The sequence below is a fragment of the Clytia hemisphaerica genome, unplaced genomic scaffold (genome assembly GCF_902728285.1).
Source record: "Clytia hemisphaerica strain Z4C2 unplaced genomic scaffold, Clytia hemisphaerica genome assembly, whole genome shotgun sequence".
Classification (NCBI taxonomy): domain Eukaryota; kingdom Metazoa; phylum Cnidaria; class Hydrozoa; order Leptothecata; family Clytiidae; genus Clytia; species Clytia hemisphaerica.
In genome coordinates, this window is record NW_027104018.1 from 7869 (window position 1) to 134866 (window position 126998).

Here is a 126998-nt window from a genome sequence, read left to right on the forward strand (position 1 = left end):
TGAACAACGACCAATCAAAAAAGAAATCGAGTACCCCCTATTGGATATGCCATCTGCGTTTTAAAAGACCAGAATGCAATTTTTCAGCTGATGTGTCAATCATGAAGGAGGATTGCCAGTATGCGGCACTTTTATTTGATGGCAAAGTTTCACAGGATATCAGGAAAACCAGCGCTGACATCAGATCTGGTAGAAAAAAAAATCGAAGCATCGAAGGTTTAAGAAGAGTTTTCCTACTAGAAAGTTTATGGGGAGAAATTGGCAAAGATCAAGCCAACGGTTTTTGGAGCAGGAAACATAGAGGAAGCCGGGAGATCCCCGAAAGTTTATCAGTAAATAAAATCTGAGGTTAGGAGTCCCCACACGAAAAAAGCCTTTCTACACGAAAAAGTGGCGTCAAAGATCGAAAAGGAAGACCGTGCGAGGGCACAAGAACAAAAGCAGGCAAGAATTTTATGGCTATGTTCATGATGTCATGGTAGACAAGGAGGTGCAGATCACATTAACTACTGATGGATTGATTAGGTTGTATTATGAAAAGAACTATCAAGACATTAACTAGATGCGACTGGTAGTGTTACCTTACCGTTATTCACTTTGCGCACGTCATCCATACGGCTTAGCACCCCCTCTTCCAATAGCGCAATATCTGTCTAGTTCACATTCAGTACCGTCTATCAGCCGTTTTCTCATATCGTTACAAGAGAAGGAGAAACTTGTTTTCAACAAAATTTAAAGACCGTCCCTTATCTTCGTTGATTATTCTGTTGCGTTGATCGTTGCCTGTGTGAATGAATTTCGCGGTGAATATATCAACAGAACATTCAGAATCGTCAATGGATTGGAAGGAAATTTGATGAAAACTTGGTTACATATTTGCTTTTCTCATATCACAAAAAAAAATTTAAAAAATATGTCTTGAAAAAATTAAAATCACCTAAGAAAGCTGTAAGCCTCGCCATGCACTGGTTTTCCCGGCTAAAAGAATGCAGATTTCTCGCAGAACTTGAGGAATTGGTGAAGCTTGGCCAAATTGTTTGTATGACGCCGACCATTGATGTTGTTAACTACGGTAAAACAGTTCATGAGGCAGTCGAGGAGATCGAGAGGTCAATTGAATAGTTTCCACATATTCAAGAGATTTTGAAAGATACCCCAAACGCTGAGAACCCCAAAGATGAAGAAAACGAAAACACCCTTGCCAGTATCGAAGCAGATGAAGACGATTTCTTAGCATCCATCGGAGAAACGAAGAAAGCAAAGACAGGCAGTAACCAACCATTAACTGAATTGTCTAGATTTTGGGACAACGCTTAATCTGGTTTTTCTGTCCAAACTGCAACAAATGAAGAGATCGAGAACGAATTTTACGCGCCATCTTATTTCAATTTCATAATGCACTATAGACCTCTTTGGACTGGTCTCTGCCTCGGTAATTTAGAGCTAATAACCAGGAGCAGCAACCTTCGACTTTAAAATCTATTATGGAATGCAACACGAAAACTGCCCAAGTTGAGGGGTATTTTTCCAATTTGAAACGTCTCCAAGGCTTGAATCAGCCTATCCCAGAATTTATTGAAAACTCTTACCAGGATCTGCACTGGCAACAGTGTCAATTTTATGATATGCTTGTTCCCGATCAAGATAAATTCATTCCGAGAAGAGGTGGAAGAAGGTTGGAAGAAAAAAGAAAAACAAACAGACGTCAACGAAATTGGTATTTATCGATCCACAAGAAAGAAGACTTCGACTTTTTCTGAGAAGAAGAAAAGTGAAAACACAGGAGAAAATTATTGTGCTGCCTGCCGCAAAGATCTCGTAGTTTCTCGAATCAAATGTAGTATCTGCCGGAAAAGTTATCACTCAGAGTGCAGAGGTACGGATGTGCATTAAAGCAAAGTCTGCCTAAATTTCATTTGTGTACATTGTGTAAGATACCGTTTCCTGCCGTTTGCAGATAACATGGTTTTCAAAAATTCGGAAGATACCTCCATTGAGGTTTTGGATTTTCTTTGGAATCGAAAAACTAAAGAGGAAAGAGATGTAATCAAGCAGATTTCACTGCCCAAAAAGCTTGCTTGTACGCTGGATGTCAAACGAGTATCATGTTCCAGTATAATAAATCCTTTCAGCAACTGTTGGATAAGCACAGTCTTGCAAATTGTATGTGGCTCTACCTTGTTTGATTTTCTATCCAGCATATGTCAACCTGAATAATTTTCAAGCATCTTGTTGTTGTCAATGAAATACTTCAAAGAATCAAGCAACCGTTAGAGGTGAGGTCAAATGGCGCACTGGTAGATTGGACAGCACTAACTCAACTAGTATCAAATGTACGACTATCCGACCATCAGCAGTGTTGTGAATACCAGTTTTATTTTGATCTAATCTGCAAATTGAACAGTGATTGTCCTGCTCTTACGGAGTATTTCTTTATCAGAGTTGCTGAAATTAGCACTTGCAACCGATGTAATAAAATACGTGGAAATGTTTCAGATCAGCCATCTTTACATGTATCAGTCTTCAAAACTTCATAACGAATGACTTTGGATTCCTTGATTCGTCATGCTTATTTTTGCCACCCACCAAGAACCTGGGGAGATAACTCGTTTTGTGATCCATCAGTCATGTTTCAACAAACCTCCACAATTCTTAACGCGCCATCGATACTCGTTGTTTCAATTAACAGAGGACATGTCGGGACAAACGACAAAGTTATACGGTCGAGAGTCATCATTGAAATACACCTCCAGTTCAAACTCTGTCGTATGTGTAGCTTGGAAGGCATCTCTTACAACTTATCTACCATGATTAATCACACTGGAAACACTGTGAATGCTGACCACAAAAAGATTTATATCGAAGATGAAGAAAACTTCCTCAGTATATATGATGTTGAATCGACAGTATCTACATTATTTTATGTTCGTGAAGAAATAGGTTTGGATCGTCAACCACTTAACTTTCGTACAACAGAAGAGGAAAAGAGACAAGTAGAAAGAGTATGATTATGCGAAGAAGGTCATGCTGAGTTAAATGGTATAAGAACGGAAGAGTTCCGAAGCCTGATTCCAAGTGCTTGAAAGGAGATGTCACCAACGGGTTTCTAGAGGCAATATCCTATGGAAGGGCCGACATCCATGTTCTCAACAGCCATGCTTATACGAGTATTGAAAGTGGAAGGTCGTCTGTACACTTAAACCCGGAGAACTACGAGGACATACTTTCAAAACGACAACTAAAAAGTAACAAATCATTAGCTTATATAAAAGAAATTCAAAAGCTTTCATTTTGAAATAACTTACGAAACACGCTCGATTGATCGTTTTTTGAATCGATGTTTTCATCAGTTATAGTTTTCGTGGTGAGAGGGGCTAAAATGTAAAGCAAAATCATCATAAGCATTGAAAGTCAATAACGTCAACTACAATTTCAGTTCAAATTGATTTTAATTTCTGCTGACGCCATCAAAATTTCGAAAAAAATCTTTAATTTCGAGTGGGGATGAAATAAGTCAATTTCCCAGTGGGGCTAAAATTCCAGGGTATTTTCAGAGAATGACTCTGATGATGAACTTTTTCGTAACATTGATCTTACTTCCAGCAGTGATATATCTCTAGTCGTCTGCTTCCGACATTATTTCAAAACTGTTAAATAAACAGCTTGACCATAAACATTACTAACAAAAATTTATATTTTACTAACAAAAATTAATATTGTATATACAATATTTAATGAAAATTGTTTTGTTATAAACTTTCTTCATTTATTTGGATGCTAATTTGAAATTGTTTGAATTTATTTATTGAATTTAATTAATTTGAATTTTGATGTTTGAGTGAGGCATTATTGTTTTTTATGGTCTTTCTGCTCGACTTAAGCTGTACATTAAATCCTTTGCATTTTGTCATGCAATACAAGACAAGTGCTTAAAAATTAACTTACTATGGATCGGTTGGTTATCAATTGTTTACGAGTATTATGTTGAATGAAATTTTGTTTATATTTATTCTGTTTTTCAAAAATTATCAGTGTAAAAGATATATATGGTGAAGATCAGAGATCTGACCTCAAGGAGATAAAGTGTTGAAAGTACTAAATAAAATAAAGATGAAACATAAAAAGGGACTAATATTTTTATAATTATACGTTTTTTCCCATTGTTTTTGAATTTTTCTAAATATATAAATCAAACCAATCAAACATTCTGTCAAGAAATGAGAATTTTATGCGAAAAAGAACCAACAAACCGATATACATAAAGTTTAAAAAGCCAAGCAGAAAAACAAAACAGCAATCACATAAACACAAACACCAAAAACCACTCAAACACCCAATCAATGCAATCTGCAGTCCCCGACTTGCGACAGGTGCAGCGGCTTTAAAATGTTTTAAGGACGTTCAACACTCAGCCTCCCCCAGATATATATTCCATGATTTTACACTGTTTAACTCAGTAAATTTCTAATAACTATCGCAATTCTTTTAAGCTAATTTTTCCCTTTTCCTTTTTCAATTTTAGAACTTGTCACATCGAAAGTTTGTTGCTGCATTTCTACCTATCACTTTTAAAACCTTTGAAATAATGCGAATCCCGAGACCGTGTAACTAATAGTATATATTTCGTATAAATTTAATAAAATTCAAAATGAGCTGTTAGATGAGCTTGACCCCCTCAATGAAGAGGCCAAAGATCTACTCGACTCGGGCTCCAGGAAAAGGCTTGGTTCTGTGATTGATGACATGTCAGAGACAATCAAAAAGCGAAGAAAGGTCTTGATTCTTGCTGATCGTTCTCCTGGTGGTTTGGATACAGTATGTGAATACCTGACGGATGAATGGGCCAGTGATTCGGATGATGACAAAAAGAGCGTCAAGCTGAGTTGAAATGGTAATTTTCATGGAAGGATATGAGGAGAGGAAGGCAAAGCGAGATGAGGCATTAATGAAGAGAAAAGAAACATTACATGACGCAAGTACGGCAATGATGGATAAATTAATTGACAAGTTATAACTTTTTTTGAGTAGCATTATTTAACCGTCAATAGGGGTTTTCATAACAGGAATTTCATTTTCAAATTGTCCGTGGCTTTTCAGTTAATTAACCTTCTCGGATGAGTGAGAAGCTGCAATTTTTCAATGATTCTGATCTACAATTTGTGAAGTTAAGATGTAAACAATTCATAACTAGAAAATTCTCCCCTATTGACGGTAACTTTTCTTTTCTCTTCATTTTTGCCTTTTCTAACTTTTCTTCCATGAAAAAATCAATTTTCGAAATGCAAAGTCTTTTAACCTCAAAAGCGTACAACTTTTTATGGTTAATGTTCTCCTTTCGGTTTTTGGTTTAGTATTTTGTTTGTTTGGTTCGGTAGGATGACTGTTGTTGTTCTATTGCAGTGCTAGGTGTTGAATGTGATCTCATTGGTCACCTTCGATTTAAATTTCTCCTCTACACGTTCTTTCACCATGAAGGCTATGCTTAAAAATATAGCTCTATGTCAAGTTTCTTAATATTTGCAAGTAGTCTTGCTTAAAAACTTAACCTAAAGTTTTCATGTATTTTAAAAATGCCTTATTAATTGTTCTGTGTTCTACACTTTTGTGTTTTTAATGAGGCAGTACATAACTTGATGGTTGCAGGGGCGGTTGAGTATTCAAGGAAAAAAATTTCTAGTTCATTAAAAAGGAGAGATGTGGTATCAATAGAGAATAAGCTTAAATAGTTTTTTCAAAAAATTTTCAAAATTTACTGCATTATGATATTGTTACAACATGATTATAAACTTATTTATTCAAGTTTTATTTATATATTTATTTTAATTTGTTGAAGCAATGCTTTCATCCATCAAAAGAGTGCTTAACCAACCGAAGTTAGAAGCGTTATATCGAAGTTAAAGTAATGAAAATTATTTTTTCAATACTGGCAGTTTCATGTTTTTACAAACAATCCTCAGTTGAAAATATTTCTTTTAAAAAACTAGAGTTCCGTTGCTCTTACAAAAAATAACATTGCAGGGTCTTCGTCAAAAATTGACGTCATTTTAGTCCTTGGTGTCGTGAACTTTTAAAGTGAACTTGTTGACGTGACGGCATTTTGAAATCAGTTCATTCCTGGAATTCAAAAGCTTGTCCGGGTTCGGAAATGTAGCGATTTCAAGTTTCTCCGCGAGACAAAGTGAGCATTTCAGCGACGAACGGTTGAACGGTGGGCACTGTCGGATGGTTTTCCATGCGATTTTTGGCGATAGGTTTTTTCGTTTTAACCTCCAAACTTCTTTTGACAATTCCGTCTCTTTTTCGTAGCGGTGACAACCACCACTGAGGATTGTTTGTAAAAAACATGAAACTGCCAGTATTGAAAAAATAAATTGCATTACTTTAACTACGATATATTTATTTTATGTATATAATGAATGATGTCCACTGTAAATTTCAACTATAATTCAGAATATTTGTAATAATTATATTATTAATGCACATAATATATTGTCAAATATTTAACAAAATTTGGTATCATGAAACTTATTTTTTATTTTAATTTGAAAATATTATCAAAATGTTAAAAGTATTTAATTATTATTAAAATGTTAAAAGTATTTAATTATTATTAAAATGTTAAAAGTATTTAATTATTAAAATGATAGAATTTCAATAAATTTTTTATCATCAATGATGAAGTTCAAAGTTAATCAAAACAACGCTCACTACTTTATTTTGAATTCCTCCTTTGGCAAAAGAGATTTTTAAAGTTTAGTTGGACAGAAATATGCGAAAATCAAAAATATTTGGTAGACCTCTCGAACTGTGCTTGCCTGGTTATTACAACACCCCCACGTAACATAATACGTAACAAAGAAAAATCTTTGAAAAGGAATAGAAAAAGAGTTTCTCTTCTATTAAAAATTATGTAGCATTTTTCTATCTCTTAACATTCCATTGCTCAACCATTCAAAAAACTGACAAAACAACTTTACCTAGAGGACCTCTTTTTTCTGTTTTCCAATTTTTTAACAATTTCGTTCCTTTTTCTTTTAGCAGACTTCTTATCTGAACCGTATGTAACCAAGCATGGTTTAATGTCCTCGATCTTTCTCTTACGATTTCTCCTCACCTCCAAAGCCTTATCAGGGGGCCGAGTTCCTCGAATGTTTCAATGTCATCGTCGCTATCGTCGGCATCAGTGAATAGCCTTTCCTCCTCTAGCAAAAAAAAAATATGCAAAATGCATGCTACCATCGTGAGCTTGCAAATTTCTTCAGGATCAGTGATCTGAATTTTTCTGTCATTCGTCGAAATCTTCCTTTCATAACACCAAAGGCCCTCTCAATGACATTACAAGTAGATGCATGAACGAAATTGAAATTAGATTCAGATGAACGAGTACCAAGCTCGAGTCCTTTAAAGGGGGTTATCAAAAATGTTTCCAGGCCATAAGCAGCGTCGCCGATCAAAAAACTATCTTTCGGTAACATCTTAATGGGTTTATTCATGATATCTTTGTAAATAGGACTATTTACAAAAATCCTAGCATCATGGACTGCCCCCTGGAAACCCAATAAAGCAGTTTGTGAACTTCAATTTGTGGTCACAAACAGCCTGGAGGACAATAAACGGAAAGTCCTTTCTATTGATGTAACTTTTGGTTTCCTCCCCTTGGCCCATTATGGGGATATGGCTCCCATCAATTGCATCAAGTGGTGCCGCTGGAAAAAGATTTGTCGAAGAAATCACTCGTTTGATCAATCTCTGGAATGACTTGACTCCACTATCAAACGTTGGGCTGAAAGCCCTGTCCGTGCTACCAAATCGTGTGCTTCAAAACCTTCAAAATCTTAGAAGTCGAGACATCATGTCAGACATCTGGAGAGACGATTGATTCTTTGGAAGGCAGGTGATTTCGACTCATTTATCCGAGAATGTCTAGTTCTCAAATCTTTTCAGCAGTAGTTTAAAAACAAATAACAATATGAAAATTTGACTTTTTAAATCAAGTTACCGTCCCCTCTTTTGAGTTTTCAATGTTAACTCCCTTCAGTGTTCAATGTAAATAGAAATAAAGTGAAAACGAAGGTTTTTTCAGAAACAAATTTTGAGTAGTTACACTTTCTTTGCTTGGGTGGTTCTTTGTGGCACTTGTTTTTTTTTTTGCCCCCGCAGGAGAGCGACGAGGAGGCACTTATAGCTTCACGAGTAGATATTGGACTGGAATCTCGAATTTATGCGACTTTCTTGACACTTCTGTTCCGTACTGGACCTCTTCCGTAATTACTCGGTTTTTGTCCAGGACGGTAGTCGATAGCCTGGTAATTATTTTTTATGCCACGCGCCGCAGGCATTTTACTTGTTTTTGCGACCGGATTCTTTTTATCTGCCTATGTAGAATTTGTCCAATTGCTCAGGATGTAGGAAAAGTGTAGGTGTGTGGAAGATAGTTGTTTTCCAATTGTTCCTATTGTAGAAATTTCATCAGAAGATAACATTCAGAATCGAAGTAACGAAAGTCATGCAGGCATGTTCCGTTCAATCAATTTTTGACGACATTTCTGGTCAAAAAATTGAATTTCGATGGTAATTTTCAATTTTCAATTTTCGAGTCAAAAAATTGAAAATTGAATTTTGATTGAAAGTTTCAATTTTATTTTTATTTCTGCCAGAAATGAACTGAAATTTCCAGTATCATCTTTGATTTTCTAATAGAAACTTTTTGTATTGAAAATTGAAAATAATATTTTCAAATACTGAAATTTTGTCGTGAAGAATTGAATTTGACAAAACCAAACCAATTTGTAAAAAAAACGTCTCGGATGAAAAAATTGAAAGTTGAAAATGATTTACAAAACCAGTTACAAAAGAAGACAAAGGAAACAATAGTTTTATTCAGTCTCTTCTTTGTTAGTCTAATTTTTCTCTTAATGTATCGATTACACACGCGTTTACTTCATTAAGAGCTGAAATGGAAGTGGCGAGAGTAAATAAGCACATCCAGACTCAGCCGAATTATAGGTGTTCTAATAAAAAAAAAATCGGCTAAAGTCAGTACCTTTTTAAAATCTGAAATCTGAGGCTCACAATTTTCTTAATCCGGGGGGGGGGTACTACCCTTGTCGACCGACGGGGGTGCTCCGCTGGACCCTACGTGGGACTCGAAATTTGCGAAAAAAGTGACCCTGAACGGGACTAAAATTCCAAAATTTTCTACTTTTTCCCCAAATTTTCCAAAAATAGGCACCCTACGAGGGACTGATTTTTCTATTTTGGTGTTTTTGCGGCCCTACCTGAGACTCGTGGAGGTTAAAAAAGGTATCCTAACCAGCGGAGCATCCCAGTAACCCACCTTGCCCTAGTACCCCCCCCCGGGTTTCTTATATGTTCTTAGATTTAGGCCAATTTCCAGCCTTCTTTTGAAATTGTTCTTATAAAGAAAGAGTGTAGTCAAATATAAAAGGCCAGACAAAGACCAAAGAGTATCCGAAGAGTTAAATATTACGTAAAGGAAATTGCTCCAGCGTGAAATTTATGCCATAATGTATTCATAGAACCCAAAACTAAATTAAGCTGCAAAAGACCTGGAAACTAGACAGCAACAAATAACAATAAAACCGATGAAACACTACTTTTGAGCATCTGTTTTCGTGGAAAAGCAAGCGTGATAAAAAATTGGTTTGGTTTTGTCAATTTCAATTTCTTACGAAACAATTTTCAGTATTTGAAAATATTATTTTCAATTATCAATGCAAGAAGTTTATATTAGAAAATCAAAGATGATACTGGAAATTTCAGTTCATTTCTGGCAATAAACAAAACGAAAATTGAAACTAGCAGTCAAAATTCAATTTTCAATTTTTTAACTCGAAAATTGAAAATTGAATATTGCCATCGAAATTCAATTTCTTGACCAAAAATGTCGTCAAAAATTGAATGAACGAAACATGCACACACGGAAAGTGCCAAATGAATTTCAAATTTTGAAATTTGAAAAGAAGTAAAAATTTTCAAATTTCAAAATTTGAAAAATGAAAAATACAAAAAAATTTTGATTTTCAAATTTTGAAATTAAAAAAATAGGTTATACCCCAATCGACGTAATAAAAGTGCCAAAAGAGGTTTTTAAATTTTAAGTATGAATAAATTGGGCTATTCCATTTTTAAACTGTACAGGGGTATTGACGAAATTTTCAAGGGGGGTCTAAGCCTTGATTTTCCAAGGGGTTTTTGTTCCTTTTTCAGCTTTTCCAAGGGGGTTATTCAAGGTTTATAGGGGGTTTTCCCCTCATAAACTGACATCAGTTGTTTTCCAGCCCTTTTTCACAAAATTTAGTTTTCCAGAGGGTTTGTATCCCAATTTCCAGGGGATAATTTGCTATTCAATATTTCCAGGGGGCTAGTGAAAAAAGTTCGTCAATACCCCTGTATAATTTTTTTAGAATAGCCCATTAGAAGGTTAGCAATCTGTGTTGACGTCAACAGGAGGTACACTAAAAGTGCAATAGTCACCTAAAGCCCTGCAATTCGAGTGATTCTATCTTTGAGAGAATTGATTGGTTGATTAACGTCACGTGACCCGTCAATAGACTTTTTGTTCCTAGTATACAGAAGTGTGATTTGCACACACTGTAACATCATAATTTGACCTTAAGAACGTTTAGGTAATCAACTTTACCATATAAGGCAAAGAAACCACGTTATGGGGGTTTAGAACGATGTTTACTTTCGACTAATATAGCCTAATATCTGAGACAATAGGCAAAAAACAGGTGGATATTTTGTCCCTTCAATTTCACGAATATGTTTTTTCAAAGATAATTCTATTAGTTTGCTTCTTAAATTTTAGATAAATGAAAAAAGTGTGACAAATATAATTTTTTAAATTTAAACCTTTAGTTGGCACTTTTATTACAACGAGCTTTGTCCAATTTTAAGCAATACTAAAAATTTTCCATTTTTCATTTTTCAAATTTTGAAATTTGAAAATTTTTACTTCATTTTAAATTTCAAAATTTGAAAATCATTTGGCACTTTCGTTACTTCGATTATTCAGAAAGAAAGGATGCACATACCTTTGAAACTTGCATGGTCGATAACTATTCATAAATCTCAAGGTCTTGCATTAGATAAAGTTGTAGTAGATTTAGGAAAGAAAGAAAGTATGAATGGGTGGACATGAAATATCTTGCATTATAACGTGTTAAAAAGCTAAATGATATGATTATATTGAATCGTTTCCATTTGAAAGAATAATAAAATTGGATGAGGGTAAAAGATTTAAGTATATAATACTTGAGGAAGGAAGATTAGAAAAATTGGCAGAAGAAAGTATTAGAATGTAAATAAAAATGTGAATTTATAATAAGTTGTTTGGAGTTAGAATTAGCTCAAAAAGGCCCTAAATCTTGAAAATATATTATGTGGCTGGAATTCGACCTAGCGGTTTCTTACTCTCAACTTCATTTCAGCTAAAATAAGAATGCGAATCTGGACTTTTCTCAACTTCAGTTGAGCAAGAATCTGACCATGTCTGTATCCTTTTAATGGTGTGCAACTTTGGTCCAAATTTCATGTTTTTACCATAAGCCAAACTGAAGTTATTCAAAAAACAAGTTTTGCTGACGTCAGCATTTTTTGGTTTTTGCCTAATATCTTTTTTTGGGTGAAAAAATTAATTATGGCACAGCAATTCCAGTGATTTACACTCAAATACGCTTCTTTCGATGTATGAAGTGATATGCTATGACAAGTGGAAACGGTGATAAAAATTTAAGCTAAGTTTGAAAAATCTGGACAGGCCTTAATTTGCCTGAGTGTTATCAAATGCATTAACAAATTGAACAAGCGAGGTTCTTTTAGATCTATGGCCACATTTGACTTTTCAACCCTTTATACCACATGAAAGTTTACTTAATGTGTTGAACACTATTTCTGATTTTTGTTTTCAAGGAGGTGCTAATGATGTGATTTCTGTTTCTGGTACTAGTGCGAGATGGGTGACAAAGAAAAGTAATGCCGGTGTAAAGTTTTCAAAAGATCTTTTCAAGGAGGCCCTCTCATATCTTATGGGGAATTGTTTTTAATAAGTGTGCTTTCGCGGCCAAATGAACTTCTCTGTTTCTTTTCTCTGCTTTGTATTTCCACTCTCCTTCGCTTTCGCAACAAGACCAGTTTTCTAAATTTCTCCTTTCTCGATTTCAGTTTTCTCTTCCTAGACACCCTCCACCTTTGTTGATTTAACCTTCTCGATACTCCATTGTTGCCGTTTTTTATTTCCAAGAAAGAAAAATAATCTCACACGTCCTTCGACTATCGACAATCAACCATTTACATTTTGCTGGCAGGCTGGCAACTTGGCAGGAATTGACTTTAATTTTATCTATGCTGTTTAACGTTGGTTGGTTGAGACAAAAGTACTAATGATCTTGCTTTATATATGTTTGGACACGGCCTGCATGGGTTTATGGTTTGTGTGTTTTTTATGCTTCTTTATCCATCAACATTGTTGGGGCTATCCATTTTAAAACCATACAGGACAAACCTTTCAAAGAAGATTACAGCTTTCCCCCGAGGGGGGGTACTAGGGTTGGCAGATGAGGGGTATGTCCGGACGAGACCTCCAAAAACCGACCCTTAGAGAGACTGATTTTTGCTGAAAAAGTGACCCTTAGAGAAACTTTTTTGAAAAATTTTCTTTGAAATTTGAAAAATTTCCTACCCTTAGAAAGACTATTGTGAAATTTTCTTCGAAATTCGAAAAATTCCTTACCCTTAGAGAGACTTTTTTTTCGCTCTAAATTTCACTCACAATTTTTTCACTCTAAGGCGAGGCCAATTTAATTTGTTGTTTTACGGGCCAAGTTAACCTGAAAAGAGGGTCGGTCGGTCGGCGAAAAAAATAAAAAAAAGTAGAATTTAAACTATAACATCTCCTAAAAAGGCAGCAAAAACTACTACAACTCGACGAAAATGCGAAATTGAAAATAAAAAAACACAAAGAGGTCGAATTCATGGATAAAATGAAAGATTGAACATAAAATCATCAAAATCTTGGAAAAAATACCGAAATTTTGAAAATTAGGCATTCTTTAAAGCTTTGGAAATCTTGAATTTTCCGAACCTTACAGAGACTGATTTGAAATATTGTGATTTTTGCAACCCTTAGAGAGACTTTCAATGGTGAAAAAACCAATCCTTGCCGTCCGCCCATACCCAGCACCCATTTTTGCTTGAGTACCCCCCCCCCCCCGGAGCTTTCCTTATAAACTGACATCAATAGTCGTTTGGGGAACGCAACATTTTTGCTTGAATAAGTATATAATTACTCCACAACAGTTAGCTACCTAGAGACAAGATTATTTATTGGCTGACTGAGGGCATATTATTTAAATGTGGAGTAATTTACTATTCAATAGATCATTACCTTCACCTAAACAACTACACCGGATGTAATTAATAGAACAGTTCGATTACCGAACTAAACAGTCGAACTTAATCTAACAACAAAACTTCGATTAAATTTGTTAATCGAACTTTTCAAAAGTCGCTAAAATTGTGAGTATTCGATCAAGTACGACAAAACTACGCTCGACAGAGTTCGACAACAAGAAATGTTTGACGAATTCGGCAAAAACTCTGTACGATAAAGTTCATAAAAAATGCTCGACAATATTCGATAGTAGCTACATCAAATCGACAAAAGTTTCTTTCGACAACAGACAGCTTTGATTAAAATTCTGTTTAAGTTCGATTAGTTCTTATCAAGATTTTTTTTTTTTAAGTTCAATTACTTTCGATTTCAGTAGTTATCAAACTTTACATTTTAAGAAATTTGTGAGTATTCGATTATAGTTCGACAACCAAACTTAGTCCAACATTAATCGTCCAACAAAGTTCGATCAAGTTTGATAAAGTTGGATTAAAAATACCATTCGATTGGTTCAATTAATCACGTCTGGACTCCAGTTGCCAGCTTGTCCCTTAGGTGAAAATCACAAATATCTTCACTTCCGGTCCATCTGACCGACTCATCATGAAAATTGCCGAATTCTGAGTCGGAGAGTCTGTAAATTTGTCAGATTTTTTCATAGATGTGATGTTTTTCTTTCATTGGATTTCAGCTTTTTCCTCAATGCTCGAGTTTTCCGTGCTCGATGTTTTCGGTTTGGGAGTTTGTTTACATTTTATTCTGCCATTTTTAAAATATGCGCCGATTTTGCTGTCGAAAGTTCAAAAGTCATGTTTTGCAACCACACGAGAAAAGACAAGAACATGGAAAATCTGGACAACTCAATTTTTAGGACTGAAATGACGAGAAGCAGGGGCGGTGCGACACCCCTGCAAAACATGCACTCGCAGGGTATGCTCCGGAGTCTTTTTTGTCGCAGCTTGTTTTTAGCCTACCCGGAGTTGTTTTTCCGGATCATTCGTTAGTGTCATTAGATTTATTTTACTGACTTAAAGTCCGGGGTAAATATAAGAAAACTGTTTATCAAGTCGCGTTACAAGAAGCGTGAATTCGAGTCTGTATTTTAGATTTTGTGTACAAAATAGTTTTGCAGGCCTGCACCCTGCAAAGTTTTGCAGAAAGACCTGGATGAGGTCAAAATGCAGGGTTTGCCCGGGATTTGATGGCTGTTAGTGTCAAAACGTTAAAAGTCAAGACTCGTCAAATGGCTTTAGATGCTTGGAGAAGAAAAAACAGAATAGACAGTCCTGATTTTATCTATTTTGTCGCAAATTCTGTAGAATTTGAAGCCTGCACATTTTCGATCTTCTCCAAATTCGTCATCTGAGGGCTGCCATCAATGTCAATCTCAATGTTTGTTTTTCTGCTTATGGTTATCTTCTGAAATCCATTGCAACAAGGAAAGTCAAATCTGTAAGGTATGTGGTATACTTTTCTATTGTTTTTCATGCCTGCATGTTATCAATTATAATCTGATAAGTGCAGGGAAAACTGCTTCCCTTCCCCTTCTTTCTCTACTACTCTACTGCCTTCCCTTATGGCCTACTATGACCTGTCATAATTTTTGGTAATCAACAAAACCACTTGTTGTGTGTGGTGAGTGAGTGGTGAGTGAGTGGCCAATCATGAAATATTTATAAGATATTTGATCAATCGGGGTACGTAGCTACTGGGTACTGTTTGTTCGGCCAATCACTCTGGCTATAAGAAAAGGCTGACGACAGGAGATGAATTTGTGGCAATTTAAGAGGTAAAGGGACAACCAACCTATTGTGGTTTTATTTTGAAATAAGAGAAAAAAAATAACATTGAAAATTTTGATTCTGAGGACCTTGACACCCTAATGTTTTTAATATGTTTTGGCCGGTTAGAAAATTTTTCATGGGAGAGAAAGAGCTGGGTGGGTTTTTCGCACACTATTTTGAGGTACACAAACAGATTGTATTTGACTATGTTTAGTTTGCGGGCCAGCACCTGCCAGTCAAGTACTGGTCATAAAAACTGCACGACAATCTTAAAAATGATTTCTCTATTTTGTTTCAGTTCTCTTCCAAATGGAAATTGCCTGTACAGTTCCATTTCTCTCCATCTCGTGGGCAAAAATTCTTTGATGGATGCACTTTGATGTCTTGTCTTGCACGTGTGCAGAGCTTTTCCTGAATTGTAAGTATTATTCTCAGAACCAAAAAAACCCATCCAAGAAGTTTAGTAGATATACTCATGAAGCATTGCGGTTGGCGGTTACCCACAATCAGCCGGTTATTATATAAGATTAATTTCATGAGTTGTCCAGTTGTCGTTTGACTTAAATTTTGTTGTTTTGTGTTTGTTAATGTAGGTGTAACTTGCAAAGATCCTAATTCTCTCTTCATTATATACTTTCAGGTTAGTTGCCATCATACTGTCCAGTAGCCCCTAGATCAATGGATTATTTTGCACCTTCACGTGGTTGGTACGAAATCTTTGTAAACACTGACAAAGTCTGCTAATAAGATGAGTGGAACCATATTTAACTTTAAGGAAACAACAGAATCGAATCATTCAATCAAAATGATGATGTGTACCAAACATTTAGTTTAACTTGGAAGTTTTTGGATTCAAAATTTTTCCTGTAAACTATCAATATTTGTCATGTAAATCATCTCTGGAAAGTACATCTTGATTTGATTTGTAACATGCAATTGCCAATGCGAATGAATTTGGATGCATAATGTATATATAAAGTATAAAATTTATAACACAACAACTGAATTTTGAAACCAAACATAACCATGCTGCATTATGTACATAATGAATAAATGAGTTTCTGATGACATGTATATATAAAGTATATATAATGTATATATAATGTTTTCAATTCGGTTTGGGGGATTTTTACCCCTGGTACAGGAATCCCTGCTTGATTTGGCAAACAGTTCCAAACGAGACACCAGAATGGGGCTAGAATACAATTTCAAGATGAAACAACTAGAGATTTCAGCTTCAGTACAAATTCTAGTTTTGGATACTTTAATGCATCACATTAATCAATTTTCTAAAGAAATACTCTTTTCTTGAGCAGTCTGAATAAAATAGTTTTGCTCTTTTTCTCTAAATTTTCATTTGAAATGGTTACTATTATTAATCTGCTTGAAATTATCAAGTCACCTTTTGGCAGCAATAAGATAAATTTGACATAATAAGAATCAAAATTATATTGAAAAATTTTAGACAGTTTGGTAAATATTATTATTATTGTTAATGCTATTATCACGATCAGATAAAGATTTTTGTATAATTTATAATCTTTTGTGTGCTATTGTATTATTTTGCTATCATTTTTCACTTTTTTGTGTAAAGTTCAAAAAGTTTTTAAAAACTTTAAAAAGATTCATGATAGTTATGATTTTTGTCCTTGATATAATGAATGTTTTACACCTCCTTTCTTTTTCCTTCATTTTTTCCATATTTTAGAGGCCACTCTTTTTTGGTTTTGAAAACTCTTTAACCCAAAAAACTATCTTAGTTTTACCAGCTTCATTTTGTGTTTAAATGAAATGAATTTTAATTCTTTATCTCTGGTTCATGGTACATTGGGCATAAAAAGGTGGCTGTTTTAGCCAATCTAGAGGGTCGAAATTCAAAATTTTCTGCTCAATCATGGTGGGCCCTCCTTAGATACTATATATGGCTGAATCTTTTTTGCAGGGTATCCTAAAAATCCTAGATACGACCCTGAGAAGTGAAGATATTTGTGATTGTCACCTTATCAAAACCAAATTGATCAGTTGATTGTATGAAGAAATTTATCAAATATAATTGAACGGGAAATAATTCTAATTCAATTGTTGAACGCAATGAAATCTCAAAAATACTACCCAAATACTGGGTAGTATATATTCGATTGTGGTTGATTTCATTCAAATTACGTTCGATCGAGGTTACCAATTATTATACAGGGGTATCAACAAATTTTTTTTCACTATATATCCCTCTGGAAATTTAGAATAAAAAATTATCCCCTGGAAATTATGGGGTAGACCTCACTGTAAAGTTAAATTTTGGGAAAAAGGGGCTGGAAAACAACTCTCATGAAGCAGATTTTCGGTCTTTTGTTGTCTTTGATTCGTCTAGATTTTTTCTCAAATTTTCCTTTCTTAATTGGTCAGATCTTCGAACTTTTGCTTTGTCTGATTCGTCTAGATTTTTTCTCAAATTTTCCTTTCTTAATTGGTCAGATCTTCGTTCTTTTGCTTTGTCTGATTCGTCTAGATTTTTTCTTAAATTTTCCTTTCTTAATTGGTCAGATATTCGAACTTTTGCTTTGTCTAATTTGCTTCGATTTCTCCTCAAACTTTTTGTTGTTAGTTTATCAGATTTACGAACATTTTCTTTCTCAAATTCTTCTTGGTTATCCCTCATATCTTTCTTTCGTTTTCTATCAGTGTCTTGAAAAAGCTCTTTTTTGACATCATCGAGATTATACCTGGCTTTTTTCATTGCAGTCTTTTTTGACGCAGCTTTGAAATTTCGCTTCCTTTTGACAGGAGTAGACCTAATATTATCAGACTCTAGTTTGTTTTTCGATGTCGTGAGTTTACGTTCTTGATTTTCTAATTCTTTGAGGAGGGCATTTTTCATCATTTTTTCTGTTTGAATATTTGATGATTGATTAATAGAAAAATCAATTTAATTCAACTTGTCATTTGTATTTCTTTAGGTTTATCTTTGTCGGTTGCAACTAACTTTGATTCAATTTTGAAAGTATTGGGAATTTCTGAGCTTTCAATGAAAATTCGATCTTCACTAGAGGTTTGGTCACTAATGTTATTATCGGAGTTCAGAGGCAAAGAATCAATTTCTTGATTGCATTTCTTGTAAATCAATACGTATGGAACTATTTTATCACTAATTTTGCAGTTAAACTCATCACCTTTAATAACGGTAACATGGTCATCATTTACTGAATACCATTGTTCATTATATTTTACAACAGATGTATAATGACCACTATCAGGTGTATCACCGTGATGATAAACAATTGCTTGTAATTCAAGTGTCCCGAGAAGAACGTTTTCTATTTCTGTTTCAATATTTAAATTTGGAACTAATTTCTTCAAGCGTCCAGTGGTTTGATCATAGCAAAAAATTACAAGTTGAATGATCAAGGCATCGGAAACATTAAATAGGGTTCTACTTTTTGTGACATTTGTTCTTATTGAGCAATTTAAGCATACGTAGTCTTCAATAAGTTCACCGTAAGGATCATTAGTTAATTTCTCAATCAAATTTTCCATCGAATTATAAGACTAAAAGGACTAGGAAATTGAATCCGACACATATTATAGTATTCTGTTCGTTCAGAAGGATTATTGCATCTTTGACATAAAACTGATTCCAAAAATGACACTCGAAATGAATTGTCTGCAGGAATTTCATTAAAATGAACTTGATACACATGGTTCAAAATATAATTTACACACTCTTGAGCATCAAATTGTTCTCGTTGTGTATAATCGTAGCCTGGTAGTACTATAGACTTTATGAATTCGTATGTTTCTATGGGAGATTCAGAGTTTTCTATCGTTAAGAATAAGTCTTTGATTGCTAAAGTACTGGAGTCATTAGTATCAAGAGTTATAACAATTTCGCGGAAGGTATCAATAGTATATAGTGATTGAATGACTGAATTGAAGAAACAGACATTTTGACCTAGATTTTTCAATCCTAATGGTTTGTTTTCTCTGAGGGGACTCGCAGTATCATTATGTATGTTATTTGGGGTTCCTTGAAAACACTTTTTCTTTTTTGGCCTTCCTGTTGGAGATTTAATTGTATTGTTAATTGGCCCTGGATTTAATTCTACATCTCCATCTACAATAAGCTGAGTAATTAGCAAAAAACTTGTATCGTAAGCAAAGGGTTCTTTATTTATATATTGGCATTGCAAGTATTGTAAGTTTGAGTGGCGTTTATAGTCGTGCCTCAGGGGACTTTGGCTGATATCAGCTCTTTTGGTGGGCATTTTTTATTATTTTTTGTTTGTTTTTTTGTTTGTCTTTTTTTTTCTTTTTTTTCTATAATTTTATGCCTCTTTTTTATGATTTTTTTTTTCAGCAAGTGTATGTCACAAAATTTTTCTAGTAAAATAAGTTCATTCTTGTCTTCTTTTCCGCTCTCTTCTGGTTTTTAGTGCGTCTGCAACTTGAGTTCAGCAATCCTGAATGTGATTTCCAAGTGATTGCTTGATTGATGGATTTTATAAAAATTGTCTTCTCCTATTATTTGATATTTGATATTATATTTTTGTTGTTCATTACTCTAAGGATAAAGAAAATAATAAGATAATCAAATGAAAAATGTAATTTGCCCAATTAGACACCTTCCATAGTTCTAATTAGGAACCCCATATCTTTTAGCTCAATTATTTTCCAAAGTTAAGAACAGTACTGGTTAAGACGTCAACATATTGTAATTTGAAGCTTTTATATTTTGCTCTAAAAAGCAATAGAATTTTTACGTAATGTACATGAGATGTAGGATTTTCAAGTTTTGAAAAAGCTATACAGTATCTCGTAACTCTAGATTACAGTACTTCACAGAAATTCTCTTAAGGTTTTCCTCGCTTCTTTTCACTCAACCACTCCTTCGATGAAGAAAAAATATAATACGTATCACCATATAACACTCTCTAATTACAAGAATTCTTTTTTTCTAATCTTCACTCTTCTACACAGGTCAAACAAATATATTTCATAACTTTTTTTGTTTTTGTATATCACAAAAGAAAGAAAGAAAAGAACACTAAGAAGGAGAACACGCAAAGGAGTTCATCGATGTGAAAGTGATGAATCAATGAATGAGTTTCAATGAATATTCTAAAAAAGAGGAAAAGCAATTCATATGAACATAATAAATAATTGATTACTAATCGTGGTTAAAAAGCGCGCGAAAGTTACATTTTCTCATTAAGCTCGATATTGCTTTTTTCGATCATTTAAAAACAAGTTAATTTTGTCTACTTGTTAACTAAAGCCTATAATGGGGGGGTTGTAGGGGTTCGAAATACCGTTTTCCTGTCCAAAAGTACAAACCAACAAAGCAAGTAACTGAATCAATGTTATAAAATTTCAATTTATATCCATCATTGGTCGAAATTTCAAGTTCATAGCACTTTCTAGTTGCGAGATATCGATCAGGACAAGCTTTTTAGGCATTTTTTTTCCAAATTTGGCCCAAAAATCTTCTTTCTAAATGTCACATTTTGGGCATTGCCATGATTCTGCATTTTTGTTCCAAAAATCAGAAAAAACTAATCAGCTGACCCCGAGAAAGCCTAATTTCCTTGTAAATGGTAAAAGGGAATTTCCCAAAATACGAAAATCCGGTAAACAAACGGCGAACAAACATTTTCCGGGAAAAATCCCTTCAGCCATCTTTTATAGAACCTTGTCCTCTATCTTTCTGCCAAAAATCAGAGAAAACCAATGAAGCAATTTTGCACAAAGTCCAAAAAACCCTATTTTTAGGCAGTTTTTGGCCCAAATTTGCCCAAATATATTTTTTTTCGAAAATCGGGCTCCGACACATTTTAAGCATTGCCATTTTGCGTCATTGTGCAAAAAATCAGAAAAAAATAATGAGTCAACATTGAGAAAAGCTATATTTTCTTATTTGGTTAAAGGGAATTTCCCGAAAAATACGAAAATCCGTTTTTTAAGGCGAATAAGAATTTTCCGGGAAAAACCACTTCAGCCATTCTTTAGAGAATCTTACCCTCCATCTTTGTACAAAAAATCAGAAAAAAGTAATGACAGGATTTTGCACAAAGTCCAAAAAACCCTATTTTTAGGTAGTTTTTGGCCCTAATTTGCCCAAATAATTTTTTTCTCAAAAATCGGGCTCCGTCACGTTCTGGGCATTGCCATTTTGCATCATTGTGCAAAAAATCAGAAAAAACTAATGAGCCAATCCTGAGAAAAGCTGGTAACAGACGGACGGACGGACGGACGGACATGGGTTAATTTATAGAACCTCCACCGGGGTACCAAAACAAAGGAAATTTAATATTTTTTTTCTGTCTTTTCTTTTTCTTTTTTTGTACAAAATTCTCAAATCAAATTTTTTCAGGTGCGGGTTGATCTTTCTGTATAGGTTAGAAATAACTCACACGTCAAATAACAACTGGCGACAACAGGTGCTATTTCGAAAGAATACTTTCCTCAACAGTCCTCAAAAATAATTCCACATAATTGTGAAAACAAAGACTTTTAAACATCAGAGACATTTCACAAAATACCACTTCCAGTGGAAGCCCCGCCCCATGGTTAAAAAATAACAACATCTGAGGTGTGCCGTCGAATCGAAAGAAACTTCCCTCACAGAATTACGAAAACAAACATTACACTTTGGTTTTCTCGAGTTTTTAAAAGGTTTTTATATCTTAAAAGTTACTTTTTCCACAATACTTAAAAACTGTATCTGCGGGCGAATTAACAGCGGCAGGGTGGCGACCCGTGGTTATCCGGTAGTATTTGAATATTACTCAGTTAAATAATTTTCTCGCCATTCGAGTTCTTTTAAGATGGACTTACATCACTCTTGATTAGATTTAGGTTTTTTCTTCTTCCAAGTCGAATCCCCGATGGTGTCCGCTTATCAGATCTTCGAATGGTACACGTTTTTCTATTAGAACATAGAACAACAGACTAAGATTTGTTATAATGAAGGACTCACAATTTGAGCATGGGAATTTTCCTAATGAAAACTTGGAAGTATTTTAGCCATACATTTTAGAGTGGGGTAGGTTGGAAAAGCCTCAAACCAAGGACACTTGCTCAAACCAATGATGTTCTTATAAAAAAATGTGTAAGTCGACGCATATTTATTTTATTTTGAAGTTTGCTCTCAAGAGAGCAATATTTTTGGTTTTTTGTAAGTATATAATTAACACTTTCACTAAAATTCCTTTCTATGACGTAAAATGATTATTTTAGCTTTTTTGCACGCGACCCAACGAATGTGAGAGAAATTATACCTGTGAAAAAGTGAAAAAGCGTATAATAATAGAAAGTTGTTCATCACAATAGGACTTTGCTTTATTTTGAATTCCATCGTCCAATCATACTTTGCCATTTTTCAGGTAACTGTGACAAACAATGATGATTGGTCTATTTCAAGTGACATTGTTTTAGCAAACGCACTAAAATACTTCGTTTTGGCTCATCAGTATCACACGAACGAAAGATGGCAGATAATCAGGAAGGCGTCGAAATTCTTCAAGCTGTGGTTGAACCAGTTCAGGCAGATGCAGAAGCTGGACCAAACAGTGGTAACTATTTAGCTTTCGTAATATATTTTTAGTGATTGCATACCTAGGTATTAACCAGGGCATAACTTATACGAACATTAAAATTTGAAGGAACACTTTAATGTTTTTAGCTTTTTTGGTTTCTATAAAATGTTTCGTCATGTTTCTTTGGTTTTGAATATAAATAAGTAGGAAGTAGTTGATGCAATTTTTATGCAGTGATAAAAATGTGTCTCCTGTTCGAACAGGTCGAATATCGCAAATGGCTCTCTGATATTCATAAAAAGCGACAACATCTAAATACTTTTTTTTCCTTTACAGCTGTTGGTTTTATTGACACGGTTTCACCATTGAAACGGAAATACAACACGAATAAAGAATACTTCGAAGGAATCATTCAAGAAGGTGATACATTCAACCACTTTGTTTGCTTTTCTCCAAAGAAGAAGAAATTGTTTGACGAAGCCAGTTCATCAAAAACTCCTATTCGTTGCTCGCCCGTGAAACGTGAATCCAGTTTAAGACGTAATTTTGAAGATGAAGTCAAAATCTTTGACGAGGCGAATGTTGAAAACGTCGATGTTGAATATGAAAAACAATCGTCCGCTGATAAACTTGAGAAACAGCAAATCACCACAATCAAGGATTTGGAAAAAGTGGACATGAAACAACCCGTTTCGATGGAAGTTTACATTGAAAGTGAGAATTATCCAGTTATTCCATCCCTGCTTCCTTACAAGAAAGATAAAAATTGATAAAAAGGAGTGCAAAGGCAACGATGAAAGCGGTATCATTAAAATTGTGCTGTGGGGAGCTCTTATCAACAAAGTCAACAAAAACGGCGTTTACACGCTCAAAAACGCCGTATTAAAGAGAAACTATAAAACAAACGAGCTCTATATTTCGACAAACACTTCCACGATCATTTCAAGCAGCAATAAAGAAATCGACCCTACTGCTGTGGAATTGAGCGAGCTGAAGAGAAGAAAAATACGATTTCCACCATCCAATGTTAGAAAGGTGAGTGTTTTGTTTGATTGCGGAACGCGCAAAAAGAACAGGCTCAATATATCCGAGAAAGCGAGTTTGTTTAAATGCGAAAGTTGTCAGTCGAAGAAGATGCTGGACCAAGTCAAAAAGAACGTGGCAATAAAAATTGATTTTGCCGAAGAAGATGGGAAAAATGTAACCGTTAATGTTTATGGTCCACAGGTTAACCAATATTTTATACTGAAAGGACAATCTATTCCCGCTGACGAAGACGATATTGCGTTGGCATTTCTACATGATAGCACAACCGTTATTATTTGTGACTCAAAGAACAATGCAGTTGGCTTCGAATAAAACAGAACAAACTTTACCTAATCTTTTGTTTTTATAAAACGTTTTGTAGTACTGTATTACTTTTTATATTTTTACACATTCAGGCATTTGAAGGTAAAGGATCCGCAATAAAGCTAATAAGATTTTAAAAACTAAAATCTTAAAATCATTGAAGTAGGACTTTAGCCACTAGACTTCAATAAAGCTAAATAGATCAATTTCGAAAAGCCTTGATTCTCTTTTATTTTTTCTTTTGTTTTCACTTAATGATTTTTCATGGACAAAATTTATTGTGATGTCAATAACAATCAGTGTGATATTATTTTTAGATATTATTTTAGGACAATTTTTTTGATAAAAATATCCTATTGTATGTAATCAACAAAATACCTTTGTTAGTTATTGGCTCATTTTTGGGGGTTTTAAATTGAATCTTTAAAGTTCTTTTCTATTTATTCTTTTGAAATACCTTTCCCGTGATTCAGATTTTTCCAGAAAACACGTGCGCTCCACCGTTGTGTCAAAAAATAAAGTGGAGGTGAGGTCATCCTTAGTTTGTTTCCGGTCCGGGTGGGCAAAATTTTCCGGTTTTGTATTGTTTCATCAATAAAAATAACACTTACTGCTTGAAATTGTAATCGCAAATTTGTTCTTTGCTTATCACTCAGCGGTAAGAAAATACTTGGAGAGATACCTAGTCCAGTGTGAATGGTGGTACCATCTATATTAATTGCTGCAACACCTGTTGGTGCAAACCTCATTATTTTAGCTTTAGTTGTATCACCTTTACGTGAAAGGAATTTGTTCAAAACATTGTAAAAACACTTGAGCAGATAGCTTTTTCCACAGCCGCCAGCTGCAGTTAAGAATATATGTAGTGGCTCTAAAGGTTCATTGATGCTCCTCTGAAAGGATTGTTTCTTGAACTGCAGCAGGAGCTAAATCATTTAAAGTCTCGACTTCAGCGTTTGATTCTTCATCAACATCAACATTGTTATCTAACTCTTCATTTAACATACTAAGCACTTCGTCATCTTCTTGCTGAGCAAAAGAGTTTTGATTTGTGAGTAAATCACTTCTGTAATTTTGTAAAGCAACTTCGACCAACTCAGAGTTTGACATTCAGACATTTCTCTGTTTCTATTAACAATCTCTAAAACATCAGGGTCACCTAATTTAAGCATGTAAGAGTCATCTAACTTGAGGTCTTCTTCTTCTTTACGGAAAGGATAAAATAGCATCAAAAGGTGATGAGCATACTTTTCTGGGTACAAATGACGGTTAGGAGTGTATGTTCTGAGAACCTTTTTAACTTTTCGACACCTCATACATTATTTTGAATTCATCAATGGGATCTTTTTTGGGAGTATGTTTTCGTCATGGTTCTCTTCAATAACTGTGTCATTTAATACATTAGGCTGATTGTCATTTACAAGTTCATTATAGTCAATTTTTTTGTCAAGCTCATAGTTACTACAGAACTGGGCATAGCATAAATAATCAATTTCAATAAATTTCCCATTTAAAAAGTTTCTGTTTGGCCGATCAATATATCTATCTAGGATATTTTTCTTGAAAACATCTTCACTATCCTCAGGAAGTTCTGCTATTTGTTCCTCAGTCTTGAACATATGAAAACGATTTTCAGGCAATTTAGAATTCACAAACATTACTTGGGGATAGCCCTTGCAAAGCCATAACTCGGGCATCAACTGATAGACAGCTTCCTGAACAGAACATTCTCTATTGTCACTGTAAGCTTGTGCAATTTTGCGCATAGTCTCAAATTTATCTTTGTCAAGTTCTTTACACTTGTTACCAGTTATACACTTTCTGTGCTAAGGCCTCTTTCATTGCATTTGAGCTTGATGTTTCAGTTTTTGAAAAATATGAACACATATACTGAACAGCTTTGTAGTGATTAAATACTGGTTGCAAATCAATGTTTGCTTCCCATGCCAAAAGACCTTCTTCAAAATAATTATTGACAAAGCAAGAATTTGTGTCCCTCTTCAAATGAACTTGAAAGTCATTTTCGTCTGTCAATATCGAAAGAGCATATTCATAATCTGCCAGAGAAATGTTTAAAGATTCAAGCACTTCATCAATATTTGGGATTTGTTCAAAGTTTGGCTTTTCAGGATACAGGAAATTTCTCTTTTGTGGATTCAAAAATTCATCAACATACTTTTTAACTTTAGAAAATATTTCTTTCTGCTTTGATAGAATCAGATTTTTTTCAGGGGTATCTGCAGGAATTGGTTTTGCAATTATTGTTTTGTGGGTAAAAAACTATCCAAATCCAAAGCGGCATTCCTTATTGCCATATTTTTTACATGTTTTTGAATGACAGCGAACCTGATATTGTTCAACAAGGCGTTTGAGCTTAGATGGCTCACTTGGAATATTTGCAGAGGTTACAGAATCTAAAAATTGTGTATACTCTTCAATAGTCTCCAAACTTAATATTGACATATTTTCAACCCATATCAGACAATGAGCATGTGGAGAACCTCTGAATTGAAATTCAATCCTAATCACATGATATTTTACTTTTCCTAGCGGTCCATTGAGCACTATCTCTTTATAAAAAACTTCTACACGATATTGAAAGTGTCTCGCTAAGAGAACTGGATTGCTATTAAGTAGCTCACATCTTTCAAAATAAGACATCTCTGCAATATCCTCATCAGATAGTTCTTGTCCGTTGAGTTTAGAAATTATGGACGGCAATTCATTCCATCTTGGATCAGCACAAGAAAGTGTCATAAAGAATGATGGTATTCCAAGCTGTTTAACCATGGCTAACACATCTGATAACATATTTTTCCAGTAGGCTGCAGAACCTTTTACATTGTTCATAAAACTATAAGCTTCCTCATTTACAACAAAGTTTCTGACTGTCTCTTGGAAATTATTACTCAGCATACCAGCACTGATGCTTCTACCTGAAACTTTTCGCATTGCAACGTTAATCTGGTTTTGTAAATTGGTTTGTTGCGAAACAAAATTTGCAAAGAAAATGTAATCAGTATCGGAAGCAAATCTTTGTGTATAATTTAATAAGCGTTTGTTGAAATACTTTGTGGGTGTAAGCTTAACATCGCGGTATTCACTGAAACCAAATTTTCCTTTAGGAAATTGCCTTCAATTACAAGGATAGCCCCAGTAACTTTCTCGCTGAAAAAGAAGTCTTCATCGATAATGGTATCTTTGTCAGAAAGTATTTCAACAGAACGATCAACTTGTTCAATGACTGTAATATCAAAGTAATTATTTTCAAAAATAATTCGAGGAAGCGCATCATTTAAAAAAAATCTTTTAATTCATTGCCTGATTAAAGTTACCTTGGTTTGTTTTTTCAAAAATCATTTTCAAAAATCTTAGCGTTTGATTAGCAATAATAGTTTTTATTGTGAGAAAATAATATTTCAATACACTCAGGTGGGAAAAGTGTGATCTATCGGTCTCATGTTTGCCGAGAGTGTAAGTGTGAATGTAATTCAATTCACTCAAGTTCACTACTTCTTTGCTGATAATGTAATCCAATCCACTTAAGTGGAGAAAGTTTGTTCTATCAGCCTCTTTGCCGAGAATATAAGTCAATCCACTCAAGTGGAGAAAGTTTTTTCTATCGGCCTCTTCGCCGAGAATGTAATTCACACCACTCTTTGTGGGTAATAGTATTTTTTTGCCGTGAACCTTCTTTAGTAATCAAGCAATCTTCCACACTGTTTTTAGTGGGCAATGCTTTTTTAATTACCAGGACACTTTGGCACAACCCTTTGAAAAAGAAGACAAGAAAGCTGAAAGTAAAGAAACTATAGGAAGTAAAAAACCTTCTTGTTGTCAAGACTGAGATTCAAACAGGAATTAAACGAGCCACCACGCACCACCAACCAACTCAGAATGATTTCTTTATGTACACAATCTTGTTTGAACATTTCCCCTCTTACTACTGCAACCCGGCTCGAACTGTACATAGCTATAACCTCCTCCGCACAGATCGCGGCCTCCTTCGCATATAATTGGGCGCTAAAATGGGCGTTAGAGTCAAGGCGTACGGAAGGCGTTTTGACACTGAAAATTATTATAAAGCCCGTTTTAACAAATATTTCCCTTTTGGAAAACAGGAAATATTTAAAAATCATCCATTTAACGTCAAAATTTACTTATCAATAGTTTTCCTGTTGTTATGATTTCCTTGTGTTTTGGATTTACATTGTGGTCAGCTGTTTTGGTCAAAGATTTCCATTACTTTTTCAAAAATACCGCCACAAGTATATTTTTTGATATTTTCCTGAAAACTTAAAAATTTTCAATTCTGTAAAAAGCATTCATCAGATATTGTGTTAGACTTTTGTCATGTAAGATTTCAAGTCTATATCGTCAAAATTTAAGTCTGTTATCTTTTTCCGAAAAAAAAAATTTTCTGTTGAAAAAAAAGTTGCACAATTTTTTTTGCTGACGTCAGCAGACTAGAATTTTTGAAAATCTTTTAAACCATTATGTTCCTTGTTAAATATGCTTTTCAAAAATGCAACACAAAAAGTAGTGATCTCACGAGAATGTTCATAACTTTAAATGCACTTAAGGCAGCTCTGGCAAACTTTGAGAAAAATGTACAGTACTCACAAAGATGTTCAAGCAGCTCAAGTGAAAAGAAAACATGTATATGTCGAAGATTGTAGAATAGGGCTGTATTCAGGCCTGACCCTGTATGGCTTGTTATTGCACTGGTACACGCTGGCACACACCTAAAATGATTTACCAGTGCTAAAAAAGCACTCGACTAAAATATGCAAGTTTGTACTAAATCCCCTTTGCAAGTGCTAATAGCACGCCATAATCTGCAACATATTTTTAACGGAGTGCTACTTTTGCACACACAAGGTTTTATTCAAATTTTCTATTGCATAGAATTTACTTTCTGAGGCTGTTTTAACCAATGTAGAGGCAACTTGATTAGACACTAAATAGGTGGACTGTCTAAAATTATATATCTCTGCAACCGTGAAATCTCACTTGTTTGTTTTTTATTTTGATAACCATTTAAAAGTACCACTTGATATGAATAGATTTCTGTTCTGGTCTTGAAACGTTTTTCTTATCAACTGTCTTGAGTTGGAGGATTTTCTTCAGGAAAATTGATGATGACTGGGAAAATAATTCAAATTAATGAGAACTAACATCTAATTTCAGTTTGTTGTCCAAAACTAAGAAACCTTTCAAAATTCAGTATGATTTTTTTTTCTGGAATTAAATTTTAAAACAATTGTATTTTTATTTCGTTTCATCTTCTCTCATCTTAATGAGGGATTTGGATTTAAAATAAAGATTCAAAATAGGATGGAAATATGGAAATAGGATATAGGTTGTATTGGGATCATTAAAAATTTTGTTTGGCCTAAATCCCCAATAATGTTGCAAATCACCCTTTTAATTAATTTGGCTTTGGTTATGTAATCTCAACATTGATATTTTTGTTTTGTTAACTCATTTATTTCATATCTTTTAGTTAAAAAAAATTCATCTATTTTTGAAAAACGTATTGCCAAAGCTGTGGCTAAATTTTGTTCCGGGTGTGGCAGAACTACTGCCAGAAAATTTGAATTTCCATCAAGTTAGTATATTCAAATATTTTATTTCCCTACTCCCTGGTCTTAATCGGTCATAATAATTTTTTTGATTTAAAGGCGAGACCAATTTGATTACACATTTTTTAATACGCAACTCCATTTTTCATGTTAGGCCTGGAGTTGCTAAGGATTTTTTGAAATCCAGGCCCAGAGTTGCTTGTAAGGTTGCTTAAAAATTTTCAAGCTATAATGGTTGAAAAGCACATTTTTGCATTTTTCAACAATTTTTCAATTTTGGATGGGCAGTAAAAGTATTTTTCAAACTAAGATTTTCAAAGCTTTGTTTTCAAGTTGTGTCAAAGTTATTTTATAATGCTGAGGAAAAAAGTTGCTAATTTGGATTTGAGGCCTCAGGCTAAACAAGTTGCTTATATAAAAAATGCGTAGTTGTTTTACGGGCCTGACCGACTCTGAAATTTCAAAAATTGAAATGAAAATGAAATTGATTTTGATATTATACTGCCAAATTTTCAAAATAAGGTTTTGAGAATTTTATGTTAAATTTTACATTTTATCCATGGATTTGAGCTTTTTTTCGAATTTTTGTCAAGATGCAGTAATTTATGCTGCTTTTTTAGGAAATTCTTTTGGTGAGATTCTACTTTTATTTTTATTTTTTCACCGAACGACCGACCCTCTTTTTGGGATAGCTTTGCCTGTAAAACAACAAATTAAATTGACCTCGTCTAATAACAGTTTTCTCGAATTACCTTTTCTACGAATACTGTATTTTCACGAACATATTTCGCGATTAAAAATGTTTTTGCATAAGAAAGCTTTCTACTGGAATTAAAGTTTACCTCTCTTTCAACCAATCATTTTTACAGGCACGCAGATTTCTGATGGTAGTACCCCTGGTCAACCATGGGTTAAGTATTTATAGCTGGTATAAATAGCTTTGGGACTTTTTAAGTGTTTTCAGGAAAAGATTTTCCAACCCACTGCTTACTCCAGAACCCTGCTATTTCATTGAATTTTTGTAAAAAACTGATGAAGATATGAACCTGAAACCATGAAAACCTACTCTAAAGCAATTTATTAATTTTCATGAGTGAGTCCGGTTCCTATCCTAGATTATGAAAATATCTATTCTAATGTTGCAACTTTAACATACATTCAGGTATGGGTAGCCTGGGTATCCGGACTCAATTTCAGAAAAAAACTCTTACCTCAACATACAAAGTTTCTAAAATTTTAGAGTCTGGTGCAACTAAAAAAGTCTGATACAGTTTTAAATGACACAGTCTGTGAGTGAACCCTTGTTGACAGAATCTCAAAACTTTGGAAACCCAGGCAGACACACATAATTACTTACCATAAAACCTCTTTTACAAACTCAATTAACTTTCAAAACTACTTTAAACTATATCCAAACGTCAGCCACATTCATAAAGGCTCCTTTCCATCAGCCATTTCGTTTAGAAGATCCGGTGTTTTCATTTTCATTTGTTTATCTTTTTTTGCCATGTCAGCTTTTTCCATAAATTATGCGCGCGCATCGAGAAATGTCGAAAACCCCGCGAAAATTCCGCTCAGTGACTGGCCGCGTACTGACCAATTAGATACACTCGCATATGCAGGGATAAATATCCCTGCAGAGGAGTTAGTTGGACAAGACCGTAAACCAGAGACAAGATTATAAAAAAACTAGACGGTGAAATAGTTTACGGTCCGGATATCCAGGCTAAGGGTAGTCCAATTGGCATTTGTACCCCTGATTCTACTGCGAGTAAGTAATTACTTGAATTAATTATTTTTACCAAAAAATATGCACATTCTTTGATATTTGATATTTAAATGACTTCAGGATTTCCTTTTTGTATGAAAATAGAAGAGAAATTTGTCCCTTCGATTTCCAGTTAGTTAGTATTTCTACAACGTCAAAGTACACACCTAGAACCTATAACTTTTGGCAATGAAATGGATCAAGAGCCCCGCCGCCTTCGAAAAAATCGAAAACATCAAAGTAAGTCGCCAGAGATTATTTTTTTATGATTTATTTTGCACTTTAATGAATTAGATCATAGTATAAGAAAGCCGCGGCTGGAATGATAACATCTGAATTTCTGCTGTTCTCTCTCTGTCGTATTTGATGAGTTATCTGTTGATCAAGAAATCAGTAATTTAACATCCTTGGCCGTGTTCAGACCAGAAAGTTTAAGTAAGTAGTACTAAGTTGATGTGAAAATTCAGTTTTGATTTCTTTCTTTTGTTATCATCGATTAAATGTCTCAGGGAATCCTCCTTTCAAACTAGAAGCCCTGTCAAGGTCTCTCTAAGGAGATGTTTTAGCAAAGAAATATTATCTGGGAATCTCTCTGTAAAATACTGATTTAAGCTTGTTATAGTTTTAACTAATAAACCTTAAAACCTTGACAAGGTTTCGAGCAAGTCTAGCTATTAGCTCTCATATTTTTCTTTTATAATTAACAAACAAGCATACTACGCTTTTCACTTGCAAATTTTGATTTCACCTTTTCAGAAAACTGTAACAAGATTATAAAAACTTTTTTTTTAACCAGAAGGCGATTCCTTTTTAAACTTTGGTTTAACTAACGACGAGCATGCATTTGAATACAGTAGTAGAACGAAAGACCTAATCACCTTTGACCTAACCTAGGTCTGAACAGGACTTTTAATTGTAAATTTAATCGGTTAGTCGTTGATAATTACTTCTCAGTGCGTTTTACACATTAATGATATGCCCTTGTGCCTTGATAATACATTTACATTATAAAATCGTAAAGGAAAGGTCAACAATAAGAAATTTAAACAAGCGCTAAATGGCTGGGTTAAAAGAACTAAAAAATTAATAAAGTTCCTCGAATGCCTCCGCAATATTTCATTAAAGTTTTTTTTCAGAAATGAATTAAAAAGAACATCAAGATAATACTGTGAAAATTTCAAGCCAACGGCTTCAAAATTCTTCATTCAAACTGACATGAAAGTTTTCATCTTGTATAAAGTTCTTATGATTTTAATTTTAGCAAAAAACTGTGGTTTTCTCAAAATACCCCTAAAATGTATCCAAAATTATCTCAGGTAATCTATTGGGCACAGATTCAAAGCTATCTAGCGATAAAAAGACTTTTTGTGAGTGAAAAATTTTAAAAACTATCTACCAATAATAAACTAAAAATCAAAATGTTCTTCTAAAGCTCGAAGACAGAGATAGAACAGCAATCAGATGGAAAAGACAATGCAGTACATATTCATAGTTTCTAGAGGGGTCAAGACCCCCTTTAAGTGGTACCCCTTACGAAACTTCACTTTAATTTTTAGACCCCCCCCCTACTTGAAAAGCGCGGCAGGCAAAATTTTTTTAATTGAGATAAAAATTTCTATTTTAACCCATATTTTGGAGGGAACCCCCTTTCGTAACAATGGGGGTATTATAGTTCCTTAGGAAATAGGAAATAAAAATACCCCCCTTACGAATTTTTTTTCGAAAGTCTAAGACCCCCCCCCTAAGGATAGGGGGTAGAAACTATGATATTCCAGCTGCGGCTTTCTTTTACTGTGATTAGATTTGATTAATCATCATTTCTATTATCAAGTTTTTATGAAAAATAAGGCTTTTATGATATGGACTCATGATCGGTGTTCAATAGCTTTTAAAGAGTGCGCAATAACTAAAGATGAAGTGACACCTATCATAACCTCTTCAAATTTATTTTAGGAAAAGCCAGAAGCTATTAAAGACGTTTTTTGTATCGCAATACGTGGGAACACCCGAAACTAATCAGACACTAGACCCAAAAGAACAAATTGAAGTCATCATTCCAATAAAAGTCGACCTTCGCAAATTGGAGGAGCACAATGACGACTTTTCAATAAATGATATACAAAGAGAGAGGTTTCGAGCTTAGTACAATTCTGCAATACAATTCTTAGTAAGATTCTGCAAATACAAGAGGTAAGATTATTTAAAAATGATCTCTTGCTTTAGAAAAATCCAAAGCTTGTCTGTAAAATACCGACGAAGCAGGTGGCCGACCTAAAATTCTGAAAATCACGATAAATTTTCGGGTGATTTTTTTATCTTCTGTGATTATTCCATAGCACAAACATAAAAATAATGATTGTTTGCTATAGCTTTACTTTTATTTTATAGGTCTTGCTGCATGGGATAATAAGGTAAAGTATCGGGCGGTCAATATGGAATCTCACAAGTTATACCGAAAAGCCTCGTACGACTTGATAAAGTTCGATTATAATGAATTTTCTGACTCCTCAGATGAAGACACTGTAACCGGGAAAGCAGAGAACAAAAAGAAAGTGGATGCTGCCGTTGGAGGCTGCTGTTGGGTCGAAAGGGGATACAAGCGCTCTTTTAAACTCTGTCAACTCCAAATTTGAGGAGTTCATTAAGTCGAATACAGCCGAACGCTCATTGAAAGACAAGATTAGACGTGTATTTGAATGTACAATATGCTATGTTCCCCGTCCAAACTGTGTCTATTGTTGCCTTAATTGTGGACGTTATCTCGGTTGTTTCCATTGCATGAAAATATTATCTTAATGTCCATTTTGTCGAGGGCAGTTTGTTAATCAGGTAAAAGCATTTTTTATCCCTGGAATCGAGGAGGTGGTAGATATACCACCTTACATCCCAGACGCTCCGGAACTTCCAATAAATATTATGGATGATGCTGAAGAAAACGATGACCAGAGCACTGATAGTGAAACTTGAAGAACTCGCCATTGGGTGTTATTGATTTTTACTTACGATATATGTTTGTTGTCCAACTTCTTCTGTCTTAGTTTAACTTATTTTGTTAACCCCTCCCCGTACCCTGCATGGGAATATTTGGCAGGTCCTTTCCATTTTTGGTCCAGCGCGCAGCAGAATGGACATTTAAAACTGATAGAAAGGATTTTGTCTTTGTCGGGGCCTGTGCGCGCAATAAATTAACAAGTCCAGGCTAAACCAACCGCAGATCTAGAATTTTTGCCCCGCCTACCCGCGCGATGTTTGACCTATGTTTTGGATTGAATTGGTAGTAGAGTCAAATTTCCCGGTTAGATTAAAGGGTTGTTTCAGGTAGGGTCAGGTGGGGTCAGAGCTATGGTTGGGGATGGGAGTTAACCCCTGGCTAGGGTTTTAGCCCCCGGGTAGAGTTTGGAGTAAATACCATGTTTATAAGAAACTTTGAACTCCTTAATGCAGTTGTGACTCGATGGCCGAGTAGTTAAGGCGCTGGCGTTCTAATTATAGGTGCTTTGTATATAGTGGGCTCGAATCCCATCAGCGGCAAAAGTTTCGAAATTTCGGGAAATGCATCAAAAACTTTCAAAACGTAGCAATACAAAGAAAGTGTCAAAGAATAGATGCTCAGAGCGGAGGATGGGAAGGAAATCTTTCTGCGTCACTTAAGGAACCCGGTACGAACGACATTCGGTTATTGCAACGTCAGCTGGACCTTCACGCCGCTCCGGCTTCTTGTTTATCAACGGTAAGATCCCTATTATGAAATTTTTTGGTAGTAAGGTCCTAAATGAACCTAGCTATTATCATGTTTTAAAATGCCTTAAAATTGTTTCACAGTAATTAACGTTCGTTCGCATTCTAAAGGAAACATTGAAAGTATTTATGGAATTTCTTATGTTGTGATTATGATGTAAATATATTGCTGCGAGTGGCGAGCTTTTAAAAACGAAAAATAAAATATCGTATTCGATTAGCTTTTACATCTTATCTTGAGAAATTAAATGAATGGAATCCTCTTTTTTGTATATGAAATTTTGGAATTAAAAAACAAGATCGAGATCTTTTAGAAGAACTTACAGCCTCTCCGATTGTATCTGCTAATTGGAGGGAGAAAAAGTTTTTTTAACCATTTCAAAAGTCTGTCCGCCTTTTGGAGTCTGTATAGCGGGTATCTATGGGAGCTTGAAAACCTTGAGGGCCTTGAAAATGGACCAAACAAATTAAGAATTCTTGGCATTTTGTCTTTGTCTGACTTTTACCTTAATTAAATTGGCCGCGCATGGACGCTCTGGCTGCTGAATATGGACTGTATGCAATAACAAGCTCTTCTCTTTGAGACTTTAACCCGGGGGGGACACTGGATCTGAGAACGACCATAAGTTCGGCCCAAAATTTGGCTTTCAAAATCGGACCCTTACAGTGCAGTGAATTTCCATGAAAAATCATACCCTTGCACTGCACTTTAATTTTTCCTCCGAAATTGGCCAATTTTGTGCCAAATTTACCAAAAAGTTGGCTTTTTGTCACAATTTCCTACCCTAACAGTGCACGAGCTAACCAATGAAAAACCTACCCTTAACCCTATTCGGCCTAGGGGGGGCTGTTTCTGTCCGGAGGTCAAATTATTGGTAATAGCTCCTGAAATAATAGAGCTTTTGCCATGAAATTTTCTGTAAATTCCTAACTTTTATTTAGCTTCAAAATAAAAAAGAATTTGACTTCTAAAAAATTTCACACCTTGAGCATGATGACATTTCTGACAGTAGGGTGTCATAAAAATTGACACTTTTCGAATACAAATTTATAATTTATGTCAAATATATCGTTTAAACCGTAATTTATTGAATATTTAGGATAAAATAAGCCTTTTAAACTCAGGCAACTTTTTTCTAAAGCCTTTGTTAGAATACAATAGCTATTTATAAGAACAAAGGAAATTTTCGGTTTTTGCTCACTTTGGGCATGATGAGTGACGTCATCAAAAAAACTTTTTGTCTAAAGTTACCTTATGTGACAAGGATCTTATGTGCCAAATTTCATCCAAAAAGACCCACTAGATCAAAAGTTAAGGAGTGGTACAGGAAAAGCCCCCCCCCCTAGGTTTGGACCGCCCATAAAAGCCTAGGCTGAATAGGGTTAAGGGCCGAACGTCTGGTAGGTCATTTACCTTGAGTGCCCCCCCCCCCCGGGGACTTTAAAGAAATTAGAGAGTGTCCAGATAACAATTTCTAATTTTACAGGCACTATCAGGGTTTGGGTTTACAGCCTGTTTGCTGCAGCCCCTTTACAAAATTCGAAGAATTGGAATAAGAGTCTCTCTTCAACTATAAAGAGTCGTGAAAATCTGGGTGAGTGATCGGCTATATGTCTTGCATATTGAAAACCATCTAAAAATAAAATTATTTCTTAAAGAAGCCTTAACCTTGACAGGTCATGGCGAGTAAAGGTTATATGATCGATCACTATCGGAACACTTTCACATACGTGACAGAGTTGATAAAGCGTGAGCTACCATGTGGAATTCCTTACGTTCACGAAGTACGTGCGCCCTAAAATGTCGAAAGTTGAGTCCCCCTCCCCTACTGTTACGCAAGTGTACACAAATGGCTATATCCCCACCTGGTTAGTACGTACTTTCAATCCCCCCCCCGGTCAACTGAAAAAAACTCGATGTTTATTAAGAAGCTTAGTTGGTCAGGATCTACTAGACAAACTAGAACCTTACCGTCTCCGTTGATGAAAAACACTCAAACATAAACTCCGCACACGTCTCTTTTTACATCCAAATTACCCCTACATCCAAATTGTTTGAAGCCCTGTGATGTTCTTAACTTTTTGAGAAATGTTCTTAACATGTTCTTATTTTCGCCATTTTTGGGTGTTTTAAGGCCCTACGAAGCTTAAAATGTTCCCGGGGGGGGGGTACGAGGGTTGCGAGCTGACGGGGGGATGCCGCCCAATCTTCGACCCTCGGACCCTTACCGGGACTAAAAAGGAGAAAAAAATGAAAATTTTACGATCCTTAATGCCTGCCATCTATACTCTTTTGTGCTTAATTGTAGGGGGATGGAATAAGCAGGGGGTGGGTACTCTGGGAAAAATCAATAAAATAGGGGGGGTCATTATAAAGTGATATTGGGGTGATTTTCCCAAAAAACCTTAGCAAAATGAAGGTTTTGGTCCGTTTTCAGACTTTTTTGGAAAAAATTCATAAAATGGGGGGCTCATTATAAAGGGATACTGTATGGGGGTGATTTCTAAAAATTCTAAAAATTGCAAAATGACCCCCCTCCCTACAATTAAGCACAAAAGTGTATGCCTACAAGAATTCTTGTCCCATTTTAATACCAAGTTAATTTTTTTAACTTATATGTGCTAAAAAACATGGCGAATACGCATGCGCACAGTGATACTGGTACAAAAATTCCGGTAGAGTTTTCACAAGCATCCAGCGACGACCTTTTTTTGAATATCTGCTGTTCACGTATATTCGTCCTAGAAATTTTGATCTGCTTGTCTCAATGCTGGAAAATCCTACTCCTAGAAATTCACATAAGTTGTTCTTCGATTCCTGAGACCCTTATAGTTTTTTTCCCTGTTCCATAGAAAATTTGATCTGCTGTTCTTTGGTTTGTACCCTGTCTATGTGTCTCCAAAACTTTGATCTGCTGTTCTTGGATTTATGCGCCTGTCTCACTGTCTCAAAAAGTTTGATCTGCTGTTCTTAGGTTTATGCCCCTGTATCACTGTCTCAATAAATTGATCTGCTGTTCATGGGCTTGTTCATACAGCAGACTGTTCTTCAAAAATATCCCGTCAGTTCGTACCTTATCGGGGAAAACTTCGTCCGGGAAAATTTTCGTCGGGGAAAAATATTTGTCACTTGCTGGTTTTGGTAAACGCATTAAGACCGTGGAAAAATTTCGTCTGGGAAAAATATTCGTCACTTTGCCGAAATTTCGTCACTTTTCCCCGACGAAGTTTTCCCCGATAAGGTACCCTCTCTCATGAAATTAACAAAACGAAACAGCAGATGGGCAAAATATTCATTATAAAGTTATTGCCTAGAAAAACATATGTGCTGTTCACCGATGACGTCATTACCTAGAAAATGCTATCTGCTGTTCACCGGTGACGTCATTACCTAGAAAATGCTTTCTGCTTGTCACTGATGACGTCATCACCTCTAATAGAACAATAGGTGTTTTGAAGTAAATTGACCCTCCTAGAAAATGAGACCTGCTGTTCACTTTTTCATAAAAGACCGTCTCCTAGCAAAGAACAGCAGATATTTCGTAAAAATGTCTTGTCGAATGCTTCTGAGTTTTAATGGACCTAGCCTGGATATCCAGGCTGTAAACTATTTCACAGTCTAGTTTTTGATATTTTTATGTTCTGGTTTACAGCCTGGTCTCCCTAGAGCGATTTGCATTCTCTTTAAGAGAATGCAGTCCGCTTGCTTGCGCTCACTTCGCTAAAGCCGTAAGGGCCAATCTACACAGCGCGGAGCAATTCTAAAGCAAAAATAGGATAGTCCTCCAGTTGCTAGTGAAGATAGGGCTTTCTGTTACATGAAAATATGAAAAAGAAGAAAACAGAGGCAAGTTCATTTTCCAAGAAAACATGGTTGGTCATGATAATGCGGGAGGTCGTCAGTAGTCCGACACTTTCTAGTCCGACAGTAAAAATGTCCGACGTTGGGTTTGACGAATACGTCAGTATTCCGACAACAATTTTGTCCGACAACGAGTCAAAAAAAAAACATATAAAAAACGTAATATGAATCGCGGAAGAGGAGACACATCTTTTATAAAAATCCAAAGTTCCGACTTTGAGGTTAGGCCCCTAAACCCGACTTTTCTTAAATTTTTGGAAGCTTGTTAGGACTAGGCTTTCAAGAGTCAAGAAATTGGATTTAGCTGTTTTCACGACCCTTCTTTAGTGATTAACAACCCTGATTGTTCATTTATTTCTAATTATGTTAAAATTCCGCCAAAATGAACTTTTACTAATATTATCTCAGTGAAAAACCCTTATTCAACATTCGACACTCTAAAATCTTTCGTTTTCGGACAAAAGTGACGTCGGAAAAAAAGACTTCCAAATTTTTAATTTATTTTATAGATTCGGACTATTTCACTGTCGGACTAGAAAGTGTCGGACTAGTGACATGCACCCGATAATGCATGCAAACTTGTTCATGGACTTTGGTGTAATCTTTGGATGTTTTAAATAGTTTTAGATCTTGTAAGACTGCTTTTTATTAATTTTTGTTTTGCTGCCCTGGGTTGAATAGGAAACATGGGTTTGCACTTTCATTCTCTAGGGAGACCAAGCTCTATAATTTTAGAACTTTGTATGTTGAGGTAATTTTTGTTTTTTCTAAAATTTTGAGCTTGGATATCCAGGCTAATGTTTTAGATGACGATGATGATTAAAATTTTGCTTTAGAATTGCTCAACGCCGTGTAGATTGGCCCTTACGGTTTTAGCGAAGTGAATGCAAATCGAGAAGAGAATGCAAATCGCTCTAGGGAGACCAGGCTGTAAACCAGAACATAAAATATCAAAAACTAGACTGTGAAATAGTTTACAGCCTGGATATCCAGGCTACTAAAACATTTATCGGATTTGTCGTTTTATTTTAACATTTTTAGTTTAAAAATTGTGAATGTCTCGTTTGAACTTATTAGAAAGTCTAGTGGTTGGTAGCGCTCCACTTGTTTGCAGGATATGTGAATTGGCGACACACATTAGTAAAAATCAATCGTAAAATGGGTTACGCACGGAGAACGAGTCTCGTGTTCGCAAAGCGAAAGGATTCTATAGACGCCTCAAGCCCACACTAGTTATGTATTAAGAGGTGAAGGCTATCAATCAGCTGCTCAATAGTATATCGTACTCTTTTTCCGAAAATCCTAAACCCCAAAGAAATTCCGAAAATCCAAAATTCCATAAATCTAAAAATTACAACTTAAAACGGACCAAAACTCAAAATACTGTGAATCTTGTGGACGTCATTTTGGCCCTAAATATGTCGTCACCGAAAGGGTGATAAATTTTTAACTTTACTGAAATGAAATCGATTTCTAATTGATCCGATAGATTCTATCGATGATTACCAATCCAATAAAGACTCAATAAGTAATAGTTATCGCATGACTTTGAGTGCAATACGAGAAATATTTTACGAGCGAGGCGAGCCTTTTTATTAAACGTAAAATTTAATAGATTTAGTCTATTTACAGAAAGTTAAAGGAAGCAAAAATTTCCCGAGTTAGAAAATCAAAAATAGCTCGGAAAGCTAAAGAAAGCAAAAATTCCAAAGTTAAAAAATGAAAAATAACTTCCGGGTCTCTAGAGAATTTCGAATGTTTTTGTTCGAAAATCTTGTTAGATTCGAATTTAAGATTCGAACGAAAACATTCGACTGAAGTTCCCGCCGAAATTATGCACATCAAAATAAAGAAAATTTTTGTCATCCAGAAGCTTCAAAATAAATGCAGCAGCTTTTTCAGAGATGTGAAATGATTATACATTACTATACACAGAAAAAGAAGATGTATTGTATTTTTTCGATTGAGAAGAAATTCTTGATTATTGCGTTCCTCTATCAGATTGATAACACTTTTCGATGTTTTTGTTTCGATGCATAGATGATAAAATGCATACTGGTTTGAGCTATGAATGGTCTGAAACAGCATTTTTGCAACAAAAACAAATTGGGGCGAACTTCTCGACTTTCAACTACCGTCAAGCTGTAAACGTGTCGAATTTTCGAAGTAAGAAGTGTTGATTGTTGAAGAATTGATGCTGAAAAGTCAAAGACACAGTTTTGTTGAGGATTGGGAGAGACTTTTTACAAAAATCAGATTGATAACACTTTTCGATGTTTTTGTTTCGATGCATAGATGATAAAATGCATACTGGTTTGAGCTATGAATGGTCTGAAACAGCATTTTTGCAACAAAAACAAATTGGGGCGAACTTCTCGACTTTCAACTACCGTCAAGCTGTAAACGTGTCGAATTTTCGAAGTAAGAAGTGTTGATTGTTGAAGAATTGATGCTGAAAAGTCAAAGACACAGTTTTGTTGAGGATTGGGAGAGACTTTTTACAAAAATCCCTCGTTACCTGGTTTAATCAGAAATATTGAATTTCCCTCGTTTTGTTAAGAAAAATATTCTTGACAAGTATTCTTTTATTCAAGTATCTTGATAAGAATTTCAAGTTTTTATGGCATAATACATTGATAAAAAGAACTGTTTGGTTTTCACGAAACGAACGAAAGTGCCGAAAGCTGAATTTATTTGCTTTGGATCGTGTCACGTGTGTGTCGAGTAGTTTTGTAATAATTTCTTTATATTTCATCAGCTTTAATTTCACTGACTTTTCGGAAAGAATGGAGTAAGAGCTCATCAAAAAATTTTTTTTTTGCGTTTTTCCATTATTTATTCTGAGAGTTCAGTTCCCTTCGGCTGTTTTGTTTTGATTTTCTCACGCTGCTTTCCCAAATGTTAACCAATTTTTATTTAAAGTCGTCCTAAGGCCTCATAACACCCCTCTCTCATTGCATTCTTGATAAATTTTCCGATCCAAAGAGGGGTTAGCCATTTCCAAACTCCTTTCCAATCTCGAGTTATCGCATTTTTTTGTTTTGATGACGTCATCAACTGAAAATGGCTAAAGATTCAGCCAAATTTGAAAATCGTACTCAAGCCTTATAAACCCTCCCATCTTATTCCCCATAAAATCCCCGATAGAATGAGGGGTCAACGACCTCCCAATTCCTTTCCAATCTCGAGTTATCGCATTTTTTTGTTTTGATGACGTCATCAACTGAAAATGGCTAAAGATTCAGCCAAATTTGAAAATCGTACTCAAGCCTTATAAACCCTCCCATCTCATTCTTCATAAAATTACCGATGGAATGAGGGGTCAACGACCTCCCAACTCCGTTTCAAACTCGAGATATCGCATTTTTTTGTTTTGATGACGTCATCAGCTGAAAATTGCTAAAAATTCAGCCAAATTTGAAAGTCCTATTCCAGCCTTATAAACCCTCCCATCTCATTCTTCATAAAATTCCCGATGGAATGAGGGGTCAACGACCTCCCAACTCCTCTTCAAGCTCGAGATATCGCATTTTGAAGTTTTTCCCAAACCCGTGACGTCATTGGGTCCCTTTACCCCTAATGTTATCAACGGTCAATTCGCGAATTTTGAAATTTTTGCGGTCAACAGGTACCTTGTGCCCCAAGGGTCCCAAAAAAACAAAAAACGTCAATTTTTTCCAAGGGAAAGTGGGTTTTTAAATTTGCGAAAGATTGACACTGCAACGACTTCATCTCAGAAAACGCTAATTTTGACGAAATTTTCAAAGTTGAAACATCCCAGAGGCTAAACATGTTGGAATAGCGGCTAGACGAAAAAAATCGTGAAAAAAAACTGAATTTCCATTTTTAGTACCCGCATATCATTGAAATTTTGTAAATTTTGCTTACGCGCATGCGTTTGCCAAAAGAGTCGCACTCCGCTCGCTAACGCTCGCTCCGTGCGTAATTAGGTTAAAGAAGTTCACACGTATAGATATAAATTTGTGTGTTTTTTGTTTGAAGTCCTCATTTCCTTCTTCTTTTTCTACCGTACACCACTCGGATACGGCACGCCGAACCAGGCTCTGGGCCAATTTTTCAAACTTTTCGATGATGCGTCTTTCTTTCTAAATCTTTTCTTTTCTAGATTGTGCTTGTAACACTTTCTAACCTTTGGTTAGATGACGGGTGACTCTAGAGTAGCAGGGCAAGCTTACTCATGGCCACACCTCATGCCAGACTTTGGTCTTCATCTATCTGCTTTCCATTTATTTCTCAACTTTCTTTAAATTCACATACCGGTTTTCTCTCCACTAAATTTGTAGATTTATATTTATTGTTTGTCATCGTAAGATTGTTTATTTGTGGGTTGTTACTTTTTGGTTCTTTGTTTTTATTTTGTTATTGTTGTTGGTTTTAAGGTTTGTCGCTGTTTTGTTTTGTTGGTCAACTTTTGTCCTTGTTGCGTTAAGTTGGTGAAAATGATTTCTTGCTCAGTTTGAATGTTTTTGATTTTTAATTAGCTTTTTCAGATAAAAGAACAGTTTCAGAAAAAAATAATAACTATTGAAATACTAAAACCAAAAAAAAAAAAAAATGAATTTAAAAAACCTAGCCTTGGCATATTCTGTGAGTGTTATTCAAAGGATTGGTCTCCTTTAAATATTCTGACAAGATATATAGTAGGCAATATTTAATGGGAATATAATCCTTTCTATTGAGCTGCTTGATGTGATACGTGTTAAAAACTTCCCAAGGCAACTAATGTAACTCTTCTTTCTCCTTGTTCTACCAAGTACGCGTTTTTAATTCGCTCCAAACATAAAGTTTTCAACTTTGAGACTTCAAAATATACATATCCTGCGATATACCATATCAAATCGATGACTCCAAAAACAGGTAAAATTTCATTGGTAACACCAATGATAATCTTATCATTATTTCTATACCTGGTTCCATTATTTACCAGCCAAGACATTTTGTAAGTATTGTTCAATGGTAAACCAGGTAAGATACCATACATGTCAAACGAGAAGACTAGTGCCACAATTTCAATTAGTCCAACGATAAACAAAAAATATTCATCATCTTCGTCAAAAAAGGAGCTACAATTATTGGAAAAAGTTTCAAGAAAGTTTTGGCTTGTGCTGCATTACATTTTATTTTTGAGCTTTCTTCACCATTAAAAATTGATTTTCGTAGGGGAGGTGGCTTACTGGAGATCTCGCTGAATTTATAGTTCATATTTTCTATTGCTGCATTTATTTGGGAAAGTGAAAAGTATCGCGCTTTAAAGAATACATTTAATACCAAGTTTAATTCACATTGGACAGTACCTGCTAGGAGTATATGCATAATATCTTGTGGAAGACATTTTGTGACGTCAAAATTAGGAAGTCTAATCAAAGAACTCCTTTTGTTGATGCCGTAAGTTGTCTGTAGTTCTCCTGTTACTTCCATAGTCTGAGCACTTTCGATCTCGGCTCACTGTCTCTCATATTCTTCCTGATTTTTCAGGTCAAAGTCACTTTCTAAAACGTTTTCCTGCATTTTTTCAAATGTGCAATAACATAAGCGGCACTTTTGAAATTAAACGCCAACACCCTCTTTAAAACCTCCCCACAGGTGCTGACCTAGTGGGGGGCGTACGAGATTTCGGTATTTCGGAAATGGGCTTGTTTTTGTGCGGAATTTCGGTAATCACGTCAAAACACTTCGGTATTTCGGAATCCAAAATGACTTCGGTTTCGAAAAAATGACTTTTTTTACTGCGGAAATTCGGTCTGAAGAGCTTTAGTTTCGGTTTTTTGGTATCCGATTGTGTGCTTCGGAAATAATACTGAGGTTAAGCATACCAGGATAATCACGATGACGGATGAAAAAATACGAAATTTGATTGGTTGAAACTCACTAGCCTGTTTAACTTTCATGGTCGTGATTTTACCAATTTGAGACTTAACCTCACTAATTTCTATCCACAAAAGACGCTTTCTAAATCAATGACGTCAAGCACAAACACGCGCTAGATCCTAACGGCGTTCGCGCGCACATATGATGGGTATAGGTATAGATTGCTCCACAACACAATCTTATTTCATTCGCGGACCTTTTGTAAGCAGTGAAAAATTGAAGCTTTTTCAAAACGGACCAAAGCTGGTACGATGAATGGCACGATGCCTCGAGGGCTTTGTGAGAAGGTCAACATTTTCATAATAAGGCGTTAATATTTTACTGAGAGTCAAATCATCACCTATCATTCGGAACGATGAAAATCCAGTTCTTAAACAGGGTTCCCAGCGGTCAGGAAAAACCTGGAAAATGGGTTGTTTTTTGAAAAAGTCAGGGAATTTTTGTAAAATTTCTCAAAAGTCCGGGAAAAGTGAGGGAGCTTTTTTTTCCAGAATGCCTTGAATTTGATGGTTTTCAGTCATTCTTTGAATCTCTATTTTTAATTTCGCCTTAGCGAAAGTATTACGATAGGCATTCAGCGGCGAAAATTTAGAAAACGAAAGTACTCGATACGGTGGACGAACTTACTAAAATCAAAAAATTTGAAATCAAAAACCTAAAAAAACTTAATGAAAAGGGAGTTTTCATGTGTTATGGCTTGTGGGGAAAGATGGCTGGACTGACAGTACCACTACCCTATGAGTATTTTTACAATGCTTTTCTTCATTTTCAGAGTTAATAACAAAGAATGAACTGATGGTGGAGTCCAGTTTGGAAAATGGACAATGCAATGCTATGCTATGGAAAGGAACTATATACAGCATGAAACTGTTTCAACACTAAAAAGAAAAATATAAAAAGCAGTATAATCATCTCAATCCAAGTTCAAGGAGCAGCCAAATCTTCAGTGCCATGTTTACAAAATTGACGTATTTCTTTCCGAAGATATTCTGCGCGTGCTTGGGTAAACCCCTTTGGTTCCACAATATCTGGTAGCTCTGCTGTTACAACTGGTGGTTTACGCGTTTTAAAAACCGAGATTTTTACTGGTTCTGAATCCAGAGTCTCATAGCATGATACAATCCCCGGTTCATCTTTTGACATGCGAAAATGATGGTACTTTAGCATGTCCTTGAGCTTCTTGAAATTCAGGGTTGTTTCAAAGTGATGCGACCAATCGTACGTCTTTACGGTCATGTCCTTGTTGTGATTTCCGACAAGAACGGCAAAGTTACACATGGTGCCATCACAGACATCGGCAATTTCGTACAGGGATGAAACATACGTTTTCCTCAACTTCTTCTTGAAGCTACCGAAACACCTTCAAAGAAATTGAATGGTTAAATAAAATTGGAAAATTCGATAATGTACAGTAGAGACTTTTAATTTTTTGACACAACAAAAATTGCAAATGATGGCTTCATGATATCGTATAAACACTTATATTATATATAATGGGTATATACTATTTTATGATTATGATAGGTATACGCACAATATATCTTAGATAACAATTAGAATCTTATGGCTTGTAGTATAGAGTTTAATTGCGTTTGTGTAATAATTTGGCGGGTGGATTCTTCATGAGACGAGAAATAAAAAAGGATAATAAGCTATGGAAATTTTATACTCTTTCATGTTTTAAATGTAGGAGGGGGTTACTTTGCATTTTTATAGAGAGCTCAAGATTTTTGAATACTGACATCATCAAAATTAGAAGAGTCACCCGAAAAATGAGGTTAAATTAAAGTTAGGAAAACTTGTAACAGTTTTGTGATATTTTTATCCTCAACTCGTACAGAGATGCTCATAAATTGGAGGTGCTGGTGATGAATATGCTCTAGCATTATTTTCCCATTATTTTCTTCCAAAAGTTGCAAGGTAACCCAGCTTAAACCTCTGTCTCAAAAAATATCTTCGAGGAATTTAGAAGAGAAAAGTATGTAGAACCTGTCGCAGCTGAACTTTGTATGCCCAACAATCATGAAGCTATATTCTATTTTCTCGTGAAGGCCATTCAAAATTCGCCATATGAGATACCACAGGAAGGCATTATTCTTATTCTGCCCTAAAAATCAAGAAAAATCAGACTTAATACAACTGTCTGGAAATTAGTGTGACTTACATAAAATTTTGAGCTGAATTTGATAAAAGGGTGTAATTCTTTCAGAAAATATGGAGGGTACTTAGCGTTAAAATATGACTAAAAATTTTTTTGCCACGTTTAGCCTCAAATTGTTCTTATCTTAGAGTAATCTGGTTATCTTTTTATTTCTGTTTCTAAATACTGAAAAAATCATGTACTTCCTTCAAAAAAGAGGGACACGCATATGCGTCCAAAACAATAGACAAAATACTGAGTCTCAGACTTGAGGCCATAGCTCCTGACCACTTAATTTAATTTTATGGCACTTTAAAGTTTTGAGTTTCGAAAAAACAGCGCGCACAAAGGGTTAAAAATAAAAATTGAAAAAATCATTCAAAAAAGTCGAGTAAAGCAAAAAATTCAGAATCCTGCAAAATCGAAGCAAAATCATTAAAAAAAAAGTCTGAAAAAAATCAAAATATCAAAATTTCCGAAAACTTACCGGAGCAGTTATCGGCGTGTCGATAAGATTCGGTTTCTCCCATTCCATACCGTTCAAAAAAATAATCTAGATAGCTTATCGTGGTGCTTGCACCTTTTCCGGTCGTACATATCTCATCTATCAAAAAGTTATATTACAAATTGAGGCCGTCGTTACAGATGCCGAAAATTCCACACTTTCTAGGAGCTTAAAAAAAATCGGACCAGGCTGCATTGGATTCGATGGATAATGAGTTTGTTGGGCATAGTCCCATGAATAATGTGCCATTTTATTGAAGGAGCAAGGCACCTGTTGACTAAATGCATCATTAAAACCCTCAGCTTGCGCTCTTGCTTTTTCAACTTGGGCTCTGTAGTAATGGGCTTCTTGGGTAGCAAGGATGATATGTGCCTCATGTGCATTCTGTGTCTCGTCGTCATTGGTCATCTCCATTAACAAGTGAACGGAGAAGCCGCTCGTTGTTTTGTTGACATTGCCAGCACAAATCGCCCATGGGTTTTGTTATTGAAACATTTGGCAATTGGGTTTTCCACAGGTGCGAAAAAGAACTTGACTCCGTGAATTGTAGATCACTGTCGATGCAAAGCTGACGATAAATATTGTAAACACTTTCTTTTGTCTCATAAGACGGTATCAAGAGTTTTTTGGCATCCTCGTCGCGATAGTTGGCGACGCGACCAGGAAGGGGGACAGCATTTGCCATTGCACAGTTCTCAACAAAATTTTTAGCTATCTCCCTAGTCTCCAAAGAAAACACGTTGTGGGGTAGCCTATTAGTATTGCCATGTGTGCGAGCGAGGCACAGCTCCTTTTCCCTCAAAATGCTTTGACACGGTTGAAAAAAGTTTTTCGAAAAGGCATGCGAAAAGTAATAGAAATCCCGACACACACGAATGCCACGAAGAGAGTATTCCAAATGCTCACTAGTTTCCCCTTTTTGGGATAATAAAAACCCAATGATAACCATGTCGCGTTCAGTCTCATGAAGCTCTAGCATGGTATCACGTAGCTCTTCAATTTCGGCTCTGGAAAACGGTAGGTGACATGCTGAAGACCCTTCACCGAGCTTACAACAATGCTCTCTATAAAACTTTTTCCTTCGTTCCACCTCAGCAGTATCTGTTACACGTTCCTCAGACAGGATAGAAAGGACGTGAAAGGAAATACACAATGAATTTTGTAATAGCAGTTAAATCTATTTCGGACCTACTAGGAATTTCAAAACAAATTGAACTTCTTGTCACTTTCAAAACGTTCGAATAGAAGAAATACTACTTTTCGGACGTCAAAGAAAGCAAGGGATTTGAAGACATTCGAAAGTTTGACGTTCGAATATGACGTTCGAATACTTTTAAAGGCCAAAACGTTCGAAAATGTGACGCTCGAATACTTAAAAGGGCCAAAACGTTCGAAAGTGTAACGTTCGATTATTTTAAAAGGCCAAAACGTTCGAATCAGCTGAGCTATAAAAGAAACTGTTTCCGAGTTGTATAATTTGAACTTATTCGGTTTAAAGTGACAAATCAGCTGATTTACTTCCGTGTTGAATAAAATGGGTGCATGTCACTAGTCCGACACTTTCTAGTCCGACAGTAAAATAGTCCGAATGTATAAAATAAATTTACAATTTGGAAGTCTTTTTATCCGACGTCACTTTTGTCCGAAAAAACGAAAGATTTTAGAGTGCCGAATGTTGAATAAGGGTTTTTCACTGAGATAATAATAATATAATAAAAGTTCATTTTGGCGGCATTTTGACATAATGAGAAATAAAGGACCAACCAAGTTTGCGTAAAGATAATTTATAGCAAAAAGAATGCACCCTTAAAGGCGCCCTTTTTGCATGTTCAGAATTATGCTATTATATAGATTGTAAATCACAAAAGAAGGGTCGTAAAAACAGCTAAATCCAATTTCTTGACTCTTGAAAGCCTAATACTAAAAAGCTTCCCGAAACTTAAGAAAAGTCGGGTTTAAGGGCCTAACCTCAAAGTCGGAACTTTGAATTTTTATAAAAGATGTGCCTCCTCTTCTGCGATTCACATTTCGTTTTTTATATGTTCTTTTTTTACTCGTTGTCGGACAAAATTTTTGTCGAAATACTGACGCATTCGTCAAATCCAACGTCGGACATTTTTACTGTCGGACTAGAAAATGTCGGACTACTGACGACCTCCCAATAAAATCACATAATATTAACGAAAATGGAAAAGTGGACTTTGATGTATTAGTGAGAGCCACTATGTTCTGAAAGCATCCTTCGTGTGCACAGAGTTGTTAAAAGCAAATAATAAGTAATATTTTTTGTTCCCAAGCAGGTCCTCTTTCAAATGAAAATTTTTTTTTTCGATTTCGACAATTTTTTAATTACTGATGACGTCATCGATGACGTCATTTTTATAACTATTTTTCTTTATAGCTTCTCAAATATTGATTTTCAGGTATATGTTGGGATATTTTTTGGAATCCTTGGATAAATATCTTTCATTTGAACCATATATGAGCTTCTAATTTTCACTTTCATTTTCAAGCCCCAGCAAAAGTGATGACGTCACATGGGGACCAGCAAAATGGTCAAAATTTTTCTCACCACTCGTTTTTGTGATCTTAGAGACCTAATTGATCATTGACGAATCGACGTATCCTATTCTCACAAGCCGTGCACAGTGGATAGAAAAAGGGAAGGTTGGCATTGTGTTGGATGGAAATAAAATGATCCGTGGAGAAGTGTTGGGAACGAGAAGTAAGCAGGAGCTGCCTGTTGATATTCGTTCGTTCGTTCGTTCGTTCGTCCGTCCGTCCGTTCGTCCGTCCGTCCGTCCGTCCGTCCGTCCGTCCGTCCGTCCGTCCGTCCGTCCGTCCGAGATTTCATCATTAGTTTTTTCTGATTTTTTGCACAAAGATGCGTATTAGCAATGCCTAAAACATGGATTAGTCCGATTTGTGAGAAAAAATCTTTTCTGATTGAAAATGCCGGAAATATACCGGAAATCGCCGTTTTTGCAGACTTTTTCCTTATATTTCGTTGTTTTTTCACACAAAAACATTATTAATAGCAATGTCCACGATCAAGCATGATTCAATTGTCAATAAAGGCCGGTTTCCACTTGCGCGCGCTACGATCGCACTTTTGGGCTTCAATCCTTTTTGCTTGGAAAAAAGATTACGTCATAAAAATGTAGCGCGCGCTTGAAAAAAAAGTTGAACACATTTCAACTTTTTTCAACCGTTACGTCAGTTCGCGCCAATGGAGTTGCTTCATTTTTCTTTGACCAATAGCGTGGAAGCTTTGCTCGAAAAGCGCGATCGAAGCGCGCGCAAGTGGAGACCGGCCTAAACTGATTTTGAAGCCGGAACTTTCTAATATCGCCGGAACAGCCGATTTCGCCGGAAAAACGGATTTCTTGAATTTCTTGAGCTGTACTTTATATTTTTTCATGAAATTTTGCACCGATGCAAATGTCATACCTAAATTGTGACGAAGCCCGATTTCGAAAAAAATTCATTTTCGGCCGCCCCGGAAATATGCCGGAAAAACTGGTTTTGGCATTTTCTCGAGATTTTATCATTAGTTTTTCTGATTTTTGCTCAAAGATGCGTATAACAATGTCCAAAACTGGCCGATCCGATTTTTGAGAAAAAAAATTTCCTCGGAAAATGCCTGAAAATGCCGGAAATCGCGTTTTCTAGATTCATTGGATTTTCCTTAATTGGTCGTTTTTTCATTCAAAACTTTATAATAGCAATGCCCACCATTAAGCATGTTTCAATTTCAATAAAATTGATTTTTGAAGCCGGAACTATTAAAAGTCGCCGGAACAACTCTTTGCCGGAAAGACGTATTTTTGAATTCCTCGAGCTGTACTTTATATTTTTTTATGAAATTTTGCACACTGAGCATATGACAATACCTAAATGTGACGGAGCCCGATTTTCGAAAATTTTTTTCCGGCCGAAAATGCTGGAATATCCGGAAAAACTGGTTTTTGTTTTCTCGATTTTATTGTTAGTTTTTTTTTTGCAGAAGAGGTATTCGCAATGCTCAAAACATGGCCGAGTTCGATTTTTGAGAAAAATTTTTTTCCAGTTGAAAATTCCGGAAATCGCCGTTTTTGCAGATTTTCATTGGATTTTTTCCTTATATTTCTATGTTTTTCACACAAAAACATTATTGATAACAATGCTCACCATCAAGCATGATTCAATTGTCAATAAAACTGATTTTTGCAACCAGAACTTTCTATTTATTTTTTCCCTACAACCCTTCCCTCTCCCCCTACCATCAATCAATGATGAATTTCTTGCGTTATGCATTTTCGCTAAACGCTAATGTTTTCTGACTGATTTTTTTCTCATTTTTCTCCTTGCATTGCTATCTAACTTTCATCATCAGGTAGGTCCATTCAGCATCTAGCTTGTTTTCTCTATAAGCATAACTTAAATTGGCCATGGTTGAATTTAAGAGCTACGAGATAGTAAAAGAATTGGCTAATTTAACACCCCGAGCCTTGGCAACCTGATATACNGAAAAACTTTTTTACTTTGAATATTCACATGAAGACTCATAAATGAAAAAAACATGTTCAAATTGAAGAACAAGACAATGCTTTCCGATGTAACAAATGTGATAAAATGTTTCAACAGTTTCAGCTGTTTGACTGATCATGTTAAAATCCACTCCGAAGGAATAGTTCCGTCGGATGGTAAAAGTGAATCCAAAGAATTGTCAACCAAAAAACATCAAGATCCAAATTTATTGGATGTTGCTAGTCTGATTGTTGAGAACGAAGAGACGAGGTTAAGGAAAATTGATTATTTGAAATATTAAAGATGTATTATGTGTAGTTCATTTTTGGCTTAAAATTATTTAGTTGAAACAAAGTTTTTTTAATGTGTGATTGTTCATTTCTGAGGTTAAGTGAAATCTTCAGGCAATGCAGTGTTTTGTAGATTGTTATTTCGAATTCGAAATCTCTAATACACTGCATTGCATGGAGATATAGCAAGCATAAAAAATCGTAATAACAGTTATAGTCCCGGGGGGGGGCACTCGATCTGAAAACGACCATACGTTCGGCCCAAAATTTGGCTTCTAAAGTCGGACCCTTACAGTGCAGTGAATTTCCATGAAAAATCATACCCTTACAGTGTACTTTTTCAAAATTTCTGCAATTTTTGCAATTTTCCAAGAAAATGTGGAATTTTTCCTCCAAAATTGACCAATTTTGTGCCAATTTTACCAAAAAATTGGCCTTTTATCACAATTTCCTACCCTTACAGTGCAGTTCAGTGCAGTTTTGTAATTTCCTACCCTTACAGTGCACTAGCTGAACTATGAAAAACCTACCCTTAAGGGCCGAACGTCTGGTAGGTCATTTACCTTGAGTGCCCCCCCACCCGGGGTTATAGTTCAGTTCTTTTTTTATCAATATATTGCTCAATTTTTCCGAATTTTCTTTTGCACTTTGCGAGTCTTTTTATTTTACTTAAATCATAACGAAATTGAATAATCTTGTAGACAAATTATTTTTGAAATACATTATCTTGAGATTAAATTCATGAGCCCGTATTTAGCTTTACACGGAGATTTGAGAATTATGCTGTCAAGGGGTTTCAAACATATTAATTATACGGAATATAAGATTAATGTTAAAAGATTGAGATGATTAATTGCAATTTCCTTTTTTCTTATTCCAGGTATGATAAAGATAACAAAAGAAAACTAATGATATGAATAAAGAATTCAAAGACGAACAAAAAGTGAATTCGGTTTCCATCAAGATTGGTCCAGAGGATGCTTTTTTAGCTTTCTTTGGAGAGGAAAAGCATGAATTTGTTGATACAAACATAGATGATGATATACTATTGAAAATAAAGATTGAAGAGGAAAAAAATTATTTTGCCCCTGTCGAAGAGGTATCCGATTCTCAGCATCAATCCGATTCTTTTGATATTAAAATTGAACTTGATGAAATAATTCCACCAACAAACTTAACAATAGATGCCACTAATTCACAAGTAGAAAATGCAGAAGCCAGGGAAAGGAAAAATAATCTTGCCACAAAAATAATCTTGCCACAAAAAAACCGTGGCCAAAGTTTTAAATGCAATGTTTGTGGTAAAGCCTTCAAGTTCAACTGTGATTTGAATAATCATCTTGGAATTCACACTGGCGAAAGACCTTTCGAGTGTCAAGATTGTGGTAAATGTTTTACTCAACAAAGTAGTTTAAATGCACATCTTAAGATTCACAATGATATCGAATCATTTAAATGTGAAGAATGTTGTAAATCTTTTCGAAGTAAATATCTTTTGAAGAATCATCTCAGAGAGCACACTGGGGAACCACTTTCAAAGTGTCAGGAATGTGGTAAATGCTTCAAAACAAAAAGTTATTTAATAAAGCATAATAAAATACACACTGGAGAAAAACCATTCAAGTGTCAAGAATGTGGTAAATGTTTTACTCAACAAAGTGGTTTAAATGCACATGTAAAGATTCACACTGGCGTAAAACCTTTTAAGTGTCAAGAATGTGGTAAATGTTTTGCCAAACGAAGTGTTCTAACACAACATTTTATTGTACATAGCAGCATTAAGCCTTTCAAATGTGAAGAATGTGGTAATTGCTTTAAAACAAATGATTCTTTAAAGCAACATAAAAGAATACACACCAAAGAAAAGACATTCAAATGTGAAGAGTGTGGTAATTGCTTTAAAACAAATGATTCTTTAAAGCACCATAAAAGAATACACACCAAAGAAAAGCCATTCAAATGTGAAGAGTGTGGTGATTCTTTTTTAAGGAAAAAAATTTTAAAAGTTCACATGAGAATACATACTGGAAAAAAACCATTCAAGTGTAAAGAATGTGGTAAATGCTTCTCTAAAGCCGATAGCTTAAATAGACATTTGTACTTGCATAGCGAAATCGAACCATTTAAATGTGCAGAAAGTGGTAAACAGTTTTCTCAACGTGTTAATTTGATACATCATTCAAACATACACAATGGAATCAAATCATTTAAAGGTAAGGAACGTGGTAAGTTCTTTTCCCGAAAAGATAGTTTGAATATTCACATGAAGACTCATAAACGAAAAGAACATGATCAAATTGTAGAACAAGAAAATGACTTCCGATGTAACAAATGTGATGAATGTTTTAACAGTTTAAGTCATTTGACTGCTCATGCTAAAAGCCACTCCGAAAGAATAGTTCTGTCGGATGGAAAAAGTGAATCCAAAGATTCGTCAACTAAAAAACATCAAGATCTAAATTTATTGGATGTTGCCAGTCTCATTGTTGAGAACGAAGAGAGGAGGAAAAGGACAATCAATTATTTGAAATATTAAATATGTATTATGTTTAGTTCATTTTTGGTTAAAAATTGTTTAGTTGAAACAAAGTTTTTTAATGAGCGATTGTTCATTTCTGAGGTTAAGTGCAATCTTCAGGCAATGCAGCGTTTTGTAGATTGTTACTTCAAATGAAATCTTCAATACACTACTTTGCATGAAGATTTAACAAGCATGAAAAATCGCAATAGAAATTATAAATGAGTTCTTTTTTTCTAAATATTTGGCTCAATTTCTCCGAATTTTCTTTTGCACTTTGTGAGTCTTTTTATTTAATGTAATTCCCTACTAAATAGTTGAAAATCTTTTAGACAAATTGTCTTTAAAATACAATACCTTTGAAATTAAATTCAAGAGCACGTATTTAGCTTTACACGGAGGATTGAGAATTATGCTGTCAAAAGGGTTTCATAAGATTAATGTTAATAGATTAAGATAATTAATTGCAATTTCGTTTTTTTCTTTTTACAGGAAAAATAAAGATAACAAAACAAACTATATGCAATGAATAAAGAAATCAAAGACGTACAAAAATTGAATTCTGTTTCCATCAAGATTGGTCCGGAGGATGCTTTTTTAGATTTTTTGGGAGAGGAAAAGCATGAATTTGTTGATACAAACATATATGATGATATACCATTGAAGATAAAGATTGAAGAGGAGAATAATTCTTTTGCCTCTGTCGAAGAGGTATCCGATTCTCAGCATCAATCAGACTCTTTTGATATTAAAATTGAACTCGATGAAATACTTCCACCAACGAACTTAACAACACATGCCACTAATTTACAAGTAGAAAATCCTATAACCAAGACAAGGAAAAATAGTCTTGTCACAAAAGAACGTGGCAAAAGTTTTATTTGCAAAGATTGTGGTAAATCCTTCAAATTCAACTGTGATTTGAAGAGACATTTTAGAATTCACACTGGCGAAAGACCTTTCAAGTGTCAAGAATGTGGCAAATGTTTTACTCAAGAAAGTAGTTTTAATGCACATCTTAAGATTCACAGTGATATCGAATCATTTAAATGTGAGGAATGTGGTAAATCTTTTCGAAGTAAATATCTTTTAAAGAATCATCTCAGAGAGCATACTGGGGAACCACTTTCAAGGTGTCAGGAATGTGGTAAATACTTCAAAACAAAAAATTATTTAATAAACCATAATAGAAGACACACTGGAGAAAAACCATTTAAGTGTCAAGAATGTGGTAAATTTTTTACAAGGAAAGGCAGTTTGAAAGATCACATGAGGATACACACCGGACAAAAACCATTCAAATGTGAAGAATGTGGTAAATGTTTTTCATGGAAAGAAAGTTTGAAAGGTCACATGAGAGTACATTCTGGAGAACAACCTTTTGAGTGCAAAGAATGTGGTAAATGTTTTTCTGAAAGAGGTAACTTATATAGACACATGTACTTGCATAGTGAAATCAAACCTTTTAATTGTGCAAAATGTGGTAAACAATTTTCCCAACGAGTTAACTTGATACGACATTCAAACATGCACAATGGAATCAAATCTTTTAAATGTAAGGAATGTGGTAAGTGCTTTTCCCGAAAATATATTTTGAATATTCACATCAAGACTCATAAACGAATAAAACATGTCCAAATTGAAGAAAAAGAAAAACCTTTCAGATGTAACAAATGTGGTAAATGTTTCAACAGTTTAAGCAATTTTACTGCTCATATTAAAAGTTATTCCAAAGAAATAGCTCAACCGGATGGAAAAAGTGAATCTACAGAATTATCAACTAAAATACATCAAAATCAAAATCTATTTGATGTTGCCAGTCTGATTGTGGAGAACGAAGACGAGAGGAGGTTAAGGAAAATCACTCATTTGAAATATTAAGTATGTATAATGTATAGTTCATATTTTGCTGAATAATTTTCTTAAACAAGGTAGTTGTTTAACGATGTTCAATTTTCAAGGATTGAATATTTATGATTTTGAACAAATTTTTTTTTCATTCTATAGAAGAATGCTTATCTTAAAGGGATATTCCAATACTACGCAAATCAAAATATTATGGTCACGTGTCTGGAATTTGATTGGTCGAGCCTGATAAAAGTTTACAATTTGATTGGTCGAACGGGATTTTCACTTTCGTTTTCGTAATCTAAACAAACCGAAAAATACTTTGCGACATAAAAAAGTTCGAAGTTGGAAGGGGAATGAAAAATCTTTCGTGTAATTTCTTCTGTCTTGTTGTATCATACTTATATGAAGGAAATTTTCTGTTTTGCTATGCCAAAATTGATTCACAAATGTAAATACTACACAAGAGTTTTTCTATACACAAAGAGATTGTCAGATGAGAAGATATAAACAGTTCTTTTTTGTTTTCCTGTGTTCTTTGTGTTTCATCAAGAGCAGATGAACAAAATAACAAATAGTAAATAAAGCATAAAACATTTTTTGAAAAAAATAACATCACATTACAAAATTCCTGTATATACATTTGGATTTTGAAAACTATATAAAGTATTTACAAATTCTTTATGGCTTCACTTTTATCAAGAGTGATGCTAAAGTATTTGAATAATAATATGACCTCCTCTTTGAAGTTGCCTTCCAAAATATTTCTTTCCATTCAAAAAAAAATTCTCAATTAAAGCACCCTCATAGCACTTCATAGGGAAAAAAGTTGCCTAGTAAATAAAATTTTATCAAAACTGTTGGTGAAAAAATACTTCCTTTTTTTAGCAGAAAATGTTTTTAATATCTTAAAATTTTATCATTGAGTATATGTATTTATCGTCACTTCATACAACATCAGTCACAATATTCCACATTCACTCAAGTTAACAACGTAAATAAAATGTAAACAGTTCTTCTTACAGCAGCATATCCATACCACTGTAAAAAAAGCAGCTATGTCCATCCATCACGAAACAAACTGGTACATGAAAAATATGTTCAACTGTTCCCAAATCATAATAACATGTACGAGGACTTTCAAAAAGGGTGCAGAACTATGTAGCTACAGAGTCGAACCATGCCAGAAGCACAAGAAAACAAAGTCCCTTGATCGATGTTTTGATCTTAATTTTCAATGATAGTCACAGGATTTTAAATTTAATCAAATCAATGTGTCCTACTGCTACTTCCTCAACATTATATCATAAAATTCCAAATCAGTACAATATGATGCTCAGAACCAGAGTTTTTCATTCATCGTAGAGTTACTTTTCACTTCATTTTATTTGGTTCGTGCAAAATCTCATGATACAGTGCTTTTATCGAGAAAATAATATCCGCGTTACATGATTCTATCGAAGTATTCTGAAGTTATGTACAGTCTACAGTCTAGACTACAGTCTATAGACTACAGTCTCCAGAGTTGATTTTTCAAGTCATTGGATGAACAAAAATGTCCCATATTTTGAAGTACGAACCATGAAAATCTTCTTTGAACAAGGCTTTCTTGTCTTGACTTGATGAGTTTCATTCATTTCTCAGATCCATATATGCACACTTTCGAGAGATGAACAAGTCTTTCTTGTCTTGTTGATGAGTTTCATTTCACTTCTCAGATCCATATGCACACTTTCGAGAGAAAATAGAAATCTCTTTCTCCTCTTGAGTGTTCAAAATTGACTACATTGTTATTTAACTGAAAGAAGCAAGAGAAGAGATAGTTCTGTATAAATTGGTTAGCAAAAGAATTCAGCCTTGTTGGAAATATCTTCTTGTATCTTCAGCATCATAGAAAAATAAACATTGAAACTTTGCACAAAGATAGTTGAATAAAAACTCTTTATGATTTTGATAATATTAACATGTTATAGACACCTAAAAGTATATTTAATCAGTGGTAAAAATATAAACATTTCACTAATCAAATTATTTCGCTTCCATTTTGAAAGCTTCGAAGCTTCTGATGCTAGTCTATCTCAACTTCATTTCTCTCGCAATTCCCGCACAAACTTTCCGTGAATCGTTTTTAAGTTTGCTGGATAAAATGAAACAAGTTTATTTGCTAGCGTCTTTTGTTCTAGTATTGGATTATCCCTTTAAATTTTAGTATATAAGTGTACTCTCTTTTACCTAATAGCCAGGGGGTTGGAATAAGCAGGGGGGGGAGCGTGAAAAAAGTCACAAAATTTAATAAGCAGCGGGGGGGGGTTAGAATAAAAATGTCCTGGGTGGAAAAGTTTTAAAAATAAGGCTAATACTGTAGAATTAAAGGTTTTCTAAGGGAATAAAAGGAGCTTATTTTAGGCAATGTTTTCATGCTGAGTCAAATAAATTAAAGCTACTTTTTTACTCAACGATATCCTGCAAACCAGTGAAAGATCGAAAGTTGTTTCGAGATGTAACCTCTCATTCTTTTTATTTTGTAAACAAAAAAATAGCAAAGTTGATTTTGAGCAAATTTACAATCGAATGTTTTGATTATAAGATAGAAAACTTTCTATTTATTATAAACATATAAACATTCGAAAGAGTATCAGTAAAAGTCCCTTAGAGGAATTCAATGTTTTTTCATTTTTTCAAAAACTTTTTCTATAATCTTGTCGCACTTGTTTTTACTACATCAGCATTTAAAACAACAATAGAGGGAACTTTCAAAAACATTTTCCCTAAAACTAATAAGCGGGAGGGGGGAGGGTTGGAATAACAATGTCCTGGTTGGAAAATTTTTGGAAAATTAATTACCGGGGGGGACGGCTATTAGGTACCCAAGAGTGTATAAAACTTTAAAATCGGTTCAGTCAATCGAAAATCGTGTTTAAAAAACTGAAAGTTTTGACATAAAAAAAATAGATTCTTCATTAAAATTTTGATTACTGTTTTTAACGAATTTTATTATTTTGGGTACGTCAAAACTGTCAGTTTTCTAACATAACTTTTTATTGAGAGAAACGACTTTAAACTTTCCTCTACTTCCTCCTATGATAGTACGCTCACAATATTTCAACAAAACTGTATACTTTTTTCAATGCACCCGGAATTTATTATACAGAATATCAAGTTATTGATAATAGATGAAACAAATTGATTGTAACAACTTTTTTTCTTTTTACAGGAAAATAAATACAGTTAAAAGAAAACTATTAATATTAAAAGTGAAATAGACGAGCTTTCCAACGAAATGGAACGTGACAAAAATGAGATGAGTTCGGTTACACTCAAGATTGGTACAGAGGATGCTTTTTTAGATTTCTTGGGAGAGGAAAAACATGAATTTGTTGATACAAACATAGATGATGATATTTCATTGAAGATAAAGATTGAAGAGGAAAATAATTCTTTGGTCCCTTTCGAAGAAGTATCCGATTCTCAGCATCAACCAGATTATTTTGATATTAAAATTGAACTCGATGAAATACTTCCACCAACGAACTTAACAACATATGCCACCAATTTACAAGTAGAAAATCCTATAACCAAGACAATGAAAAATAATCTTGTCACAAAAGAACGTGGCCAAAGTTTTAAATGCAAAGAGTGTGGTAAATCCTTCAAATTCAACTGTGATTTGAAGAAATATCTTAGAATTCACACTGGCGAAAGATCTTTCAAGTGTCAAGAATGTGGTAAATGTTTTGCCCTAACACACCATCCTATAGTGCATAGTAGCATAAGACCATTTAAATGTGAAGAATGCGGTAAATACTTTAAAACAAAGGGTTCTTTAAAGAAACATAAAAGAATACACACCGAAGAAAAGTCATTCAAATGTGAAGAATGTGGTAAATATTTTCTGAAAAAAGAAAGTTTAAAAGTTCACATGAGAATACATACTGGACAAAAGCCAGTGGTAAATTGTGGTAAAGTGTGGTAAATGTTTTCAAAGGAAAGAAATTTTAAAATTTCACATTAGAATACATACTGGAGAAAAACCTTTTAAGTGCCAAGAATGTGGTAAATGTTTCTCTGAAAGAGGTAACTTATATACAGATTTACTTACATAGTGAAATCAAACCTTTTAAATGTGAAGAATGTGGTAAACGATTTTCTCAACGAGGTAATTTGATACGACATTCAAGCGTACACGATGGAATCAAATCATCTAAATGTAAGGAATGTGATAAGTGCTTTTCCAGAAAAGATACTTTGAATTTTCACATCATGAGTCATAAACTGAAAAAACATGTCCAAATTGAAGAAGAAGACAATGCTTTACTGTAACAAATATAATAAATGTTTTAACAGTTTAAGTCATTTGACTGCTCATGTTAAAATCCACTCCGAAGAAATTTTTCTGTCGGATGGTAAAAGTGAATCCAACATCAAGATCTAAATTTATTGGATGTTGCTTGTTTGATTGTCGAGAACGAAGAGACGAGGTTAAAGAATATCGATTATTCGAAGTATTGAGTATATTTTATGTGCAGCTGATATGATGCGAAAAATAGAGTATTTTTACAAGGTAGTTGTTTATTTTATTTTTTAGGACCAAAAAATTATAATTCTACAAAATCTACAAATAAAGAATTATATAACCTTCAATTGAAATCTCCATGCAATGCAGTGGATTTTGGATTATTACTCCGAATGAAATCTGCATTTCATTAAGATTTTGCAAGCATGAAAAATCGTGATAAAAATTATAAATCAGTTCTTTGTTTCTCAATATTTGGCTCAATTTTTCCGAATTTTCTTTAGCACTTTGTGAGTCTTTTTATTTGATGTAATTCCCTACTAAATAATTGAAAATCTTTTAGACAAATTGTCTTTAAAATACAATATCTTTGAAATTAAATTCAAGAGCACGTATATAGCTTTACACGGAGGATTGAGAATTATGCTGTCAAAAGCGTTTCATAAGATTAATGTTAATACATTAAGATAATTAATTCCAATTTCGTTTTTTCTTTTTTGCAGGAAAAATAAAGATAAATAAAAACTATATGCAATGAATAAAGAAATCAAAGACGAACCAAAAGTGAATTCTGTTTCCATCAAGATTGGTCCGGAGGATGCTTTTTTAGATTTTTTGGGAGAGGAAGAGCATGAATTTGTTGATACAAACATTGATGATAATGATATACCATTGAAGATAAAGATTGAAGAGGAAAATAATTCTTTGGTACCTTTCGAAGAGGTATCCGATTCTCAGCATCAATCAGATTATTTTGATATTAAAATTAAACTCGATGAAATAATTCTACCAACAAACTTAACAACAGATGCCATCAATTTACAAGTAGAAAATCCTATTCCCAAGACATGGAAAAATAATCTTATCAGAAAAGAACGTGGCCAAAGTTTTAAATGCAAAGAGTGTGGTAAAGCTTTCAAGTTCAACTGTGATTTGAAGAGACATTTTAGAATTCACACTGGCGAAAGACCTTTCAAGTGTCAAGATTGTGGTAAATGCTTTGCCCAATCAGATGGTTTAACACAGCATCTTATAGTGCATAGCAGCATTAAACCATTTAAGTGTGAGGAATGTGGTAAAAACTTTAAAACAAATGGTTCTTTAAAAAAGCATATTAAGTTACACACCGAAAAAAAGTCATTCAAATGTGAGAAATGTGGCAAATGCTTTAAAACAAATGGTTCGTTAAAGCAACATAAAACAATACACACCAAAGAAAAAACATTCAAATGTGAAGAATGTGGTAATTGTTTTCAAAGGAAAGAACTTTTTAAAGTTCACACGAGAATACACACCAAAGAAAAATCATTCAAATGTGAAGAATGTGGTAAATGTTTTCCTAAAAAAGGAAGTTTAAAAGTTTACATGAGAATGCATACTGGACAAAAACTTTTTAAGTGCATTGAATGCGGTAAATGTTTCTCCGTAAAAAGAAGGTTAAATAGACATTTGTACTTGCACAGTGAAATCAAACCATTTAAATGTGAAAAATGTGGTAAACAATTTTCCCAACGAGGTTACTTGATACAACATTCATACATACACAATAAGATCAACTCATTTAAATGTAAGGAATGTGGTAGATGCTTTGCACACAAAAATGGTTTCGATTATCACATCAAGACTCATAAACGAAAACAACTTCTTCTCCAATTAATAGAACGAGACCTATCCAGTGTATCAAAAGTTGCAAATGTTTTAACAGTGTAAGTTGTTTAACTGCTCATGTTAAAAGTCATTCCAAAGAAATAGTTCAGCCGGATGGAAAAAGTGAATTCAAAGAATTATCAACTAAAATACATGAAAATCAAAATCTATTGGATGTTGCTAGTTTGATTGTCGAGAACGAAGAAACGAGGTTAAAGAAAATTGATCATTCGAAATATTGAATAATATATGAAATATTGAATAATATATCATGCGTCTCCGATAATAGGCAAGAAAATAAGAGTATATTCACAAGGCAGTTGTTTTACGATATTTTATTTCTGAGGAGCAAAAAATTATAGTTTGAACATGCTAGAATTAAAGAACTAAATCACAATCTTCAATTCCAATCTTTAGGCAATGCAATGGATTGTAGATTGTTCCTTCTTAAATGAAAATTTCAATACACTGCATTGCGTGAAAATTGAACCGACATGAATTACAGTGTAGCATTTGTAGGTGTAGCTCTTTGTATATCAAAATTGATCTCAATTTTTTCCTATTTTCTTGAACATTTTTGATTCTATTTGTTTTACTAAATTGTGAAGTAACTTATTGAAAATATCTTAGTCAAACTTTGTTGAAATTAATCCCCTTTGAAATTGAATGTGAGAGTCGCTATTGACCTCTTGACTTGGGAATGCCAAATTATAATTTCAGGCCATACTAATAGATTTCCAACACATGAGTCAAATTATTGATATTTTTATAAAGATGATTGCCAACTTCTTTTCTTTTAGTTTTACAGGAAAATAAATACGATAAAAAGAAAAGCAATATTATGAATAAAGAAATCAAAGATGAACAAAAAGTGAATTCGGTTTACATCAAGATTGGTTCAAAGGATTCGATTTTAGATTTCTTTGCAGTGGAAAAGCATGAATTTGTTGATGCAAACATTGATGATGATATACCATTGAAGATAAAGATTGAAGAGGAAAATAATTCTTTGTCCCCTGTCGAAGAGGTATCAGATAACCACTTTAAATGTACTTCTTTTTTCAATATTAAAATTGAACTTGATGAAATAATTCCCCCAACAAACTTGACAATAAATGCCACTAATTTACAAGTAGAAAATGCAGAAACCAGGGAAAGGAAAAATAATCTTGCCCCAAAAAGGAGTAAAAGAAATTTTATTTGCAAAGAGTGTGGTAAAGACTTTCAGTTCTACTGTCATTTTAAGAAACATCTTAGAATTCACACTGGCGAAAGACCTTTCAAGTGTCAAGAATGTGGTAAAAAGTTTTCTCAACGGTGTAACTTGATACGACATTCAAACATACACAATGGAATCAAGTCATTTAAATGTAAGGAATGTGGTAGATGCTTTGCACGAAAAGATACTTTGAATATTCACATCAAGAGTCATAAACGGAAAACACATGTCCATATTGAAGAACAAGTCAATGCTTTCCTATGTAACAAATGTAATAAATGTTTTAACAGTTTAAGTCATTTGACTGCTCATGTTAAAATCCACTCCGAAGAAATAGTTCCGTCGGATGGTAAAAGTGAATCCAAAGAATTATCAACTAAAAAACATCAAGATCTAAATCTATTGGATGTCGCTAGTTTGATTGTAGAGAACGAAGAGAGGAGGGTAAGGAAGATCGATCATTCCAAATATTGAGTATATTTTATGTGGAGCTGATATTATGCGAAAAATAGAGTACTTTTACAAGGTAGTTGTTGTATATTTTATTTTATGTTTTATATTTTACGCAATACAGCGTTTTGTAGATTGTTATTTCGACTAAAATCTTCAATACACTGCATTGTACGAAAATTTAACAAGCATTAAAAATCGTAATAGCAATTATAAGCCAGTTCCTTATGTGTCAATATTTGGCTCAATTTTTTCCAAGTTTCATTTAGGCGAGACCAATTTAATTTGTTGTTCTATGGGTAGATTATTAGCAAAATATGGGTCGGTCGCTCGGTAAAATGAGAATAAGTTTTTTATTTATCAGGGTTAAAGTACCGAAAATGTTTTCCAAAAAATATATGGATCAAAAATTCACTTTTTTTATCTTCAATGAAGATCATGATAAAATCTTAGTGTATGGAATGCTTTTCTACATCTTTCAATTTCTTGAATTAATTTTCAGCTTTATTTAAATTTGATTCTTACAAATAAGTAGTGTGTAAAATATATTGTCGTGGAAATTCAATATTATTATTTTTTTGATGTTAGCAAAAATAGGGTCGGTCGGGCCCGTAGAACAACAAATTAAATTGGTCTCGCCTTAGCATTTTGTAAGTCCTTTTCTTTTATTTAATTCCTAACAAAATAATTGATAATCTTTTAGACGAATTTTCTTTAAAATACAGTATCTTTGAAATTTAATTCAAGAGCCTATATTTAGTTTTACACGGAGATTTGAGAATGTCAAGGGGTTTCAAACATATTAATTATACGGAATATAAAATCAATGTTAATAGATTAAGATTATTAATTCCAATTTCATTTTTTATTTTTTACAGGAAAAATAAAGATAACAAAAAAAATAGTGATATGAATAAAGAATTCAAAGACGAACAAAAAGTGGATTCGGTTTCCATCAAGATTGGTCCTGATGATGCATTTTTAAATTTATTAGGAGAGAAAAAGCATGAATTTGTGGATACAAACGCAGATGATGATATACCATTGAAGATAAAGATTGAAGAGGAAATTAATTCTTTTGCCCCTGTCGAAGAGGTATCAGATTTTCAGCATCAACCAGACTCTTTTGATATTAAAATTGAACTTGATGAAATAATTCCACCAACAAACTTAACAACAGATGCCGCTAATTTACAAGTAGAAAATGTAGAAACCAGGGAAAGAAAAAATAATCTTGCCCGAAAATGGAATAAAAGAAATTTTATTTGCAAAGATTGTGGTAAAGCCTTTCAGTTCTACTGTAATTTGAAAAATCATCTTAGAATTCACACTGGCGAAAAACCTTTCAAGTGTCAAGAATGTGGTAAATGTTTTACTCAAAAAAGTAGTTTAAATGTGCATGTAAAGATTCACACTGGCGAAAAACCTTTTAAATGTAAAGAATGTGGTAAACAGTTTTCTCAACGAGGTAACTTGATACAACATTCAAACATACACAATGGAATCAAATCTTTTAAATGTAAGGAATGTGGTAAGTGCTTTTCTCGAAAAGACACTTTAAATATTCACATGAAAACTATACATCAAAATCAAAATTTATTGGATGTTGCTAGTTTGATTGTTGAGAACGAAGAGACGAGGTTAAACAAAATCGATTATTCGAAGTATTGAGTATGTAATATGTGTAGTTCATATTTGGCTTAAAACAGAGTTGTTATTGTGGGATTTTTCATTTCTGAGGACTAAAAATGAAAATTCTGAATAGTGATAGAAATAAAGAATTAACCTACGATCTTTAATTGCAATTGTAATCTTTAGGCATAATCATGGTCGAAATAGAATGAGAATTCCGGTTTAACGTTTTTCAAGATTTAAAGTTCTGGCGAGAAAGTCGATTTTGGGCTATCTCTTTAACTTAATCGAATATTTCAATTTGGGAGGGGTTGGCAGACTTCCAGGCTATATTCTGAGCCTTATTGGACTATTTTTGAACTTTTGGATCCTCAGATCCTAAAGTCTTAAGTCTAGTGTTAAAACTCAGAGTTAAAACTCTACCCTTCAAACCTACTTTAGAGCACTTACAAATCGATTGTGGTTTCAAAACTTCCCGGTGTGGATTTCCCTTTTTTCTCAAATATTACGACCATGATTGTAGTTCTAGATAGTTATTTCGACTGAAATCTTCAATATACTGCATTGCACGAAGATTTAACAAGCATGAAAAATCGTAATAGCAATTATAAGTCAATTCTTTGTCCATATAGTACGTACGCAAAGATTTTCCAAAAATTTGATACCCCCTCCCCCCTTGTACGCAGAGAACAATAGAAATGATGTCATTTAAACAATAGATGTAAACTTTTGCTAAAACCCCCTCTCCCCCTTCACTGCGTACGTACTACATGGTCGGCCCCATATTTGGCTCAATTTTTTCCAAATTTTATTTAGCACTTTGTGAGTCTTTTTATATTTAATGTAATTCCCTACTAAATAGTTGAAAATCTTTTAGACGAATTGTCTTTAAAATACAGTACCTGAAATTAAATTCAAGAGCACGTCTTTAGCTTTACACTGAGACTTGAGAATTATGCTGTCAAGGGGTTTAACATATTAATTATACAGAATATAAGATTAATGTTAATAGGTTAAGATGATTAATTGCAATTTTATTTTTTCATTTTTTACAGGAAAAATAAAGATAACAAAAAGAAAATGATATGAATAAAGAAATCAGAGACGAACAAAAAGTGAATTCGGTTCCATCAAGATTGCTGGTCCGGAGGATGCTTTTTTAGATTTCTTGGGAGAGGAAAGGTATGAATTTGTTGATACAAACACAAATGATATGAAAAAATATAAAAGGGGTTGCGCGCGTTTCAGAACTCTTCCATCCCTCCACTCTGTTTGCATAGCAAAGACATGCGAGAGGCGAGAGTGACAAAAAACAAGCCGTAAATGTCACGAATTTAAGTTGCGAAGCGACCCAGAGCCTCCTCGATTTGCAAGTTGCAAACAAAAAATTGAATGACAAACAAACACCGTATACTAAAGTAAGGTTGAAAACACTAAACACTCTCTATCTGTAGCATCATGCTTCACCTTACACCTTTACGGGGGGGGGGGGTTTGTAGGGGTCAAAATTTTAGCTGAATCCCGGAATCCCGAAAATTGAAAAAAAATAACACCGTCACACCGGCTTGTACAGGGCAAAAGTGTACCTAAATACCGTCACCGTCTGATTTTATAATACCGTTTTCCAGTCTCTTTTTTCGTCAAATCCCGTAATACCGTACTAAAAAAGGGCCAATCCCGTCACACCGTAAAAGTAAAACCCCCCTTTACTTTACAAAATGGAGAAAGTTTTACAATAAACCAAGGAAAATATCAAAATTTCTGAGAGATGAATTTTTTGCATACTATCATGCGTAAAAATGCTGAAAGGAAGAAAAGCATAGTACAGACCTTTTGCTATTCGCAATGCCATGTCTGAATGAATAAAAAACTCAAGCAGACTTATGATAATATTTAAAATCTACTTTAACTAATTATACATTAGTGAGTTTTTAATTATTTAATATGAAATCGTAAATACTTTAGGTCGATTTCCAAAAGATAATTTTTTTTAAAATAAGACTCGACAAATACAGGAAGGCCTTCTGAAGAATATGGGTCATTCCTGGTCAGTAAGTCAGTATATAATAAAATTAAATCTCTGAAAATCTAGGATCAGAAGGTCAAGATCTAAAAAATGTGTGACATTTTAAAGCACCAGACTTTTTCCTCTTTATTGATGAATGATATTTGTGTCATTTCCATTGTGATATTTTGAATTCATTTAAGTTTTGCCACAAAAAGAAGTAAACGAAGTTTTATTTGCAAAGATTGCGGTAAAGCCTTTCAGTTCTACTGTCATTTGAACAATCATCTTAGAAATCACACTGGCGAAAAACCGTTCAAGTGTCAAGAATGTGGTAAATGTTTTACTCGACAAAGTAGTTTAAATGTGCATGTAAAGATTCACACTGGCGAAAAACCTTTTAAATGTCAAGAATGTGATAAATGTTTTACTCAACAAAGTAGTTTTAATGCACATCTTAAGATTCACAGTGATATCGAATCATTTAAATGTGAGGAATGTGGTAAATCTTTTCGAAGTAAATATCTTTTAAAGAATCATCTTAGAGAGCACACTGGGTAACTATTTTCAAGGTGTCAAGAACAAAAACAAAACAAAAAGTAATTTAATGAAACATAATAGAATACGCACTGGAGAAAAACCATTCCAGTGTCAAGAATGTGGTAAATCTTTTCCAAGGAAAGGCAGTTTGAAAAATCACATGAGGATACACACCGGACAAAAACCATTCAAATGTGAAGAATGTGGTAAATGTTTTTCATGGAAAGAAAGTTTAAAAGGTCACATGAGAGTACATTCTGGAGAACAACCTTTTGAGTGCAAAGAATGTGGTAAATGTTTTTCTGAAAGAGGTAACTTATATAGACACATGTACTTGCATAGTGAAATCAAACCTTTTAATTGTGCAAAATGTGGTAAACAATTTTCCCAACGAGGTAACTTGATACGACATTCAAACATGCACAATGGAATCAAATCTTTTAAATGTAAGGAATGTGGCAAGTGCTTTTCCCGAAAATATATTTTGAATATTCACATCAAGACTCATAAACGAATAAAACATGTCCAAATTGAAGAAAAAGAAAAACCTTTCAGATGTAACAAATGTGGTAAATGTTTCAACAGTTTAAGCAATTTTACTGCTCATATTAAAAGTCATTCCAAAGAAATAGTTCAACCGGATGGAAAAAGTGAATATACAGAATTATCAACTAAAATACATCAAAATCAAAATATATTTGATGTTGCCAGTCTGATTGTGGAGAACGAAGACAAGAGGAGGTCAAGGAAGATGTATAATAATGTATAGCTCATATTTTTTTGAATATTCTTATGAAACAAAATAGTTGTTTAATGATGTTCAATTTTCGAGGTTTGAATAATTATGATTCTGAAAAAATAACAAAAGTGTAAGCTCGTTCTAAGTCCTTTTTTACTCGGTGTTGGAATAGTTGTTATTGTAAGCTGAAGATTTAAGATTTTTCGTAGATTCTTTTTTCATTCTAAAGATGAAAGCTTAACTTAAAGTTTGGTATGTAGTAACAGTATACAAAACTTTGAAATTGGTTCAGTCAATCAAAAATTGTGTTTAAAAAACTGAAAATTTTGACGTCCAAAAAATAGGTTCTTCATTAATATTTTGATTACTGTTTTTAACGAACTTGGTCATTTTAGGTTGGTCAAAATAGTCAATTTTTTCAACATAACTTTTTATCGAGAGAAACGACTTTAAACTTTCTACTACTTCCTCCTATGATAGTACGCTCGCAATATTTAAACAAAACTGTATACTTTTTTTCAATGCACCCGGAATTTATTATACAGGATGTCAAGCTATAGATAATAGATGTAATTTTATGGTTGATTACATTTACCTTAGATTTGTAAGGGACGAGCGGGGCGATAAATCCGTAATAACCCCGCTTTTTTGTAATCGCCCTGATGTAAACAAAAATTTCTATTTGTTGAAAAGTATCGTACGAAAACGATATCTTCAGAGCATTTTGATTAGTTAACAAAATATCGCACACAATTTTTAAGCAAATCTAGATAAGAGTGTCAATCAAATGTTTTTTATAGTTTCGAATGTTTTTATAAGTTAAAAAAAAAAAAACAGAAAATCGATTGATTGTTCTTCAATTCTTTTTTTGACCATATAATTAACGCGGAATAACATGGTATTCTCGGGTGATTTCGGATTAATAACCCCTCGTTATTAATCCCAAATCACCCTCTAAACCATGTTATTACTAGTACAAACGAATTGCAATGGTAACAACTTTTTTTCTTTTTACAGGAAAATAAAGACAGTAAAAAGAAAACTATTAATATGAAAAGTGAAATAGACGTGTTTTCCAACGAAATGGAACGTGACAAAAATGAAATGAATTCGGTTAACCTCAAGATTGGTCCAGAGGATGCTAGTTTTGATTTATTTGGAGAGAAAAAGCATGAACTTGTTGATGCAAACATAAATGATGATATACCATTGAAGATAAAGATTGAAGGGGAAAATAATTCTTTGGTCCCTGTTGAAGAGGTATCCGATTCTTAGCATCAATCAGACTCGTTTGATATTAAAATTGAACTCGATGAAATACTTCCACCAACGAACTTAACAACAGATGCCACCAATTTACAAGTAGAAAATCCTATAACCAAGACAAGGAAAAATATTCTTATCACAAAAGAACGTGGCCAAAGTTTTAAATGCAAAGAGTGTGGTAAAGCTTTCAAGTTCAACTGTGATTTGAAGAGACATTTTAGAATTCACACTGGCGAAAGACCTTTCAAGTGTCAAGATTGTGGTAAATGTTTTGCCCAATCAGATGGTCTAACACAGCATCTTATAGTGCATAGCAGCATTAAGCCGTTTAAATGTGAGGAATGTGGTAAAAACTTTAAAACAAATGGTTCTTTAAAAAAGCATATTAAGTTACACACCGAAAAAAAGTCATTCAAATGTGAGAAATGTGGCAAATGCTTTAAAAAAAATGGTTCGTTAAAGCAACATAAAACAATACACACCAAAGAAAAAACATTCAAATGTGAAAAATGTGGCAAATGTTTTCAAAGGAAAGAACTTTTTAAAGTTCCCATGAGGATACACACCGGACAAAAGTCATTCAAATGTGAAGAATGTGGTAAATGTTTTCCTAAAAAAGGAAGTTTAAAAGTTCACATGAGAATGCATTCTGGACAAAAACTTTTTAAGTGCATTGAATGCGGTAAATGTTTCTCTGTAAAAAGAAGCTTAAATAGACATTTGTACTTGCACAGTGAAATCAAACCATTTAAATGTGAAAAATGTGGTAAACAATTTTCCCTACGAGCTTACTTGATACAACATTCATACATACACAATAAGATCAACTCATTTAAATGTAAGGAATGTGGTAAATGCTTTGCACACAAAAATGGTTTTGATTATCACATCAAGACTCACAAACGAAAAAAACTTCTTCTCCAATTAATAGAACGAGAAAAACCTCTCCAATGTATCAAATGTGGCAAATGTTTTAACAGTGCAAGTTGTTTAACTGCTCATGTTAAAAGTTATTCCAAAGAAATTGTTCAACCAGATAGAAAAAGTGAATTCAAAGAATTATCAACTAAAATACATAAAAATCAAAATCTATTGGATGCTGCTTGTTTGATTGTCGAGAACGAAGAGACGAGGTTAAAGAAAATTGATCATTGGAAATATTAAATAATACATCATGCTTCTCCGATAATAGGCAAGAAAATAAGAGTATATTCACAAGGCAGTTGTTTTACGATATTTTATTTCTGAGGACCAAAAAATTATAATTTAAACATGCTAGAGATAAAGAACTAACTTACAATCTTCAATTGCAATCTTAAGGCAATGCAAATGTATTGTAGATTGTTCTTTCAAATGAAAACTTCAATACACTCCATTGCATGAAAATTGTGCCTCCATGAATTACTGTAGGTAGTTTAGCAGTTGTAAGTTAGCTCTTTGTTTATCAATATTGATCCAATTTTTTTCGTATTTTCTTGAGCACTTTTGATTTATTTGTTTGACTAAATTGTGGATTAAAAAATAATTGAAAATAATTGAGTCAAATTTTGTTGAAATACAAGCCCCTTTGAGATAGAATTTGAGGGTCAATATTGACTTCTTGACTCAGGGATTGTCAAATTATTTTGTCACAGTAGGTACTTTAAATTTATGACACAGGAGTCAAATTATTGATCTCTGCAAATTCTTCCCAAGGTAAGGCAGTTTGAAAGATCACATGAGGATACACACTGGACAACTTTTCTTTTTAGAAAATTTAAAACAAACAAATGAGAACCTATTATTAATAACAAATAATTAAAAATGAACAAGAAGAACGAATATGTTTTCACAAAAATGTTGAATCCATTTGTTTGAAATTTGAAGAAGAAAAGGAGAATGTAAACAACGTTGAGAGTAGAATTATCGCTGGGAATGATTTGAACACCGTGAAAGTCAAAATCGAGGAGAAGGATTATGATCTTGATAGTGTTGATGATAATGCTACGACAGCAAGTCTGCAAATTGATTCGTGCATTGATATCAAAATTGAATTTGATGAAATTTCAACCTTTGCTGTAGAAGAATCGTCAAATACTGATTATTTAACCAAAATCGCGAGTTCGATTTTGGAAAGTGAAAAGGAACGAATAAAAGAAGGCGATAATAAATTCCAATAATTATTTTGAGTGTAATAACTGTGGTGCTTGTTATACATCAAAGGAGTTCCTTGATCAACATTTCGTTCAAAAACATCGTCTAATTAATAATCTAAATTATGCTGTTTGTGGCAAACACTTTACGCAAAAATATAACTTGAATGTCCATTTAAGAACTCACACAGGAGAAAGACCTTTTCAATGTGAAGAATGTGGTAAATCCTTTACTTACAAATCGTGCTTAAACATTCACTTGAGATCTCATACAGGAAAAGATCAAGAATGTGGTAAACAATTTACCGGAAGTAGAGCAGCAAATGTGATGAGCCGAACCAATGATTCACCAAGCAAATATTTTAAATGTAATAAATGTGGCGTATGTTATACTACAAAAGAGTTCCTTGAAAAGCATTTCTTACAAAAACATAGTAATGCCACAAAGTTTTAGTGTAAAGAATGTGGTAGATCATTTACACAAAAATATAACTTGGCTACTCTTTTAAAAACTCACAAACGAGAAAAGGTTTTTGTATTCAAAGATTGCAGTGAAAAATTTGCCACAAAAAGTCAGAAGGTACACAAAAGAATCAAATCATGTTAAGGATGTGGTGAGTCTTCTTTGAGCAAGCGTGTATTAAGGGAGAAAAAAACCCTTTCTGTGTTCTTAATGTGGTAAACAGTTTCCACAACAAAGTCATGTATGTGGTATAAAATATTTCAAATGGAAAAATAGTCTCATTAAACATAGAAACCTCATTAAATTAAATTAAAATTAAAAGAGTAGTTTAGAGTTAAAACTTCGTAACGTAACTCACCTCGTAACTCAATAACGGTTGTTAGAAGTTTACTTTTGAGGGTCGTTTGAACATTTTTTCCAGAATGGATTTCTGTAAAAGTTAAAATTATTAAATTTATTTAGAGTGTAAACACTACTCTATCGTTCGAGCCCCTCCCTTCTTTAACGTATCACTTAATAACTTTTAATAGATGACGTCTTAAAGTTTTCACCTCCAAAAATGAACTTTAGTGTATAACGTTTTAAATTTGGTTCATTCGTTCTAAAAATTTTAAGTTCTTGAATTTCAAAATTCACTTTTGAAAGACTCCAAAAGTGAAAAAAAAATGACGTATCAAACCAAACATAAGGCAAAATACGATAGGGATATTCCTTTTTCCGCTACATTCTTTTTTTTATAAGCATACGGGAAAATCGGGTCAAGGCTCAATATGAAATTTGAAATTTGGCGCCGCAGGTGAAAATCTTTGTTCCAAGAAAGCTCAAACAGCTTTAAAAAACAACCCTAAAAAGGTCAGCGTTTCAGAAAATCTGTACAATTTTTTTGCATTTAAGCTTGGAGGTATGCTTAGCATTTTCTGCCGTATTTGAGCCTAAGTATGCTTATAAACATTATGCTTATAAAAAAATAAGAGTGTATTTTAATTAAGATAGGGAAACAGTGAACCTGCAAAGTTTCTCAAAAACATTCAGTATAAATATTTAGATATGATACCCCTTTTTGACATTTACTTCTTATTGTTATGAGCGAAGCTAGCTACCAAAGCCTTATGTTTTTGCGTGGGTCGCCCGGTAGGGGTTTTGCTGGCAAAAAGCCAAATCAGACGTGGGGTTGTATGGAAAATAAGTATTTTGGAAAAATTGTGGTCAGTAAAATACCAACCGTATTGTTTGTCGTCTCGTTATTTCAAAGTTGAATGAGAGCACGTCTCGTTTGGAATATAAGTTTACTATGATATAATAGTTTACTGTGATATAATTACTAACACTTTCTATTTTTTTTTCAACAGATACAAAAATAACAAAACAATTAAAATATGAACGAAGTCAAAAAATGTTACAGAAAAAGTTAATGATATGGATCTGGTCTCCATCAAAATTGAACCTGATGATGAGAATCAATATGTTGGCAAAGGAGAGCATTCATTTACTGGCAGAAGCGTTAAAGATAGTTACTTAGAAATAACAATTGAAGAGGAAGATAATTCTTTGACTCCTAATGAAGAGGTACCATATCTTTTACTTCAATCAGATTCTTTTGATGTTAATGATAAAACGGGTGAAACAGTTGATTCAAAAGGATTTTCTTCGGAATCATCTGTTCCTTGTGATGATTCACAACAGGCTGATAGAAATCAAGATTCATCGAATGTTGCCAGTTCGGTGATCGAAAAAAAGAAAACTCCAGGAAAGAAAAAGAGTGTTAACAATCACAAATGTGAAATATGTAAAGGCCCTCTTACACGGAGCAATAATGAATTAAGATAAGATTTAAAATAATCACGAAACGATAATCTTATCTTATTGTGTCGTGTATCAAAGTTTAAAATAATAAAATCATTATCTTGATGACGTCGAACTCCCATTGTTCCGATTATTGTAGAGAAGTCGATTATAATCAAACTAGTTTGATTATAATCGACGAGCTTACGATATTCAAAACAAAAGAAAGTAAGAAAAATCTATTGATTTGGCTATGTAAACAAAAATATTCCATTCATTTGATCATTCAGCTAGTGTGTTTTGTGTTGTATTTTTTTTGTGAAATTATTAAAAAGTGCTAGAAGACACAAGTTCATTTCTCGAACTACGCTAGCTACGGTTATACGCGTTGTTTCCTCGATTTTGCTGCAATTCGAGGAAAGCCAAGTCAGCTAAATTTTGCTCACGCCATGCTCCTTCAGTTACTTAACCAGTTTCTTCGTTGACTTCGTCGATAAAGCCCTCTGGTGTATAAGAGTCGGTTGAGAGTTCCATAAGCATATTATGAATAACAAGTGAAGCTACTGTGATCGTTACAGCCTTGTCAGGATCAAGTGGGATTTTGTTCAAAAGGATTCAAAATCTACTTGCCAAAATGCCAAGTGCATTTTCAGTAACTCTCCGGAAACGAGGTAAACGATAGTTGAACACACGACTTCTAAGTGTAAGGCCTTGTTGACTGTAAGGTTTGAGACAGTGAATACCCAAAGGAAAAGCTTCATCTCCAACAAATACATAGGGAACAGGTACTGATTTATGATTGATGTAATTGGGATCGTTAGAACTTGGTAGTAATCTTGGCTCGGGAATACCTAGATCACCGCTTTCTAATGCCTTGTAGAAGGAACAATTTCGATAAAAGCCCCCGTCACTAATAGGCTAATACGCCCTTGACAGCCAACTTTTTCTCTTTTCTTCACTTTTCTTTTCAAAAGTTCAGCGCTACAAACGATCACAAGAGCTGCACAAGTAGCAGCACAAACCTTCTCCTGCTCATCTATTATTATAAAGGAGGACTATTGCTCTGTGTATCAAATCAAAAACATTTAGAAAATATAATTGAGAAAGATATTGATTATTGTTATCTTTACGTGTATGAAAATGTAAAAATAATAAATTCTTATCTTATCTTAATTGATTATTGCTCCGTGTAAGAGGGCCTTAATAAGACTTTCACTAAGAGATTCAGTTTAAAAAGGCATCTTGTATTACACACTGGTGAAAAACCTTTTAAGTGCGATGAATGTGGTAAATGTTTTCCTTTTCAACACGAGCTAACACAGCATTCCATTAAACATAGTGGAATTAAACCTTTTAAATGCGAAGAATGTGATGAATCTTTTCAAAGCTACTATTTTCTAAAGAATCATCTTATTAAGGTGCATAATGGAGGACAACCTTTTAATTGTAAGGAATGTGGTAAATCTTTTCCTTGTCAAAGTGCTTTAACACGGCATCTTATGGTACACAGCGACATTAGACCATGTAAATGTGAAGAATGTGGTAAATGTTTTCGGAGCAAGCAAAACCTAAAGGATCATCTTAGAATTCACACTGGTGAAAAACCATTCAAGTGTGAAGAATGTGGTAAAAGTTTTCGTCAAAGAAGCAAATTAACACGACATTTAAATGTACACAGTGAAATTAAACCATATAAATGTCAAGAATGTGGTAAATGCTTTGCAGAACAAAGAAGTTTAACCCGTCATACAGAGGCTTTTTGTGGAGTTATGCCATTAAAATGTGAAGAATGTGGTAGACGTTTCAAATATGTGGAAAGTCTAACAAAACATCAGAAAACTCATGAAGCTAAGCCATTTCAACGTGAAAAGGTAGACTTAGAAAAATTGTTTGCATGGAAACAGAATTTTAATGACCATCAGGATAACAAACAAAGCAGTTAAAGAGGGGAGAATTAAAATTGACGAGTTGGTTAAACGTCTGGTATATTTTTGTTACCTGGTAAATTTTAATATCTTCCTGTTTTCAAAAATTAAATTAGAAATGATTTTAATCTATTCTACTAAATTCATTTTAAATGCTTTTTCTTGTTGAAATTTTCTAAAATGTTTTTAAGTATGAACACAGATGAAAAAAAATTTACTATTTCCAGTTTAGTGTCTTCTTAGTTTATCGTATAGTTTTGCAATTGATAGCATGTAGTTTCACTTTGGACGGTTAATATTCATGATATACACTACTGCAATGACTTCACACGAAATTATACAACTTTTCTGTTTTTTTTTGTCCCACCCAATACGTCACTTTTTCTATTGTTTAAGTGACGTATTGGGTGGAAAATTTCCTTAATTCATAATATGCACCATTGCAATGTCTTCCACGGACCCAACAGCTGATTGGTTGCGTATTGGTTGATTTTACGTCACTTTCAACCAATCAGCTGTTAGGTCCGTAATGTCAGAAGACATTGCAATGGTGCATATCATGAATACTAATGTTCATGATTGAATATTAATATTTTGATAACGTGATAAAATGTAAGCAAAGCATTGGAAGAACAATTTTAAAAATTCTTAATTTCATCTAAGAGCACTAAAGAAAATGCAGTAGCTGTTTTTTTTAATGATAATTTCATCTCTATTCGAAGTTAAGGTGTTTAGAGTTGAAAACTAATACTATATTGATATTATATTTATGTTAAAAATGTTGACATGTGTAAATAATGAATTTTATTTATTTTATATGAGAATTTAAAAATGATAACTTGTTCACTGACATTAAAATTCCAAACATGAAAATTGACATTCCTGAACATTCCTGATGCATTGGGCTCTTCCAGAAAATGTTCGTGCATGGGGGGTTTAGGAGAAAGTGTCTGCGGGTAGTGAAAAATCAACGGGGGGGGGGGGTAACCTTGCTTTATTTGGGGGTAATTTTGAGTGTCTAGAGGGGTCAACTAATACTTGTCCGCGGGGTTAGACCCGCTGTCCGGGGGACAGACCTGCTGTCCGGGGGACAGAAAAAACGAAGCAATTAAAATATGAAACAGGAGGCAATAAATGATTCAAAATGATATGAGGTTGGTTTTGTTTCTATCAAAATCGAAACTGATGGAGAAAATCGAGTCGTCGTTGGGAATAAATTACTAATTCTTTCTTTTTCTTTAACAGATAAAAAATAAAGAAACAATTAAAGTATCAAAAAGGAAGTCAATAAATGTTTTAAGAAAGAAATACGAGATGGGTTTTGTTTCTATCAAAATTCAACCTAATAAAGAGAATCAAGTCGTTGGATGGAATGAAAAACAGTGTATAGTTGATCCAGCCGTCGAAATGATCACCCGATGGTCCAGCCGTCAAAACGAACAACCAGCCATCGAAAGGAGCATCTAGCCGTCGAAACAAACGCCTGGCGGTCGAAGCGACCCGGCGGTCATATTGTTCAAAAGCGGACCTCGCCCGGACACCAGTGAGATCCCTAATTAGAACCCTAATCTTATAAAAGCCTTCGCTTGTCAGAATCAGATCGATAAGGGAAGGTGTGTCCGTCCCTCTAGCTTGGGTTGGTTCATCAACGTGTTGGTAGAAGAAGGTGTTTCTTAGTGCGTCCAGAAATTGTTCATCTTTCTTTGTTTCGTTGTGAGGAGTGGACCAGTTTTTCCCAGTTGATGTCTTTGTAGATGAAATCACCGACGATACATTTGTGGGTATATTAATTTTGTTGTTGAACGCAATATCCTTTAAGAGAAGGTTCAATAAAATGTTATTCCTGGCTGATGTGTTCGTATTAATAGGACTCCTATACATACATGCAAAGAGTAAACAGTTTGATCCTTCCAACTTGATCTCTAGCATGCATACTTCTTGAAAATCATGGGTACCGGGTAGGTCTCACTTCAAGAACAAGGTTTTTTATTGACTTGTGTATAAGGATGACAATTCCACGACCGACTTTATTCAAGGAATTCGTTTCATAAGGCTCGGAGTAATCTTTGAAGACATAGTCCTGAATCAAGCGCTCTTTTTTCCATTTTTTTGGTTTCACTTTGCATATTGCTATGATATGGGGTTTTTCATTTAAAACTAGCTTGCTTAGTTCTCGTTTCTTCTTTTTTTGTAAGCTGATCTGCGTTTGTATACATAATGTTAAATTTTTGTCGTGTTTGTTTTTGTTTTTGCTTTATATTTTCTACATCATTTGTCAATGGTTTCTTAATTAATTTTGGCCATTATTGGCCATTATCTTCTTGTTGAGTATCAGTATCTTCTTTCATTAGCTTCTTGATTGTGATAACTTTTTTTCTTTTTACAGGAAAATAAAGACGGTGAAATAAAAAAGAAAACTAATAAAATGAATAAAGAAGTCAAAGATTTATCCAACGAAATCGAACGTAACGAAGATGAGATGAATTCGGTTGCACTCAAGATTGGACCAGAGGATGCTAATTTTGATTTATTTGGAGAGGAAAAGCATGAATTTATTGACTCAAAAACAGACGATATACCCTTGAAGATGAAGATTGAAGGGGGAAATACCTATTTGGCCCCTGTCGAAGAGGTATCAGATTACCATTTTAAATCTAATTCTTTTTTCAATATCAAAATTGAACTTGATGAAATAATTCCACCAACAAACTTAACAACATATGCCTCTAATTTACAAGCAGAAAATGCAGAAACCAGGGAAAGGGAAAATGATCTTGCACCAAAAAGACGTGGCCAAAATTTTAAATGTAATGTTTGTGGTAAAGCCTTCAAGTTCTACTGTCATTTGAAGAATCATCTTAGAAATCACACTGGCGAAAAACCTTTCAAGTGTCAAGAATGTGGTAAATGTTTTACTCAACAAAGTAGTTTAAATGCACATCTTAAGATTCACAGTGATATCGAATCATTTAAATGTGTAGAATGTGGTAAATCTTTTCGAAGTAAATATCTTTTAAAGAATCATCTGAGAGAGCACACTGGGGAACCACTTTCAAGGTGTCAAGAATGTGGTAAATGTTTTTCCAAACAAAGTGGTCTAACGCGACATCTTATTGTACATAGCAGCATTAAGCCGTTTAAATGTGAAGAATGTGGTAATTCCTTTAAAACAAATAGTTCTTTAAAGGAACATATTAAACTACATACCGAAGAAAAGCCATTCAAATGTGAAGAATGTTGTAAATGCTTTAAAACAATTAGTTCTTTAAAGAAACATAAAATAATACACACTGAAGAAAAGTTATTTAAATGTGAAGAATGTGGTAAATGCTTCAAAACAAATGGTTCTTTAAAGCAACATAAAAGAATACACACCGAAGAAAAGCTGTTCAAATGTAAAGAGTGTGGTAAATGCTTCAAAACAAATGGTTCTTTAAAGCAACATAAAAGAATACACACCGAAGAAAAGCTGTTCAAATGTAAAGAATGTGGTAAATGCTTTAAAACAAATGGTTCTTTAAAGAAACATCAAATAAGACACACTGAAGAAAAGCTTTTCAAATGTGAAGAATGTGGTAAATGCTTTAAAACAAATGGTTCTTTAAAGCAACATAAAATAATACACACCAAAGAAAAGTCATTCAAGTGTGAGGAGTGTGGTAAATGTTTTCAAAGTAAAGGCAATTTGAAATATCACATGACAGTCCACACTGGACAAAAACCATTCAAGTGTGAAAAATGTGGTAAATCTTTTCCAAGGAAAAACAGTTTGAAATATCACATGACAGTACATACTGGACAAAAATCATTCAAGTGTGCAGAATGTGGTAAATGTTACTCCGTAAAAAGAAGCTTAAATAGACATTTGTACTTGCACAGTGAAATCAAATCATTTAAAATTGAAGAATGTGGTAAACGATTTTCTCAACAAGGTAATCTGATACGGCATTCAAATATACACAATGGAATCAAATCATTTAAATGTAAGGAATGTGGTAATTCTTTTTCCCGAAAAGATACTTTGAATCTTCACATGAAGACTCATAAACGAATAAAACATGTTCAAATTGGAGAACAAGAAAAACCTTTCCGATGTAACAAATGTGACAAATGTTTTAACAGTTTAAGTCATTTGACTGGTCATGATAAAAGCCACTCCGAAAGAATAGTTATGTTGTATGGAGAAAGAGAATCCAAAGAATTGTCAACTAAAAAACATCAAGATCTAAATTTATTGGATGTTGCTAGTTTGATTGTCGAGAACGAAGAGACGAGGATAAACAAAATGGATTATTCGAAGTATTGAGTATATTTTATGTGCGGCTTATATGATGCGAAAAATAGAGTATTTTTACAAGGTAGTTCTTTATTTTATTTTTTAGGACCAAAAAATTATAATTCTACAAAATCTAGAAATAAAGAATTATATAACCTTCAATTGAAATCTCCATGCAATCATAGTCACAAGAAGAGAGATAGTCTGGAAGCGCTAAGCAATCTGATTGGCCGATGTTATTGTTTACGAACATACTAGTGCCCAGGGCATCGGACCTTCAAAAAGTAAAGAAATATGGCTGATTTCTTGCTTGGAGGAGGTTGTCTTTTGCAAAATAAATGTGTGTTTTTGTTATTAGCTCACCTGTTTTGGAGTTGTTAATAAAAGTTATTGACTTGGGAGGGATCATATATATCCAGAAGAAACTTTTATGTATTTTCTTTTATAGTTTTTTACTTTCCAGATCAAATTTTTAAAGTTGAAAGTTTATGCATGGCAGGGAGGGTACTCAGCTGATGGTAGGTTGGCATGTATAATTTTATAAACATGAAAAGTAAATACAAAATGAAGGAGTAACGTATATTTAGGTTGATAGTATCTATATGGTTTGTTATTTTCCCTTTCAGTGAATTTTACATCTAACAAAATTTAGGCTCATGCCTGGAGAAAATTGTGCCATCGTTGGTTGTGGGATCTGTCGGAATCAAAATAAGTATGGATTATTCAAAATCCCACCACTTACAAAGCCTGAATGGCGTCAAAACTTTTTGGCTCAAATTTTGAAAGGCCGAATTGTCGATGAGAAATTCAGTAAGAAGATTGAATCAAGCAAAGTTTGGGTTTGTGAGAAACACTACGAACCTGATGCTCTTTATCACTGTAAGTATATAAAGCATGATTTATTTTTTAATTTTTTGTTTAATTAGCTACTTTTGATGCATGCTCACCTGAAGTCTTATTTTTGTAAAAGATGGAAATTAATTTTAAAGAATTAGATTAGATTTTAAAATGCATGTTTTTACTTCAGGTCTAATTTTTGTAAGAGATAGAAATAAATTTTCAACATTATTAGGTTAGATATTATATCATAGTGATTGAGGAGCTACTAATATAAGAGGGCATGTATTTTTTAATTTGAAAATTTTTTGATTTTAAATTTTAAGATGCAACACGAAAAGTACCAAAGGAGGATGCAATTCCAACATTGAACCTCCCTGGCATGTCAAACAAAACTTACGTTCCCCGCCCAATTAATTCCATTGTCAAAAGAGAACAAAACCACCAACCTGCAAATATCCCATCCACATCTATCAAAACTTTTTCCATTTACACATATCGTCAATTCTTGCAGAATGCATCAATGAGCATCAACAATAATTGGCAATATTCATTATTAGATCAGTCCTCAACTTTTCGTCTTTTTGATTCACGCTTTCAAGTTCCAAAATTTGATTTAGTCGTTGACTGTCATTTAAAGGTGAGTTTGTAGGTATTCAGTATTCAGTTAAAATGCACATTATATATAGAGGCTTTTTAGAGTATTGTACAACTATGAACTATATTGAAGATATATGAAGATATATTGCACGCTTCTACAGTTAAATTCATCATGCATGCTCAAAATATATTTTTTTAAATTTTTCCTATTCATCAATCATATTATACGCTAACGTACATGATCAATCCATGCATGACCAATCATTCGTAAATTATATTTTTAACTTTAGGTAACATTAAGAGTTTTTGGATGGTTCAGCACCTGCCCTTTTTCTATAATGTCTATGCCAATCAACACAATCTTAACAAAGCTTGAAACCATGAATTTATGTGTGGGAATCAGTAATTTGGAATTGGTTAACAACGAGCTTTGGTATAATGTGCGCGCGGTCGACTAAGTTCCTATATATCGCTCAACCACTTTCAAAATTCAGACTTCGTGTATGACTACATGACATCAATTTTCGTATCAATTTTTAAATCCTCAGATCACTCCGATCACAAGTGAAGGATCCTCAGTGCTTTATATTTTAAATAATGAGATTGCTCAAAAATGCTCATCCGTTACCATTAGTTACGTAAAGATGACTGGTTGCGGACCGATGACCAAAAAAATTTTTTTTATGAAATTAATGCATTACCACGCATGTTCAGTTAAGTCTTCACATATATCAGAGATTTAGAGTTTTTGTTCGATTCGCATTACTTGCATTTTAAATTATGGATCAATTTTGTTATTATTATAATATTGAATGTATCACATTAGAAACTGTTTTGAAGATTATGAATGCACTTGTAATTATATGAATTTATTTTAAATATACAAAATATATTTCTAGTGTCTTTCACCCTTGCAAGTTTTCAAAATTTTCAAGGATGATTGCATGAGAAATAACATAACATATTTTTCTTAATCTTGTAAATATTACAATTATATTGAATCTGTTTAAAAAGCAAAATGCAGAAAATATAATAGGACTAGTTAGTTAAAAGTTTCTGTGGTAAAAGCATACACAAAATATAAAATTTTGTGCACATTGATACAGCAGAATCTATACCTGTGTAAACCATGCACAGGAGACAAAATAAAAACATTAACTTAATATGAAACATTAAAAAATACTAGGTATAGTATGGAAAAAGTGGAAAAAACCGGATTGATTTGAATATTAATATGTCCATATTTGGAACAGTTTCTTCATGTTTTGCCTTCTGATGGCGTTTAAGACCACTTTTGGTTTTATACTGTTTCTCACAATCTGAACATATATGAATCTCTCTTCTCTCATCTGATGTGCCAATCTAAGAAATGAAGAAGGCAAACCTGTCACTGTTGACTGGCTTTTGTAAATTGACCGAACAATAAACTTTTCCCCTTTTTGCACGAACCACCAAGCTATAATAGTCTCAAAAGTAAACATACTGTGTATAACACTCTTGCACAATGAAAACAAAAATAAATATTTACCAACTCATTTTCATCTCCCTCTAAAGTGAATTCAAAATCTTCCAAACCCTCTTCTTCTAAAAACTTTACAAAAAAACCCAAATCATTTGCACTAATTTGAACTGAACTTGAAGCCATTTTTTAACTTTTTGCCTCCCGCTCGCTTCGCTTCTTGTTTTGATTTTGTATGTTCATTGGGCCGTCGTTCGATTTTCAACATCGCTAAGAGCCGTAGGCAAAAACACTAAGGACGGCCCGAGCGCTTCCAGACTATCTCTCTTCTTGTGACTATGATGCAATGCAGTGGATTTTGGATTACTCAGAATGAAATCTTCAATACACTGCATTGCATTAACATTTTGCAAGCATGAAAAATCGTGATAAAAATTATAAATCAGTTCTTTGTTTCTCAATATTTGGCTCAATTTTTCCCGAATTTTCTTTAGCACTTTGTGAGTCTTTTTATTTAATGTAATTCCCTACTAAATAATTGAAAATCTTTTAGACAAATTGTCTTTAAAATACAATATCTTTGAAATTGAATTCAAGAGCACGTATTTAGCTTTATACGGAGGATTGAGAATTATGCTGTCAAAAGGGTTTCATAAGATTAATGTTTATAGGTTAAGATAATTAATTGCAATTTTTTTTTTCTGTTTTATAGGAAAAATACAGAAAACAAAATAAAAACTATATACAATGAATAAAGAAATCAAAGACGAACAAAAAGTGAATTCTGTTTCCATCAAGATTGGTCCGGAGGATGCTTTTTTAGATTTCTTAGGAGAGGAAAAGCATGAATTTGTCGATGCAAACATAGATGATGATATACCATTGAAGATAAAGATTGAAGAGGGAAATAATTCTTTTTCCCTTTCGAAGAGGTATCCGATTCTCAGCATCAACCAGATTCTTTTGATATTAAAATGAAACTCGATGAAATAATTTTACCAACAAACTTAACAACAGATGCCACCAATTTACAAGTAGAAAATCCTATTCCCAAGACAAGGAAAAATAATCTTATCACAAAAGAACGTGGCCAAAGTTTTAAATGCAAAGAGTGTGGTAAAGCTTTCAAGTTCAACTGTGATTTGAAGAGACATTTTAGAATTCACACTGGCGAAAGACCTTTCAAGTGTCAGGATTGTGGTAAATGTTTCGCTCAATCAGATGGTCTAACACAGCACCTTATAGTGCATAGCAGCATTAAGCCGTTTAAATGTGTGAGGAATGTGGTAAAAACTTTAAAACAAATGGTTCTTTAAAAAAGCATATTAAGTTACACACCGAAAAAAAGTCATTCAAATGTGAGAAATGTGGCAAATGCTTTAAAACAAATGGTTCGTTAAAGCAACATAAAACAATACACACCAAAGAAAAATCATTCAAATGTGAAGAATGTGGTAAATGTTTTCCTAAAAAAGGAAGTTTAAAAGTTCAACAGTTTACTACTGAAAAATGACACTTTAATGTAAATTTTAGTCCTTATTTACTAATTTGAAGCATAAGTAGCCATTTTTACAAATTTTGATGTTATTTTTTAACGGCCCTAATTGGTGTAAGCCCAAAATTAGGCTGCGGCGTAATAAGGGCCGACGTAAAAAGGGATAAGGTATCTGGAATGAAAAAAAGCTGGTTATCCCTTGAGTTATTAAGAGGCCTATAAACAGACTTTTAGGTTTTTCAATAGGGGGTGCTGGTCATCCCTTCTACCTCGTAGTAAATCATAACATCTGATTTCTATTTTTTTCCTTTACGTAGATATAAAGCTTAGTAAAATAGATATTGTATAACAATAATGGACAAAAATCCCGAAGAATATAAAAAAGAAAATAATGATTCTGTTTGTGCGGTAAAGCATGAAAGTGACTTATTGCTTAAGAAAATGCTTACCTTGGATATTGGGGAAGATGAAAGTACAATGATAGCAAAAGCCTTATCACCTAAAGAATCCAGTTTAAATGTTGCGGATACCATTTGTACAATGATAGCAAAAGCCTTATCACCTAAAGAATCCAGTTTAAATGTTGCGGATACCATTTGTGATAATATAGCAGTTAAATGCGATTCAAAGTTGACAACTATCAATGTGCAAAATGTAAAAATATTTACCAAGTATGTTTTTATTAGCCTTGCATGACCGAACTCATACTGGTTTGGATCCATCCGAATGTGGAAAATGTGGAAAATGTTTCTGCTTTTGTTTTTAAGATAAATATACACATTTATAGTTACTATGTAAACTGGTGTATGTGGACGGAGATTTGTAACATGTTATTTTCAACATTTCACTTTTTCAGAAGAATATTTTAATCTTCAAATTTTAGTCTAGGACTTTTTTACAAACAATTCTTGAATACTTGGTTCTTTAGCTTTTGATATTGATATGTCATAATGACAATAAAAAAATGACAACATAATCTTAGGTAACAATTGCTTGTTTGCTCAGGATTTTTCTAAATAGCAATTGTTCTGCAATATGTTTTTGAACACTTTTTTCCAAATAATTCATTACAATGTATTTTCTTCCTTTCTCTAATAAAATATAATGGACAATGCACCTTACAAATCCCAGGCATTTGCGATACTAAAATTTCAATCCAGCCTCGTGAAAAACATAGCTTCGTTTAAATTATTTTGCGAGCTGGAAAGATATCTACTTTATCAATATCTACTTCAGTAAAGTTATCTTCTTAACATTTTTTTCATTTTCCTTTTAGAAAAAAAATCAAGATAAAAACTCCCAGTCTTGACAATGGAGATTGAAAATGAAGTCACAGACTGTAACATGGAAAATAATTTCAGTTTTACATGGAATGAACCAATCAATGGGAGAGAACTTGATTTTGAAGACCAGACTTTGGATTTCAATGATCTTGTTAGGACCACTTTGGATATGGAAAAAACAGATATGACCAGTCTGCAGATTGATTGGATCCCTGATTTAATTTCTAAAGATAATGAAGTTTTAACCATGGAAACCTCCGATAATCTGTCAATATCTACGGAAGAAGACTTGTCAAATACTGAAAATTTAATGGAAATGGCAAGTTCAATTGTTATAGATGAAGAAGAAGGAAAAAAAATGAAAATTATTTCAATGCATAAAGTGTAGTTTCTGTTTCGACAAAAAGGAGTTCCTTAATGAGCATATACAAAAAGTACATGGTGAAGTCATGGGTTTTCAATGTGAAGAATGTGGTAAGCAGTTTACTCAAAATAGCAACTTGAAAGCACATTTGAGAACTCATTTAGGTGGAAAGCCTTTTAAGTGTGAAGAATGTGGTAAACTCTTTACCCAGAAAAAGAACTTGAAAGAACATTTCAAAACTCATACTGGAGAAAAACCTTTAAGTGTGAAGAATGTGGTATACACTTCACACAAAAAGGCAGCTTGGCTGTCCATTTGAGAATCCATGCATGTGAAAATAATTTTAAATGTGAAGAATGTGGTAAAAACTTTACACAAAAAGGCAGCCTGAAAAGACATTTGAGAACTCACACAGGAGAAAAAAAATTTGAATGTCAAGAGTGTGGCAAATGCTTTATGCAAAAGGGTACCTTGAAAAGACATTTGAGAACTCACACAGGAGAAAAAAAATTTGAATGTCAAGAGTGTGGCAAATGCTTTATGCAAAAGGGTACCTTGAAAAGACATTTGAGAACTCACACAGGAAAAAACAATTTGAATATCAAGAGTGTGGTAAACGATGGAGGAAAAACGTGGTAAAACTTTTAGATGCAAAAACATCTCTCAAGACATCACAATTGAATTCACAAAAAGGATTGAAACTTACTTATGCAGATTTATATGATATACCCATTTAAAAATTTAGTTTATAAATTGTAACCTGTGTTTGTCTGTTCGTCCGTTCTGTTACCAACTTTTCTCAGGATTGAATCATAGGAAAATGTTGTGATTTTTGATACAAAGGTGCAAAATGGTTATTACCAAAATGTGACGAAGTCTGATTTTCGAGAAAAAAAAATTTTGGCCAATTTTGGCCCAAAAAATGCCCAAAAATAGGGGTTTTTGGACTTTGTTAAATTTGTTCATTAGTTTTTCCTAGTTTTTTGTACAATGACGTAAAATTAAATTGTGCTAATTATGGAAAAGTTCATTTTTCGACAAAAATTTTGGGCCCAACTTACAAAAATTTTAAATCATTCAGTTTTTGTTTCTGCATCGTCTTCAATAAACTTTTATTATTCGTTTTATAAACAGGTAGGTCCATAAAAGTATAGCTTGTTTAATTTTATTGTAAAACTTTTCTTTTTAGAAAAATTTAAAACAAACAAATGAGAACCTTTTATTGATATGTAACAAATAATTAAAGTTGAACAAGAAGAACGAATATGTTCTCACGAAAATGTTGAATCCATTTGCTTCAAATTTGAAGAAGAAATTGAGCATGTAAACAATATTGAGAATAGAAATATCGCTGGGAATGAGTTAGACACCGTGAAAGTCAAAATCGAGGAGAAGGATTATGATTTTGTTAGTATTGATGGTAATGCTACGACAGCAAGTCTGCAAATTGATTCGTCCATTGATATCAAAATTGAATTTGATGAAATTTCAACCTTTGCTGCAGAAGAATTGTCAAATACTGATTATTTAACCGAAATCGTGAGTTCGATTGTGGAAAGCGAAAAGGAACGAATAAAAGAAGGCGCCGATAATTCCAATAATTATTTTGAGTGTAATGACTGTGGTGCTTGTTATACATCAAAGGAGTTCCTTGATCAACATTTCGTTCAAAAACATCATGTAATTAATAATCTAAATCGTGAAGAATGTGGTAAGCAGTTTACTCAAAATAGCAACTTGAAAGCACATTTGAGAACTCATTCAGGTGGAAAGCCTTTTAAGTGTGAAGAATGTGGTAAACTCTTTACCCAAAAAAAGAACTTGAAAGAACATTTCAAAACTCATACTGGAGAAAAATCTTTCAAGTGTGAAGAATGTGGTATACACTTCACACAAAAAGGCAGCTTGGCTGTCCATTTGAAAATTCATGCAGGTGAAAATAATTTTAAATGTGAAGAATGTGGTAAGATCTTTACACAAAAAGGCAGCCTGAAAAGACATTTGAGAACTCACACAGGAGAAAAACAATTTGAATGTCAAGAGTGTGGTAAATTCTTTATGCAAAAGGGTACCTTGAAAAGACATTTGAGAACTCATACAGGAGAAAAACAATTTGAATGTCAAGAGTGTGGTAAATGCTTTATGCAAAAGGATACCTTGAAAACTCATATGAGAACTCATGATGGAGAAAAAATGTGGTAAAACTTTTAGATGCAAAAAACATCTCTCAAGACATCACAATTGAATTCACAAAAAGGAATGAAACTTACTTATGCAGATTTATATGATATACCCATTTATGAATTTAGTTTATAACTTTTAACCTGTGTTTGTCCGTTCGTCCGTTCATCTGTTACCAACTTTTCTCGGGATTGAATCATAGGAAAATTTTGTGATTTTTTATACAAAGGTGCAAAATGGTTATTACCAAAATGTGACTAAGTCTGATTTTCGAGAGAAAAAAAATTTGGGCCCAACTTGCAAAATTTTAAATCATTCAGTTTTTGTTTCTGCAATGTTGTCTTCCGTAAACTTTTATTATTCGTTTTATAAACAGGTAGGTCTACAAAAGTATCGCTTGTTTAATTATTTTAAAACTTTTCTTTTTATAAACATTTAAAACAAACAAATGAGAACCTTTTATTGATATGGAACAAATAATTAAAGTTGAACAAGAAGAACGAATATGTTTTCACGAAAATGTTGAATCCATTTGCTTCAAATTTGAAGAAGAAAATGAGAATGTAAACAATATTGAAAATAGAAATATCGCTGGGAATGAGTTAGACACCGTGAAAGTCAAAATCGAGGAGAAGGATTATGTTTTTGTTAGTATTGATGGTAATGCTACGACAGCAAGTCTGCAAATTGATTCGTCCATTGATATCAAAATTGAATTTGATGAAATTTCAACCTTTGCTGCAGAAGAATTGTCAAATACTGATTATTTAACCAAAATCGCGAGTTCGATTGTGGAAAGCGAAAAGGAACGAATAAAAGAAGGCGCCGATAATTCCAATAATTATTTTGAGTGTAATGACTGTGGTGCTTGTTAAACATCAAAGGAGTTCCTTGATCAACATTTCGTTCAAAAACACCGTCTAATTAATAATCTAAATTGTGCTGTTTGTGGTAAACACTTTACGCAAAAATATAACTTGAATGTCCATTTAAGAACTCACACAGGAGAAAGACCTTTTCAATGTGAAGAATGTGGTAAATCCTTTACTTACAAATCGTGCTTAAACATTCACTTGATATCTCATACATGAAAAGATCAAGAATGTGGTAAACAATTTACCGGAAGTAGAGCAGCAAATGTGATGAACCGAACCAATGATTCACCAAGCAAATGTTTTAAATGTAATAAATGTGGCGTATGTTATACTACAAAAGAGTTCCTTGAAAAGCATTACTTACAAAAACATAGTAATGTCACAAAGTTTCATTGTAAAGAATGTGGTAGATCATTTACACAAAAATGTAACCTGGCTACTCATTTAAAAACTCACAAACGAGAAAAGCTTTTTGTATTCAAAGATTGCAGTGAAAAATTTGCCACAAAAAGTCAGAAGGTACACAAAAAAATCAAATCATGTTAGGGATTTGGTGAGTCTTTTTTTAGCAAGCGTGTATTTAATGGACCTTAGGCGAAAATAAAAAAAATGTAGTGTTTCCGGAAACCGGCCGGGTGAAATATAGTAATTTTCTGACCCGGCTGCGGACTATGGGTTCATCTATATGGTTCATCATAAAGAAAATCAAGTTGACTGTTCAAGCTATCAAAGTCGTTTGGTTAGATATTCCCGCTTGTAAATCAAGTTTTGTTCGTTAGTAGTTGATACATTAGTATTCAGGGCTTACTTCATACTGTTTGTGGGTTATCTTTAAAGTTCTATTTCAATGATCTTAAGTTATCAAAAAAAGCAAAAAAACCGAATCCCGCATTCCGGAAACACTACATTTTTTTATTTTCGCCTACCACTCTAAACACACACTGGAGAAAAAAACTCTTTCTGTTTTCACAACAAAGTCATGTATGTGGTATGAAATATTTCAAATGGAAAAAAAGTCTCATTAAACAAACAAACACTCATTAAATTCAATTGAATTCAAAAGAGTAGTTTAGAAATCATGCTTCTTTATTCGAAGCTGAGTTAACATAACGTAAAAATAACGATTGTAAATAGTTTACTTTTGAGGGTCGTTTGAACATTTTTTTTCAGAAAGGGACAAAATTTCTGTAAAAGTTAAAATTATTTAAATGTATTTCATGGTTCGGACCCCCCCTTTCTTAAGGGGGGGTTGACACCTTCAAAAAAGTGAAGAAGGGGGGGGGTCAGAAATTTTTCTTTAAAAAAGGGGGGGGTAGCAAGGAGGGGGGATCGTTTAAGAAGGGGGGGCTTACATATAATTGCCAGACTTAATTTTTCTTTACTGTTTCCCTTCCCTTTTTACCATAAACAAATAGAGAGAGAAAACAAGGGGATTGATTTTTAGAAGGGGGTAGCAGCGAGAAGGGGATTATCGGATCGCACTATACACTATATATTTTCAAAAATTTAGCCCAAAACCCTTGGGGGATAGGCATTTTTAAAGTTTGGGGGGAATGCCAAGAAGGGGGGATCATTTAACAAGGGGGGTCAGACCCCTTTCCGCACTATGTATTTATTTAGAACGTCAACATAACTCTATCGTTCGAGCCCCTCCCTTCTTTAACGTATTTTCAATACCTTTTAATAAAAGACGTCTTCAAGTTTTGACCTCAAAAAATGAACTTTGGTGTATAACATTTTAAATTTGATTCATTCGTTCTAAAAGTTTTAAGTTTTTGAAGTTCAAAATTCACTTTTTAAGCAAGTTAAAAAAGTACGTATCAAACTAAACATAACGCAAATATATATACGATAGGAATATTCTTTTTTTTGCTATTTTGTTTGGGCCATTCCATTTTATATCCATTCAGGGGGTTGGACGAACATTTTTAGAGGGTAGCCAGAGAAAAATTTTTAGGGGGTGTTTTTTCATTTTCCAAGGGGGTAAAACTGGGTAAAAAGCAATTCTAAAATTTCCAGGGGGTAAAATACTGATTTTAGTTCGTCCATCCTCACTTTATAAAGGTATGAAAATTTTTATGCAAATTTTGTCATTTTCAATAATTTCTTTTTGACTTGATAAGGTTCGTACACCCCCTGTATGTTTTTTTAATGGAACAGCCCATTAGAAACAGGAAAACAGTGAACCTGCAAAGTTCTCAAAAACTTTCAGTGAAAATGTTTAGGTGATACTCCTTTTTGACTTTTCTTCACATTGAAATGCTAACTTCGTGCATAACAATGTGAAGAAATGTCAAAAAACAAACCAAAGCCTTACGCTTTTGAGTGGGTCGCCCGGTAGGGGCAAAAAGCCAAATCAGAGGTGGGGTTATGTGGGAAGTAAGTATTTTGGAAAAATTGCTGATCGGTCAGTAAAATACCAACCGTATTGTTTGTCGTCTCGTAATTTCAAAGTTGGATGTGAAAAAGTCGTCGTTTGGGATAAACATTAATATACTAACACTTTCTATTTTTTTTTCAACAGATGCAAAAATAACAAAACAATTAAAATATGAAGAAACTCAATAATTGTTTCAGAAAAAGAATATGAGATGGATCTGGTCTCCATCAAAATTGAACCTGATGATGAAAATGTTGGCAACGAAGTGCATTCATTTACTGGCAGAAGCGTTAAAGATAGATACTTAGAAATAACAATTGAAAAGGAAGATAATTCTTTGGCTCCTGATGAAAAGGTACCATATCCTTTACTGCAATCAGATTCTTTTGATGTTAATAATAAATCAGGTGAAACAGTTGATTCCAAAGGTATTTCTTCAGAATCGTCTGTTCCGTGTGATGATTCACAACAGGTTGATAAAAATCAAGATTCATCGAATGTTGCCATTTCTGTAATCGAAAATAAGGAAACTCCAGGAAAGAAAAAGAGTGTTAACAATCACAAATGTGAAATATGTAATAAGACTTTCAGTAAGGGATTCAATTTAAAAAGGCATCTTACATTACACACTGGTGAAAAACCTTTTAAGTGCGAGGAATGTGGTAAATGTTTTCCTTTTCAACACGAGCTAACACAGCATTCCATTAAACATAGTGGAATTAAACCTTTTAAATGCGAAGAATGTGATGAATCTTTTCAAAGCTACTATTTTCTAAAGAATCATCTTATTAGGGTGCATAATGGAGGACTACCTTTTAATTGTAAGGAATGTTGTAAATCTTTTCCTTGTCAAAGTGCTTTAACACTGCATCTTATGGTACACAGCGACATTAGACCATGTAAATGTGAAGAATGTGGTAAATGTTTTCGGAGCAAGCAAAACCTAAAGGATCATCTAAGAATACACACTGGTGAAAAACCATTCAAGTGTCAAGAATGTGGTAAAAGTTTTCGTCAAAGAAATAAATTAACACGACATTTAAATGTACACAGTGAAATTAAACCATATAAATGTCAAGAATGTGGTAAATGCTTTGCAGAACAAAGAAGTTTAACCCATCATACAGAGGCTCTTTGTGGAGTTATGCCATTAAAATGTGAAGAATGTGGTAGACGTTTCAAATATGTGGAAAGTCTATCAAAACATCAGAAAACTCATGAAGCTAAGCCATGTCAACGTGAAAAGGTAGACTTAGAAAAATTGTTTGCATGGAAACAGAATTTTAATGACCATCGGGATAACAAACAAAGCAGTTAAAGGGGGAAAAATTAAAATTGACGAGCTGGTTAAACATCTGGTATATTATTGTTACCTTGTAAATTTAAATATCTTCCTGTTTTCAAAAATTAAATTTGAAATGATTTTAATCTATTCTACTAAATTCTTTTTAAATGCTTTTTGTTGTTGAAATTTTCTAAAATGTTTTTAAGTATGAACACAGATGAAACGAATTTACTATTTCCAAGAAGTATTTTAAGTTTAGTGTCTTCTTAGTTTATCGTATAGTTTTGAAATTGATAGTATGTAGTTTCACTTTGGACGGTTAATATTCATGATATGCACTACTGCAATGACTTCACACGAAATTATACAACTTTTCTGTTTTCTTTGTCCCACCCAAAACGTCACTTTTTCTATTGTTTAAGTGGGGTGGAAAATTTCATGAATTCATAATATGCACCATTGCAATGTCTTCCACGGACCCAACAGCTGATTTTGATTGGTTGCGTATTGGTTGATTTTACGTCACTTTCAACCAATCAGCTGTTAGGTCCGTGATGTAATGTCAGAAGACATTGCAATGGTGCATATCATGAATACTAATGTTCATGATTGAATATTAATATTTTGATAACATGATAAAAAGTAAGCAAATTCTTAATTTCATCTCACAGCGCTAAAGAAAATGCAGTAGTATTTTTTAGATGATAATATCATCTCTATTGAAAGTTAAAGTGTTTAGAGTTGACAATGAATATTATATTGATATTATATTTATGTTAAAAATTTTGACATGTGTAAATAATGAATTTTATTTGTTTTATATGAGGATTTAAAAATTATAATTTGTTCACTGACATTATATTTCCAAACATGAAAATTGACATTACTGATGCATTGGGCTCTTCCAGAAAATGTTCGTACATGGGGGGGGGGTTGAGGATAAAGTGTAGGTGTGGTGCGGGTAGTGAAAAATCAACGGTGGGGGTGACCTTGTTCTATTTGGGGGTAATTTTGAGTGTCCAGCAGGGGGTCAACTAATACTTGTCCGCGGGGTTAGACCCGCTGTCCGAGGGTTATCTATATTTGTGAAAAATTGGATCATTAATTTTTTCTAATTTTTTTGAATGAAAGTAGGTGAAAGATGGCTCAAACAGATTTTTGTAAAAAACGAATTTTTCAGCCCAAAAAACGCATCTTTATCTATAAGAATCACTATTAATAAGCATACATCAATGTTCTTAGCCAAATTACTCAATATTTTGATGCGATCGATGTCTTTTGCTCACGAAGTCTTGAATATGAAAGAATATTCAAAGAGCATGAAATTTTGGTTTCTAAACGGTTTTTTATAAGAAACAAACGACTAATTTTAATAGAACGTCACTATGTGTGTTCTGAATGATTCTTAAATGGTCACTCTCACGTAGATATCAGTTATATATGTGTTTAAACGAGTTAGTTCCATAAAAGTATCACTTCTTTGTAAGCTGATCTGTGTTTGTATACATAATGTTCAATTTTTGTCGTGTTTGTTTTTGTTTTTGCTTTATATTTTCTACTTCATTTGTCAATGGTTTCTTGATTTATTTTGGCGGTTGTTGGCCATTATCTTCTTGTAGAGTATCAGTATCTTCTTTCATTAGCTTCTTGATTGTGATAACTTTTTTTCTTTTTACAGGAAAATAAAGACAGTGAAAAAAAAGAAAACTAATAAAATGAATAAAGAAGTCAAAGATTTATCCAACGAAATCGAACGTAACGAAGATGAGATGAATTCGGTTGCACTCAAGATTGGTCCAGAGGATGCTAATTTTGATTTATTTGGAGAGGAAAAGCATGAATTTATTGACTCAAACACAGACGATATATCCTTGAAGATAAAGATTGAAGAGGATAATACTTCTTTGGCCCCTGCTGAAGAGGTATCAGATTACCATTTTAAATCTAATTCTTTTTTCAATATCAAAATTGAACTTGATGAAATAATTCCACCAACAAACTTAACAGCAGATGCTGCTAATTTGCAAGCAGAAAATGCAGAAACCAGGGAAAGGGAAAATGAACTTGCACCAAAAAGACGTGGCCAAAGTTTTATTTGCAAAGAGTGTGGCAAAGCCTTCAAGTTCTACTGTCATTTGAAGAATCATCTTAGAATTCACACTGGCGAAAAACCTTTCAAGTGTCAAGAATGTGGTAAATGTTTTGCCAAACAAAGTTATCTAACACGACATCTTATTGTGCATAACAGCATTAAGCCGTTTAAATGTGAAGAATGTGGTAATTGCTTTAAAACAAATAGTTCGTTAAAGGAACATATTAAATTACATACCGAAGACAAGGCATTCAAATGTGAAGAATGTGGTAAATGCTTCAAAACAAATGGTTCTTTAAAGGAACATAAAAAAATACACACCGAAGAAAAGCTGTTCAAATGTGAAGAATGTGGTAAATGCTTTAAAACAAATGGTTCTTTAAAGAAACATAAAATAATACACACTGAAGAAAAGCTTTTCAAATGCGAAGAATGTGGTAAATGTTTTAAAACAAATTGGACTTTAAAGGAACATAAAAGAACACACACTGAAGAAAAGCCATTCAAATGTGAGGAGTGTGGTAAATGTTTTCCAAGGAAAAGCAGTTTGAAATATCACATGACAGTACATACTGGCGAAAAGCCTTTTAAATGTAAAGAATGTGGTAAACAATTTTCCCAACGAGGTCATTTGATACGTCATTCAAACATACACAATGGAATCAAATCATTTAAATGTAAGGAATGTGGTAAGTGTTTTTCCCAAAAAAATAGTTTTAATATTCACATCAAGACGCATAAACGAAAAAAACTTCTTCTCCAATTAATAGAACGAGAAAAACCTCTCCAATGTATCAAATGTGGCAAATGTTTTAACAGTGTAAGTTGTTTAAATGCTCATGTTAAAAGTCATTCCAGAGAAATTGTTCAACCGGATAGAAAAAGTGAATTCAAAGAATTATCATCTAAAATACATCAAAATCAAAATCTGTTGGATGTTGCTAGTTTGATTGTAGAGAAGGAAGAGACGAGGTTAAAGAAAATTGATCATTGGAAATATTAAATTATATATTTTGTGCGTCGCCGATAATAGGCAAAAAATAAGAGTATACTCTCGGGTACCTAATAGCCGGGGGGATTGGAATAAGCGGGGGAGTTGGAAAAAATCTCAAAACTTAATAAGCCAAGGGGGGGTTGAAATAAAAATGTCCTGGGTGGAAAATTTTTAAAAAAGAGGCTAATACAGCTAAATTAGGACAAAAGAGTGAACTTTCAAAAACATTTTCCCACAAAAATTAGTAAGTGGGGTTGGGGGGGGGTGGAGGTTGGAATAAGAATGTCCTGGGTGGACACTGGAAAAAATTAATTAGCGGGGGGTGCGGCTATTAGGTACCCGGGAGTATTCTGGTATATTCACAAGGCAGCTGTGTTACGATATTTTATTTCTGAGGACCAAAAAAATTTGAACATGATGCTAGAAATAAAGAACTAACTCACAATCTTGAATTGCAATCTTTAGGCAATGTAAATCTATTGTAGATTGTTCCTTCAAATGAAAACTTCAATACACTGCATTGCGTGAAATTTGCGCTTCCATGAATTACCGTGTAGCTATTTCAGCTCTTTATCTATCAATATTGATCCAAATTTTTTATATTTTCTTGAGCATTTTTGATACTATTTGTTTTACTAAACTTTGAAGTAAGTAATTGAAAAACTAATTTACTTTGAATATTCACATGAAGACTCATAAACGAAAAAAAACATGTTCAAATTGAAGAACAAGACAATGCTTTCCGATGTAACAAATGTGATAAAATGTTTCAACAGTTTCAGCTGTTTGACTGATCATGTTAAAATCCCCTCCGAAGGAATAGTTCCATCGGATGGAGGATTATCACGGATTATCACATCAAGACTCATAAACGAAAAAAACTTCTTCTCCAATTAATAGAACGAGAAAAACCTCTCCAGTGTATCAAATGTGGCAAATGTTTTAACAGTGTAAGTTGTTTAACTGCTCATGTTAAAAGTCACTCCGAAGAAATAGTTCAACTGGATAGAAAAAGTGTATTCAAAGAATTATCAACTAAAATACATCAAAATCAAAATCTATTGGATGTTGCCAGCTTGATTGTCGAGAACGAAGAGACGAGGTTAAAGAAAATTGATCATTGGTAATATTAAGTAATATATTATGTGTGTCGCCGATAATAGGCTAAAAATAGAGTATTATTCACAAGGCAGTTGTTTTACGATATTTTATTTCTGAGGACCAAAGAATTATAATTTGAACATGCTATAAATAAAGAAATAACTCACAATCTTCAATTGCAATCTGCAGACAATGTAATGTATTGTAGGATTGTTCCTTCAAACAGAGAAATGTAAAGAGATGGAAAAACAGCTTCTTGAAAACAAAGGCAAAACGGCTCGTCATATACCAGGTCTCTTGCCCTTAAGGGAGTTTATGTCGAGTAAATAGGTTTCTTTTGTTGTCCCTATAAAAAATCTGCATAATTAGCGTGTTGTGACAAAATTCTTTTGTTTCAAGCCTGATTATGCGCAAACTTTTAGGGCTTATATTTTGGGTACACCTCTCCTATACGAAAAGGTACCTATATCTTCTTGCTCAGAATTTCCTAGCGATTCTACTGATATAACCGCATATTGACCGCATCATTATATGGAAAGCTAGAGCGCGAAAAAATTATAACTTCATCTTGATTTTACTCGACTTCTGACAGTTTTACAAGAAACCAATTTAATATCATTGCGTTAAGAATTTCTTTTGCTATACATTGGTAAAAATATTTCTCCTTATTCTTAAAAATTGAACTAGTAATCAGCGAAAAAGGAAAAACAAATTTTCATTTTTATCGTCTAATCATGTAGAAACCGTCCGATTTGTATGGCGAGCCGTCTTTTCTGGACTTTCATTTAATGACCTAATCAACGTTTGTACAATAGAATTTTCAATAGAAGTGATCGTTGAACTTTGAGTAATCAGAAAAGCTGTTTTTCCATCTCTTTACATTCCTCTGCTTCAAATGAAAGCTTCAATATACTGCATTGCGTGAAAATTGCGTTTCCATGAATTACGGTGTAGCAATTGAAAGTTAGCTCTTTGTTTATCAATATTGATCCACATTTTTTCGTATTTTAAGCATTTTTTATTCCATTTATTTTACTAAATGTGGATTAAATAATTGAAAATATTTTAGTCAAATTTTGCTGAAATACAAGCCACTTTTTGAGTTAGGTATTGCCAAATTATAATGTCAAGGGATACTAATAAATTTAGGGAACAGGAGTCAAATTATTGACAAATTTATAAAGATGATTACAAATCAAACCATATGAAAGTGAAAAATGTGGTAAACATATTTCCCAACGAGGTAACTTGATACGACATTCAAACATACACAGGAATCAAAACATTTAAATGTAAGGAATGTGGTAAATGCTTTTCCCGAAAAGATACTTTGAATATTCACATGAAACTCATAAACGGAAAAAACATGTCCAAATTAAAGAAAAAGAAAAAACTTCCAGATGTAGCAAATGTGGCATATGTTTTAACAGTGTAAGTCATTTGACTGTTCATATTCAAAGTAATTTCAAAGAAATAGTTCAACCGAATGGAAAAAGTAAATCTAAAGAATTGTCAACTAAAATACATCAAAATCAAAATCTATTTGATGTTGTCAGTCTGATTGTGGAGAACAAAGACGAGAGGAGGTTAAGTAAAATCACTCATTTGAAATATTAAGTATGTATTATAATGTTTAGTTCATATTTTGTTGAATATTCTTCTCAAACAAAATAGTTGTTTCATGATGTTCAATTTTCGAGGTTTGAATAATTATGATTCTGAACAAAATAACAAAAGTGAAGCTCCTTTTAAGTCCTTGTTTACTCGGTGTTGGAATAATTGTTATTGTAAGCTTAAGATTTATGATTTTTCGTAGATTCTTTTTCCTTCTAAAGAGGAAAGCTTAACTTAAAGTTTGGGATATAACAGTATATAAAACTTAAAAATTGGTTCAGTCAATCAAAAATTGTGTTTTAAAAACTGAGAATTTTGACGTACAAAAAGTAGATTCTTCCTTATTATTTTGATTACTGTTTTTGACGAATTTGGTCATTTTAGGTAGGTCAAAATAGTCATTTTTTTCAACATAACTTTTTATTGAGAGAAACGACTTTAAACTTTCCTCTACTTCCTCCTATGATAGTACGCTCACAATATTTAAACAAAACTGTATACTTTTTTTCAATGCACCCGGAATTTATTATACGGAATATCAAGTTATTGATAATAGATTAAACAAATTGATTGTGACAACTTTTTTTCTTTTTACAGGAAAATTACAAAATTATAATTCTGCAAAATCTAAAAATAAAGAATTATACAACCTTCAATTGAAATCTCCAAGCAATGTAGTGGATTGTGGATTGTTATTTGGACTGAAATCTTCAATGCACTGCATTGCATGAAGATTTAGCAAGCATGAAAAATCGTGTTAGAAATTATACCGGGTGTCCCAGAAAAAAGTTCCGCTCTTTGAAGTGAATTTTCTCGAGTTCTATGAACTTTTAGATAATGAATCTTTTTGCATTGGAAAGAGGAAGGATAAACTTAAATTTTGAGGGGTCATTTATTAAATTAAGTCAACTTGATCAAAAGTTATAGCCTAAATGCTAAAACATCACTTTTCAAAAAAGTCAAAAAATTTTTCCAAATTTTCTTCAGCACTTTGTGAGTCTTTTTATTTTACTTAATTCCTGGCTAAATAATTGAAATAGAGAAATTGTCTTTAAAATACAGTATTTTTGAAATTAAATTCAAGAGCACGTATTTGGGTTTACACGGGGATTTGAGAATTTTACTGTCAAGGGGTTTTGACCATATTTATTAACTATACGGAATATAAAATCAATGTTAATAGATTAAGATAATTAATTGCAATTTCCTTTTTTTCTTTTTTACAGGAAAAATAAAGATAACAAAAGAAAACTAATGATGTGAATAAAGAAATCAAAGACGAACAAAAAGTGAATTTGGTTTCCATCAAGATTGGAACAGAGAATGCTTTTTTAGATTTCTTGAGAGAGAAGCATGAATTTGTTGATACAAACATAGATGATGATATACCATTGAACATTAAGATTGAAGAGGAAAATAATTATTTGGCCCCTGTCGAAGAGATCCAATTCTCAGCATCAACCCGACTCTTTTGATATTAAAATAGAACTTGATGAAATAATTCCACCAACAAACTTAACAATAGATGCCACTAACTTACAAGTAGAAAATGCAGAAACCAGCAGGGAAAGGAAAAATATTCTTGCCCCAAAAAGGTTTTTGAAGAACGTGACCAAAGTTTTAAATGCAAAGAGTGTGGTAAAGTCTTCAAGTTCAACTGTGATTTGAAAAATCATCTTAGAATTCACACTGGCGAAAAAACCTTTCATGGCAATATGTGGTAAATGTTTTACCCAAAAGTAGTTTAAATGCACATCTTAAGATTCACAGTGATAACGAATCCTTTAAATGTGAGGAATGTGGTAAATCATTTCGAAGTAAATATCTTTTAAAGAATCATCTCAGAGAACACACTGGGGAACCACTTTCAAGGTGTCAGGAATGTGGTAAATACTAAAACAAAAAGTGATGCAATGAAACATAAAAGAATACACACTGGAGAAAAACCATCAAGTGTCAAGAATGTGGTAAATTTTTTACAAGGAAAGGCAGTTTGAAAGATCACATGAGGATACACACCGAACAAAGGCCATTCAAATATGAAGAATGTGGTAAATGTTTTTCATGGAAAGAAAGTTTAAAAGGTCACATGAGAGTACATTCTGGAGAACAACCTTTTGAGTGCAAAGAATGTGGTAACTGTTTTTCTGAAAGAGGTAACTTATATAGACCCCATAGACACATGTACCTGCATAGTGAAATCAAACCTTTTAATTGTGCAAAATGTGGTAAACAATTTTCCCAACGAGGTAACTTGATACGACATTCAAACATGCACAATGGAAACAAATCTTTTAAATGTAAGGAATGTGGTAAGTGCTTTTCCCGAAAATATATTTTGAATATTCACATCAAGACTCATAAACGAATAAAACATGTCCAAATTGAAGAAAAAGAAAAACCTTTCAGATGTAACAAATGTGGTAAATGTTTCAACAGTTTAAGCAATTTTACTGCTCATATTAAAAGTCATTCCAAAGAAATAGTTCAACCGGATGGAAAAAGTGAATCTACAGAATTGTCAACTAAAATACATCAAATCAAAATCTATTTGATGTTGCCAGTCTTATTGTGGAGAACGAAGACGAGAGGAGGTTAAGGAAAATCACTACTTTGAAATATTAAGTATGTATAATGTATAGTTCATATTTTGCTGAATAATTTTCTTAAACAAGGTAGTTGTTTAACGATGTTCAATTTTCAAGGATTGAATATTTATAATTTTGAACAAAATTTTTTTCACTCTATAGAGGAATGCTTATTTTAAATTTTAGTATATAAGATTACTCTCTTTTACCTTATAGCCAGGGGGTTGGAATAGGCAGGGGGGAGGGAAAAAAGTCACAAAATTTAATAAGCAGCGAGGGGGGGGGGTTAGAATAAAAATGTCCTGGGTGGAAAAGTTTTAAAAATAAGGCTAATACTGTAGAATTAAAGGTTTTCTAAAGGAATAAAAGGAGCTTATTTCATGCTGAGTCACATAAATTAAAGCTACTTTTTTACTCAACGATATCCTGCAAACAATTATTAAAAGTCATTCCAAAGAAATAGTTCAACCGGATGGAAAAAGTAAATCTACAGAATTATCAACTAAAAACCATCAAAATCAAAATCTATTTGATATTGCCAGTCTTATTGTGGAGAACGAAGACGAGAGGAGGTTAAGGAAAATCACTCATTTGAAATATTAACTATGTATAATGTATAGTTCATATTTTGCTGAATAATTTTCTCAAACAAGGTAGTTGTGTAACGATGTTCAATTTTCAAGGATTGAATATTTATGATTTTGAACAAAATAACGAAATTGAAGCTCCTTTTAAGTCCTTTTTTAATCCGTGTTGGAATAATTGTTATTTTAAGCTTAAGATTTAAGATTTTTCGTAGATTCTTTTTTCATTCTAAAGATGAAAGCTTAACTTAAAGTTTGGGATGTAACAGTATATAAAACTTTAAAATTGGTCCACTCAATCAAAAATTGTGTTTAAAAAACTGAAAATTTTGACACAAATAATATATTCTTCATTAATATTTTGATTACTGTTTTTAATAACGAACTTGGTCATTTTAGGTAGGTCAAAATAGTCAATTTTTTCAACATAACTTTTTATTGAGAGAAACGACTTTAAACTTTCCTCTACTTCATCCTATAATAGTACGCTCACAATATTTAAACAAAACTGTATACTTTTTTTCAATGCACCCGGAATTTATTATACAGAATATCAAGTTATTGATAATAGATTAAAGAAATTGATTGTGACAACTTTTTTTTCTTTTTACAGGAAAATAAAGACAGTAAAAAGAAAACTATTAATATGAAAAGTGAAATCGACGAGTTTTCCAACGAAATGGAACATGACAAAAATGAGATGAATTTGGTTACACTCAAGATTGGTCCAGAGGATGCTAATTTTGATTTATTTGGAGAGAAAAAGCATGAATTTGTTGATGCAAACATAAATGATGATATAACCTTGAAAATAAAGATTGAAGAGCAGGAAGATATTTCTTTGATCCCTTTCGAAGAAGTATCAGATTACCAATTTAAATCTAATTATTTTTTTGATATCAAAATTGAACTTGATGAAATACTTCCACCAACGAACTTAACAACATATGCCACTAATTTACAAGTAGAAAATCCTATAACCAAGACAAGGAAAAATAATCTTGTCACAAAAGAACATGGCAAAAGTTTTAAATGCAAAGAGTGTGGTAAATCCTTCAAATTCAACTGTGATTTGGAGAAACATCTTAGAATTCACACTGGCGAAAGACCTTTCAAGTGTCAAGAATGTGGTAAATGTTTTGCCCAATCAGATGGTCTAACACAGCATCTTTTAGTGCATAGTAGCATTAGAGCATTTAAATGTGAAGAATGTGGTAAATACTTTAAAACAAAGAGTTCTTTAAAGGAACATATTAAATTACATACCGAAGAAAAGCCATTCAAATGTGAAGAATGTGGTAGATACTTAAAAACAAAGGGTTCTTTAAAGAAACATAAAAGAATACACACCGAAGAAAAGTCATTTAAATGTGAAGAATGTGGTAAATATTTTCTGAAAAAAGAAAGTTTAAAAGTTCACATGAGAATACATCCTGGACAAAAGCCATTCAAGTGTGAAGAGTGTGGTAAATGTTTTCGAAGGAAAGACATTTTAAAATTTCATGTTAGAATACATACTGGAGAAAAACCTTTTAAGTGCGAAGAGTGTGGTAACCGATTTTCTCAACGAGGTAATTTGATACGACATTCATACGTACACGATGGAATCAAATCTTTTAAATGTGAGGAATGTGGTAAGTGCTTTTCCCGAAAAGATACTTTGAATTTTCACATCATGAGTCATAAACGGAAAAAACATGTCCATATTGAAGAACAAGACAATGCTTTCCGATGTAACAAATGTAATAAATGTTTTAACAGTTTAAGTCATTTGACTGCTCATGTTAAAATCCACTCCGAAGAAATAGTTCTGTCGGATGGTAAAAGTGAATCAAAAGAATTGAAAACCAAAAAACATCAAGATCTAAATTTATTGGATGTTGCTAGTCTGATTGTCGAGAACGAAGAGACGAGATTAAAGAAAATCGATCATTCGACGTATTGAGTATATTTTATGTGGAGCTGATATGATGCGAAAAATAGAGTATTTTTGCAAGGTAGTTGTTTATTTTCTTTTTTAGGACCAAAAATTATAATTCTACAAAATCTAGAAATAAAGAATTATATATCCTTCCATTGAAATCTCCATGCAATGCAGTGGATTTTGAATTATTACTCCGAATGAAATCTTCAATACACTGCATTGCATTAAGATTTTGCAAGCATGAAAAATCGTATTAGAAATTATAAATCAGTTCTTTGTTTCTTAAAATTTGGCTCAATTTTTCCAAATTTTCTTTTGCACTTTGTGAGTCTTTTTATTTAATGTAATTCCCTACTAAATAATTGAAAATCTTTTAGACAAATTGTCTTTAAAATACAATATCTTTAAAATTAAATTTAAGGGCTCTGACCATAATCCAAAAATTTACTTTGGTATTTGAACATAAAAGTTATATTTCAGGTTCCTTAACACTTTTAACAAAGAATTGCCTTTATAAATTGCTTTTTACTCGAATCCCTTGAGAGTAATTAAGAATTTAATTGCAAAAATGACGTTATGAACTTTAAAAAAATGTTAATAATATGTTGCATCACCCTCTTTTACAAAAAGTGCTTAGTTTTAATGGGTAATTAACTTTTTTGTTTAAAAATTTCTTTACACTGTCCGCAAAGAATTGAACTATTTTAAATTTTGCGGAAAATTTTTCTAAAAAGATGTATCAAAAGTTATGACTGTTTTTTAATGCAAAATCCAGATGAAAAATTGATAAAAAAACACTATTTTGAAGATTTCGAGACAAAGAATCATTTACAAAAATTTTCCGCAAAAATTTTTATTGTTTGGTAAAAGATACACCATCTACTGCGAAAAACTTTTCAAAATGTTTTTTCTTTGCCGAAACTAAGCTCTTCAAAGTTGAAATACTCTTCCTCGCAAAAGTCTTCATTTTCTTCTTCATCAAATTTTTTCAATGCAATTTTTAAATTTTCAGATTCAGGAATAGTTTGTCTAACAGAAAATGTATAACATGCCATAAATTTGTTGGTTACATCAGTCAAAAAACACATTTTAAACACGGCAATTATGAAAAATTCACTATTGTCAGAGCCCTTAAGAGCACGTATTTAGCTTTACACGGAGGATTGAGAATTATGCTGTCAAAAGGGTTTCATAAGATTAATGTTAATAGATTAAGATAATTAATTGCAATTTTTTCTTTTTACAGGAAAATTAAAGATAACAAAAAAAACTATATGCAATGAATAAAGAAATCAAAGACGTACAAAAATTGAATTCTGTTTCCATCAAGATTGGTGAGGAGGATGCCTTTTTAGATTTCTTGGGAGAGGAAAAGCATGAATTTGTTGATACAAACATAAATGATGATATACCATTGAAGATAAAGATTGAAGAGGAAGATAATTCGTTGGCCCCTGTCGAAGAGGTATCCGATTCTCAGCATCAATCAGACTCTTTTGATATTAAAATTGAACTCGATGAAATACTTCCACCAACGAACTTAACAACATATGCCACTAATTTACAAGTAGAAAATCCTATAACCAAGACAAGGAAAAATAGTCTTGTCACAAAAGAACGTGGCAAAAGTTTTAAATGCAAAGAGTGTGGTAAATCCTTCAAATTCAACTGTGATTTGAAGAAACATCTTAGAATTCATACTGGCGAAAGACCTTTCAAGTGTCAAGAATGTGGCAAATGTTTTACTCAAGAAAGTAGTTTTAATGCACATCTTAAGATTCACAGTGATATCGAATCATTTAAATGTGAGGAATGTGGTAAATCTTTTCGAAGTAAAAATCTTTTAAAGAATCATCTCAGAGAGCGTACTGGGGAACCACTTTCAAGGTGTCAGGAATGCGGTAAATACTTCAAAACAAAAAGTTATTTAGAAAACCATAATAGAAGACACACTGGAGAAAAATCATTCAAGTGTGAAGAATGGGGTAAATACTTCAAAAGAAAAAGTGATTTAATGAAACATGAAATAATACACACTGGAGAAAAACCATTCAAGTGTCAAGAATGTGGTAGATGTTTTACAAGGAAAGGCAGTTTGAAAGATCACATGAGAATACACACCGGACAAAAGCCATTCAAATGTGAAGAATGTGGTAAATGTTTTTCATGGAACGAAAGTTTAAAAGCTCACATGAGAATACATTCTGGAGAAAAACCTTTTAAGTGCAAAGAATGTGGTAAATGGTTCTCTGAAAGAGGTAACTTATATACACACATGTACTTGCATAGTGAAATCAAACTTTTTAAATGTGCAAAATGTGGTAAACAATTTTCTCAACGAGGTAACTTGATACGACATTCAAATATACACAATGGAATCAAATCTTTTAAATGTAAGGAATGTGGTAAGTGCTTTTCCCGAAAAGATATTTTGAATATTCACATCAAGACTCATAAACGAAAAAAACATGTTCAAATTGAAGAAAAAGAAAAACCTTACCAATGTAACAAATGTGGTAAATGTTTTAACAGTTTAAGCTATTTTACTGCTCATATTAAAAGTCATTCCAAAGAAATAGTTCAACCGGATGGAAAAAGTGAATCTAAAGAATTATCAACTATAATACATCAAAATCAAATTCTATTTGATGCTGCCAGTCTGATTGTGGAGAACGAAGACGAGAGGAGTTAAAATAAAATCATTCATTTGAAATATTAAGTATGTATAATGTATAGTTCATATTTTGCTGAATATTTATCTTAACCAAGGTAGTATTTTAACGATGTTCAATTTTCGAGGATAGAAGAATTATAATTCTGAACAAAATAACACAGTCAAGCTCCCTCTAAATCGGTTTATAAACTTTGTATTATGCTTGTGGGTAAATTGGTTTCAAGCTTTTGCTTTTAACAAAGAAAATCTTATCATATAGTGAGCGGCCAAGCTTTAGGATTCGTAGCATTTTTGTGGGATATTTTTTCGAAAAACGTGAGAATTTTTGTTATAATTCTTTCCCAAAACCTAAAAATTTTCCTAAAAATCGTAAATTTTTCCGACCTTTAGAGAGAATCGGAACATGAAAGTCTGAGCACAAAGGTGTAATACTGTATTCACTTGTTTTATCTTTAATTATTTTTGCAGGAGACAAAGAAAATAATAGGAAACGAATGAATAAGGAAGTCAGTGCAAGTCAGTGAGATTTTCAACAGTCAAACTTGTGTGAGATTCGTTTGGTTTCCATTAAATTTGAACCCCGCAAAATAATGATGGAAATCAAGTTGTTGGTGGAAAGAGGGGACAGGAAATTTTGTACCCGAACGGTGAATTATTTAGGATCAAGATCGAAGAAATACGATTACTTCCAGCGCTCTGATACAGAGATTTGATGACAATTGAAGGTGAAAATCCATTGTTACCACTTCGATCGTCGAATAGGAATAATGAAGAAAGCAGAAAAGGTGTTTGTAATACATGGAACATAGTAGCGAGATTATGTATCTGGAATTCTCTACGGCTACGGCTAAAGCGGCGAGGGAAATGGCGAGTAAGGCAAGTAATGGCGGGTGAAAGCAAGTTCGATATTTGACGTACGGCATTATGTCGACTTTGCGTATACGGTGTTTTGGTGTTTTTCCCGTACAGAGCAAAGTAGACAACGACATGTCGCCTTTGGTGACGACTCGCATGGGCAGCCCCGCAACCGTAGCCGTAGAATATCTCCGATACATAATCTCGCTAGTAATTCGCCCTGTGTGCGCTAAATGTTTTACTGACCTAAATATAGCAATAACGATAATATGCGGGCGTTATACGCGCCGGTGTTATTTTGCTCGAGTTGAAGATGTTGAATTCATAGTCGATGGAGGTGGATTTAGACAGAAACTTGAGACATTAGCATCTATGCTAGAAATTGTGTTTTTATTAGAACTAGAATGTTCCGCGCAGCTAATCTGCCATTATGGAATAAAATACGGAACCAAAGCAAAATAGATAAAATAAACAAAGTAGATACTGAGTATCCTTGTAAATATTAACATCCCCCCTTGAGGGCAACTTTCTCCTTTTTACTTTTGTCCAAAGAGAAATTGTTCGAATTTGAGTAGATACTGTTTCTTTGGTGGTTTCGTAAAGATATCAGCAACATTGTCCCCGGACGGGACATAATCTAACAAAATACTTCCTTCATCATAACATTCCCTAATGAAGTGGTAGCGGATATCTATATGCTTCGCTTTCGTATGCTTCACAGACGACAGACGACTGCTTCTTAGACTTCCAACTGACAGCAGGACCTTCTGGGTTGAGACTAATAGAGTATCCGGTAACGCTTCGGCAGTCTTCCACAGATGTAGCCCAATCGGCGTCGCTGAATGCATGAACACGAAGAGGGGTTGATGACTTTCGGAAGGTCAACTTGCGATCAACAGTCTTCTTGACGTACTGGAAGACATGTTTTATCATTGCGCAATCTCCAGGATCAGGACAGGAAAGATGTTGAGATAGTTTGTTTACGACAAACGATAGATCAGGTCGGGTACAAGTCATCGCATATATCAGGCTTCCAACCATTTGACGATATTGGTGGTTGTCGTATATTTGGTGTGTGGCTTCAGCGTACGAATTGATGTTCTGCTCACACGGTGTCGTTCTTGGTCTACAGTCATTGAAAACCAAAAGTTTTTTAGAATGTTCTCCAAGTAGTGACTTTGTGACATGGTGATAGTTTCATCTCGGTGTTCAAATGTTATGCCGAGGAACGTGGATAATTGTCCAAGATCTTTCATCTCGAACTTAGTAGATAAGCTTTCTTTGATTGACTTCAGGAGTTGCATTGAATTTGCTGCTATAATAATATCATCGACCCAAACTAGTAGAATGACTGTGTCTCTCTCGTTACGTTTTGAGAAGAGACATGGATCGGATGCAGACTGTTTGAAGTTAAGTTCATTGACAACATAGTCATGTAAGAGTTTGTGCCAGTTGCGGCCGCTTTGCTTAAGGCCATATAACGATTTCTGCAACTTCCAAACTTTATTTTTCGATGGCATAACCGATTGGTTGAGATACGTAGATGTCTTCATCGATAGGTGCGTGTAGAAAAGCTGTTTTGACATCCATTTGATGAACGATTAAATCTTCTTGAACAGCAAGTTGGATCAGTGATCGGATTGTCTCCATACGAGCGGTAGGTGAAAAGGTTTCAGTGTAGTCGATTCCTTCGATCTGGCTATAACCTTTGGCAACATACCTTGCTTTAAATGTTGGTTGATCTGGGTCACCTTTGACTTTGTATACCCATTTCCCATCGACAACGGCACGGTTGGTTGGCGGATCAGTTAGTGTGTAGGTATCATTACGTTTCAGTGACTGTATTTCGTTTTCCATGGCCATTTGCCAGTTTGATGCTTCAGTGCAATTCACAGCTTCATGGTATGTGACTGGAGTTTTGACATGATAGCAAAAATCAATGTGGACGTGATTGACAGAATCTTTGTCTTCGACTTTGGGTTCTTGCCGGTTCCTCAAAGGATACGACTTTGGTTGTGATGGTTCAGCTCTGACTGGTTCTGCTTTGATTTCGTGGTCTTTGGCGTCGACCTTAACTTCAGCTGGGTTAGCTGGTTCAATATGGAAATCTGGCTCAGATGCATCATCACTGTGCTCGAAACGATCAGTAAATTTAACAAGTCTATGTTTCATGACTGTTCTGTTTTCAGGGTAGTAGACGAGAAAGGATGGGCTGTTTCGATCGTAGCCCACAAAATAACCTTTCTTGCAACGTGGATCTAGCTTCTTCACGTAGTTGTGGTTGTATGAGTAACACACGGTACCAAAGATGTGGAGCTGGGCAATGTTAGGTTTTCGTCCTGTGATAAGGCTGTAAGGAGTGGTCTTGATGCGTTGAACATAGCATCGGTTTCTGATGTGTGTTGCGGTCATCAATGCGTAGGTCCATAGATATTTTGGTAAACCTGAATCAATGATGAGTGCCCGGGCCATCTCGAACAGGGTACGCCAATTTCGTTCAGAGGTATCATTTTGGTGCGGAGAGTATGGTGATGTAAGCTCATGTTTTATATTACGATTTCTGAGCAGTGTTTTAAATTCTTCAGAGATGTACTCCCCTCCATTATCACTTCGAATTCTTTCGGTATCTCCATTGGGAATAATCTCAGTATGAAAGTTCAATGTTTTAATCTTACCATATGGGCTGGTGTCTGCAAAGAACTTTTCGGTGGCTTTCACAGCATCTGACTTCTCCTTGAGAAAGTAGGTAAATGAGCAGCTTGAGTAATCGTCAACAAAGATCATGGCATATCGATATCCCTCTTTGGCAACTGGGTCCACAGGTCCAGCAAGATCAGTGTGAATAAGCTCAAAGTTGCTCTGATGTCTGGATCAACATTTCGAGTGTTTGTTTGTTTGGATAAAACACAAGTTTCACAGTCGAATGGCTTTGACTCTGTAATAGTCATCCCCTGGACGACATTTTCTAGACTTTTCACATCAGATAAATTACAATGTCCCAAAAGTTTCAAGACTTTCTTTACGACTGGTATTTTCTGACGATTTGCATAGGTAGTAGAGACGAGCATGTTGTACAAAGGGAAAAGACGTTCCATTGTAAATAAGGTTTGATTTTTCGCCATCAAAAATTACTTTGGCTCCTTTTTCGAGTGCTCGTCTAACTGAAAATATGGATTGCGGAAATGAAGGTACATACAGGGTATTTTCCAATGTTGCTTTAACAATCTTATTGTCAGATGTACGCAAAGAAATTAACACTGTCCCTCTTTTCTTTGCTAAATTAATGACAAGAGATCCATCTGCAAGCTCGATGTAATGGTTTTCCGGTTTGAAATCGTCATCGGGGGATATAAAATTTGCATCGGTATTGACCATGTGAGATGTGGCACCACAATCCACTAAAAAGGTATCAATATCAGACATAAGTTTTAAGTTATTGTCGTTGTCATCACATTTAAAAGCAAAACTGTGGTCTGCTTCGTCAAGATTTCCTGCTTTCTTTGATGAATGCTTTTTGATTTTTCGACAATTTGATTCAAAATGCGTCGAAGACTTGCAATGAGAGCAGTATTTTCGATTCTGCTTTGGTTTGGTGCAATCTGGTGCTTTGTGTCCTGGGATTCCACAGTTGTAGCAAGTAACTTTAGAACGATGATGCTGGTCGTTGATTTTCATGACAGAGTTTTTATCAGGTTGTACTTGTCCAGCAGAACGTTGAGATCTGGCATTTTCAGTGTCTTCAAAATTTTTCAAAGTTTGTTTAAATTTTTGAAAATCTTGGATGATTTCTTCAGATTGGGTTGTAACTGCTATGAATGATTGATATTCGTCTGGTAGCCCCTTAACAACCATGGCAACAAGGAGGCCATCGCTAACCGTCTCCTTTGACATACGAAGTGCATTTGCTGCAGATTCTGCTCGTAGAACGTAGTCAGTAATGGTTCATTAGGTTTTTCTTCAGCGAAGTGAGCTGGGTATAAAGTGTGATAATTCGGGGCTTACCACTGCCTGCGTAATGTTCTCGAAGTATTTGGAATGCTTTACGTCCATCATCTCTCGCATCTCTCATTATCAAGGAGATAGAACGTTCATCAAGTACTTGAATAAGCTCAGCAAAAGCAAGTTCCTTGTTGTCGGCGGAAACATCATCTTCACCAACAAAAATGTTTTTGAGTTTTCTAATCTTCATGTATCCAAGGAATTTTACTTCCCACAGTTCAAATTTTCGTTCGTCTCCGTCAAACGTAATGTTTTTCCAGTGTGTGTTGGCACTGGGCCCATAACCTGTTGAATTCATAGTCGATGGAGGTGGATTTAGACAGAAACTTGAGACATTAGCATCTATGCTAGAAATTGTGCTTTTATTAGAACTAGAATGTTCCGCGCAGCTAATCTGCCATTATGGAATAAAATACGGAACCAAAGCAAAATAGATAAAATAAACAAAGTAGATACTGAGTATCCTTGTAAATATTAACAGAAGACGATAGGGCATGAATAACATTAAGGGCTATATTATGGACAATTAATAAGGACATAAACAATCATAGAGCCCAAAAAGAGTAGCTATTTAAGAGCGTTATTTAAAACTCGCTATCTATCTTCTTTTCAACGTATTATATCCTTACAAAAAAGTCTACAATTTTCATTATCAACGTAAAAAGTCCAGAATTTTCACCATTCGGGCAAACAGACCAGTTTTTAAGAGCCCCCCCCCCCCCCAGCGGTAATTCTGATCACGATATCACACAATTTTTTGTCTTCAATCACGATCACGAAAATCAGCAAATAAATTGGATAATCATCCATCCCTCTTTGACAAAATCAGAATCACGCACCACGGCTCAAAAATCTTTCAAATCACTATCACGTTTTGAGGTCTCATCACGCTATCACGAAGAAAAAATTTCCAAACCACGTAATCACGCTGCAAAGAAGTCCCTATCACGTCATCACGAAAACCGCTTGGAGGCCTCGTTATTGGTTCTCACTTTGAGGACATAGTACTGTAGTGTTTTTGACGTCAATTGCAATTCTCAACTTCAGTTGAGCTAGAATCTGACAATGTATGTAAGTATGTGTGTCTGTCCTGTTTTTATTTTTTGAAAATTTTCATTTTTAAGGGCGTGGTCACGAGTTTTCGCCAAAACGAGGCTAAAACTTTGGGGCAGGCTGGAGACGTCAAAAATGATCGGATTTGGTTGAAATTTGGCACACTTGTTCCTTGGGTGAATATCTGGGGGCCTTTTTTTAATTTTTTGAAAATTTTCATTTTGAAGGGCATGATGGTCACGAGTTTTCGCCCAAACGAGGCTATAACTTTGTGGCAGGCTAGAGACTTCAAAAATGATCGGGTTTGGTTGAAATTTGACACACTTGTTCCTTGGGTGAATATATGGGGTTTATTTTTTGTTTTTTGAAAATTTTCATTTTTAAGGGCGTGGTCACGAGTTTTCGTCAAAACGAGGTTAAAACTTTTAGGCAGGCTGGAGACTTCAAGGGCGAATCCCTGTGGGGTGGTTTTCATTATTTTAAAATTTCCATTTTAAGGGGGTGGTCATGAGTTTTTCGTTGAAATTGGTTACAATTTTACAATTGGGCCTACGAATGATTTAAAAACACTGAAGTTGAGCCCAGTGCGGTTAGCACGTTCGACAGTTGTAAAAATAAAAACTATAATAACCAGGAATAAATGACATTTATGCCCGCTAAATAAAATTTCTTTAGATTTTGCTTTCTCTAACGTCGATATTTTGTTTTGGGAAGTAAAGATGACATTCACTTTAGGTTGTAATCCGTATTCTTTCGCGGTCGCGTGATAGGGACCTTTCTCTAGTGTGTTTTGCGGATTTGCGTGATCGTGATGAAAAATCTATATTAAAATATTCACCCTTTACTACTGAAAAGAACCGAGTTGATTTGAGAATAATGATCCCTTAATTGTCGAAAATGAAATCATAACTCGTCTATTCTGTTTGTAACTCCTTATTTTTTCACTCGGTGGTGAAAATAACAAATAACTCGGGATTTCCGAGCCTCCTCCACACACATAAGGCAGGGTGAATTTGATGGGCGTTGGCGGCCCGGAAAGATTCCTTTTACGCGGACCATCAAGGAACCAAACGAATGTTTTGTCTCGATTTAAACTGAAAGTCTTGAAAAAGATCTTCGAAAGCGGCTGGGTGATCAAGATTTTATGAAAACATACAGACAAGGAGCCACGTCTCGAAGCCGAAAGCGAAAGCCTCCTCCTGACAAACTGGAAGCCATGATTTTTTAAATAAATTATTTACTTCCTTCTCGACAGGATATTTTCAAATAAAGGTTTGATAGTTTTCTTTTGGATTCATCTTTACAAATCTCATCTTTTTTAAATATCTTTGTTTTTTTTGTTTGTACTTGCTTAAAGCTAAAGGTAGCTAGCTTTTTTGCTTGCTTCTTGCCCAATCTGCTAGTTCTAGTTCTATTTCTAATGAATTATCAAGTAATACATTAATTAATTGTGGTAAAACTAAAAGCAAAAAATATACAGGTGAAGAACTCAAAGATATTGAATTGAAGAGACTAAGGAAAGCCATTTATACTACAGTGTTAAAAGGTTCTTCTGTCTTAGAGGGAATTCGTTTTCTGTCTCAAAATTCACGAAAATTTGAAGAACTTTAAAGTTTGCTGTGTAGATTCCATTTTCTATCTCAGAGACAAAAAAACTTTTCTTTTGCCACTATTGAGATTAGAATACACCTTTCCCGTAATATGTAAAACAATAGACCTTTTTTCAAAGAGGACGTCCTGTTGAATAATTATGTAGTCCAGCCATAAAAACAATGATAGAGCCATGCATAATTACTGTATCATGCATATTGTAATAATTATGTGTGGTTTTATCATTGTTTTTCTGCTGGACTACATAATTATTCAACAGGGTGGCCTCTTTGAAAAAAGGTCTATTCTCTGCATATACATGTTTTGTAACTCTCCATCGTATGGTTTCTGGAGGTAAACAAACCCATTTTTGCCTGTATATGCTTTAAGAGAAACTGTCAACTGCTCTAACTTGGGACGATTGGTCAAATCTTGGGACCATTGATTTCTGGACTGTATTTTCACCACTTATATACCGTGAGTGGTCCTAAATCCGACAGCCCTGCCTAAATCCGACCCCTCAAATAACTGCTATGAAGAAAAATTCTATGTTTACAAACATTCCCTCTCCAAGTTGAACAATAACAGTCAGGCACATCCTGGCCAATGAACGGGGTATTTTTCACTTGCAACCATTGGGAAATGAACGGGGTCGAAAACGAAAGTGACGTAATAGCGCTGAATACCCAGTTTAATTGAAACGGGTTGGAAATATTTTGCTTCATTTCAAAGAACTGCATAGATGAATTTTTTTTACCATGGGTCAATTTTGTCTTCGAAGATTAAAGAAACTTTTAACGAAAAAATAAAGTTCCCAGTTTTCTTCCTTTTTTTCCCTTTTTCAGTTTGAGGTCATTATTATTCACTTTCACGCTTTTAGCCTGAGACGTCCCATCTCATTTACACTAGGTGACGAATACCCCATGCAAATGCTCACCCCGTTCATTTGCCAGGATGTGCCTGACTGAATAAACTATATTGCAAGAACTCTCGAAACAAAACATCTAACAAAGATGACTAAAATGTCAAGATGTCAATTAATATGATAAAAAGAGTGGTCGATATAGTAAGACTGGATTTGGGCATTTTGTTACAATAATTAGTTAGCTGTTCAAACACAGAATACCAACAATGGCTCAATTTGGGTTAGTTTCAGGGATTGAAATTTTTATTGACAGGTTGTGATAAATGGGTTTATCAACAACAAAAGCTGATCTAGGCTGCACGCATCCCCAGAATTTATTTTGTTATAGGGGATGCGTATCGTGTATGAAATTCTCGTCCGAGAGTTACCTCAAATTTGGGGTAACCGAAAGTTGCATAAATTTGCATAATTTTGTTACATCCAATCACAGATTGGATCGTCATTGTGTTATTGCTTTCATAATTATAAATTTTCATTCATTAAACAAAGAAAAAGAGAAGTCGTTGTACAGCTGTGACACATAATCAAACAAGAGAAAAGAAAAGACGGGGGTAAGCTGGGACAGGTATATCTTAGACGATACGCATCCCCTATATCAAATCATATTAGAGGGGATGCGTGCAGCCTAAAGCTGATCATAACTATCTTTAATGTAAATGGATTTATATCTTTCCTAGTAGAATTAGATTATTTATATTAATTTTAATATTAAAAAACGAAAAATGAGACTTGACTATATCACATTGGTTGTGGCAGCCATAATAAACAGTGTACACTATACTTCATCCAATGAACAGCCTACTAAAGACGATCCATTGAAGTTTGCAAAAGATACAGCGTAAGTGTTTTTGTTTCAATATCATTCTTGAGACATTTTAGCGAGTTTACTATGTATTTGCACTTTTGAGGATGGTAGAGTGACTGAAGCGATTCGGAATAACCCGCAATTTCGACCCGCAAAATCGAGGACGGTAAAAGTGCTGATGTATCCGTCATTCTCAGCTTTCAGGGATCTAGTCAAATTATAACCTTACCGTCTCCAGAAAAACACACATACATAAACTCTGTATTCATGGACAGAGGGGCTTATGATCTGGGATTTTTTTTCAATCTTAGACTTTTCGATTCAATTCCCTCCATGATTCTGTAAATAAATTTTACCAGGAAAATCTTGTTGTGTCAAGGGTATGCTGTATCAAGGACTTGTTTGGTCTCTAAAAAGTGCCCTCTTTGATTGTTCATAGATTATGCTTATGCACACACTCGAGGCAATTTGACTGTTTTATAGAGAGCCCTTCTTTTTAATGTTATAAACTTGATATTGAATGGTTTAACATATGTTGAATGGTTATCTTTCAGTCACATCAAAGAACATTTACAACATCAGTATGGATTCACGGGAGAACAAGCTGACAAATACTTGAAAGTAAGTTTTCTCATTCCCATAGAATGTGTTGTCATATATAATATAACACTTCTTATCTGTTTAGAGAAGGTACATTTGAACCTGTAACAGCAAAGAATCTTTGGAAATTATCAAACTCTCCAGTGAAGCAATTCATTAGATTTTTAAAGATTTATATAGTGTAAGATTTCACTATGAGAAATTTGAGACAATCAAATACTTGCAGAAAAGCCCAAGACGATATCATTAAGGTAATTTGTTTCCAAATAAATAACTGCTTTGAATGTTGTTTAGTCATGTGAAAATTTGAATCTTGAAAGAAATTTTTCTCAAATTTGTGATATTTCAGGAATATGATGCACAAACACAGTTTTTTGTGATGCATGATTATGACAACAACACTAAATTAGACGGTTTAGAACTTTTGAAATCCATGACACATTTTCATGATGAACATGAGGAAGAAGGACAACAAAAAGAAAATAAAGAGGAAGGTAAAGATGTGTAATGTTATCTTTTATAATAGATCTTATATGAAAGCAAATGAGAACACTTTTAAACATATTGTGAATGTGCAATCAGTTCATGTAATGGGCTTTTACATTAAATATCCATACAGGGGGTGGACAAACCTTTCAAGGCAAAAAAAAGATTCTTAGAAATGTGTGTAGATACCCCCTGGAAAATTTCAAAATTAGCAAAAGAACCCTTGGAAAACTTTTTTTCGTACCTTAAAAGTGAGGGTAGACGAACTAAAATCAGTCTTTCACCCCCTGGGAATTTTAAAATATTTGTTTTTCCTCTGGAAAAATGGAAAAATACTCTTTTATACCCTCCTGGAAATTCTTCTCCGATCACCCCCTGGAAATCTTCGTCCACCCCCTGTATGGATATAAAATGGAAAGGAAATTCATGCTTTGTATTCTAGAAAGAAAACAATTTTCTGTATTTTAGAAGGAAAACCATTCTGTGTATTTTAGAAGGAAAAGTATTCTCTGTGTTTTAGAAGGAAAGTCATTCTCTCTTTTTTTTAAAGAAGTTTTTTTCACTGTATTTTGAATCGAAAATTATTTTTTGTATGTTAAAAGGAAAATCTTTATTTAACTTGAAAGGAAAATTGATGTTGTTTTTTTCAAGAAAATAATTTTTTGTATGTTAGATGGAAAATAATTTTTCTGTATTTTGGAAGGAAAATCATTCTTTTAATTTTGGAGGGAAAATAATTTTTCTCTACTTTAGGCGTACAAACTTTCGCGAGCAGAAGCTTTCGCGATTTTCGCGAATTTTGGCCCTTTCTTGCGAAAGTAAATGTCTTTAAAAATTCTAGGAAGGGCTATTCGTGAAATTTTATGCTCACGAAAAATTCTTAACAAGATAGAAAATCTGTAAAACTTCGAACTTTGAATAAAATGTAACTTTTATGACACTTTAGCCTGCTAAAAGACTAATAAGTCAAAGGACAAATGTTTCAAGCCAATCCAAGAAGTGTTTGTCCCTCTAAGCCATTTTTTCATGTGAAAATTCTCAATTTTACGTTTTGATTCGCGAAAGTTTATGCTTCCGAAAAATATTTTTCAGTAAATATTGTAAATTTCGCAATTTTTCGTCCTGGCGAAAGTTTCCGCTTTATTTTGGAAGGAAAGTAATGTCTTTGTATTTTGGAAGGAGATTCATACTAAATGACTTATTAGAAGGAAAATTTATTTTCTCCTTCTTGGAGGAAAAACCATTCTCTGTATTCTTGAAGGAAAATCGCTCCCTGTATTTTGGAAGGAAATTCGTTCCCTGTATTTTAGAAGGAAAATCGTTCCCTGTATTTTGGAAAGAAAAATTGTTCCCTGTATTTTGGAAGGAAAACCGTTCCTTGTATTTTGGAAGGAAAATCGTTCCCTGTATTTTGGAAGGAAAATCGTTCCCTGTATTTTGGAAAGAAAATTCGTTCCCTGTATTTTGGAAAGAAAAATTGTTCCCTGTATTTTGGAAGGAAAACCGTTCCTTGTATTTTCGAAGGAAAATCGCTCCCTTTATTGAAAGGAAAATTTTTTCCTGCATTTTAAAGTATTTTATTCCCTGTAATTTTAGAAGAAAAATAATATTAAATGAAAATCACGATAATTTAAGAAAGTTATTGGGAATTTGGTGAAGCAGGAAAATAGCTCAACAACTCCACATATATCATAATTATTTTGTTTTTTCATTTCAGAAGACCAAACGGAGACGCTGGTCGAATTCGTTGACATGATTTTAAAAGACCAAGACTTCAATAAGGACGGGTACATTGATTACCCAGAATACATTAGCTATTATACCAAATTCGAAAATAATGATTTAGATGCAGAGAAAAAGCCTGAAGATAATAAGGAAGCTACGACGGTGTAGGAAATTTACTTTGGTTTATAATTGGTTTTGTTTTGCTTATTTCTTGTTTGGTATTTATGGTTGATATCTACTGGAGGATTTGTGTCAAAATTACGGGATAGTTGGCTGAGTAATGGACACACGGTAACTTTTTGAGTGTTTGATAAGATGGAAACTAATATACCTTTTCATATTTTACGCCACAATCATCACTTACCTCGTATTCAAACAATTGCCGTGGTGATTATGTCCCTTTAGACATTAAAAGATTTTTTTATGAATAGAAAGTAGTTTTAATAAAATCTGTTGGGAGTTAATCACCTTGGCAATAATTTCAAAGCGGTGCAAGTGATGTTCGTGACGTAATTGATAATTGCGATAATTTTTTCATCCCTGGTCATATTATTGGCAATGTTTTATTGAATTTTATATTTTACAACTCTTTGGAATAAAATGGACGGGTGTACAGTAAAACACGATGTTCCCGTTTTTTTTCGTCTCTTAAAAGGTTGTGTTTTTACATAAGTGTTTCTGTTTCATATCAGACACATATTTCATATCAGGACAATGTCTTGCTATAGTTAATATTATGTTGATATAAGCAAAAAAAATGTTTTTCTTTTCCTCTTTCTGACCAATTTTGCTCAATCCAATGTGAAATAGCTTGTGGATTAAAATTGATGAGTAAGCAAACGATATCACTCTTATTTAAAAACAAAACCTTAAACTTTTCTTGTGGATTGAAGCAACCGATATTGTTTATGGTGTGTTGGTACCAATAAATCATGTGCTTGTAAATATTCTTGCTATTTAGAAAAAGGCTTGAAAAAGACACACAAAAAATAAGGTGTTTTAAGCTCTGTAACCCCAGTTTGCACACAACGTCGTTACGAACATTAGATAAACGTTGAGAAAACGTCGTGTCAACTAGGGAGGCTATTGTCTACGTGTCAACAATAAAAAATAATTAATAAAAAATAAACAAATAAACGTCTCTCTCGCAATAAAGTTTTTTGATACAATGTTTACATACACACGAAAGTTTAGTAATTTTTTATTATTATTATTTTTGGAAAAAAGGGAATCAAGAAATGCGATTGGGTGAAAATCATATCTCATCTTGGCCAATCTAAACAAAGCCAATCTTGTATTCATGATATTCGTGCATAATACTTTATTCGGGAACACCCAAGTTTTTGCAATCTTTTCTATAGCTTAAGTTTGCCACTACTAGTGGCAAAAATCGTGGTGTTCCGTAGAAAACATGAATATCATGAATAAAGAAAATAGAAGACAGATAAACTTAGTTTTTTTTGTCAATTCTAAGATTTAATTACCTTTTTGAGATATGAAAGAATTAAAAGCTTTTAGATGCGGCCCTCATTTCGTTTGCTTAACGCAGTAACATATTATTTTACGCCTGAAATCCTATACATTAAAATATTTCGTGAGTTTTTTTATCGTTTTTACACTGTTATTTCAAAATTTTGTGTAGCTTTGGGAAATACATGATTGCTGTAACAGTTTTTCCTTATTTATACCCGGCTCCTTGTCGAATTCTATTTCAACGAAGGATCTCTTCTTAAAAATTGAGGGAACTTATTTTGGAGGGAACTAATTTTGACGAGCGGCAATTATCCTGAAATGTTTAATTTTGACGAGAACTTATTTTGGCGATTGATGAATTTTTTTAATTTTGGCGGGAACTAATTTTGGCGAAATGACAGCATAAATCTGTTCTATTTTGCCTTATTTGAAGCTTTTTTTGTGAACACAGTTGCCGCCAAAATAATAAGTTCCCTTAAGTGATATATTTTGTACGTTTCGTGATTACAATAACACGAATCTCCCTCACTTGCCCCTTATGTTTGCATCTAACATATATGTAGGGGTGTAGAAACTTTTTCCTAATTTTTAAAAACATTGTTGCTCTACTTTATCTGTTTATACGTATTCCCGAAAAAAAATGTGATTCTATGCTCGTTTGCTGTTGTCTTTTCATTAATAGACCTTTTCATAAATTACGTCACGAGCAAAGCTTACCTCGTTTTCAAAATATTGCTATGGTAATTAATTCCCAGAGGAGTTCACAAAAGTAACACTTGAATACTCGAATCATTAAAATTCACTATGGTAATAGTCTCAACACGGGAACAACACTCAAAGTACAGTAATTTATGAAAAGGCCTGTTCATGATACTCGTGAATTAATGACGTAATGTTACTTACGGAAATAATCCGGTTTTCGCCGGGAGTGGCAAATTTGAGCCAAACAAACGATAAGCAACCAGGAATTGTCACTACTTGCAAAAAAACGGGTTCTTTCCGTAGAAAACATGTTGTCCTGAATATCATGAATGGTATTTCCTCCCATATGAATAGGGCTTTTTGAGGCTTTTCCAGAAAAGATTTGAATATTGTGACTTTTAACCCCCGGACAACAGATCTTCACTTCAAAATCACCCCAAACAGAGCAATTTATTCTTCGGATAAGATAAATTTTGTAGATTTTCACAATCCCCGGAGACAATATAAGTAACCTCCACCGTGCACGGTAACTTTCTGGAAGAGTCGATAGCTTTAACATTCTCTATTTTTAGTATGTTTTACTATACCTTTTTAGATATAGAAATTCTTCTTTAAATGATAAATATTTGCAGAAATATATTTTATCGATTGGAAAAATATCTCTCCTTTGTTTCGTTATTCCAAAACAAATTAGAAAGATTATTTTATTTCCTATGAACTCTATTACGAGAACTGCAATGATTTTTTTTTCGGTAGGTTTATTTGGAAAACATTTTTTTATATGCAAGTTAGTTCCAAGGAAAATCTTTTTCAAAAACTTCTTTATGCAAATCTCGAAATTCTTTCTTATGCCAGCACATGCGTCAATGTCAGAAAATATCAAGACATTTTAAAAAGTCGAGATTTGACAAGGATTTTTGAGAATTGTTATTATTTCGGAAAATTACCTGGTTGAGCTTTTGGAAAAAATTTCCTGGAAAACTTTTTGGAAAAAAACATTCAGGAAAATTTTAAAATTTGAAATTTATTTTTTCTTTTTTCTTTATTGGAATTATTTCCTGGAAAACTTTTTGGAAGAAAAAATTCAGGAAATTTTCAAAAGTTGAAATTTATTTTTTCTTCGCAATTTTTTTGTCCGGCATTTTCCGATTTTTTTTTTTTTTTTGGGAAAAAGTTTTTGGAAGGATTACCTGGGAAACTTTATTTGAAAATTTCCTGGAAACTTTTTTGGAATAATATCCTGTTAATTGATACATCGAGAGGGAACTGAGAAGTGAATAATTTCAATTTGAAGATAATTATTTTTTGGGGAATTAAAGGGGAAGGCTCCGCTTACGCTTTTCTAAAATCATATAAGTAACACTATAGATGCCAGGAATCAGCAATGACATTCACCGGATTGGTTACCGGGTGGAAATAATCTCATATCATAATATATCACCGGATTGGTTACCGGGTGGAAATAATCTCATATCATTTCACCGGATTGGTTACCGGGTGGAAATCTCAAATAACACCGCATAAACGGATTCACCGGATTGGTTACCGGGTGGAAATAATCTCATATCATAATATCATATCATATCGACCGGATTGGTTACCGGGTGGAAATATATCAACCGGATTGGTTACCGGGTGGAAATAATCTCATATCATAATATCATATCATATCGACCGGATTGGTTACCGGGTGGAAATATATCAACCGGATTGGTTACCGGGTGGAAATAATCTTATTGATTACATCATCACTGGCATGAAGAAGATTCAAAATTTTCAATAGCAGCGTAGCGTAGCGAAGCCAACCCCTAAATTACTACTTACATAGAAGACCATATATACTATAAATTAAATCAACTAAATTAACTCCACGTTTATATGAAACTCAAAATATGCAAATATAAATAAAATGACTAACAAACAGGAACTTGCATCCTTTTTATTTTCAATATTAGCAAATAGTAAAGTTATGTAGGAAAGGTGTGGGAGGGCGGGAACCAAGACTGACGATGTTCGAAAGAAGCGTTACTAGAGACTGAGGTATTTTATATATGACACCACGCACGAGGTCGGCTAAATTTAGAACCCAGACTTTCTGGTCAAAGTAGATCTGGTGAACGCATACGACTGACAGGGTGTAACGGGCGTTTACTAGGGCGCCGGCAAAGACTCTCTTTTCAATTAACCTGAGTTATGAATAACTCCATTTAATTGATACATCGAGAGGGAACTGAGAAGTGAATAATTTCAATTTGAAGATAATTATTTTTTGGGGAATTAAAGGGGAAGGCTCCGCTTACGCTTTTCTAAAATCATATAAGTAACACTATAGATGCCAGGAATCAGCAATGACATTCACCGGATTGGTTACCGGGTGGAAATAATCTCATATCATAATATCATATCACCGGATTGGTTACCGGGTGGAAATAATCTCATATCATTTCACCGGATTGGTTACCGGGTGGAAATCTCAAATAACACCGCATAAACGGATTCACCGGATTGGTTACCGGGTGGAAATAATCTCATATCATAATATCATATCATATCGACCGGATTGGTTACCGGGTGGAAATATATATCAACCGGATTGGTTACCGGGTGGAATAATCTCATATCATAATATCATATCATATCGACCGGATTGGTTACCGGGGTGGAAATATTCAACCGGATTGGTTACCGGGTGGAAATAATCTTATTGATTACATCATCACTGGCATGAAGAAGATTCAAAATTTTCAATAGAAGCGTAGCGTAGCGAAGCCAACCCCCAAACTCCCCAAACTAAGACCTGGGTATAAAATAATACTAGATTTTAAGAACTATAAAGTATACCAAATTCATTTGACCAGTTAGTGTCCAGGTATCCATTTTATTGTTCACGGTCGTCAAGCAATTACCATTCTTGAAAGTCTTAATTTTATCATTCCAAACACTCCTTAGTTCACGTACTTGTCCAATTTCTCTCGACCAGTTTCTTCGAGTGGTGTTTGTGAGATGTATGTACGACACAAAACAGTTGCTTCTCCATCGTCCCATCAATTGTATAACCGAGTCAGGAATAACCAGCTGATGATGCGGCTGAGGCTCCCCCGATGCGAAAACTATGTGTGCTGATGTTGACATCACGCAGTGAAGAATTTAAAAATCTGGTGACATGACTTCTAGTAATGTATTCGCCTGATTCCAAAACGAAGAACGGTCCAGGTGGACATGTAATCCGGAAAAAGTAAAAAGAAGATATGGCATTAACAGGACAGAGGGGGGCACAACCTTCCCACAGAGTGATGCTGGTTCCCACACGAAAAGGGTCTGTCTTGCTTGCTTTTATTCTGATAAGTACACTAGGTCCTTGTAAGGAAACATCTGACACACAAAGGTTTGTTAATGGATCAAATGACCTTGAACTAGCTGAGGTATACTCTGAAACTCGAAGAAGACCAAAAAAAGCTGTAAGCACTAGACATTTCCAAAGTGCTTGGTCGTAGGCAGAAAGTTGACTGCTAGAGATAAAAGATAACATTTGTCGAAGGTGTGCAGGTGTGATAGGATTTCTAGTCCTTCTTCTAGCCACTTGAGTGCGCCTTATCCCTCTACAGACATAGTAGAGTCTTCGCATGGAAGCAATTCTAACTTCGACGCCTTGTTGGAGTGCGCAAAACTGAATTCCATAGAGATATACTTTTATTGTATTGTACTGTAGGCCTTGTCTCGCAAGAGAAGTGACAAATAGTTTCTAAATGTAATTCTTGTGGCGGCAACCACACAAAGCGATACATGAAGCAAAATCTTTGAAAGCGATTGAAGCCTGATTGATATGTGCGCAAAGAGTTTCGAGAGATGCCTTCAGCTAGTAAACGGTCTCGAGCAAGTCTAAGATCTCCCATGCTTCCTCCGGGATCCTGGAAGCTTCTGGACTGGCGGACTCGGCTAGACTCAAGAACCGGCCAACCTGCAGGCGAGAAAGTAAGTCAGCAAAAAAAATTATCTTTGCCTGGCAGGTGTACCAAAAGAATATTGATGTTCATCCTTGCAATGAAAAGAAAAAGGTGTCGAACTAGTTTCATCAAAAGTTTGTCTTTACAGGAACCTGAACGCCAAACGAGAACAATGTCTAAATTATCTGTAGAAATAGTGACCTGCTTATTAACCAGGTTATCCGCCCAAGTAATTACAGCCATGGCAACTGCAACAAACTCTAAGATATGAATAGGAGTTCCTTGTGCAGAAGCTTGCAAGGCAACAGAAAACCATTTAGGACCCAAGACAGCACCTATCCCGAAACCAGACGCATCTGTGAAGAAATCTAAGTGCTCTGATGTCACTACAGGATCCTGGAAAAAAGCGGTCCCGTTCCATCTCGGAGCAAAATCACTCCACCACTTGATGTCTTCAAGAGCAGGTTCGGAAATTTCCACTATGTCACTAAGCTCTGTCACCGATGTGGAGAGGTCAATCAACCGCCTCATAAAAGTGCGACCTGGCTTAATGACCTTGGCTGCAAAAGACAAAGAACCAATCAACGAGAGCAACTCTCGCTTTGAAGTCTGAGAAGCGTTATTCCAGCCTTGTAACTTACCTAACAAATCTTTTAACTTTTTGTCTGGTAATCGACAACACCTGTTCAGAGTATCTATTTCTATGCCTAAAAATGTTATTGTCTGACAAGGGCCTTCTTTTTTGTCCTCTGCTAGGGGAATGTTCAAACTGTTACAAATCCTGTCAAATTGGTTCATTGCCTGTGTACAAATATCTACAGATGAACCAGTGAAGAAATAATCATCCAGGTAGTGTAACATGTCTTTAATTCCTCCTTTAACTTTGCAAATCCACTCCAAGGAGTCAGCAAATGTGTTGAAAATGTATGGGGAAGAGCGCAAACCAAAAGGCAACACAATGTCTACGTAATACTTGCCTTTCCACCAATAAACCATTAAAGGCCAGTCTTCCGGATGAATTGGGCAGAGCCGGAAGGCGTGCCTAATATCCCTTTTTCCCATGAAACAACCTGTAGGTGTAGCAGCTAAATCGACCGCATCATCAAACTTAGAATATTTTACAGAAAAAGCTTCCCTAGAGATACCATCATTGACTGATGACCCTCTTGGGCTGCTGAGATCAAGGATAA

At 33.9% G+C, this 126998-nt stretch overlaps 12 protein-coding genes across 12 annotated transcripts; 10 read left to right on the forward strand and 2 right to left on the reverse strand.

The window, feature by feature from the left end:
* The first annotated feature begins 53250 nt into the window (after positions 1–53250).
* LOC136811389 (zinc finger protein 585A-like) lies at positions 53251–56837 on the forward strand. The gene is made up of 2 exons (XM_067067991.1): positions 53251–54899; positions 55395–56837. Exons 1-2 carry the CDS (start codon positions 53280–53282, stop codon positions 56763–56765), a joined length of 2991 nt encoding a protein of 996 aa, XP_066924092.1. The 5' UTR covers positions 53251–53279; the 3' UTR covers positions 56766–56837.
* Positions 56838–59857: 3020 nt separating this feature from the next.
* On the forward strand, positions 59858–60912 carry LOC136811378 (zinc finger protein 493-like). Its single transcript, XM_067067978.1, is given in 2 exon segments — positions 59858–60690; positions 60692–60912. Coding segments are annotated over 2 exon segments (822 nt in total). The 5' UTR covers positions 59858–60012; the 3' UTR covers positions 60836–60912.
* An 856-nt stretch (positions 60913–61768) lies between these two features.
* On the forward strand, positions 61769–69507 carry LOC136811390 (zinc finger protein 420-like). The gene is made up of 4 exons (XM_067067992.1): positions 61769–62951; positions 65440–66228; positions 68402–68755; positions 68793–69507. Exons 1-4 carry the CDS (start codon positions 61780–61782, stop codon positions 69505–69507), a joined length of 3030 nt encoding a protein of 1009 aa, XP_066924093.1. The 5' UTR covers positions 61769–61779.
* A 1020-nt stretch (positions 69508–70527) lies between these two features.
* On the forward strand, positions 70528–71265 carry LOC136811391 (zinc finger protein 254-like; the record flags this gene model as incomplete). The annotated part of the gene is made up of 2 exons (XM_067067994.1): positions 70528–70590; positions 70753–71265. Coding segments are annotated over exons 1-2 (576 nt in total), but the record flags the coding sequence as incomplete, so codon positions are not given.
* Positions 71266–71295: 30 nt separating this feature from the next.
* Positions 71296–81488, forward strand: LOC136811392 (zinc finger protein 721-like). Its single transcript, XM_067067995.1, has 7 exons — positions 71296–71901; positions 72913–73328; positions 74233–74239; positions 74725–75124; positions 75699–75791; positions 76315–77058; positions 79421–81488. The coding sequence occupies exons 1-7, from the start codon at positions 71296–71298 to the stop codon at positions 81349–81351; spliced, it is 4197 nt and encodes a 1398-aa protein (XP_066924096.1). The 3' UTR covers positions 81352–81488.
* Positions 81489–81895: 407 nt separating this feature from the next.
* LOC136811377 (uncharacterized) lies at positions 81896–83254 on the forward strand. The gene is made up of 3 exons (XM_067067977.1): positions 81896–82200; positions 82485–82798; positions 83049–83254. Exons 1-3 carry the CDS (start codon positions 81978–81980, stop codon positions 83214–83216), a joined length of 705 nt encoding a protein of 234 aa, XP_066924078.1. The 5' UTR covers positions 81896–81977; the 3' UTR covers positions 83217–83254.
* A 1681-nt stretch (positions 83255–84935) lies between these two features.
* LOC136811393 (zinc finger protein 676-like) lies at positions 84936–88103 on the forward strand. Its single transcript, XM_067067996.1, is given in 5 exon segments — positions 84936–85488; positions 85491–85724; positions 86151–86366; positions 87376–87616; positions 87619–88103. Coding segments are annotated over 5 exon segments (1368 nt in total). The 5' UTR covers positions 84936–85191; the 3' UTR covers positions 87999–88103.
* Positions 88104–88601: 498 nt separating this feature from the next.
* LOC136811394 (zinc finger protein 107-like) lies at positions 88602–97290 on the forward strand (the record flags this gene model as incomplete). The annotated part of the gene is made up of 5 exons (XM_067067997.1): positions 88602–89557; positions 90193–90404; positions 92993–94108; positions 95323–95410; positions 95759–97290. Coding segments are annotated over 5 exons (3789 nt in total), but the record flags the coding sequence as incomplete, so codon positions are not given.
* A 4495-nt stretch (positions 97291–101785) lies between these two features.
* Positions 101786–107774, forward strand: LOC136811395 (zinc finger protein 665-like). The gene is made up of 4 exons (XM_067067998.1): positions 101786–102130; positions 103538–103563; positions 103667–104991; positions 106250–107774. The coding sequence occupies exons 1-4, from the start codon at positions 101887–101889 to the stop codon at positions 107667–107669; spliced, it is 3015 nt and encodes a 1004-aa protein (XP_066924099.1). The 5' UTR covers positions 101786–101886; the 3' UTR covers positions 107670–107774.
* A 1401-nt stretch (positions 107775–109175) lies between these two features.
* LOC136811396 (uncharacterized) lies at positions 109176–109523 on the reverse strand. The gene has a single exon (XM_067067999.1). It carries the CDS (start codon positions 109521–109523, stop codon positions 109176–109178), a length of 348 nt encoding a protein of 115 aa, XP_066924100.1.
* A 7200-nt stretch (positions 109524–116723) lies between these two features.
* LOC136811379 (multiple coagulation factor deficiency protein 2 homolog) lies at positions 116724–121376 on the forward strand. Its single transcript, XM_067067979.1, has 4 exons — positions 116724–116911; positions 117433–117499; positions 117828–117972; positions 119682–121376. Exons 1-4 carry the CDS (start codon positions 116796–116798, stop codon positions 119855–119857), a joined length of 504 nt encoding a protein of 167 aa, XP_066924080.1. The 5' UTR covers positions 116724–116795; the 3' UTR covers positions 119858–121376.
* A 4344-nt stretch (positions 121377–125720) lies between these two features.
* On the reverse strand, positions 125721–126804 carry LOC136811398 (uncharacterized). Its single transcript, XM_067068000.1, has 2 exons — positions 126022–126804; positions 125721–125822 (listed from the first exon to the last, which is right to left on the reverse strand). The coding sequence occupies exons 1-2, from the start codon at positions 126802–126804 to the stop codon at positions 125721–125723; spliced, it is 885 nt and encodes a 294-aa protein (XP_066924101.1).
* Between the last annotated feature and the right edge of the window lie 194 nt (positions 126805–126998).

What these genes read in the sequence shown, in the direction of transcription:
- LOC136811389 (XM_067067991.1), top strand. Translation starts at nt 53,280, where the DNA reads ATGAATAAAGAATTCAAAGACGAACAAAAAGTGAATTCGGTTTCCATC. An exon ending in CAATCAATTATTTGAAATAT is followed by an intron (nt 54,900 to 55,394) that starts TAAATATGTATT and finishes TAAAGATAACAA; the next exon opens with AACAAACTATATGCAATGAA.
- LOC136811390 (XM_067067992.1), top strand. Translation starts at nt 61,780, where the DNA reads ATGAATAAAGAAATCAAAGACGAACCAAAAGTGAATTCTGTTTCCATC. An exon ending in GTTGCAAATGTTTTAACAGT is followed by an intron (nt 62,952 to 65,439) that starts GTAAGTTGTTTA and finishes TATTTTTTACAG; the next exon opens with GAAAAATAAAGATAACAAAA. An exon ending in CATCTTAGAGAGCACACTGG is followed by an intron (nt 68,756 to 68,792) that starts GTAACTATTTTC and finishes CAAAAACAAAAC; the next exon opens with AAAAAGTAATTTAATGAAAC.
- LOC136811392 (XM_067067995.1), top strand. Translation starts at nt 71,296, where the DNA reads ATGAGGATACACACCGGACAAAAGTCATTCAAATGTGAAGAATGTGGT. An exon ending in CAATCACAAATGTGAAATAT is followed by an intron (nt 75,125 to 75,698) that starts GTAAAGGCCCTC and finishes TGATCGTTACAG; the next exon opens with CCTTGTCAGGATCAAGTGGG. An exon ending in AGTAACTCTCCGGAAACGAG is followed by an intron (nt 75,792 to 76,314) that starts GTAAACGATAGT and finishes GCTCCGTGTAAG; the next exon opens with AGGGCCTTAATAAGACTTTC.
- LOC136811377 (XM_067067977.1), top strand. Translation starts at nt 81,978, where the DNA reads ATGCCTGGAGAAAATTGTGCCATCGTTGGTTGTGGGATCTGTCGGAAT. An exon ending in ACCTGATGCTCTTTATCACT is followed by an intron (nt 82,201 to 82,484) that starts GTAAGTATATAA and finishes TTAAATTTTAAG; the next exon opens with ATGCAACACGAAAAGTACCA. An exon ending in TCGTTGACTGTCATTTAAAG is followed by an intron (nt 82,799 to 83,048) that starts GTGAGTTTGTAG and finishes TTTTAACTTTAG; the next exon opens with GTAACATTAAGAGTTTTTGG.
- LOC136811395 (XM_067067998.1), top strand. Translation starts at nt 101,887, where the DNA reads ATGAGGATACACACCGAACAAAGGCCATTCAAATATGAAGAATGTGGT. An exon ending in TAAACAATTTTCCCAACGAG is followed by an intron (nt 102,131 to 103,537) that starts GTAACTTGATAC and finishes ATCCTATAATAG; the next exon opens with TACGCTCACAATATTTAAAC. An exon ending in AAGAAAATCGATCATTCGAC is followed by an intron (nt 104,992 to 106,249) that starts GTATTGAGTATA and finishes ACAAAAAAAACT; the next exon opens with ATATGCAATGAATAAAGAAA.
- LOC136811396 (XM_067067999.1), bottom strand. Translation starts at nt 109,523, where the DNA reads ATGACTTGTACCCGACCTGATCTATCGTTTGTCGTAAACAAACTATCT.
- LOC136811379 (XM_067067979.1), top strand. Translation starts at nt 116,796, where the DNA reads ATGAGACTTGACTATATCACATTGGTTGTGGCAGCCATAATAAACAGT. An exon ending in AAGCTGACAAATACTTGAAA is followed by an intron (nt 117,500 to 117,827) that starts GTAAGTTTTCTC and finishes GTGATATTTCAG; the next exon opens with GAATATGATGCACAAACACA. An exon ending in AAAAGAAAATAAAGAGGAAG is followed by an intron (nt 117,973 to 119,681) that starts GTAAAGATGTGT and finishes TTTTCATTTCAG; the next exon opens with AAGACCAAACGGAGACGCTG.
- LOC136811398 (XM_067068000.1), bottom strand. Translation starts at nt 126,804, where the DNA reads ATGGTTTATTGGTGGAAAGGCAAGTATTACGTAGACATTGTGTTGCCT. An exon ending in TTACTTGGGCGGATAACCTG is followed by an intron (nt 125,823 to 126,021) that starts GTTAATAAGCAG and finishes TCTCGCCTGCAG; the next exon opens with GTTGGCCGGTTCTTGAGTCT.